A 144,179-nucleotide genomic window follows, 5' to 3' on the forward strand; every position below is an offset into this window, starting at 1 on the left:
TCAAAATTTTCACCAAAACGACATACCGCGGGTCTACGCGTTTTTCTGATTTGGGTCAAAAATTGAAAAGTGCTTTTTGTCGCATTTCTGAGCAAAATTTGGTCCAATATACCATGTCCATGCATTTCCCCACTCATTTGAGTAATTTTTCATGATAAAAACCAAGGTTTTATGATTGTTCAAAAATTTCACCAAAACGACATACCGCGGGTCTACGCGTTTTTCTGATTTGGGTCAAAAATTGAAAAGTGCTTTTTGTCGCATTTCTGAGCAAAATTTGGTCCAATATACCATGTCCATGCATTTCCCCGCTCATTTGAGTAATTTTTCATGAAAAAAACAAGGTTTCATGATTGGTCAAAATTTTCACCAAAACGACATACCGCGGGTCTACGCGTTTTTCTGATTTGGGTCAAAAATTGAAAAGTGTTTTTTGTCGCATTTCTGAGCAAAATTTGGTCCAATATACCATGTCCATGCATTTCCCCACTCATTTGAGTAATTTTTCATGAAAAAAACAAGGTTTCATGATTGGTCAAAATTTTCACCAAAACGACATACCGCGGGTCTACGCGTTTTTCTGATTTGGGTCAAAAATTGAAAAGTGCTTTTTGTCGCATTTCTGAGCAAAATTTTGTCCAATATACCATGTCCATGCATTTCCCCACTCATTTGAGTAATTTTTCATGAAAAAAACAAGGTTTCATGATTGGTCAAAATTTTCACCAAAACGACATACCGCGGGTCTACGCGTTTTTCTGATTTGGGTCAAAAATTGAAAAGTGCTTTTTGTCGCATTTCTGAGCAAAATCTGGTCCAATATACCATGTCCATGCATTTCCCCACTCATTTGAGTAATTTTTCATGAAAAAAACAAGGTTTCATGATTGGTCAAAATTTTCACCAAAACGACATACCGCGGGTCTACGCGTTTTTCTGATTTGGGTCAAAAATTGAAAAGTGCTTTTTGTCGCATTTCTGAGCAAAATTTGGTCCAATATACCATGTCCATGCATTTCCCCACTCATTTGAGTAATTTTTCATGAAAAAAACAAGGTTTCATGATTGGTCAAAATTTTCACCAAAACGACATACCGCGGGTCTACGCGTTTTTCTGATTTGGGTCAAAAATTGAAAAGTGCTTTTTGTCGCATTTCTGAGCAAAATTTGGTCCAATATACCATGTCCATGCATTTCCCCACTCATTTGAGTAATTTTTCATGAAAAAAACAAGGTTTCATGATTGGTCAAAATTTTCACCAAAACGACATACCGCGGGTCTACGCGTTTTTCTGATTTGGGTCAAAAATTGAAAAGTGTTTTTTGTCGCATTTCTGAGCAAAATTTGGTCCAATATACCATGTCCATGCATTTCCCCACTCATTTGAGTAATTTTTCATGAAAAAAACAAGGTTTCATGATTGGTCAAAATTTTCACCAAAACGACATACCGCGGGTCTACGCGTTTTTCTGATTTGGGTCAAAAATTGAAAAGTGCTTTTTGTCGCATTTCTGAGCAAAATTTGGTCCAATATACCATGTCCATGCATTTCCCCACTCATTTGAGTAATTTTTCATGAGAAAAACCAAGGTTTTATGATTGGTCAAAATTTTCACCAAAACGACATACCGCGGGTCTATGCGTTTTTCTGATTTGGGTCAAAAATTGAAAAGTGCTTTTTGACGCTTTTTTGAGCAAAATTTGGTCCAATATACCATGTCCATGCATTTCCCCACTAATTTGAGTAATTTTTCATGAAAAAAACAAGGTTTAATGATTGGTCAAAATTTTCACCAAAACGACATACCGCGGGTCTACACGTTTTTCTGATTTGGGTCAAAAATTGAAAAGTGCTTTTTGACGCTTTTTTGAGCAAAATTTGGTCCAATATACCATGTCCATGCATTTCCCCACTCATTTGAGTAATTTTTCATAAAAAAAAACAAGGTTTCATGATTGGTCAAAATTTTCACCAAAACGACATACCGCGGGTCTATGCGTTTTTCTGATTTGAAACAAAAATTGAAAAGTGCTTTTTGTCGCATTTCTGAGCAAAATTTGGTCCAATATACTATGTCCATGCATTTCCCCACTCATTTGAGTAATTTTTCATGAAAAAAAACAAGGTTTCATGATTGGTCAAAATTTTCACCAAAACGACATACCGCGGGGTCTACACGTTTTTCTGATTTGGGTCAAAAATTTAAAAGTGCTTTTTGTCGCATTTCTGAGCAAAATTTGGTCCAATATACCATGTCCATGCATTTCCCCACTCATTTGAGTAATTTTTCATGAAAAAAACCAAGGTTTTATGATTGGTCAAAATTTTCACCAAAACGACATACCGCGGGTCTACGCATTTTTCTGATTTGGGTCAAAAATTGAAAAGTGCTTTTTGTCGCATTTCTGAGCAAAATTTGGTCCAATATACCATGTCCATGCATTTCCCCACTCATTTGAGTAATTTTTCATGAAAAAAACAAGGTTTTATGATTGGTCAAAATTTTCACCAAAACGACATACCGCGGGTCTACGCGTTTTTCTGATTTGGGTCAAAAATTGAAAAGTGCTTTTTGTCACATTTCTGAGCAAAATTTGGTCCAATATACCATGTCCATGCATTTCCCCACTCATTTGAGTAATTTTTCATGAAAAAAACAAGGTTTCATGATTGGTCAAAATTTTCACCAAAACGACATACCGCGGGTCTACGCGTTTTTCTGATTTGGGTCAAAAATTGAAAAGTGCTTTTTGTAGCATTTCTGAGCAAAATTTTGTCCAATATACCATGTCCATGCATTTCCCCACTCATTTGAGTAATTTTTCATGAAAAAAACAAGGTTTCATGATTGGTCAAAATTTTCACCAAAACGACATACCGCGGGTCTACGCGTTTTTCTGATTTGGGTCAAAAATTGAAAAGTGCTTTTTGTCGCATTTCTGAGCAAAATTTGGTCCAATATACCATGTCCATGCATTTCCCCACTCATTTGAGTAATTTTTCATGAAAAAAACCAAGGTTTTATGATTGGTCAAAATTTTCACCAAAACGACATACCGCGGGTCTACGCGTTTTTCTGATTTGGGTCAAAAATTGAAAAGTGCTTTTTGTCGCATTTCTGAGCAAAATTTGGTCCAATATACCATGTCCATGCATTTCCTGACTCATTTGAGTAATTTTTCATGAAAAAAAACAAGGTTTTATGATTGGTCAAAATTTTCACCAAAACGACATACCGCGGGTCTACGCGTTTTTCTGATTTGGGTCAAAAATTGAAAAGTGCTTTTTGTCGCATTTCTGAGCAAAATTTGGTCCAATATACCATGTCCATGCATTTCCCCACTCATTTGAGTAATTTTTCATGATAAAAACCAAGGTTTTATGATTGTTCAAAAATTTCACCAAAACGACATACCGCGGGTCTACGCGTTTTTCTGATTTGGGTCAAAAATTGAAAAGTGCTTTTTGTCGCATTTCTGCGCAAAATTTGGTCCAATATACCATGTCCATGCATTTCCCCGCTCATTTGAGTAATTTTTCATGAAAAAAACAAGGTTTCATGATTGGTCAAAATTTTCACCAAAACGACATACCGCGGGTCTACGCGTTTTTCTGATTTGGGTCAAAAATTGAAAAGTGTTTTTTGTCGCATTTCTGAGCAAAATTTGGTCCAATATACCATGTCCATGCATTTCCCCACTCATTTGAGTAATTTTTCATGAAAAAAACAAGGTTTCATGATTGGTCAAAATTTTCACCAAAACGACATACCGCGGGTCTACGCGTTTTTCTGATTTGGGTCAAAAATTGAAAAGTGCTTTTTGTCGCATTTCTGAGCAAAATTTTGTCCAATATACCATGTCCATGCATTTCCCCACTCATTTGAGTAATTTTTCATGAAAAAAACAAGGTTTCATGATTGGTCAAAATTTTCACCAAAACGACATACCGCGGGTCTACGCGTTTTTCTGATTTGGGTCAAAAATTGAAAAGTGCTTTTTGTCGCATTTCTGAGCAAAATTTGGTCCAATATACCATGTCCATGCATTTCCCCACTCATTTGAGTAATTTTTCATGAAAAAAACAAGGTTTCATGATTGGTCAAAATTTTCACCAAAACGACATACCGCGGGTCTACGCGTTTTTCTGATTTGGGTCAAAAATTGAAAAGTGCTTTTTGTCGCATTTCTGAGCAAAATTTTGTCCAATATACCATGTCCATGCATTTCCCCACTCATTTGAGTAATTTTTCATGAAAAAAACAAGGTTTCATGATTGGTCAAAATTTTCACCAAAACGACATACCGCGGGTCTACGCGTTTTTCTGATTTGGGTCAAAAATTGAAAAGTGCTTTTTGTCGCATTTCTGAGCAAAATTTGGTCCAATATACCATGTCCATGCATTTCCCCACTCATTTGAGTAATTTTTCATGAAAAAAACAAGGTTTCATGATTGGTCAAAATTTTCACCAAAACGACATACCGCGGGTCTACGCGTTTTTCTGATTTGGGTCAAAAATTGAAAAGTGCTTTTTGTCGCATTTCTGAGCAAAATTTGGTCCAATATACCATGTCCATGCATTTCCCCACTCATTTGAGTAATTTTTCATGAAAAAAACAAGGTTTCATGATTGGTCAAAATTTTCACCAAAACGACATAGCGCGGGTCTACGCGTTTTTCTGATATGGGTTAAAAATTGAAAAGTGCTTTTTGTCGCATTTCTGAGCAAAATTTGGTCCAATATACCATGTCCATGCATTTCCCCACTCATTTGAGTAATTTTTCATGAAAAAAACAAGGTTTTATGATTGGTCAAAATTTTCATCAAAACGACATACCGCGGGTCTACGCGTTTTTCTGATTTGGGTCAAAAATTGAAAAGTGCTTTTTGTCACATTTCTGAGCAAAATTTGGTCCAATATACCATGTCCATGCATTTCCCCACTCATTTGAGTAATTTTTCATGAAAAAAACAAGGTTTTATGATTGGTCAAAATTTTCACCAAAACGACATACCGCGGGTCTACGCGTTTTTCTGATTTGGGTCAAAAATTGAAAAGTGCTTTTTGTCGCATTTCTGAGCAAAATTTGGTCCAATATACCATGTCCATGCATTTCCCCACTCATTTGAGTAACTTTTCATGAAAAAAACAAGGTTTCATGATTGGTCAAAATTTTCACCAAAACGACATACCGCGGGTCTACGCGTTTTTCTGATTTGGGTCAAAAATTGAAAAGTGTTTTTTGTCGCATTTCTGAGCAAAATTTGGTCCAATATACCATGTCCATGCATTTCCCCACTCATTTGAGTAATTTTTCATGAAAAAAAACAAGCTTTCATGATTGGTCAAAATTTTCACCAAAACGACATACCGCGGGTCTACGCGTTTTTCTGATTTGGGTCAAAAATTGAAAAGTGCTTTTTGTCGCATTTCTGAGCAAAATTTGGTCCAATATACCATGTCCATGCATTTCCCCACTCATTTGAGTAATTTTTCATGAAAAAAACCAAGGTTTTATGATTGGTCAAAATTTTCACCAAAACGACATACCGCGGGTCTACGCGTTTTTCTGATTTGGGTCAAAAATTGAAAAGTGCTTTTTGTCGCATTTCTGAGCAAAATTTGGTCCAATATACCATGTCCATGCATTTCCCCACTCATTTGAGTAATTTTTCATGAAAAAAAACAAGGTTTCATGATTGGTCAAAATTTTCACCAAAACGACATACCGCGGGTCTACGCATTTTTCTGATTTGGGTCAAAAATTGAAAAGTGCTTTTTGTCGCATTTCTGAGCAAAATTTGGTCCAATATACCATGTCCATGCATTTCCCCACTCATTTGAGTAATTTTTCATGAAAAAAAACAAGGTTTTATGATTGGTCAAAATTTTCACCAAAACGACATACCGCGGGTCTACGCGTTTTTCTGATTTGGGTTAAAAATTGAAAAGTGCTTTTTGTCGCATTTCTGAGCAAAATTTGGTCCAATATACCATGTCCATGCATTTCCCCACTCATTTGAGTAATTTTTCATGAAAAAAACAAGGTTTTATGATTGGTCAAAATTTTCATCAAAACGACATACCGCGGGTCTACGCGTTTTTCTGATTTGGGTCAAAAATTGAAAAGTGCTTTTTGTCACATTTCTGAGCAAAATTTGGTCCAATATACCATGTCCATGCATTTCCCCACTCATTTGAGTAATTTTTCATGAAAAAAACAAGGTTTTATGATTGGTCAAAATTTTCACCAAAACGACATACCGCGGGTCTACGCGTTTTTCTGATTTGGGTCAAAAATTGAAAAGTGCTTTTTGTCGCATTTCTGAGCAAAATTTGGTCCAATATACCATGTCCATGCATTTCCCCACTCATTTGAGTAACTTTTCATGAAAAAAACAAGGTTTCATGATTGGTCAAAATTTTCACCAAAACGACATACCGCGGGTCTACGCGTTTTTCTGATTTGGGTCAAAAATTGAAAAGTGTTTTTTGTCGCATTTCTGAGCAAAATTTGGTCCAATATACCATGTCCATGCATTTCCCCACTCATTTGAGTAATTTTTCATGAAAAAAAACAAGGTTTCATGATTGGTCAAAATTTTCTCCAAAACGACATACCGCGGGTCTACGCGTTTTTCTGATTTGGGTCAAAAATTGAAAAGTGCTTTTTGTCGCATTTCTGAGCAAAATTTGGTCCAATATACCATGTCCATGCATTTCCCCACTCATTTGAGTAATTTTTCATGAAAAAAACCAAGGTTTTATGATTGGTCAAAATTTTCACCAAAACGACATACCGCGGGTCTACGCGTTTTTCTGATTTGGGTCAAAAATTGAAAAGTGCTTTTTGTCGCATTTCTGAGCAAAATTTGGTCCAATATACCATGTCCATGCATTTCCCCACTCATTTGAGTAATTTTTCATGAAAAAAAACAAGGTTTCATGATTGGTCAAAATTTTCACCAAAACGACATACCGCGGGTCTACGCATTTTTCTGATTTGGGTCAAAAATTGAAAAGTGCTTTTTGTCGCATTTCTGAGCAAAATTTGGTCCAATATACCATGTCCATGCATTTCCCCACTCATTTGAGTAATTTTTCATGAAAAAAACAAGGTTTTATGATTGGTCAAAATTTTCATCAAAACGACATACCGCGGGTCTACGCGTTTTTCTGATTTGGGTCAAAAATTGAAAAGTGCTTTTTGTCACATTTCTGAGCAAAATTTGGTCCAATATACCATGTCCATGCATTTCCCCACTCATTTGAGTAATTTTTCATGAAAAAAACAAGGTTTTATGATTGGTCAAAATTTTCACCAAAACGACATACCGCGGGTCTACGCGTTTTTCTGATTTGGGTCAAAAATTGAAAAGTGCTTTTTGTCGCATTTCTGAGCAAAATTTGGTCCAATATACCATGTCCATGCATTTCCCCACTCATTTGAGTAACTTTTCATGAAAAAAACAAGGTTTCATGATTGGTCAAAATTTTCACCAAAACGACATACCGCGGGTCTACGCGTTTTTCTGATTTGGGTCAAAAATTGAAAAGTGCTTTTTGTCACATTTCTGAGCAAAATTTGGTCCAATATACCATGTCCATGCATTTCCCCACTCATTTGAGTAATTTTTCATGAAAAAAACAAGGTTTTATGATTGGTCAAAATTTTCACCAAAACGACATACCGCGGGTCTACGCGTTTTTCTGATTTGGGTCAAAAATTGAAAAGTGCTTTTTGTCGCATTTCTGAGCAAAATTTGGTCCAATATACCATGTCCATGCATTTCCCCACTCATTTGAGTAATTTTTCATGAAAAAAAACAAGGTTTCATGATTGGTCAAAATTTTCACCAAAACGACATACCGCGGGTCTACGCATTTTTCTGATTTGGGTCAAAAATTGAAAAGTGCTTTTTGTCGCATTTCTGAGCAAAATTTGGTCCAATATACCATGTCCATGCATTTCCCCACTCATTTGAGTAATTTTTCATGAAAAAAAACAAGGTTTTATGATTGGTCAAAATTTTCACCAAAACGACATACCGCGGGTCTACGCGTTTTTCTGATTTGGGTTAAAAATTGAAAAGTGCTTTTTGTCGCATTTTTGAGCAAAATTTGGTCCAATATACCATGTCCATGCATTTCCCCACTCATTTGAGTAATTTTTCATGAAAAAAACAAGGTTTTATGATTGGTCAAAATTTTCATCAAAACGACATACCGCGGGTCTACGCGTTTTTCTGATTTGGGTCAAAAATTGAAAAGTGCTTTTTGTCACATTTCTGAGCAAAATTTGGTCCAATATACCATGTCCATGCATTTCCCCACTCATTTGAGTAATTTTTCATGAAAAAAACAAGGTTTTATGATTGGTCAAAATTTTCACCAAAACGACATACCGCGGGTCTACGCGTTTTTCTGATTTGGGTCAAAAATTGAAAAGTGCTTTTTGTCGCATTTCTGAGCAAAATTTGGTCCAATATACCATGTCCATGCATTTCCCCACTCATTTGAGTAACTTTTCATGAAAAAAACAAGGTTTCATGATTGGTCAAAATTTTCACCAAAACGACATACCGCGGGTCTACGCGTTTTTCTGATTTGGGTCAAAAATTGAAAAGTGTTTTTTGTCGCATTTCTGAGCAAAATTTGGTCCAATATACCATGTCCATGCATTTCCCCACTCATTTGAGTAATTTTTCATGAAAAAAAACAAGGTTTCATGATTGGTCAAAATTTTCTCCAAAACGACATACCGCGGGTCTACGCGTTTTTCTGATTTGGGTCAAAAATTGAAAAGTGCTTTTTGTCGCATTTCTGAGCAAAATTTGGTCCAATATACCATGTCCATGCATTTCCCCACTCATTTGAGTAATTTTTCATGAAAAAAACCAAGGTTTTATGATTGGTCAAAATTTTCACCAAAACGACATACCGCGGGTCTACGCGTTTTTCTGATTTGGGTCAAAAATTGAAAAGTGCTTTTTGTCGCATTTCTGAGCAAAATTTGGTCCAATATACCATGTCCATGCATTTCCCCACTCATTTGAGTAATTTTTCATGAAAAAAAACAAGGTTTCATGATTGGTCAAAATTTTCACCAAAACGACATACCGCGGGTCTACGCATTTTTCTGATTTGGGTCAAAAATTGAAAAGTGCTTTTTGTCGCATTTCTGAGCAAAATTTGGTCCAATATACCATGTCCATGCATTTCCCCACTCATTTGAGTAATTTTTCATGAAAAAAACAAGGTTTTATGATTGGTCAAAATTTTCATCAAAACGACATACCGCGGGTCTACGCGTTTTTCTGATTTGGGTCAAAAATTGAAAAGTGCTTTTTGTCACATTTCTGAGCAAAATTTGGTCCAATATACCATGTCCATGCATTTCCCCACTCATTTGAGTAATTTTTCATGAAAAAAACAAGGTTTTATGATTGGTCAAAATTTTCACCAAAACGACATACCGCGGGTCTACGCGTTTTTCTGATTTGGGTCAAAAATTGAAAAGTGCTTTTTGTCGCATTTCTGAGCAAAATTTGGTCCAATATACCATGTCCATGCATTTCCCCACTCATTTGAGTAACTTTTCATGAAAAAAACAAGGTTTCATGATTGGTCAAAATTTTCACCAAAACGACATACCGCGGGTCTACGCGTTTTTCTGATTTGGGTCAAAAATTGAAAAGTGCTTTTTGTCACATTTCTGAGCAAAATTTGGTCCAATATACCATGTCCATGCATTTCCCCACTCATTTGAGTAATTTTTCATGAAAAAAACAAGGTTTTATGATTGGTCAAAATTTTCACCAAAACGACATACCGCGGGTCTACGCGTTTTTCTGATTTGGGTCAAAAATTGAAAAGTGCTTTTTGTCGCATTTCTGAGCAAAATTTGGTCCAATATACCATGTCCATGCATTTCCCCACTCATTTGAGTAACTTTTCATGAAAAAAACAAGGTTTCATGATTGGTCAAAATTTTCACCAAAACGACATACCGCGGGTCTACGCGTTTTTCTGATTTGGGTCAAAAATTGAAAAGTGTTTTTTGTCGCATTTCTGAGCAAAATTTGGTCCAATATACCATGTCCATGCATTTCCCCACTCATTTGAGTAATTTTTCATGAAAAAAAACAAGGTTTCATGATTGGTCAAAATTTTCACCAAAACGACATACCGCGGGTCTACGCGTTTTTCTGATTTGGGTCAAAAATTGAAAAGTGCTTTTTGTCGCATTTCTGAGCAAAATTTGGTCCAATATACCATGTCCATGCATTTCCCCACTCATTTGAGTAATTTTTCATGAAAAAAACCAAGGTTTTATGATTGGTCAAAATTTTCACCAAAACGACATACCGCGGGTCTACGCGTTTTTCTGATTTGGGTCAAAAATTGAAAAGTGCTTTTTGTCGCATTTCTGAGCAAAATTTGGTCCAATATACCATGTCCATGCATTTCCCCACTCATTTGAGTAATTTTTCATGAAAAAAAACAAGGTTTCATGATTGGTCAAAATTTTCACCAAAACGACATACCGCGGGTCTACGCATTTTTCTGATTTGGGTCAAAAATTGAAAAGTGCTTTTTGTCGCATTTCTGAGCAAAATTTGGTCCAATATACCATGTCCATGCATTTCCCCACTCATTTGAGTAATTTTTCATGAAAAAAACCAAGGTTTTATGATTGGTCAAAATTTTCACCAAAACGACATACCGCGGGTCTACGCGTTTTTCTGATTTGGGTTAAAAATTGAAAAGTGCTTTTTGTCGCATTTCTGAGCAAAATTTGGTCCAATATACCATGTCCATGCATTTCCCCACTCATTTGAGTAATTTTTCATGAAAAAAACAAGGTTTTATGATTGGTCAAAATTTTCATCAAAACGACATACCGCGGGTCTACGCGTTTTTCTGATTTGGGTCAAAAATTGAAAAGTGCTTTTTGTCACATTTCTGAGCAAAATTTGGTCCAATATACCATGTCCATGCATTTCCCCACTCATTTGAGTAATTTTTCATGAAAAAAACAAGGTTTTATGATTGGTCAAAATTTTCACCAAAACGACATACCGCGGGTCTACGCGTTTTTCTGATTTGGGTCAAAAATTGAAAAGTGCTTTTTGTCGCATTTCTGAGCAAAATTTGGTCCAATATACCATGTCCATGCATTTCCCCACTCATTTGAGTAACTTTTCATGAAAAAAACAAGGTTTCATGATTGGTCAAAATTTTCACCAAAACGACATACCGCGGGTCTACGCATTTTTCTGATTTGGGTCAAAAATTGAAAAGTGCTTTTTGTCGCATTTCTGAGCAAAATTTGGTCCAATATACCATGTCCATGCATTTCCCCACTCATTTGAGTAATTTTTCATGAAAAAAAACAAGGTTTTATGATTGGTCAAAATTTTCACCAAAACGACATACCGCGGGTCTACGCGTTTTTCTGATTTGGGTCAAAAATTGAAAAGTGCTTTTTGTCGCATTTCTGAGCAAAATTTGGTCCAATATACCATGTCCATGCATTTCCCCACTCATTTGAGTAATTTTTCATGAAAAAAAACAAGGTTTTATGATTGGTCAAAATTTTCACCAAAACGACATACCGCGGGTCTACGCGTTTTTCTGATTTGGGTCAAAAATTGAAAATTGCTTTTTGTCACATTTCTGAGCAAAATTTGGTCCAATATACCATGTCCATGCATTTCCCCACTCATTTGAGTAATTTTTCATGAAAAAAAACAAGGTTTCATGATTGGTCAAAATTTTCACCAAAACGACATACCGCGGGTCTATGCGTTTTTCTGATTTGGGTCAAAAATTGAAAAGTGCTTTTTGACGCTTTTTTGAGCAAAATTTGGTCCAATATACCATGTCCATGCATTTCCCCACTCATTTGAGTAATTTTTCATGAAAAAAACAAGGTTTAATGATTGGTCAAAATTTTCACCAAAACGACATACCGCGGGTCTACACGTTTTTCTGATTTGGGTCAAAAATTGAAAAGTGCTTTTTGACGCTTTTTTGAGCAAAATTTGGTCCAATATACCATGTCCATGCATTTCCCCACTCATTTGAGTAATTTTTCATGAAAAAAACAAGAATTCATGATTGGTCAAAATTTTCACCAAAACGACATACCGCGGGTCTACGCGTTTTTCTGATTTGGGTCAAAAATTGAAAAGTGCTTTTTGTCGCATTTCTGAGCAAAATTTGGTCCAATATACCATGTCCATGCATTTCCCCACTCATTTGAGTAATTTTTCATGAAAAAAACCAAGGTTTTATGATTGGTCAAAATTTTCACCAAAACGACATACCGCGGGTCTACGCGTTTTTCTGATTTGGGTCAAAAATTGAAAAGTGCTTTTTGTCGCATTTCTGAGCAAAATTTGGTCCAATATACCATGTCCATGCATTTCCCCACTCATTTGAGTAATTTTTCATGAAAAAAACAAGGTTTCATGATTGGTCAAAATTTTCACCAAAACGACATACCGCGGGTCTACGCGTTTTTCTGATTTGGGTCAAAAATTGAAAAGTGCTTTTTGTCGCATTTCTGAGCAAAATTTGGTCCAATATACCATGTCCATGCATTTCCCCACTCATTTGAGTAATTTTTCATGAAAAAAACCAAGGTTTTATGATTGTTCAAAAATTTCACCAAAACGACATACCGCGGGTCTACGCGTTTTTCTGATTTGGGTCAAAAATTGAAAAGTGCTTTTTGTCGCATTTCTGCGCAAAATTTGGTCCAATATACCATGTCCATGCATTTCCCCGCTCATTTGAGTAATTTTTCATGAAAAAAACAAGGTTTCATGATTGGTCAAAATTTTCACCAAAACGACATACCGCGGGTCTACGCGTTTTTCTGATTTGGGTCAAAAATTGAAAAGTGTTTTTTGTCGCATTTCTGAGCAAAATTTGGTCCAATATACCATGTCCATGCATTTCCCCACTCATTTGAGTAATTTTTCATGAAAAAAACAAGGTTTCATGATTGGTCAAAATTTTCACCAAAACGACATACCGCGGGTCTACGCGTTTTTCTGATTTGGGTCAAAAATTGAAAAGTGCTTTTTGTCGCATTTCTGAGCAAAATTTTGTCCAATATACCATGTCCATGCATTTCCCCACTCATTTGAGTAATTTTTCATGAAAAAAACAAGGTTTCATGATTGGTCAAAATTTTCACCAAAACGACATACCGCGGGTCTACGCGTTTTTCTGATTTGGGTCAAAAATTGAAAAGTGCTTTTTGTCGCATTTCTGAGCAAAATTTGGTCCAATATACCATGTCCATGCATTTCCCCACTCATTTGAGTAATTTTTCATGAAAAAAACAAGGTTTCATGATTGGTCAAAATTTTCACCAAAACGACATACCGCGGGTCTACGCGTTTTTCTGATTTGGGTCAAAAATTGAAAAGTGCTTTTTGTCGCATTTCTGAGCAAAATTTGGTCCAATATACCATGTCCATGCATTTCCCCACTCATTTGAGTAATTTTTCATGAAAAAAACAAGGTTTCATGATTGGTCAAAATTTTCACCAAAACGACATACCGCGGGTCTACGCGTTTTTCTGATTTGGGTCAAAAATTGAAAAGTGCTTTTTGTCGCATTTCTGAGCAAAATTTGGTCCAATATACCATGTCCATGCATTTCCCCACTCATTTGAGTAATTTTTCATGAAAAAAACAAGGTTTCATGATTGGTCAAAATTTTCACCAAAACGACATACCGCGGGTCTACGCGTTTTTCTGATTTGGGTCAAAAATTGAAAAGTGCTTTTTGTCGCATTTCTGAGCAAAATTTGGTCCAATATACCATGTCCATGCATTTCCCCACTCATTTGAGTAATTTTTCATGAAAAAAACAAGGTTTCATGATTGGTCAAAATTTTCACCAAAACGACATAGCGCGGGTCTACGCGTTTTTCTGATATGGGTTAAAAATTGAAAAGTGCTTTTTGTCGCATTTCTGAGCAAAATTTGGTCCAATATACCATGTCCATGCATTTCCCCACTCATTTGAGTAATTTTTCATGAAAAAAACAAGGTTTTATGATTGGTCAAAATTTTCATCAAAACGACATACCGCGGGTCTACGCGTTTTTCTGATTTGGGTCAAAAATTGAAAAGTGCTTTTTGTCACATTTCTGAGCAAAATTTGGTCCAATATACCATGTCCATGCATTTCCCCACTCATTTGAGTAATTTTTCATGAAAAAAACAAGGTTTTATGATTGGTCAAAATTTTCACCAAAACGACATACCGCGGGTCTACGCGTTTTTCTGATTTGGGTCAAAAATTGAAAAGTGCTTTTTGTCGCATTTCTGAGCAAAATTTGGTCCAATATACCATGTCCATGCATTTCCCCACTCATTTGAGTAACTTTTCATGAAAAAAACAAGGTTTCATGATTGGTCAAAATTTTCACCAAAACGACATACCGCGGGTCTACGCGTTTTTCTGATTTGGGTCAAAAATTGAAAAGTGTTTTTTGTCGCATTTCTGAGCAAAATTTGGTCCAATATACCATGTCCATGCATTTCCCCACTCATTTGAGTAATTTTTCATGAAAAAAAACAAGGTTTCATGATTGGTCAAAATTTTCACCAAAACGACATACCGCGGGTCTACGCGTTTTTCTGATTTGGGTCAAAAATTGAAAAGTGCTTTTTGTCGCATTTCTGAGCAAAATTTGGTCCAATATACCATGTCCATGCATTTCCCCACTCATTTGAGTAATTTTTCATGAAAAAAACCAAGGTTTTATGATTGGTCAAAATTTTCACCAAAACGACATACCGCGGGTCTACGCGTTTTTCTGATTTGGGTCAAAAATTGAAAAGTGCTTTTTGTCGCATTTCTGAGCAAAATTTGGTCCAATATACCATGTCCATGCATTTCCCCACTCATTTGAGTAATTTTTCATGAAAAAAACAAGGTTTCATGATTGGTCAAAATTTTCACCAAAACGACATACCGCGGGTCTACGCGTTTTTCTGATTTGGGTCAAAAATTGAAAAGTGCTTTTTGTCGCATTTCTGAGCAAAATTTTGTCCAATATACCATGTCCATGCATTTCCCCACTCATTTGAGTAATTTTTCATGAAAAAAACAAGGTTTCATGATTGGTCAAAATTTTCACCAAAACGACATACCGCGGGTCTACGCGTTTTTCTGATTTGGGTCAAAAATTGAAAAGTGCTTTTTGTCGCATTTCTGAGCAAAATTTGGTCCAATATACCATGTCCATGCATTTCCCCACTCATTTGAGTAATTTTTCATGAAAAAAACAAGGTTTCATGATTGGTCAAAATTTTCACCAAAACGACATACCGCGGGTCTACGCGTTTTTCTGATTTGGGTCAAAAATTGAAAAGTGCTTTTTGTCGCATTTCTGAGCAAAATTTGGTCCAATATACCATGTCCATGCATTTCCCCACTCATTTGAGTAATTTTTCATGAAAAAAACAAGGTTTCATGATTGGTCAAAATTTTCACCAAAACGACATACCGCGGGTCTACGCGTTTTTCTGATTTGGGTCAAAAATTGAAAAGTGCTTTTTGTCGCATTTCTGAGCAAAATTTGGTCCAATATACCATGTCCATGCATTTCCCCACTCATTTGAGTAATTTTTCATGAAAAAAACAAGGTTTCATGATTGGTCAAAATTTTCACCAAAACGACATACCGCGGGTCTACGCGTTTTTCTGATTTGGGTCAAAAATTGAAAAGTGCTTTTTGTCGCATTTCTGAGCAAAATTTGGTCCAATATACCATGTCCATGCATTTCCCCACTCATTTGAGTAATTTTTCATGAAAAAAACAAGGTTTCATGATTGGTCAAAATTTTCACCAAAACGACATAGCGCGGGTCTACGCGTTTTTCTGATATGGGTTAAAAATTGAAAAGTGCTTTTTGTCGCATTTCTGAGCAAAATTTGGTCCAATATACCATGTCCATGCATTTCCCCACTCATTTGAGTAATTTTTCATGAAAAAAACAAGGTTTTATGATTGGTCAAAATTTTCATCAAAACGACATACCGCGGGTCTACGCGTTTTTCTGATTTGGGTCAAAAATTGAAAAGTGCTTTTTGTCACATTTCTGAGCAAAATTTGGTCCAATATACCATGTCCATGCATTTCCCCACTCATTTGAGTAATTTTTCATGAAAAAAACAAGGTTTTATGATTGGTCAAAATTTTCACCAAAACGACATACCGCGGGTCTACGCGTTTTTCTGATTTGGGTCAAAAATTGAAAAGTGCTTTTTGTCGCATTTCTGAGCAAAATTTGGTCCAATATACCATGTCCATGCATTTCCCCACTCATTTGAGTAACTTTTCATGAAAAAAACAAGGTTTCATGATTGGTCAAAATTTTCACCAAAACGACATACCGCGGGTCTACGCGTTTTTCTGATTTGGGTCAAAAATTGAAAAGTGTTTTTTGTCGCATTTCTGAGCAAAATTTGGTCCAATATACCATGTCCATGCATTTCCCCACTCATTTGAGTAATTTTTCATGAAAAAAAACAAGGTTTCATGATTGGTCAAAATTTTCACCAAAACGACATACCGCGGGTCTACGCGTTTTTCTGATTTGGGTCAAAAATTGAAAAGTGCTTTTTGTCGCATTTCTGAGCAAAATTTGGTCCAATATACCATGTCCATGCATTTCCCCACTCATTTGAGTAATTTTTCATGAAAAAAACCAAGGTTTTATGATTGGTCAAAATTTTCACCAAAACGACATACCGCGGGTCTACGCGTTTTTCTGATTTGGGTCAAAAATTGAAAAGTGCTTTTTGTCGCATTTCTGAGCAAAATTTGGTCCAATATACCATGTCCATGCATTTCCCCACTCATTTGAGTAATTTTTCATGAAAAAAAACAAGGTTTCATGATTGGTCAAAATTTTCACCAAAACGACATACCGCGGGTCTACGCATTTTTCTGATTTGGGTCAAAAATTGAAAAGTGCTTTTTGTCGCATTTCTGAGCAAAATTTGGTCCAATATACCATGTCCATGCATTTCCCCACTCATTTGAGTAATTTTTCATGAAAAAAACCAAGGTTTTATGATTGGTCAAAATTTTCACCAAAACGACATACCGCGGGTCTACGCGTTTTTCTGATTTGGGTTAAAAATTGAAAAGTGCTTTTTGTCGCATTTCTGAGCAAAATTTGGTCCAATATACCATGTCCATGCATTTCCCCACTCATTTGAGTAATTTTTCATGAAAAAAACAAGGTTTTATGATTGGTCAAAATTTTCATCAAAACGACATACCGCGGGTCTACGCGTTTTTCTGATTTGGGTCAAAAATTGAAAAGTGCTTTTTGTCACATTTCTGAGCAAAATTTGGTCCAATATACCATGTCCATGCATTTCCCCACTCATTTGAGTAATTTTTCATGAAAAAAACAAGGTTTTATGATTGGTCAAAATTTTCACCAAAACGACATACCGCGGGTCTACGCGTTTTTCTGATTTGGGTCAAAAATTGAAAAGTGCTTTTTGTCGCATTTCTGAGCAAAATTTGGTCCAATATACCATGTCCATGCATTTCCCCACTCATTTGAGTAACTTTTCATGAAAAAAACAAGGTTTCATGATTGGTCAAAATTTTCACCAAAACGACATACCGCGGGTCTACGCGTTTTTCTGATTTGGGTCAAAAATTGAAAAGTGTTTTTTGTCGCATTTCTGAGCAAAATTTGGTCCAATATACCATGTCCATGCATTTCCCCACTCATTTGAGTAATTTTTCATGAAAAAAAACAAGGTTTCATGATTGGTCAAAATTTTCACCAAAACGACATCTACGCGTTTTTCTGATTTGGGTCAAAAATTGAAAAGTGCTTTTTGTCGCATTTCTGAGCAAAATTTGGTCCAATATACCATGTCCATGCATTTCCCCACTCATTTGAGTAATTTTTCATGAAAAAAACAAAGGTTTTATGATTGGTCAAAATTTTCACCAAAACGACATACCGCGGGTTTACGCGTTTTTCTGATTTGGGTCAAAAATTGAAAAGTGCTTTTTGTCGCATTTCTGAGCAAAATTTGGTCCAATATACCATATCCATGCATTTCCCCACTCATTTGAGTAATTTTTCATGAAAAAAAACAAGGTTTCATGATTGGTCAAAATTTTCACCAAAACGACATACCGCGGGTCTACGCATTTTTCTGATTTGGGTCAAAAATTGAAAAGTGCTTTTTGTCGCATTTCTGAGCAAAATTTGGTCCAATATACCATGTCCATGCATTTCCCCACTCATTTGAGTAATTTTTCATGAAAAAAAACAAGGTTTCATGATTGGTCAAAATTTTCACCAAAACGACATACCGCGGGTCTACGCGTTTTTCTGATTTGGGTCAAAAATTGAAAAGTGCTTTTTGTCGCATTTCTGAGCAAAATTTGGTCCAATATACCATGTCCATGCATTTCCCCACTCATTTGAGTAACTTTTCATGAAAAAAACAAGGTTTCATGATTGGTCAAAATTTTCACCAAAACGACATACCGCGGGTCTACGCGTTTTTCTGATTTGGGTCAAAAATTGAAAAGTGTTTTTTGTCGCATTTCTGAGCAAAATTTGGTCCAATATACCATGTCCATGCATTTCCCCACTCATTTGAGTAATTTTTCATGAAAAAAAACAAGGTTTCATGATTGGTCAAAATTTTCACCAAAACGACATACCGCGGGTCTACGCGTTTTTCTGATTTGGGTCAAAAATTGAAAAGTGCTTTTTGTCGCATTTCTGAGCAAAATTTGGTCCAATATACCATGTCCATGCATTTCCCCACTCATTTGAGTAATTTTTCATGAAAAAAACCAAGGTTTTATGATTGGTCAAAATTTTCACCAAAACGACATACCGCGGGTCTACGCGTTTTTCTGATTTGGGTCAAAAATTGAAAAGTGCTTTTTGTCGCATTTCTGAGCAAAATTTGGTCCAATATACCATGTCCATGCATTTCCCCACTCATTTGAGTAATTTTTCATGAAAAAAAACAAGGTTTCATGATTGGTCAAAATTTTCACCAAAACGACATACCGCGGGTCTACGCATTTTTCTGATTTGGGTCAAAAATTGAAAAGTGCTTTTTGTCGCATTTCTGAGCAAAATTTGGTCCAATATACCATGTCCATGCATTTCCCCACTCATTTGAGTAATTTTTCATGAAAAAAACCAAGGTTTTATGATTGGTCAAAATTTTCACCAAAACGACATACCGCGGGTCTACGCGTTTTTCTGATTTGGGTTAAAAATTGAAAAGTGCTTTTTGTCGCATTTCTGAGCAAAATTTGGTCCAATATACCATGTCCATGCATTTCCCCACTCATTTGAGTAATTTTTCATGAAAAAAACAAGGTTTTATGATTGGTCAAAATTTTCATCAAAACGACATACCGCGGGTCTACGCGTTTTTCTGATTTGGGTCAAAAATTGAAAAGTGCTTTTTGTCACATTTCTGAGCAAAATTTGGTCCAATATACCATGTCCATGCATTTCCCCACTCATTTGAGTAATTTTTCATGAAAAAAACAAGGTTTTATGATTGGTCAAAATTTTCACCAAAACGACATACCGCGGGTCTACGCGTTTTTCTGATTTGGGTCAAAAATTGAAAAGTGCTTTTTGTCGCATTTCTGAGCAAAATTTGGTCCAATATACCATGTCCATGCATTTCCCCACTCATTTGAGTAACTTTTCATGAAAAAAACAAGGTTTCATGATTGGTCAAAATTTTCACCAAAACGACATACCGCGGGTCTACGCGTTTTTCTGATTTGGGTCAAAAATTGAAAAGTGTTTTTTGTCGCATTTCTGAGCAAAATTTGGTCCAATATACCATGTCCATGCATTTCCCCACTCATTTGAGTAATTTTTCATGAAAAAAAACAAGGTTTCATGATTGGTCAAAATTTTCACCAAAACGACATACCGCGGGTCTACGCGTTTTTCTGATTTGGGTCAAAAATTGAAAAGTGCTTTTTGTCGCATTTCTGAGCAAAATTTGGTCCAATATACCATGTCCATGCATTTCCCCACTCATTTGAGTAATTTTTCATGAAAAAAACCAAGGTTTTATGATTGGTCAAAATTTTCACCAAAACGACATACCGCGGGTCTACGCGTTTTTCTGATTTGGGTCAAAAATTGAAAAGTGCTTTTTGTCGCATTTCTGAGCAAAATTTGGTCCAATATACCATGTCCATGCATTTCCCCACTCATTTGAGTAATTTTTCATGAAAAAAAACAAGGTTTCATGATTGGTCAAAATTTTCACCAAAACGACATACCGCGGGTCTACGCATTTTTCTGATTTGGGTCAAAAATTGAAAAGTGCTTTTTGTCGCATTTCTGAGCAAAATTTGGTCCAATATACCATGTCCATGCATTTCCCCACTCATTTGAGTAATTTTTCATGAAAAAAAACAAGGTTTTATGATTGGTCAAAATTTTCACCAAAACGACATACCGCGGGTCTACGCGTTTTTCTGATTTGGGTCAAAAATTGAAAAGTGCTTTTTGTCGCATTTCTGAGCAAAATTTGGTCCAATATACCATGTCCATGCATTTCCCCACTCATTTGAGTAATTTTTCATGAAAAAAACCAAGGTTTTATGATTGGTCAAAATTTTCACCAAAACGACATACCGCGGGTCTACGCGTTTTTCTGATTTGGGTCAAAAATTGAAAAGTGCTTTTTGTCGCATTTCTGAGCAAAATTTGGTCCAATATACCATGTCCATGCATTTCCCCACTCATTTGAGTAATTTTTCATGAAAAAAACAAGGTTTCATGATTGGTCAAAATTTTCACCAAAACGACATACCGCGGGTCTACGCGTTTTTCTGATTTGGGTCAAAAATTGAAAAGTGTTTTTTGTCGCATTTCTGAGCAAAATTTGGTCCAATATACCATGTCCATGCATTTCCCCACTCATTTGAGTAATTTTTCATGAAAAAAAACAAGGTTTTATGATTGGTCAAAATTTTCACCAAAACGACATACCGCGGGTCTACGCGTTTTTCTGATTTGGGTCAAAAATTGAAAAGTGCTTTTTGTCACATTTCTGAGCAAAATTTGGTCCAATATACCATGTCCATGCATTTCCCCACTCATTTGAGTAATTTTTCATGAAAAAAAACAAGGTTTCATGATTGGTCAAAATTTTCACCAAAACGACATACCGCGGGTCTATGCGTTTTTCTGATTTGGGTCAAAAATTGAAAAGTGCTTTTTGACGCTTTTTTGAGCAAAATTTGGTCCAATATACCATGTCCATGCATTTCCCCACTCATTTGAGTAATTTTTCATGAAAAAAACAAGGTTTAATGATTGGTCAAAATTTTCACCAAAACGACATACCGCGGGTCTACACGTTTTTCTGATTTGGGTCAAAAATTGAAAAGTGCTTTTTGACGCTTTTTTGAGCAAAATTTGGTCCAATATACCATGTCCATGCATTTCCCCACTCATTTGAGTAATTTTTCATGAAAAAAACAAGAATTCATGATTGGTCAAAATTTTCACCAAAACGACATACCGCGGGTCTACGCGTTTTTCTGATTTGGGTCAAAAATTGAAAAGTGCTTTTTGTCGCATTTCTGAGCAAAATTTGGTCCAATATACCATGTCCATGCATTTCCCCACTCATTTGAGTAATTTTTCATGAAAAAAAACAAGGTTTTATGATTGGTCAAAATTTTCACCAAAACGACATACCGCGGGTCTACGCGTTTTTCTGATTTGGGTCAAAAATTGAAAAGTGCTTTTTGTCGCATTTCTGAGCAAAATTTGGTCCAATATACCATGTCCATGCATTTCCCCACTCATTTGAGTAATTTTTCATGAAAAAAACAAGGTTTCATGATTGGTCAAAATTTTCACCAAAACGACATACCGCGGGTCTACGCGTTTTTCTGATTTGGGTCAAAAATTGAAAAGTGCTTTTTGTCGCATTTCTGCGCAAAATTTGGTCCAATATACCATGTCCATGCATTTCCCCGCTCATTTGAGTAATTTTTCATGAAAAAAACAAGGTTTCATGATTGGTCAAAATTTTCACCAAAACGACATACCGCGGGTCTACGCGTTTTTCTGATTTGGGTCAAAAATTGAAAAGTGTTTTTTGTCGCATTTCTGAGCAAAATTTGGTCCAATATACCATGTCCATGCATTTCCCCACTCATTTGAGTAATTTTTCATGAAAAAAAACAAGGTTTCATGATTGGTCAAAATTTTCACCAAAACGACATACCGCGGGTCTATGCGTTTTTCTGATTTGGGTCAAAAATTGAAAAGTGCTTTTTGACGCTTTTTTGAGCAAAATTTGGTCCAATATACCATGTCCATGCATTTCCCCACTCATTTGAGTAATTTTTCATGAAAAAAACAAGGTTTAATGATTGGTCAAAATTTTCACCAAAACGACATACCGCGGGTCTACACGTTTTTCTGATTTGGGTCAAAAATTGAAAAGTGCTTTTTGACGCTTTTTTGAGCAAAATTTGGTCCAATATACCATGTCCATGCATTTCCCCACTCATTTGAGTAATTTTTCATGAAAAAAACAAGAATTCATGATTGGTCAAAATTTTCACCAAAACGACATACCGCGGGTCTACGCGTTTTTCTGATTTGGGTCAAAAATTGAAAAGTGCTTTTTGTCGCATTTCTGAGCAAAATTTGGTCCAATATACCATGTCCATGCATTTCCCCACTCATTTGAGTAATTTTTCATGAAAAAAACAAGGTTTCATGATTGGTCAAAATTTTCACCAAAACGACATACCGCGGGTCTACGCATTTTTCTGATTTGGGTCAAAAATTGAAAAGTGCTTTTTGTCGCATTTCTGAGCAAAATTTGGTCCAATATACCATGTCCATGCATTTCCCCACTCATTTGAGTAATTTTTCATAAAAAAAAACAAGGTTTCATGATTGGTCAAAATTTTCACCAAAACGACATACCGCGGGTCTATGCGTTTTTCTGATTTGGGTCAAAAATTGAAAAGTGCTTTTTGTCGCATTTCTGAGCAAAATTTGGTCCAATATACCATGTCCATGCATTTCCCCACTCATTTGAGTAATTTTTCATGAAAAAAAACAAGGTTTTATGATTGGTCAAAATTTTCACCAAAACGACATACCGCGGGTCTACGCGTTTTTCTGATTTGGGTCAAAAATTGAAAAGTGCTTTTTGTCGCATTTCTGAGCAAAATTTGGTCCAATATACCATGTCCATGCATTTCCCCACTCATTTGAGTAATTTTTCATGAAAAAAACAAGGTTTCATGATTGGTCAAAATTTTCACCAAAACGACATACCGCGGGTCTACGCGTTTTTCTGATTTGGGTCAAAAATTGAAAAGTGTTTTTTGTCGCATTTCTGAGCAAAATTTGGTCCAATATACCATGTCCATGCATTTCCCCACTCATTTGAGTAATTTTTCATGAAAAAAAACAAGGTTTTATGATTGGTCAAAATTTTCACCAAAACGACATACCGCGGGTCTACGCGTTTTTCTGATTTGGGTCAAAAATTGAAAAGTGCTTTTTGTCACATTTCTGAGCAAAATTTGGTCCAATATACCATGTCCATGCATTTCCCCACTCATTTGAGTAATTTTTCATGAAAAAAAACAAGGTTTCATGATTGGTCAAAATTTTCACCAAAACGACATACCGCGGGTCTATGCGTTTTTCTGATTTGGGTCAAAAATTGAAAAGTGCTTTTTGACGCTTTTTTGAGCAAAATTTGGTCCAATATACCATGTCCATGCATTTCCCCACTCATTTGAGTAATTTTTCATGAAAAAAACAAGGTTTAATGATTGGTCAAAATTTTCACCAAAACGACATACCGCGGGTCTACACGTTTTTCTGATTTGGGTCAAAAATTGAAAAGTGCTTTTTGACGCTTTTTTGAGCAAAATTTGGTCCAATATACCATGTCCATGCATTTCCCCACTCATTTGAGTAATTTTTCATGAAAAAAACAAGAATTCATGATTGGTCAAAATTTTCACCAAAACGACATACCGCGGGTCTACGCGTTTTTCTGATTTGGGTCAAAAATTGAAAAGTGCTTTTTGTCGCATTTCTGAGCAAAATTTGGTCCAATATACCATGTCCATGCATTTCCCCACTCATTTGAGTAATTTTTCATGAAAAAAACCAAGGTTTTATGATTGGTCAAAATTTTCACCAAAACGACATACCGCGGGTCTACGCGTTTTTCTGATTTGGGTCAAAAATTGAAAAGTGCTTTTTGTCGCATTTCTGAGCAAAATTTGGTCCAATATACCATGTCCATGCATTTCCCCACTCATTTGAGTAATTTTTCATGAAAAAAACAAGGTTTCATGATTGGTCAAAATTTTCACCAAAACGACATACCGCGGGTCTACGCGTTTTTCTGATTTGGGTCAAAAATTGAAAAGTGCTTTTTGTCGCATTTCTGCGCAAAATTTGGTCCAATATACCATGTCCATGCATTTCCCCGCTCATTTGAGTAATTTTTCATGAAAAAAACAAGGTTTCATGATTGGTCAAAATTTTCACCAAAACGACATACCGCGGGTCTACGCGTTTTTCTGATTTGGGTCAAAAATTGAAAAGTGTTTTTTGTCGCATTTCTGAGCAAAATTTGGTCCAATATACCATGTCCATGCATTTCCCCACTCATTTGAGTAATTTTTCATGAAAAAAACCAAGGTTTTATGATTGGTCAAAATTTTCACCAAAACGACATACCGCGGGTCTACGCGTTTTTCTGATTTGGGTCAAAAATTGAAAAGTGCTTTTTGTCACATTTCTGAGCAAAATTTGGTCCAATATACCATGTCCATGCATTTCCCCACTCATTTGAGTAATTTTTCATGAAAAAAAACAAGGTTTCATGATTGGTCAAAATTTTCACCAAAACGACATACCGCGGGTCTATGCGTTTTTCTGATTTGGGTCAAAAATTGAAAAGTGCTTTTTGACGCTTTTTTGAGCAAAATTTGGTCCAATATACCATGTCCATGCATTTCCCCACTCATTTGAGTAATTTTTCATGAAAAAAACAAGGTTTAATGATTGGTCAAAATTTTCACCAAAACGACATACCGCGGGTCTACACGTTTTTCTGATTTGGGTCAAAAATTGAAAAGTGCTTTTTGACGCTTTTTTGAGCAAAATTTGGTCCAATATACCATGTCCATGCATTTCCCCACTCATTTGAGTAATTTTTCATGAAAAAAACAAGAATTCATGATTGGTCAAAATTTTCACCAAAACGACATACCGCGGGTCTACGCGTTTTTCTGATTTGGGTCAAAAATTGAAAAGTGCTTTTTGTCGCATTTCTGAGCAAAATTTGGTCCAATATACCATGTCCATGCATTTCCCCACTCATTTGAGTAATTTTTCATGAAAAAAACAAGGTTTCATGATTGGTCAAAATTTTCACCAAAACGACATACCGCGGGTCTACGCATTTTTCTGATTTGGGTCAAAAATTGAAAAGTGCTTTTTGTCGCATTTCTGAGCAAAATTTGGTCCAATATACCATGTCCATGCATTTCCCCACTCATTTGAGTAATTTTTCATAAAAAAAAACAAGGTTTCATGATTGGTCAAAATTTTCACCAAAACGACATACCGCGGGTCTATGCGTTTTTCTGATTTGGGTCAAAAATTGAAAAGTGCTTTTTGTCGCATTTCTGAGCAAAATTTGGTCCAATATACCATGTCCATGCATTTCCCCACTCATTTGAGTAATTTTTCATGAAAAAAACCAAGGTTTTATGATTGGTCAAAATTTTCACCAAAACGACATACCGCGGGTCTACGCGTTTTTCTGATTTAGGTCAAAAATTGAAAAGTGCTTTTTGTCGCATTTCTGAGCAAAATTTGGTCCAATATACCATGTCCATGCATTTCCCCACTCATTTGAGTAATTTTTCATGAAAAAAAACAAGGTTTCATGATTGGTCAAAATTTTCACCAAAACGACATACCGCGGGTCTACGCATTTTTCTGATTTGGGTCAAAAATTGAAAAGTGCTTTTTGTCGCATTTCTGAGCAAAATTTGGTCCAATATACCATGTCCATGCATTTCCCCACTCATTTGAGTAATTTTTCATGAAAAAAAACAAGGTTTTATGATTGGTCAAAATTTTCACCAAAACGACATACCGCGGGTCTACGCGTTTTTCTGATTTGGGTCAAAAATTGAAAAGTGCTTTTTGTCACATTTCTGAGCAAAATTTGGTCCAATATACCATGTCCATGCATTTCCCCACTCATTTGAGTAATTTTTCATGAAAAAAAACAAGGTTTCATGATTGGTCAAAATTTTCACCAAAACGACATACCGCGGGTCTATGCGTTTTTCTGATTTGGGTCAAAAATTGAAAAGTGCTTTTTGACGCTTTTTTGAGCAAAATTTGGTCCAATATACCATGTCCATGCATTTCCCCACTCATTTGAGTAATTTTTCATGAAAAAAACAAGGTTTAATGATTGGTCAAAATTTTCACCAAAACGACATACCGCGGGTCTACACGTTTTTCTGATTTGGGTCAAAAATTGAAAAGTGCTTTTTGACGCTTTTTTGAGCAAAATTTGGTCCAATATACCATGTCCATGCATTTCCCCACTCATTTGAGTAATTTTTCATGAAAAAAACAAGAATTCATGATTGGTCAAAATTTTCACCAAAACGACATACCGCGGGTCTACGCGTTTTTCTGATTTGGGTCAAAAATTGAAAAGTGCTTTTTGTCGCATTTCTGAGCAAAATTTGGTCCAATATACCATGTCCATGCATTTCCCCACTCATTTGAGTAATTTTTCATGAAAAAAACCAAGGTTTTATGATTGGTCAAAATTTTCACCAAAACGACATACCGCGGGTCTACGCGTTTTTCTGATTTGGGTCAAAAATTGAAAAGTGCTTTTTGTCGCATTTCTGAGCAAAATTTGGTCCAATATACCATGTCCATGCATTTCCCCACTCATTTGAGTAATTTTTCATGAAAAAAACAAGGTTTCATGATTGGTCAAAATTTTCACCAAAACGACATACCGCGGGTCTACGCGTTTTTCTGATTTGGGTCAAAAATTGAAAAGTGCTTTTTGTCGCATTTCTGCGCAAAATTTGGTCCAATATACCATGTCCATGCATTTCCCCGCTCATTTGAGTAATTTTTCATGAAAAAAACAAGGTTTCATGATTGGTCAAAATTTTCACCAAAACGACATACCGCGGGTCTACGCGTTTTTCTGATTTGGGTCAAAAATTGAAAAGTGTTTTTTGTCGCATTTCTGAGCAAAATTTGGTCCAATATACCATGTCCATGCATTTCCCCACTCATTTGAGTAATTTTTCATGAAAAAAACCAAGGTTTTATGATTGGTCAAAATTTTCACCAAAACGACATACCGCGGGTCTACGCGTTTTTCTGATTTGGGTCAAAAATTGAAAAGTGCTTTTTGTCACATTTCTGAGCAAAATTTGGTCCAATATACCATGTCCATGCATTTCCCCACTCATTTGAGTAATTTTTCATGAAAAAAAACAAGGTTTCATGATTGGTCAAAATTTTCACCAAAACGACATACCGCGGGTCTATGCGTTTTTCTGATTTGGGTCAAAAATTGAAAAGTGCTTTTTGACGCTTTTTTGAGCAAAATTTGGTCCAATATACCATGTCCATGCATTTCCCCACTCATTTGAGTAATTTTTCATGAAAAAAACAAGGTTTAATGATTGGTCAAAATTTTCACCAAAACGACATACCGCGGGTCTACACGTTTTTCTGATTTGGGTCAAAAATTGAAAAGTGCTTTTTGACGCTTTTTTGAGCAAAATTTGGTCCAATATACCATGTCCATGCATTTCCCCACTCATTTGAGTAATTTTTCATGAAAAAAACAAGAATTCATGATTGGTCAAAATTTTCACCAAAACGACATACCGCGGGTCTACGCGTTTTTCTGATTTGGGTCAAAAATTGAAAAGTGCTTTTTGTCGCATTTCTGAGCAAAATTTGGTCCAATATACCATGTCCATGCATTTCCCCACTCATTTGAGTAATTTTTCATAAAAAAAACAAGGTTTCATGATTGGTCAAAATTTTCACCAAAACGACATACCGCGGGTCTATGCGTTTTTCTGATTTGGGTCAAAAATTGAAAAGTGCTTTTTGTCGCATTTCTGAGCAAATTTTGGTCCAATATACCATGTCCATGCATTTCCCCACTCATTTGAGTAATTTTTCATGAAAAAAAACAAGGTTTCATGATTGGTCAAAATTTTCACCAAAACGACATACCGCGGGTCTACACGTTTTTCTGATTTGGGTCAAAAATTGAAAAGTGCTTTTTGACGCTTTTTTGAGCAAAATTTGGTCCAATATACCATGTCCATGCATTTCCCCACTCATTTGAGTAATTTTTCATGAAAAAAACAAGAATTCATGATTGGTCAAAATTTTCACCAAAACGACATACCGCGGGTCTACGCGTTTTTCTGATTTGGGTCAAAAATTGAAAAGTGCTTTTTGTCGCATTTCTGAGCAAAATTTGGTCCAATATACCATGTCCATGCATTTCCCCACTCATTTGAGTAATTTTTCATGAAAAAAACCAAGGTTTTATGATTGGTCAAAATTTTCACCAAAACGACATACCGCGGGTCTACGCGTTTTTCTGATTTAGGTCAAAAATTGAAAAGTGCTTTTTGTCGCATTTCTGAGCAAAATTTGGTCCAATATACCATGTCCATGCATTTCCCCACTCATTTGAGTAATTTTTCATGAAAAAAAACAAGGTTTCATGATTGGTCAAAATTTTCACCAAAACGACATACCGCGGGTCTACGCATTTTTCTGATTTGGGTCAAAAATTGAAAAGTGCTTTTTGTCGCATTTCTGAGCAAAATTTGGTCCAATATACCATGTCCATGCATTTCCCCACTCATTTGAGTAATTTTTCATGAAAAAAAACAAGGTTTTATGATTGGTCAAAATTTTCACCAAAACGACATACCGCGGGTCTACGCGTTTTTCTGATTTGGGTCAAAAATTGAAAAGTGCTTTTTGTCGCATTTCTGAGCAAAATTTGGTCCAATATACCATGTCCATGCATTTCCCCACTCATTTGAGTAATTTTTCATGAAAAAAACCAAGGTTTTATGATTGGTCAAAATTTTCACCAAAACGACATACCGCGGGTCTACGCGTTTTTCTGATTTGGGTCAAAAATTGAAAAGTGCTTTTTGTCGCATTTCTGAGCAAAATTTGGTCCAATATACCATGTCCATGCATTTCCCCACTCATTTGAGTAATTTTTCATGAAAAAAACAAGGTTTCATGATTGGTCAAAATTTTCACCAAAACGACATACCGCGGGTCTACGCGTTTTTCTGATTTGGGTCAAAAATTGAAAAGTGTTTTTTGTCGCATTTCTGAGCAAAATTTGGTCCAATATACCATGTCCATGCATTTCCCCACTCATTTGAGTAATTTTTCATGAAAAAAAACAAGGTTTTATGATTGGTCAAAATTTTCACCAAAACGACATACCGCGGGTCTACGCGTTTTTCTGATTTGGGTCAAAAATTGAAAAGTGCTTTTTGTCACATTTCTGAGCAAAATTTGGTCCAATATACCATGTCCATGCATTTCCCCACTCATTTGAGTAATTTTTCATGAAAAAAAACAAGGTTTCATGATTGGTCAAAATTTTCACCAAAACGACATACCGCGGGTCTATGCGTTTTTCTGATTTGGGTCAAAAATTGAAAAGTGCTTTTTGACGCTTTTTTGAGCAAAATTTGGTCCAATATACCATGTCCATGCATTTCCCCACTCATTTGAGTAATTTTTCATGAAAAAAACAAGGTTTAATGATTGGTCAAAATTTTCACCAAAACGACATACCGCGGGTCTACACGTTTTTCTGATTTGGGTCAAAAATTGAAAAGTGCTTTTTGACGCTTTTTTGAGCAAAATTTGGTCCAATATACCATGTCCATGCATTTCCCCACTCATTTGAGTAATTTTTCATGAAAAAAACAAGAATTCATGATTGGTCAAAATTTTCACCAAAACGACATACCGCGGGTCTACGCGTTTTTCTGATTTGGGTCAAAAATTGAAAAGTGCTTTTTGTCGCATTTCTGAGCAAAATTTGGTCCAATATACCATGTCCATGCATTTCCCCACTCATTTGAGTAATTTTTCATGAAAAAAACCAAGGTTTTATGATTGGTCAAAATTTTCACCAAAACGACATACCGCGGGTCTACGCGTTTTTCTGATTTGGGTCAAAAATTGAAAAGTGCTTTTTGTCGCATTTCTGAGCAAAATTTGGTCCAATATACCATGTCCATGCATTTCCCCACTCATTTGAGTAATTTTTCATGAAAAAAACAAGGTATCATGATTGGTCAAAATTTTCACCAAAACGACATACCGCGGGTCTACGCGTTTTTCTGATTTGGGTCAAAAATTGAAAAGTGCTTTTTGTCGCATTTCTGCGCAAAATTTGGTCCAATATACCATGTCCATGCATTTCCCCGCTCATTTGAGTAATTTTTCATGAAAAAAACAAGGTTTCATGATTGGTCAAAATTTTCACCAAAACGACATACCGCGGGTCTACGCGTTTTTCTGATTTGGGTCAAAAATTGAAAAGTGTTTTTTGTCGCATTTCTGAGCAAAATTTGGTCCAATATACCATGTCCATGCATTTCCCCACTCATTTGAGTAATTTTTCATGAAAAAAACCAAGGTTTTATGATTGGTCAAAATTTTCACCAAAACGACATACCGCGGGTCTACGCGTTTTTCTGATTTGGGTCAAAAATTGAAAAGTGCTTTTTGTCACATTTCTGAGCAAAATTTGGTCCAATATACCATGTCCATGCATTTCCCCACTCATTTGAGTAATTTTTCATGAAAAAAAACAAGGTTTCATGATTGGTCAAAATTTTCACCAAAACGACATACCGCGGGTCTATGCGTTTTTCTGATTTGGGTCAAAAATTGAAAAGTGCTTTTTGACGCTTTTTTGAGCAAAATTTGGTCCAATATACCATGTCCATGCATTTCCCCACTCATTTGAGTAATTTTTCATGAAAAAAACAAGGTTTAATGATTGGTCAAAATTTTCACCAAAACGACATACCGCGGGTCTACACGTTTTTCTGATTTGGGTCAAAAATTGAAAAGTGCTTTTTGACGCTTTTTTGAGCAAAATTTGGTCCAATATACCATGTCCATGCATTTCCCCACTCATTTGAGTAATTTTTCATGAAAAAAACAAGAATTCATGATTGGTCAAAATTTTCACCAAAACGACATACCGCGGGTCTACGCGTTTTTCTGATTTGGGTCAAAAATTGAAAAGTGCTTTTTGTCGCATTTCTGAGCAAAATTTGGTCCAATATACCATGTCCATGCATTTCCCCACTCATTTGAGTAATTTTTCATAAAAAAAACAAGGTTTCATGATTGGTCAAAATTTTCACCAAAACGACATACCGCGGGTCTATGCGTTTTTCTGATTTGGGTCAAAAATTGAAAAGTGCTTTTTGTCGCATTTCTGAGCAAAATTTGGTCCAATATACCATGTCCATGCATTTCCCCACTCATTTGAGTAATTTTTCATGAAAAAAAACAAGGTTTCATGATTGGTCAAAATTTTCACCAAAACGACATACCGCGGGGTCTACACGTTTTTCTGATTTGGGTCAAAAATTTAAAAGTGCTTTTTGTCGCATTTCTGAGCAAAATTTGGTCCAATATACCATGTCCATGCATTTCCCCACTCATTTGAGTAATTTTTCATGAAAAAAACAAGGTTTCATGATTGGTCAAAATTTTCACCAAAACGACATAGCGCGGGTCTACGCGTTTTTCTGATTTGGGTCAAAAATTGAAAAGTGCTTTTTGTAGCATTTCTGAGCAAAATTTTGTCCAATATACCATGTCCATGCATTTCCCCACTCATTTGAGTAATTTTTCATGAAAAAAACAAGGTTTCATGATTGGTCAAAATTTTCACCAAAACGACATACCGCGGGTCTACGCGTTTTTCTGATTTGGGTCAAAAATTGAAAAGTGCTTTTTGTCGCATTTCTGAGCAAAATTTGGTCCAATATACCATGTCCATGCATTTCCCCACTCATTTGAGTAATTTTTCATGAAAAAAACCAAGGTTTTATGATTGGTCAAAATTTTCACCAAAACGACATATCGCGGGTCTACGCGTTTTTCTGATTTGGGTCAAAAATTGAAAAGTGCTTTTTGTCGCATTTCTGAGAAAAATTTGGTCCAATATACCATGTCCATGCATTTCCCCACTCATTTGAGTAATTTTTCATGAAAAAAAACAAGGTTTTATGATTGTTCAAAATTTTCACCAAAACGACATACCGCGGGTCTACGTGTTTTTCTGATTTGGGTCAAAAATTGAAAAGTGCTTTTTGTCGCATTTCTGCGCAAAATTTGGTCCAATATACCATGTCCATGCATTTCCCCGCTCATTTGAGTAATTTTTCATGAAAAAAACAAGGTTTCATGATTGGTCAAAATTTTCACCAAAACGACATACCGCGGGTCTACGCGTTTTTCTGATTTGGGTCAAAAATTGAAAAGTGCTTTTTGTCGCATTTCTGAGCAAAATTTGGTCCAATATACCATGTCCATGCATTTCCCCACTCATTTGAGTAATTTTTCATGAAAAAAACAAGGTTTCATGATTGGTCAAAATTTTCACCAAAACGACATACCGCGGGTCTACGCGTTTTTCTGATTTGGGTCAAAAATTGAAAAGTGCTTTTTGTCGCATTTCTGAGCAAAATTTGGTCCAATATACCATGTCCATGCATTTCCCCACTCATTTGAGTAATTTTTCATGAAAAAAACCAAGGTTTTATGATTGGTCAAAATTTTCACCAAAACGACATACTGCGGGTCTACGCGTTTTTCTGATTTGGGTCAAAAATTGAAAAGTGCTTTTTGACGCTTTTTTGAGCAAAATTTGGTCCAATATACCATGTCCATGCATTTCCCCACTCATTTGAGTAATTTTTCATGAAAAAAAACAAGGTTTCATGATTGGTCAAAATTTTCACCAAAACGACATAGCGCGGGTCTACGCGTTTTTCTGATTTGGGTCAAAAATTGAAAAGTGCTTTTTGTCGCATTTCTGAGCAAAATTTGGTCCAATATACCATGTCCATGCATTTCCCCACTCATTTGAGTAATTTTTCATGAAAAAAACAAGGTTTCATGATTGGTCAAAATTTTCACCAAAACGACATACCGCGGGTCTACGCGTTTTTCTGATTTGGGTCAAAAATTGAAAAGTGCTTTTTGACGCTTTTTTGAGCAAAATTTGGTCCAATATACCATGTCCATGCATTTCCCCACTCATTTGAGTAATTTTTCATGAAAAAAACAAGGTTTCATGATTGGTCAAAATTTTCACCAAAACGACATAGCGCGGGTCTACGCGTTTTTCTGATTTGGGTCAAAAATTGAAAAGTGCTTTTTGTCTCATTTCTGAGCAAAATTTGGTCCAATATACCATGTCCATGCATTTCCCCACTCATTTGAGTAATTTTTCATGAAAAAAACAAGGTTTCATGATTGGTCAAAATTTTCACCAAAACGACATACCGCGGGTCTACGCGTTTTTCTGATTTGGGTCAAAAATTGAAAAGTGCTTTTTGTCGCATTTCTGAGCAAAATTTGGTCCAATATACCATGTCCATGCATTTCCCCACTCATTTGAGTAATTTTTCATGAAAAAAACAAGGTTTCATGATTGGTCAAAATTTTCACCAAAACGACATAGCGCGGGTCTACGCGTTTTTCTGATTTGGGTCAAAAATTGAAAAGTGCTTTTTGTCGCATTTCTGAGCAAAATTTGGTCCAATATACCATGTCCATGCATTTCCCCACTCATTTGAGTAATTTTTCATGAAAAAAACAAGGTTTCATGATTGGTCAAAATTTTCACCAAAACGACATAGCGCTTGTCTACGCGTTTTTCTGATATGGGTAAAAAATTGAAAAGTGCTTTTTGTCGCATTTCTGAGCAAAATTTGGTCCAATATACCATGTCCATGCATTTCCCCACTCATTTGAGTAATTTTTCATGAAAAAAACAAGAATTCATGATTGGTCAAAATTTTCACCAAAACGACATACCGCGGGTCTACGCGTTTTTCTGATTTGGGTCAAAAATTGAAAAGTGCTTTTTGTCGCATTTCTGAGCAAAATTTGGTCCAATATACCATGTCCATGCATTTCCCCACTCATTTGAGTAATTTTTCATGAAAAAAACAAGGTTTTATGATTGGTCAAAATTTTCACCAAAACGACATAGCGCGGGTCTACGCGTCTTTCTGATATGGGTAAAAAATTGAAAAGTGCTTTTTGTCACATTTCTGAGCAAAATTTGGTCCAATATACCATGTCCATGCATTTCCCCACTCATTTGAGTAATTTTTCATGAAAAAAACAAGGTTTCATGATTGGTCAAAATTTTCACCAAAACGACATAGCGCGGGTCTACGCGTTTTTCTGATTTGGGTCAAAAATTGAAAAGTGCTTTTTGTCGCATTTCTGAGCAAAATTTGGTCCAATATACCATGTCCATGCATTTCCCCACTCATTTGAGTAATTTTTCATGAAAAAAAACAAGGTTTCATGATTGGTCAAAATTTTCACCAAAACGACATACCGCGGGTCTACGCGTTTTTCTGATTTGGGTCAAAAATTGAAAAGTGCTTTTTGTCGCATTTCTGAGCAAAATTTGGTCCAATATACCATGTCCATGCATTTCCCCACTCATTTGAGTAATTTTTCATGAAAAAAACAAGGTTTCATGATTGGTCAAAATTTTCACCAAAACGACATAGCGCTTGTCTACGCGTTTTTCTGATTTGGATCAAAAATTGAAAAGTGCTTTTTGTCGCATTTCTGAGCAAAATTTGGTCCAATATACCATGTCCATGCATTTCCCCACTCATTTGAGTAATTTTTCATGAAAAAAACAAGGTTTCATGATTGGTCAAAATTTTCACCAAAACGACATACCGCGGGTCTATGCGTTTTTCTGATTTGGGTCAAAAATTGAAAAGTGCTTTTTGTCGCATTTCTGAGCAAAATTTGGTCCAATATACCATGTCCATGCATTTCCCCACTCATTTGAGTAATTTTTCATGAAAAAAACAAGGTTTCATGATTGGTCAAAATTTTCACCAAAACGACATACCGCGGGTCTACACGTTTTTCTGATTTGGGTCAAAAATTTAAAAGTGCTTTTTGTCGCATTTCTGAGCAAAATTTGGTCCAATATACCATGTCCATGCATTTCCCCACTCATTTGAGTAATTTTTCATGAAAAAAAACAAGGTTTTATGATTGGTCAAAATTTTCACCAAAACGACATACCGCGGGTCTACGCGTTTTTCTGATTTGGGTCAAAAATTGAAAAGTGCTTTTTGTCGCATTTCTGAGCAAAATTTGGTCCAATATACCATGTCCATGCATTTCCCCACTCATTTGAGTAATTTTTCATGAAAAAAACAAGGTTTCATAATTGGTCAAAATTTTCACCAAAACGACATAGCGCGGGTCTACGCGTTTTTCTGATTTGGGTCAAAAATTGAACAATGCTTTTTGTCGCATTTCTGAGCAAAATTTGGTCCAATATACCATGTCCATGCATTTCCCCACTCATTTGAGTAATTTTTCATGAAAAAAACAAGGTTTCATGATTGGTCAAAATTTTCACCAAAACGACATACCGCGGGTCTACGCGTTTTTCTGATTTGGGTCAAAAATTGAAAAGTGCTTTTTGTCGCATTTCTGAGCAAAATTTGGTCCAATATACCATGTCCATGCATTTCCCCACTCATTTGAGTAATTTTTCATGAAAAAAACAAGGTTTCATGATTGGTCAAAATTTTCACCAAAACGACATACCGCGGGTCTACGCGTTTTTCTGATTTGGGTCAAAAATTGAAAAGTGTTTTTTGTCGCATTTCTGAGCAAAATTTGGTCCAATATACCATGTCCATGCATTTCCCCACTCATTTGAGTAATTTTTCATGAAAAAAACAAGGTTTCATGATTGGTCAAAATTTTCACCAAAACGACATACCGCGGGTCTACGCGTTTTTCTGATTTGGGTCAAAAATTGAAAAGTGCTTTTTGTCGCATTTCTGAGCAAAATTTGGTCCAATATACCATGTCCATGCATTTCCCCACTCATTTGAGTAATTTTTCATGAGAAAAACCAAGGTTTTATGATTGGTCAAAATTTTCACCAAAACGACATACCGCGGGTCTACGCGTTTTTCTGATTTGGGTCAAAAATTGAACAATGCTTTTTGTCGCATTTCTGAGCAAAATTTGGTCCAATATACCATGTCCATGCATTTCCCCACTCATTTGAGTAATTTTTCATGAAAAAAACAAGGTTTCATGATTGGTCAAAATTTTCACCAAAACGACATACCGCGGGTCTACGCGTTTTTCTGATTTGGGTCAAAAATTGAAAAGTGCTTTTTGTCGCATTTCTGAGCAAAATTTGGTCCAATATACCATGTCCATGCATTTCCCCACTCATTTGAGTAATTTTTCATGAAAAAAACAAGGTTTCATGATTGGTCAAAATTTTCACCAAAACGACATACCGCGGGTCTACGCGTTTTTCTGATTTGGGTCAAAAATTGAAAAGTGTTTTTTGTCGCATTTCTGAGCAAAATTTGGTCCAATATACCATGTCCATGCATTTCCCCACTCATTTGAGTAATTTTTCATGAAAAAAACAAGGTTTCATGATTGGTCAAAATTTTCACCAAAACGACATACCGCGGGTCTACGCGTTTTTCTGATTTGGGTCAAAAATTGAAAAGTGCTTTTTGTCGCATTTCTGAGCAAAATTTGGTCCAATATACCATGTCCATGCATTTCCCCACTCATTTGAGTAATTTTTCATGAGAAAAACCAAGGTTTTATGATTGGTCAAAATTTTCACCAAAACGACATACCGCGGGTCTATGCGTTTTTCTGATTTGGGTCAAAAATTGAAAAGTGCTTTTTGACGCTTTTTTGAGCAAAATTTGGTCCAATATACCATGTCCATGCATTTCCCCACTAATTTGAGTAATTTTTCATGAAAAAAACAAGGTTTAATGATTGGTCAAAATTTTCACCAAAACGACATACCGCGGGTCTACACGTTTTTCTGATTTGGGTCAAAAATTGAAAAGTGCTTTTTGACGCTTTTTTGAGCAAAATTTGGTCCAATATACCATGTCCATGCATTTCCCCACTCATTTGAGTAATTTTTCATAAAAAAAAACAAGGTTTCATGATTGGTCAAAATTTTCACCAAAACGACATACCGCGGGTCTATGCGTTTTTCTGAGTTGAAACAAAAATTGAAAAGTGCTTTTTGTCGCATTTCTGAGCAAAATTTGGTCCAATATACTATGTCCATGCATTTCCCCACTCATTTGAGTAATTTTTCATGAAAAAAAACAAGGTTTCATGATTGGTCAAAATTTTCACCAAAACGACATACCGCGGGGTCTACACGTTTTTCTGATTTGGGTCAAAAATTTAAAAGTGCTTTTTGTCGCATTTCTGAGCAAAATTTGGTCCAATATACCATGTCCATGCATTTCCCCACTCATTTGAGTAATTTTTCATGAAAAAAACCAAGGTTTTATGATTGGTCAAAATTTTCACCAAAACGACATACCGCGGGTCTACGCATTTTTCTGATTTGGGTCAAAAATTGAAAAGTGCTTTTTGTCGCATTTCTGAGCAAAATTTGGTCCAATATACCATGTCCATGCATTTCCCCACTCATTTGAGTAATTTTTCATGAAAAAAACAAGGTTTTATGATTGGTCAAAATTTTCACCAAAACGACATACCGCGGGTCTACGCGTTTTTCTGATTTGGGTCAAAAATTGAAAAGTGCTTTTTGTCACATTTCTGAGCAAAATTTGGTCCAATATACCATGTCCATGCATTTCCCCACTCATTTGAGTAATTTTTCATGAAAAAAACAAGGTTTCATGATTGGTCAAAATTTTCACCAAAACGACATACCGCGGGTCTACGCGTTTTTCTGATTTGGGTCAAAAATTGAAAAGTGCTTTTTGTAGCATTTCTGAGCAAAATTTTGTCCAATATACCATGTCCATGCATTTCCCCACTCATTTGAGTAATTTTTCATGAAAAAAACAAGGTTTCATGATTGGTCAAAATTTTCACCAAAACGACATACCGCGGGTCTACGCGTTTTTCTGATTTGGGTCAAAAATTGAAAAGTGCTTTTTGTCGCATTTCTGAGCAAAATTTGGTCCAATATACCATGTCCATGCATTTCCCCACTCATTTGAGTAATTTTTCATGAAAAAAACCAAGGTTTTATGATTGGTCAAAATTTTCACCAAAACGACATACCGCGGGTCTACGCGTTTTTCTGATTTGGGTCAAAAATTGAAAAGTGCTTTTTGTCGCATTTCTGAGCAAAATTTGGTCCAATATACCATGTCCATGCATTTCCCCACTCATTTGAGTAATTTTTCATGAAAAAAACAAGGTTTCATGATTGGTCAAAATTTTCACCAAAACGACATACCGCGGGTCTACGCGTTTTTCTGATTTGGGTCAAAAATTGAAAAGTGCTTTTTGTCGCATTTCTGAGCAAAATTTGGTCCAATATACCATGTCCATGCATTTCCCCACTCATTTGAGTAATTTTTCATGAGAAAAACCAAGGTTTTATGATTGGTCAAAATTTTCACCAAAACGACATACCGCGGGTCTATGCGTTTTTCTGATTTGGGTCAAAAATTGAAAAGTGCTTTTTGACGCTTTTTTGAGCAAAATTTGGTCCAATATACCATGTCCATGCATTTCCCCACTAATTTGAGTAATTTTTCATGAAAAAAACAAGGTTTAATGATTGGTCAAAATTTTCACCAAAACGACATACCGCGGGTCTACACGTTTTTCTGATTTGGGTCAAAAATTGAAAAGTGCTTTTTGACGCTTTTTTGAGCAAAATTTGGTCCAATATACCATGTCCATGCATTTCCCCACTCATTTGAGTAATTTTTCATAAAAAAAAACAAGGTTTCATGATTGGTCAAAATTTTCACCAAAACGACATACCGCGGGTCTATGCGTTTTTCTGAGTTGAAACAAAAATTGAAAAGTGCTTTTTGTCGCATTTCTGAGCAAAATTTGGTCCAATATACTATGTCCATGCATTTCCCCACTCATTTGAGTAATTTTTCATGAAAAAAAACAAGGTTTCATGATTGGTCAAAATTTTCACCAAAACGACATACCGCGGGGTCTACACGTTTTTCTGATTTGGGTCAAAAATTTAAAAGTGCTTTTTGTCGCATTTCTGAGCAAAATTTGGTCCAATATACCATGTCCATGCATTTCCCCACTCATTTGAGTAATTTTTCATGAAAAAAACCAAGGTTTTATGATTGGTCAAAATTTTCACCAAAACGACATACCGCGGGTCTACGCATTTTTCTGATTTGGGTCAAAAATTGAAAAGTGCTTTTTGTCGCATTTCTGAGCAAAATTTGGTCCAATATACCATGTCCATGCATTTCCCCACTCATTTGAGTAATTTTTCATGAAAAAAACAAGGTTTTATGATTGGTCAAAATTTTCACCAAAACGACATACCGCGGGTCTACGCGTTTTTCTGATTTGGGTCAAAAATTGAAAAGTGCTTTTTGTCACATTTCTGAGCAAAATTTGGTCCAATATACCATGTCCATGCATTTCCCCACTCATTTGAGTAATTTTTCATGAAAAAAACAAGGTTTCATGATTGGTCAAAATTTTCACCAAAACGACATACCGCGGGTCTACGCGTTTTTCTGATTTGGGTCAAAAATTGAAAAGTGCTTTTTGTAGCATATCTGAGCAAAATTTTGTCCAATATACCATGTCCATGCATTTCCCCACTCATTTGAGTAATTTTTCATGAAAAAAACAAGGTTTCATGATTGGTCAAAATTTTCACCAAAACGACATACCGCGGGTCTACGCGTTTTTCTGATTTGGGTCAAAAATTGAAAAGTGCTTTTTGTCGCATTTCTGAGCAAAATTTGGTCCAATATACCATGTCCATGCATTTCCCCACTCATTTGAGTAATTTTTCATGAAAAAAACCAAGGTTTTATGATTGGTCAAAATTTTCACCAAAACGACATACCGCGGGTCTACGCGTTTTTCTGATTTGGGTCAAAAATTGAAAAGTGCTTTTTGTCGCATTTCTGAGCAAAATTTGGTCCAATATACCATGTCCATGCATTTCCCCACTCATTTGAGTAATTTTTCATGAAAAAAACAAGGTTTCATGATTGGTCAAAATTTTCACCAAAACGACATACCGCGGGTCTACGCGTTTTTCTGATTTGGGTCAAAAATTGAAAAGTGCTTTTTGTCGCATTTCTGAGCAAAATTTGGTCCAATATACCATGTCCATGCATTTCCCCACTCATTTGAGTAATTTTTCATGATAAAAACCAAGGTTTTATGATTGTTCAAAAATTTCACCAAAACGACATACCGCGGGTCTACGCGTTTTTCTGATTTGGGTCAAAAATTGAAAAGTGCTTTTTGTCGCATTTCTGCGCAAAATTTGGTCCAATATACCATGTCCATGCATTTCCCCGCTCATTTGAGTAATTTTTCATGAAAAAAACAAGGTTTCATGATTGGTCAAAATTTTCACCAAAACGACATACCGCGGGTCTACGCGTTTTTCTGATTTGGGTCAAAAATTGAAAAGTGTTTTTTGTCGCATTTCTGAGCAAAATTTGGTCCAATATACCATGTCCATGCATTTCCCCACTCATTTGAGTAATTTTTCATGAAAAAAACAAGGTTTCATGATTGGTCAAAATTTTCACCAAAACGACATACCGCGGGTCTACGCGTTTTTCTGATTTGGGTCAAAAATTGAAAAGTGCTTTTTGTCGCATTTCTGAGCAAAATTTGGTCCAATATACCATGTCCATGCATTTCCCCACTCATTTGAGTAATTTTTCATGAAAAAAACAAGGTTTCATGATTGGTCAAAATTTTCACCAAAACGACATACCGCGGGTCTACGCGTTTTTCTGATTTGGGTCAAAAATTGAAAAGTGCTTTTTGTCGCATTTCTGAGCAAAATTTGGTCCAATATACCATGTCCATGCATTTCCCCACTCATTTGAGTAATTTTTCATGAAAAAAACAAGGTTTCATGATTGGTCAAAATTTTCACCAAAACGACATACCGCGGGTCTACGCGTTTTTCTGATTTGGGTCAAAAATTGAAAAGTGCTTTTTGTCGCATTTCTGAGCAAAATTTTGTCCAATATACCATGTCCATGCATTTCCCCACTCATTTGAGTAATTTTTCATGAAAAAAACAAGGTTTCATGATTGGTCAAAATTTTCACCAAAACGACATACCGCGGGTCTACGCGTTTTTCTGATTTGGGTCAAAAATTGAAAAGTGCTTTTTGTCGCATTTCTGAGCAAAATTTGGTCCAATATACCATGTCCATGCATTTCCCCACTCATTTGAGTAATTTTTCATGAAAAAAACAAGGTTTCATGATTGGTCAAAATTTTCACCAAAACGACATACCGCGGGTCTACGCGTTTTTCTGATTTGGGTCAAAAATTGAAAAGTGCTTTTTGTCGCATTTCTGAGCAAAATTTGGTCCAATATACCATGTCCATGCATTTCCCCACTCATTTGAGTAATTTTTCATGAAAAAAACAAGGTTTCATGATTGGTCAAAATTTTCACCAAAACGACATAGCGCGGGTCTACGCGTTTTTCTGATATGGGTTAAAAATTGAAAAGTGCTTTTTGTCGCATTTCTGAGCAAAATTTGGTCCAATATACCATGTCCATGCATTTCCCCACTCATTTGAGTAATTTTTCATGAAAAAAACAAGGTTTTATGATTGGTCAAAATTTTCATCAAAACGACATACCGCGGGTCTACGCGTTTTTCTGATTTGGGTCAAAAATTGAAAAGTGCTTTTTGTCACATTTCTGAGCAAAATTTGGTCCAATATACCATGTCCATGCATTTCCCCACTCATTTGAGTAATTTTTCATGAAAAAAACAAGGTTTTATGATTGGTCAAAATTTTCACCAAAACGACATACCGCGGGTCTACGCGTTTTTCTGATTTGGGTCAAAAATTGAAAAGTGCTTTTTGTCGCATTTCTGAGCAAAATTTGGTCCAATATACCATGTCCATGCATTTCCCCACTCATTTGAGTAACTTTTCATGAAAAAAACAAGGTTTCATGATTGGTCAAAATTTTCACCAAAACGACATACCGCGGGTCTACGCGTTTTTCTGATTTGGGTCAAAAATTGAAAAGTGTTTTTTGTCGCATTTCTGAGCAAAATTTGGTCCAATATACCATGTCCATGCATTTCCCCACTCATTTGAGTAATTTTTCATGAAAAAAAACAAGCTTTCATGATTGGTCAAAATTTTCACCAAAACGACATACCGCGGGTCTACGCGTTTTTCTGATTTGGGTCAAAAATTGAAAAGTGCTTTTTGTCGCATTTCTGAGCAAAATTTGGTCCAATATACCATGTCCATGCATTTCCCCACTCATTTGAGTAATTTTTCATGAAAAAAACCAAGGTTTTATGATTGGTCAAAATTTTCACCAAAACGACATACCGCGGGTCTACGCGTTTTTCTGATTTGGGTCAAAAATTGAAAAGTGCTTTTTGTCGCATTTCTGAGCAAAATTTGGTCCAATATACCATGTCCATGCATTTCCCCACTCATTTGAGTAATTTTTCATGAAAAAAAACAAGGTTTCATGATTGGTCAAAATTTTCACCAAAACGACATACCGCGGGTCTACGCATTTTTCTGATTTGGGTCAAAAATTGAAAAGTGCTTTTTGTCGCATTTCTGAGCAAAATTTGGTCCAATATACCATGTCCATGCATTTCCCCACTCATTTGAGTAATTTTTCATGAAAAAAAACAAGGTTTTATGATTGGTCAAAATTTTCACCAAAACGACATACCGCGGGTCTACGCGTTTTTCTGATTTGGGTTAAAAATTGAAAAGTGCTTTTTGTCGCATTTCTGAGCAAAATTTGGTCCAATATACCATGTCCATGCATTTCCCCACTCATTTGAGTAATTTTTCATGAAAAAAACAAGGTTTTATGATTGGTCAAAATTTTCATCAAAACGACATACCGCGGGTCTACGCGTTTTTCTGATTTGGGTCAAAAATTGAAAAGTGCTTTTTGTCACATTTCTGAGCAAAATTTGGTCCAATATACCATGTCCATGCATTTCCCCACTCATTTGAGTAATTTTTCATGAAAAAAACAAGGTTTTATGATTGGTCAAAATTTTCACCAAAACGACATACCGCGGGTCTACGCGTTTTTCTGATTTGGGTCAAAAATTGAAAAGTGCTTTTTGTCGCATTTCTGAGCAAAATTTGGTCCAATATACCATGTCCATGCATTTCCCCACTCATTTGAGTAACTTTTCATGAAAAAAACAAGGTTTCATGATTGGTCAAAATTTTCACCAAAACGACATACCGCGGGTCTACGCGTTTTTCTGATTTGGGTCAAAAATTGAAAAGTGTTTTTTGTCGCATTTCTGAGCAAAATTTGGTCCAATATACCATGTCCATGCATTTCCCCACTCATTTGAGTAATTTTTCATGAAAAAAAACAAGGTTTCATGATTGGTCAAAATTTTCTCCAAAACGACATACCGCGGGTCTACGCGTTTTTCTGATTTGGGTCAAAAATTGAAAAGTGCTTTTTGTCGCATTTCTGAGCAAAATTTGGTCCAATATACCATGTCCATGCATTTCCCCACTCATTTGAGTAATTTTTCATGAAAAAAACCAAGGTTTTATGATTGGTCAAAATTTTCACCAAAACGACATACCGCGGGTCTACGCGTTTTTCTGATTTGGGTCAAAAATTGAAAAGTGCTTTTTGTCGCATTTCTGAGCAAAATTTGGTCCAATATACCATGTCCATGCATTTCCCCACTCATTTGAGTAATTTTTCATGAAAAAAAACAAGGTTTCATGATTGGTCAAAATTTTCACCAAAACGACATACCGCGGGTCTACGCATTTTTCTGATTTGGGTCAAAAATTGAAAAGTGCTTTTTGTCGCATTTCTGAGCAAAATTTGGTCCAATATACCATGTCCATGCATTTCCCCACTCATTTGAGTAATTTTTCATGAAAAAAACAAGGTTTTATGATTGGTCAAAATTTTCATCAAAACGACATACCGCGGGTCTACGCGTTTTTCTGATTTGGGTCAAAAATTGAAAAGTGCTTTTTGTCACATTTCTGAGCAAAATTTGGTCCAATATACCATGTCCATGCATTTCCCCACTCATTTGAGTAATTTTTCATGAAAAAAACAAGGTTTTATGATTGGTCAAAATTTTCACCAAAACGACATACCGCGGGTCTACGCGTTTTTCTGATTTGGGTCAAAAATTGAAAAGTGCTTTTTGTCGCATTTCTGAGCAAAATTTGGTCCAATATACCATGTCCATGCATTTCCCCACTCATTTGAGTAACTTTTCATGAAAAAAACAAGGTTTCATGATTGGTCAAAATTTTCACCAAAACGACATACCGCGGGTCTACGCGTTTTTCTGATTTGGGTCAAAAATTGAAAAGTGCTTTTTGTCACATTTCTGAGCAAAATTTGGTCCAATATACCATGTCCATGCATTTCCCCACTCATTTGAGTAATTTTTCATGAAAAAAACAAGGTTTTATGATTGGTCAAAATTTTCACCAAAACGACATACCGCGGGTCTACGCGTTTTTCTGATTTGGGTCAAAAATTGAAAAGTGCTTTTTGTCGCATTTCTGAGCAAAATTTGGTCCAATATACCATGTCCATGCATTTCCCCACTCATTTGAGTAACTTTTCATGAAAAAAACAAGGTTTCATGATTGGTCAAAATTTTCACCAAAACGACATACCGCGGGTCTACGCGTTTTTCTGATTTGGGTCAAAAATTGAAAAGTGTTTTTTGTCGCATTTCTGAGCAAAATTTGGTCCAATATACCATGTCCATGCATTTCCCCACTCATTTGAGTAATTTTTCATGAAAAAAAACAAGGTTTCATGATTGGTCAAAATTTTCACCAAAACGACATACCGCGGGTCTACGCGTTTTTCTGATTTGGGTCAAAAATTGAAAAGTGCTTTTTGTCGCATTTCTGAGCAAAATTTGGTCCAATATACCATGTCCATGCATTTCCCCACTCATTTGAGTAATTTTTCATGAAAAAAACCAAGGTTTTATGATTGGTCAAAATTTTCACCAAAACGACATACCGCGGGTCTACGCGTTTTTCTGATTTGGGTCAAAAATTGAAAAGTGCTTTTTGTCGCATTTCTGAGCAAAATTTGGTCCAATATACCATGTCCATGCATTTCCCCACTCATTTGAGTAATTTTTCATGAAAAAAAACAAGGTTTCATGATTGGTCAAAATTTTCACCAAAACGACATACCGCGGGTCTACGCATTTTTCTGATTTGGGTCAAAAATTGAAAAGTGCTTTTTGTCGCATTTCTGAGCAAAATTTGGTCCAATATACCATGTCCATGCATTTCCCCACTCATTTGAGTAATTTTTCATGAAAAAAACCAAGGTTTTATGATTGGTCAAAATTTTCACCAAAACGACATACCGCGGGTCTACGCGTTTTTCTGATTTGGGTTAAAAATTGAAAAGTGCTTTTTGTCGCATTTCTGAGCAAAATTTGGTCCAATATACCATGTCCATGCATTTCCCCACTCATTTGAGTAATTTTTCATGAAAAAAACAAGGTTTTATGATTGGTCAAAATTTTCATCAAAACGACATACCGCGGGTCTACGCGTTTTTCTGATTTGGGTCAAAAATTGAAAAGTGCTTTTTGTCACATTTCTGAGCAAAATTTGGTCCAATATACCATGTCCATGCATTTCCCCACTCATTTGAGTAATTTTTCATGAAAAAAACAAGGTTTTATGATTGGTCAAAATTTTCACCAAAACGACATACCGCGGGTCTACGCGTTTTTCTGATTTGGGTCAAAAATTGAAAAGTGCTTTTTGTCGCATTTCTGAGCAAAATTTGGTCCAATATACCATGTCCATGCATTTCCCCACTCATTTGAGTAACTTTTCATGAAAAAAACAAGGTTTCATGATTGGTCAAAATTTTCACCAAAACGACATACCGCGGGTCTACGCATTTTTCTGATTTGGGTCAAAAATTGAAAAGTGCTTTTTGTCGCATTTCTGAGCAAAATTTGGTCCAATATACCATGTCCATGCATTTCCCCACTCATTTGAGTAATTTTTCATGAAAAAAAACAAGGTTTTATGATTGGTCAAAATTTTCACCAAAACGACATACCGCGGGTCTACGCGTTTTTCTGATTTGGGTCAAAAATTGAAAAGTGCTTTTTGTCGCATTTCTGAGCAAAATTTGGTCCAATATACCATGTCCATGCATTTCCCCACTCATTTGAGTAATTTTTCATGAAAAAAAACAAGGTTTTATGATTGGTCAAAATTTTCACCAAAACGACATACCGCGGGTCTACGCGTTTTTCTGATTTGGGTCAAAAATTGAAAAGTGCTTTTTGTCACATTTCTGAGCAAAATTTGGTCCAATATACCATGTCCATGCATTTCCCCACTCATTTGAGTAATTTTTCATGAAAAAAAACAAGGTTTCATGATTGGTCAAAATTTTCACCAAAACGACATACCGCGGGTCTATGCGTTTTTCTGATTTGGGTCAAAAATTGAAAAGTGCTTTTTGACGCTTTTTTGAGCAAAATTTGGTCCAATATACCATGTCCATGCATTTCCCCACTCATTTGAGTAATTTTTCATGAAAAAAACAAGGTTTAATGATTGGTCAAAATTTTCACCAAAACGACATACCGCGGGTCTACACGTTTTTCTGATTTGGGTCAAAAATTGAAAAGTGCTTTTTGACGCTTTTTTGAGCAAAATTTGGTCCAATATACCATGTCCATGCATTTCCCCACTCATTTGAGTAATTTTTCATGAAAAAAACAAGAATTCATGATTGGTCAAAATTTTCACCAAAACGACATACCGCGGGTCTACGCGTTTTTCTGATTTGGGTCAAAAATTGAAAAGTGCTTTTTGTCGCATTTCTGAGCAAAATTTGGTCCAATATACCATGTCCATGCATTTCCCCACTCATTTGAGTAATTTTTCATGAAAAAAACCAAGGTTTTATGATTGGTCAAAATTTTCACCAAAACGACATACCGCGGGTCTACGCGTTTTTCTGATTTGGGTCAAAAATTGAAAAGTGCTTTTTGTCGCATTTCTGAGCAAAATTTGGTCCAATATACCATGTCCATGCATTTCCCCACTCATTTGAGTAATTTTTCATGAAAAAAACAAGGTTTCATGATTGGTCAAAATTTTCACCAAAACGACATACCGCGGGTCTACGCGTTTTTCTGATTTGGGTCAAAAATTGAAAAGTGCTTTTTGTCGCATTTCTGAGCAAAATTTGGTCCAATATACCATGTCCATGCATTTCCCCACTCATTTGAGTAATTTTTCATGAAAAAAACCAAGGTTTTATGATTGTTCAAAAATTTCACCAAAACGACATACCGCGGGTCTACGCGTTTTTCTGATTTGGGTCAAAAATTGAAAAGTGCTTTTTGTCGCATTTCTGCGCAAAATTTGGTCCAATATACCATGTCCATGCATTTCCCCGCTCATTTGAGTAATTTTTCATGAAAAAAACAAGGTTTCATGATTGGTCAAAATTTTCACCAAAACGACATACCGCGGGTCTACGCGTTTTTCTGATTTGGGTCAAAAATTGAAAAGTGTTTTTTGTCGCATTTCTGAGCAAAATTTGGTCCAATATACCATGTCCATGCATTTCCCCACTCATTTGAGTAATTTTTCATGAAAAAAACAAGGTTTCATGATTGGTCAAAATTTTCACCAAAACGACATACCGCGGGTCTACGCGTTTTTCTGATTTGGGTCAAAAATTGAAAAGTGCTTTTTGTCGCATTTCTGAGCAAAATTTTGTCCAATATACCATGTCCATGCATTTCCCCACTCATTTGAGTAATTTTTCATGAAAAAAACAAGGTTTCATGATTGGTCAAAATTTTCACCAAAACGACATACCGCGGGTCTACGCGTTTTTCTGATTTGGGTCAAAAATTGAAAAGTGCTTTTTGTCGCATTTCTGAGCAAAATTTGGTCCAATATACCATGTCCATGCATTTCCCCACTCATTTGAGTAATTTTTCATGAAAAAAACAAGGTTTCATGATTGGTCAAAATTTTCACCAAAACGACATACCGCGGGTCTACGCGTTTTTCTGATTTGGGTCAAAAATTGAAAAGTGCTTTTTGTCGCATTTCTGAGCAAAATTTGGTCCAATATACCATGTCCATGCATTTCCCCACTCATTTGAGTAATTTTTCATGAAAAAAACAAGGTTTCATGATTGGTCAAAATTTTCACCAAAACGACATACCGCGGGTCTACGCGTTTTTCTGATTTGGGTCAAAAATTGAAAAGTGCTTTTTGTCGCATTTCTGAGCAAAATTTGGTCCAATATACCATGTCCATGCATTTCCCCACTCATTTGAGTAATTTTTCATGAAAAAAACAAGGTTTCATGATTGGTCAAAATTTTCACCAAAACGACATACCGCGGGTCTACGCGTTTTTCTGATTTGGGTCAAAAATTGAAAAGTGCTTTTTGTCGCATTTCTGAGCAAAATTTGGTCCAATATACCATGTCCATGCATTTCCCCACTCATTTGAGTAATTTTTCATGAAAAAAACAAGGTTTCATGATTGGTCAAAATTTTCACCAAAACGACATAGCGCGGGTCTACGCGTTTTTCTGATATGGGTTAAAAATTGAAAAGTGCTTTTTGTCGCATTTCTGAGCAAAATTTGGTCCAATATACCATGTCCATGCATTTCCCCACTCATTTGAGTAATTTTTCATGAAAAAAACAAGGTTTTATGATTGGTCAAAATTTTCATCAAAACGACATACCGCGGGTCTACGCGTTTTTCTGATTTGGGTCAAAAATTGAAAAGTGCTTTTTGTCACATTTCTGAGCAAAATTTGGTCCAATATACCATGTCCATGCATTTCCCCACTCATTTGAGTAATTTTTCATGAAAAAAACAAGGTTTTATGATTGGTCAAAATTTTCACCAAAACGACATACCGCGGGTCTACGCGTTTTTCTGATTTGGGTCAAAAATTGAAAAGTGCTTTTTGTCGCATTTCTGAGCAAAATTTGGTCCAATATACCATGTCCATGCATTTCCCCACTCATTTGAGTAACTTTTCATGAAAAAAACAAGGTTTCATGATTGGTCAAAATTTTCACCAAAACGACATACCGCGGGTCTACGCGTTTTTCTGATTTGGGTCAAAAATTGAAAAGTGTTTTTTGTCGCATTTCTGAGCAAAATTTGGTCCAATATACCATGTCCATGCATTTCCCCACTCATTTGAGTAATTTTTCATGAAAAAAAACAAGGTTTCATGATTGGTCAAAATTTTCACCAAAACGACATACCGCGGGTCTACGCGTTTTTCTGATTTGGGTCAAAAATTGAAAAGTGCTTTTTGTCGCATTTCTGAGCAAAATTTGGTCCAATATACCATGTCCATGCATTTCCCCACTCATTTGAGTAATTTTTCATGAAAAAAACCAAGGTTTTATGATTGGTCAAAATTTTCACCAAAACGACATACCGCGGGTCTACGCGTTTTTCTGATTTGGGTCAAAAATTGAAAAGTGCTTTTTGTCGCATTTCTGAGCAAAATTTGGTCCAATATACCATGTCCATGCATTTCCCCACTCATTTGAGTAATTTTTCATGAAAAAAACAAGGTTTCATGATTGGTCAAAATTTTCACCAAAACGACATACCGCGGGTCTACGCGTTTTTCTGATTTGGGTCAAAAATTGAAAAGTGCTTTTTGTCGCATTTCTGAGCAAAATTTTGTCCAATATACCATGTCCATGCATTTCCCCACTCATTTGAGTAATTTTTCATGAAAAAAACAAGGTTTCATGATTGGTCAAAATTTTCACCAAAACGACATACCGCGGGTCTACGCGTTTTTCTGATTTGGGTCAAAAATTGAAAAGTGCTTTTTGTCGCATTTCTGAGCAAAATTTGGTCCAATATACCATGTCCATGCATTTCCCCACTCATTTGAGTAATTTTTCATGAAAAAAACAAGGTTTCATGATTGGTCAAAATTTTCACCAAAACGACATACCGCGGGTCTACGCGTTTTTCTGATTTGGGTCAAAAATTGAAAAGTGCTTTTTGTCGCATTTCTGAGCAAAATTTGGTCCAATATACCATGTCCATGCATTTCCCCACTCATTTGAGTAATTTTTCATGAAAAAAACAAGGTTTCATGATTGGTCAAAATTTTCACCAAAACGACATAGCGCGGGTCTACGCGTTTTTCTGATATGGGTTAAAAATTGAAAAGTGCTTTTTGTCGCATTTCTGAGCAAAATTTGGTCCAATATACCATGTCCATGCATTTCCCCACTCATTTGAGTAATTTTTCATGAAAAAAACAAGGTTTTATGATTGGTCAAAATTTTCATCAAAACGACATACCGCGGGTCTACGCGTTTTTCTGATTTGGGTCAAAAATTGAAAAGTGCTTTTTGTCACATTTCTGAGCAAAATTTGGTCCAATATACCATGTCCATGCATTTCCCCACTCATTTGAGTAATTTTTCATGAAAAAAACAAGGTTTTATGATTGGTCAAAATTTTCACCAAAACGACATACCGCGGGTCTACGCGTTTTTCTGATTTGGGTCAAAAATTGAAAAGTGCTTTTTGTCGCATTTCTGAGCAAAATTTGGTCCAATATACCATGTCCATGCATTTCCCCACTCATTTGAGTAACTTTTCATGAAAAAAACAAGGTTTCATGATTGGTCAAAATTTTCACCAAAACGACATACCGCGGGTCTACGCGTTTTTCTGATTTGGGTCAAAAATTGAAAAGTGTTTTTTGTCGCATTTCTGAGCAAAATTTGGTCCAATATACCATGTCCATGCATTTCCCCACTCATTTGAGTAATTTTTCATGAAAAAAAACAAGGTTTCATGATTGGTCAAAATTTTCACCAAAACGACATACCGCGGGTCTACGCGTTTTTCTGATTTGGGTCAAAAATTGAAAAGTGCTTTTTGTCGCATTTCTGAGCAAAATTTGGTCCAATATACCATGTCCATGCATTTCCCCACTCATTTGAGTAATTTTTCATGAAAAAAACCAAGGTTTTATGATTGGTCAAAATTTTCACCAAAACGACATACCGCGGGTCTACGCGTTTTTCTGATTTGGGTCAAAAATTGAAAAGTGCTTTTTGTCGCATTTCTGAGCAAAATTTGGTCCAATATACCATGTCCATGCATTTCCCCACTCATTTGAGTAATTTTTCATGAAAAAAAACAAGGTTTCATGATTGGTCAAAATTTTCACCAAAACGACATACCGCGGGTCTACGCATTTTTCTGATTTGGGTCAAAAATTGAAAAGTGCTTTTTGTCGCATTTCTGAGCAAAATTTGGTCCAATATACCATGTCCATGCATTTCCCCACTCATTTGAGTAATTTTTCATGAAAAAAACCAAGGTTTTATGATTGGTCAAAATTTTCACCAAAACGACATACCGCGGGTCTACGCGTTTTTCTGATTTGGGTTAAAAATTGAAAAGTGCTTTTTGTCGCATTTCTGAGCAAAATTTGGTCCAATATACCATGTCCATGCATTTCCCCACTCATTTGAGTAATTTTTCATGAAAAAAACAAGGTTTTATGATTGGTCAAAATTTTCATCAAAACGACATACCGCGGGTCTACGCGTTTTTCTGATTTGGGTCAAAAATTGAAAAGTGCTTTTTGTCACATTTCTGAGCAAAATTTGGTCCAATATACCATGTCCATGCATTTCCCCACTCATTTGAGTAATTTTTCATGAAAAAAACAAGGTTTTATGATTGGTCAAAATTTTCACCAAAACGACATACCGCGGGTCTACGCGTTTTTCTGATTTGGGTCAAAAATTGAAAAGTGCTTTTTGTCGCATTTCTGAGCAAAATTTGGTCCAATATACCATGTCCATGCATTTCCCCACTCATTTGAGTAACTTTTCATGAAAAAAACAAGGTTTCATGATTGGTCAAAATTTTCACCAAAACGACATACCGCGGGTCTACGCGTTTTTCTGATTTGGGTCAAAAATTGAAAAGTGTTTTTTGTCGCATTTCTGAGCAAAATTTGGTCCAATATACCATGTCCATGCATTTCCCCACTCATTTGAGTAATTTTTCATGAAAAAAAACAAGGTTTCATGATTGGTCAAAATTTTCACCAAAACGACATCTACGCGTTTTTCTGATTTGGGTCAAAAATTGAAAAGTGCTTTTTGTCGCATTTCTGAGCAAAATTTGGTCCAATATACCATGTCCATGCATTTCCCCACTCATTTGAGTAATTTTTCATGAAAAAAACAAAGGTTTTATGATTGGTCAAAATTTTCACCAAAACGACATACCGCGGGTTTACGCGTTTTTCTGATTTGGGTCAAAAATTGAAAAGTGCTTTTTGTCGCATTTCTGAGCAAAATTTGGTCCAATATACCATATCCATGCATTTCCCCACTCATTTGAGTAATTTTTCATGAAAAAAAACAAGGTTTCATGATTGGTCAAAATTTTCACCAAAACGACATACCGCGGGTCTACGCGTTTTTCTGATTTGGGTCAAAAATTGAAAAGTGCTTTTTGTCGCATTTCTGAGCAAAATTTGGTCCAATATACCATGTCCATGCATTTCCCCACTCATTTGAGTAACTTTTCATGAAAAAAACAAGGTTTCATGATTGGTCAAAATTTTCACCAAAACGACATACCGCGGGTCTACGCGTTTTTCTGATTTGGGTCAAAAATTGAAAAGTGCTTTTTGTCGCATTTCTGAGCAAAATTTGGTCCAATATACCATGTCCATGCATTTCCCCACTCATTTGAGTAATTTTTCATGAAAAAAACCAAGGTTTTATGATTGGTCAAAATTTTCACCAAAACGACATACCGCGGGTCTACGCGTTTTTCTGATTTGGGTCAAAAATTGAAAAGTGCTTTTTGTCGCATTTCTGAGCAAAATTTGGTCCAATATACCATGTCCATGCATTTCCCCACTCATTTGAGTAATTTTTCATGAAAAAAAACAAGGTTTCATGATTGGTCAAAATTTTCACCAAAACGACATACCGCGGGTCTACGCATTTTTCTGATTTGGGTCAAAAATTGAAAAGTGCTTTTTGTCGCATTTCTGAGCAAAATTTGGTCCAATATACCATGTCCATGCATTTCCCCACTCATTTGAGTAATTTTTCATGAAAAAAACCAAGGTTTTATGATTGGTCAAAATTTTCACCAAAACGACATACCGCGGGTCTACGCGTTTTTCTGATTTGGGTTAAAAATTGAAAAGTGCTTTTTGTCGCATTTCTGAGCAAAATTTGGTCCAATATACCATGTCCATGCATTTCCCCACTCATTTGAGTAATTTTTCATGAAAAAAACCAAGGTTTTATGATTGGTCAAAATTTTCACCAAAACGACATACCGCGGGTCTACGCGTTTTTCTGATTTGGGTCAAAAATTGAAAAGTGCTTTTTGTCGCATTTCTGAGCAAAATTTGGTCCAATATACCATGTCCATGCATTTCCCCACTCATTTGAGTAATTTTTCATGAAAAAAAACAAGGTTTCATGATTGGTCAAAATTTTCACCAAAACGACATACCGCGGGTCTACGCATTTTTCTGATTTGGGTCAAAAATTGAAAAGTGCTTTTTGTCGCATTTCTGAGCAAAATTTGGTCCAATATACCATGTCCATGCATTTCCCCACTCATTTGAGTAATTTTTCATGAAAAAAAACAAGGTTTTATGATTGGTCAAAATTTTCACCAAAACGACATACCGCGGGTCTACGCGTTTTTCTGATTTGGGTCAAAAATTGAAAAGTGCTTTTTGTCGCATTTCTGAGCAAAATTTGGTCCAATATACCATGTCCATGCATTTCCCCACTCATTTGAGTAATTTTTCATGAAAAAAACCAAGGTTTTATGATTGGTCAAAATTTTCACCAAAACGACATACCGCGGGTCTACGCGTTTTTCTGATTTGGGTCAAAAATTGAAAAGTGCTTTTTGTCGCATTTCTGAGCAAAATTTGGTCCAATATACCATGTCCATGCATTTCCCCACTCATTTGAGTAATTTTTCATGAAAAAAACAAGGTTTCATGATTGGTCAAAATTTTCACCAAAACGACATACCGCGGGTCTACGCGTTTTTCTGATTTGGGTCAAAAATTGAAAAGTGCTTTTTGTCGCATTTCTGAGCAAAATTTGGTCCAATATACCATGTCCATGCATTTCCCCACTCATTTGAGTAACTTTTCATGAAAAAAACAAGGTTTCATGATTGGTCAAAATTTTCACCAAAACGACATACCGCGGGTCTACGCGTTTTTCTGATTTGGGTCAAAAATTGAAAAGTGCTTTTTGTCGCATTTCTGAGCAAAATTTGGTCCAATATACCATGTCCATGCATTTCCCCACTCATTTGAGTAATTTTTCATGAAAAAAACCAAGGTTTTATGATTGGTCAAAATTTTCACCAAAACGACATACCGCGGGTCTACGCGTTTTTCTGATTTGGGTCAAAAATTGAAAAGTGCTTTTTGTCGCATTTCTGAGCAAAATTTGGTCCAATATACCATGTCCATGCATTTCCCCACTCATTTGAGTAATTTTTCATGAAAAAAAACAAGGTTTCATGATTGGTCAAAATTTTCACCAAAACGACATACCGCGGGTCTACGCATTTTTCTGATTTGGGTCAAAAATTGAAAAGTGCTTTTTGTCGCATTTCTGAGCAAAATTTGGTCCAATATACCATGTCCATGCATTTCCCCACTCATTTGAGTAATTTTTCATGAAAAAAACCAAGGTTTTATGATTGGTCAAAATTTTCACCAAAACGACATACCGCGGGTCTACGCGTTTTTCTGATTTGGGTTAAAAATTGAAAAGTGCTTTTTGTCGCATTTCTGAGCAAAATTTGGTCCAATATACCATGTCCATGCATTTCCCCACTCATTTGAGTAATTTTTCATGAAAAAAACAAGGTTTTATGATTGGTCAAAATTTTCATCAAAACGACATACCGCGGGTCTACGCGTTTTTCTGATTTGGGTCAAAAATTGAAAAGTGCTTTTTGTCACATTTCTGAGCAAAATTTGGTCCAATATACCATGTCCATGCATTTCCCCACTCATTTGAGTAATTTTTCATGAAAAAAACAAGGTTTTATGATTGGTCAAAATTTTCACCAAAACGACATACCGCGGGTCTACGCGTTTTTCTGATTTGGGTCAAAAATTGAAAAGTGCTTTTTGTCGCATTTCTGAGCAAAATTTGGTCCAATATACCATGTCCATGCATTTCCCCACTCATTTGAGTAACTTTTCATGAAAAAAACAAGGTTTCATGATTGGTCAAAATTTTCACCAAAACGACATACCGCGGGTCTACGCGTTTTTCTGATTTGGGTCAAAAATTGAAAAGTGTTTTTTGTCGCATTTCTGAGCAAAATTTGGTCCAATATACCATGTCCATGCATTTCCCCACTCATTTGAGTAATTTTTCATGAAAAAAAACAAGGTTTCATGATTGGTCAAAATTTTCACCAAAACGACATCTACGCGTTTTTCTGATTTGGGTCAAAAATTGAAAAGTGCTTTTTGTCGCATTTCTGAGCAAAATTTGGTCCAATATACCATGTCCATGCATTTCCCCACTCATTTGAGTAATTTTTCATGAAAAAAACAAAGGTTTTATGATTGGTCAAAATTTTCACCAAAACGACATACCGCGGGTTTACGCGTTTTTCTGATTTGGGTCAAAAATTGAAAAGTGCTTTTTGTCGCATTTCTGAGCAAAATTTGGTCCAATATACCATATCCATGCATTTCCCCACTCATTTGAGTAATTTTTCATGAAAAAAAACAAGGTTTCATGATTGGTCAAAATTTTCACCAAAACGACATACCGCGGGTCTACGCATTTTTCTGATTTGGGTCAAAAATTGAAAAGTGCTTTTTGTCGCATTTCTGAGCAAAATTTGGTCCAATATACCATGTCCATGCATTTCCCCACTCATTTGAGTAATTTTTCATGAAAAAAAACAAGGTTTCATGATTGGTCAAAATTTTCACCAAAACGACATACCGCGGGTCTACGCGTTTTTCTGATTTGGGTCAAAAATTGAAAAGTGCTTTTTGTCGCATTTCTGAGCAAAATTTGGTCCAATATACCATGTCCATGCATTTCCCCACTCATTTGAGTAACTTTTCATGAAAAAAACAAGGTTTCATGATTGGTCAAAATTTTCACCAAAACGACATACCGCGGGTCTACGCGTTTTTCTGATTTGGGTCAAAAATTGAAAAGTGTTTTTTGTCGCATTTCTGAGCAAAATTTGGTCCAATATACCATGTCCATGCATTTCCCCACTCATTTGAGTAATTTTTCATGAAAAAAAACAAGGTTTCATGATTGGTCAAAATTTTCACCAAAACGACATACCGCGGGTCTACGCGTTTTTCTGATTTGGGTCAAAAATTGAAAAGTGCTTTTTGTCGCATTTCTGAGCAAAATTTGGTCCAATATACCATGTCCATGCATTTCCCCACTCATTTGAGTAATTTTTCATGAAAAAAACCAAGGTTTTATGATTGGTCAAAATTTTCACCAAAACGACATACCGCGGGTCTACGCGTTTTTCTGATTTGGGTCAAAAATTGAAAAGTGCTTTTTGTCGCATTTCTGAGCAAAATTTGGTCCAATATACCATGTCCATGCATTTCCCCACTCATTTGAGTAATTTTTCATGAAAAAAAACAAGGTTTCATGATTGGTCAAAATTTTCACCAAAACGACATACCGCGGGTCTACGCATTTTTCTGATTTGGGTCAAAAATTGAAAAGTGCTTTTTGTCGCATTTCTGAGCAAAATTTGGTCCAATATACCATGTCCATGCATTTCCCCACTCATTTGAGTAATTTTTCATGAAAAAAACCAAGGTTTTATGATTGGTCAAAATTTTCACCAAAACGACATACCGCGGGTCTACGCGTTTTTCTGATTTGGGTTAAAAATTGAAAAGTGCTTTTTGTCGCATTTCTGAGCAAAATTTGGTCCAATATACCATGTCCATGCATTTCCCCACTCATTTGAGTAATTTTTCATGAAAAAAACCAAGGTTTTATGATTGGTCAAAATTTTCACCAAAACGACATACCGCGGGTCTACGCGTTTTTCTGATTTGGGTCAAAAATTGAAAAGTGCTTTTTGTCGCATTTCTGAGCAAAATTTGGTCCAATATACCATGTCCATGCATTTCCCCACTCATTTGAGTAATTTTTCATGAAAAAAAACAAGGTTTCATGATTGGTCAAAATTTTCACCAAAACGACATACCGCGGGTCTACGCATTTTTCTGATTTGGGTCAAAAATTGAAAAGTGCTTTTTGTCGCATTTCTGAGCAAAATTTGGTCCAATATACCATGTCCATGCATTTCCCCACTCATTTGAGTAATTTTTCATGAAAAAAAACAAGGTTTTATGATTGGTCAAAATTTTCACCAAAACGACATACCGCGGGTCTACGCGTTTTTCTGATTTGGGTCAAAAATTGAAAAGTGCTTTTTGTCGCATTTCTGAGCAAAATTTGGTCCAATATACCATGTCCATGCATTTCCCCACTCATTTGAGTAATTTTTCATGAAAAAAACCAAGGTTTTATGATTGGTCAAAATTTTCACCAAAACGACATACCGCGGGTCTACGCGTTTTTCTGATTTGGGTCAAAAATTGAAAAGTGCTTTTTGTCGCATTTCTGAGCAAAATTTGGTCCAATATACCATGTCCATGCATTTCCCCACTCATTTGAGTAATTTTTCATGAAAAAAACAAGGTTTCATGATTGGTCAAAATTTTCACCAAAACGACATACCGCGGGTCTACGCGTTTTTCTGATTTGGGTCAAAAATTGAAAAGTGTTTTTTGTCGCATTTCTGAGCAAAATTTGGTCCAATATACCATGTCCATGCATTTCCCCACTCATTTGAGTAATTTTTCATGAAAAAAAACAAGGTTTTATGATTGGTCAAAATTTTCACCAAAACGACATACCGCGGGTCTACGCGTTTTTCTGATTTGGGTCAAAAATTGAAAAGTGCTTTTTGTCACATTTCTGAGCAAAATTTGGTCCAATATACCATGTCCATGCATTTCCCCACTCATTTGAGTAATTTTTCATGAAAAAAAACAAGGTTTCATGATTGGTCAAAATTTTCACCAAAACGACATACCGCGGGTCTATGCGTTTTTCTGATTTGGGTCAAAAATTGAAAAGTGCTTTTTGACGCTTTTTTGAGCAAAATTTGGTCCAATATACCATGTCCATGCATTTCCCCACTCATTTGAGTAATTTTTCATGAAAAAAACAAGGTTTAATGATTGGTCAAAATTTTCACCAAAACGACATACCGCGGGTCTACACGTTTTTCTGATTTGGGTCAAAAATTGAAAAGTGCTTTTTGACGCTTTTTTGAGCAAAATTTGGTCCAATATACCATGTCCATGCATTTCCCCACTCATTTGAGTAATTTTTCATGAAAAAAACAAGAATTCATGATTGGTCAAAATTTTCACCAAAACGACATACCGCGGGTCTACGCGTTTTTCTGATTTGGGTCAAAAATTGAAAAGTGCTTTTTGTCGCATTTCTGAGCAAAATTTGGTCCAATATACCATGTCCATGCATTTCCCCACTCATTTGAGTAATTTTTCATGAAAAAAAACAAGGTTTTATGATTGGTCAAAATTTTCACCAAAACGACATACCGCGGGTCTACGCGTTTTTCTGATTTGGGTCAAAAATTGAAAAGTGCTTTTTGTCGCATTTCTGAGCAAAATTTGGTCCAATATACCATGTCCATGCATTTCCCCACTCATTTGAGTAATTTTTCATGAAAAAAACAAGGTTTCATGATTGGTCAAAATTTTCACCAAAACGACATACCGCGGGTCTACGCGTTTTTCTGATTTGGGTCAAAAATTGAAAAGTGCTTTTTGTCGCATTTCTGCGCAAAATTTGGTCCAATATACCATGTCCATGCATTTCCCCGCTCATTTGAGTAATTTTTCATGAAAAAAACAAGGTTTCATGATTGGTCAAAATTTTCACCAAAACGACATACCGCGGGTCTACGCGTTTTTCTGATTTGGGTCAAAAATTGAAAAGTGTTTTTTGTCGCATTTCTGAGCAAAATTTGGTCCAATATACCATGTCCATGCATTTCCCCACTCATTTGAGTAATTTTTCATGAAAAAAAACAAGGTTTCATGATTGGTCAAAATTTTCACCAAAACGACATACCGCGGGTCTATGCGTTTTTCTGATTTGGGTCAAAAATTGAAAAGTGCTTTTTGACGCTTTTTTGAGCAAAATTTGGTCCAATATACCATGTCCATGCATTTCCCCACTCATTTGAGTAATTTTTCATGAAAAAAACAAGGTTTAATGATTGGTCAAAATTTTCACCAAAACGACATACCGCGGGTCTACACGTTTTTCTGATTTGGGTCAAAAATTGAAAAGTGCTTTTTGACGCTTTTTTGAGCAAAATTTGGTCCAATATACCATGTCCATGCATTTCCCCACTCATTTGAGTAATTTTTCATGAAAAAAACAAGAATTCATGATTGGTCAAAATTTTCACCAAAACGACATACCGCGGGTCTACGCGTTTTTCTGATTTGGGTCAAAAATTGAAAAGTGCTTTTTGTCGCATTTCTGAGCAAAATTTGGTCCAATATACCATGTCCATGCATTTCCCCACTCATTTGAGTAATTTTTCATGAAAAAAACAAGGTTTCATGATTGGTCAAAATTTTCACCAAAACGACATACCGCGGGTCTACGCATTTTTCTGATTTGGGTCAAAAATTGAAAAGTGCTTTTTGTCGCATTTCTGAGCAAAATTTGGTCCAATATACCATGTCCATGCATTTCCCCACTCATTTGAGTAATTTTTCATAAAAAAAAACAAGGTTTCATGATTGGTCAAAATTTTCACCAAAACGACATACCGCGGGTCTATGCGTTTTTCTGATTTGGGTCAAAAATTGAAAAGTGCTTTTTGTCGCATTTCTGAGCAAAATTTGGTCCAATATACCATGTCCATGCATTTCCCCACTCATTTGAGTAATTTTTCATGAAAAAAAACAAGGTTTTATGATTGGTCAAAATTTTCACCAAAACGACATACCGCGGGTCTACGCGTTTTTCTGATTTGGGTCAAAAATTGAAAAGTGCTTTTTGTCGCATTTCTGAGCAAAATTTGGTCCAATATACCATGTCCATGCATTTCCCCACTCATTTGAGTAATTTTTCATGAAAAAAAACAAGGTTTTATGATTGGTCAAAATTTTCACCAAAACGACATACCGCGGGTCTACGCGTTTTTCTGATTTGGGTCAAAAATTGAAAAGTGCTTTTTGTCGCATTTCTGAGCAAAATTTGGTCCAATATACCATGTCCATGCATTTCCCCACTCATTTGAGTAATTTTTCATGAAAAAAACAAGGTTTCATGATTGGTCAAAATTTTCACCAAAACGACATACCGCGGGTCTACGCGTTTTTCTGATTTGGGTCAAAAATTGAAAAGTGTTTTTTGTCGCATTTCTGAGCAAAATTTGGTCCAATATACCATGTCCATGCATTTCCCCACTCATTTGAGTAATTTTTCATGAAAAAAAACAAGGTTTTATGATTGGTCAAAATTTTCACCAAAACGACATACCGCGGGTCTACGCGTTTTTCTGATTTGGGTCAAAAATTGAAAAGTGCTTTTTGTCACATTTCTGAGCAAAATTTGGTCCAATATACCATGTCCATGCATTTCCCCACTCATTTGAGTAATTTTTCATGAAAAAAAACAAGGTTTCATGATTGGTCAAAATTTTCACCAAAACGACATACCGCGGGTCTATGCGTTTTTCTGATTTGGGTCAAAAATTGAAAAGTGCTTTTTGACGCTTTTTTGAGCAAAATTTGGTCCAATATACCATGTCCATGCATTTCCCCACTCATTTGAGTAATTTTTCATGAAAAAAACAAGAATTCATGATTGGTCAAAATTTTCACCAAAACGACATACCGCGGGTCTACGCGTTTTTCTGATTTGGGTCAAAAATTGAAAAGTGCTTTTTGTCGCATTTCTGAGCAAAATTTGGTCCAATATACCATGTCCATGCATTTCCCCACTCATTTGAGTAATTTTTCATGAAAAAAACAAGGTTTAATGATTGGTCAAAATTTTCACCAAAACGACATACCGCGGGTCTACACGTTTTTCTGATTTGGGTCAAAAATTGAAAAGTGCTTTTTGACGCTTTTTTGAGCAAAATTTGGTCCAATATACCATGTCCATGCATTTCCCCACTCATTTGAGTAATTTTTCATGAAAAAAACAAGAATTCATGATTGGTCAAAATTTTCACCAAAACGACATACCGCGGGTCTACGCGTTTTTCTGATTTGGGTCAAAAATTGAAAAGTGCTTTTTGTCGCATTTCTGAGCAAAATTTGGTCCAATATACCATGTCCATGCATTTCCCCACTCATTTGAGTAATTTTTCATGAAAAAAACCAAGGTTTTATGATTGGTCAAAATTTTCACCAAAACGACATACCGCGGGTCTACGCGTTTTTCTGATTTGGGTCAAAAATTGAAAAGTGCTTTTTGTCGCATTTCTGAGCAAAATTTGGTCCAATATACCATGTCCATGCATTTCCCCACTCATTTGAGTAATTTTTCATGAAAAAAACAAGGTTTCATGATTGGTCAAAATTTTCACCAAAACGACATACCGCGGGTCTACGCGTTTTTCTGATTTGGGTCAAAAATTGAAAAGTGCTTTTTGTCGCATTTCTGCGCAAAATTTGGTCCAATATACCATGTCCATGCATTTCCCCGCTCATTTGAGTAATTTTTCATGAAAAAAACAAGGTTTCATGATTGGTCAAAATTTTCACCAAAACGACATACCGCGGGTCTACGCGTTTTTCTGATTTGGGTCAAAAATTGAAAAGTGTTTTTTGTCGCATTTCTGAGCAAAATTTGGTCCAATATACCATGTCCATGCATTTCCCCACTCATTTGAGTAATTTTTCATGAAAAAAACCAAGGTTTTATGATTGGTCAAAATTTTCACCAAAACGACATACCGCGGGTCTACGCGTTTTTCTGATTTGGGTCAAAAATTGAAAAGTGCTTTTTGTCACATTTCTGAGCAAAATTTGGTCCAATATACCATGTCCATGCATTTCCCCACTCATTTGAGTAATTTTTCATGAAAAAAAACAAGGTTTCATGATTGGTCAAAATTTTCACCAAAACGACATACCGCGGGTCTATGCGTTTTTCTGATTTGGGTCAAAAATTGAAAAGTGCTTTTTGACGCTTTTTTGAGCAAAATTTGGTCCAATATACCATGTCCATGCATTTCCCCACTCATTTGAGTAATTTTTCATGAAAAAAACAAGGTTTAATGATTGGTCAAAATTTTCACCAAAACGACATACCGCGGGTCTACACGTTTTTCTGATTTGGGTCAAAAATTGAAAAGTGCTTTTTGACGCTTTTTTGAGCAAAATTTGGTCCAATATACCATGTCCATGCATTTCCCCACTCATTTGAGTAATTTTTCATGAAAAAAACAAGAATTCATGATTGGTCAAAATTTTCACCAAAACGACATACCGCGGGTCTACGCGTTTTTCTGATTTGGGTCAAAAATTGAAAAGTGCTTTTTGTCGCATTTCTGAGCAAAATTTGGTCCAATATACCATGTCCATGCATTTCCCCACTCATTTGAGTAATTTTTCATGAAAAAAACAAGGTTTCATGATTGGTCAAAATTTTCACCAAAACGACATACCGCGGGTCTACGCATTTTTCTGATTTGGGTCAAAAATTGAAAAGTGCTTTTTGTCGCATTTCTGAGCAAAATTTGGTCCAATATACCATGTCCATGCATTTCCCCACTCATTTGAGTAATTTTTCATAAAAAAAAACAAGGTTTCATGATTGGTCAAAATTTTCACCAAAACGACATACCGCGGGTCTATGCGTTTTTCTGATTTGGGTCAAAAATTGAAAAGTGCTTTTTGTCGCATTTCTGAGCAAAATTTGGTCCAATATACCATGTCCATGCATTTCCCCACTCATTTGAGTAATTTTTCATGAAAAAAACCAAGGTTTTATGATTGGTCAAAATTTTCACCAAAACGACATACCGCGGGTCTACGCGTTTTTCTGATTTAGGTCAAAAATTGAAAAGTGCTTTTTGTCGCATTTCTGAGCAAAATTTGGTCCAATATACCATGTCCATGCATTTCCCCACTCATTTGAGTAATTTTTCATGAAAAAAAACAAGGTTTCATGATTGGTCAAAATTTTCACCAAAACGACATACCGCGGGTCTACGCATTTTTCTGATTTGGGTCAAAAATTGAAAAGTGCTTTTTGTCGCATTTCTGAGCAAAATTTGGTCCAATATACCATGTCCATGCATTTCCCCACTCATTTGAGTAATTTTTCATGAAAAAAAACAAGGTTTTATGATTGGTCAAAATTTTCACCAAAACGACATACCGCGGGTCTACGCGTTTTTCTGATTTGGGTCAAAAATTGAAAAGTGCTTTTTGTCGCATTTCTGAGCAAAATTTGGTCCAATATACCATGTCCATGCATTTCCCCACTCATTTGAGTAATTTTTCATGAAAAAAACCAAGGTTTTATGATTGGTCAAAATTTTCACCAAAACGACATACCGCGGGTCTACGCGTTTTTCTGATTTGGGTCAAAAATTGAAAAGTGCTTTTTGTCGCATTTCTGAGCAAAATTTGGTCCAATATACCATGTCCATGCATTTCCCCACTCATTTGAGTAATTTTTCATGAAAAAAACAAGGTTTCATGATTGGTCAAAATTTTCACCAAAACGACATACCGCGGGTCTACGCGTTTTTCTGATTTGGGTCAAAAATTGAAAAGTGTTTTTTGTCGCATTTCTGAGCAAAATTTGGTCCAATATACCATGTCCATGCATTTCCCCACTCATTTGAGTAATTTTTCATGAAAAAAAACAAGGTTTTATGATTGGTCAAAATTTTCACCAAAACGACATACCGCGGGTCTACGCGTTTTTCTGATTTGGGTCAAAAATTGAAAAGTGCTTTTTGTCACATTTCTGAGCAAAATTTGGTCCAATATACCATGTCCATGCATTTCCCCACTCATTTGAGTAATTTTTCATGAAAAAAAACAAGGTTTCATGATTGGTCAAAATTTTCACCAAAACGACATACCGCGGGTCTATGCGTTTTTCTGATTTGGGTCAAAAATTGAAAAGTGCTTTTTGACGCTTTTTTGAGCAAAATTTGGTCCAATATACCATGTCCATGCATTTCCCCACTCATTTGAGTAATTTTTCATGAAAAAAACAAGGTTTAATGATTGGTCAAAATTTTCACCAAAACGACATACCGCGGGTCTACACGTTTTTCTGATTTGGGTCAAAAATTGAAAAGTGCTTTTTGACGCTTTTTTGAGCAAAATTTGGTCCAATATACCATGTCCATGCATTTCCCCACTCATTTGAGTAATTTTTCATGAAAAAAACAAGAATTCATGATTGGTCAAAATTTTCACCAAAACGACATACCGCGGGTCTACGCGTTTTTCTGATTTGGGTCAAAAATTGAAAAGTGCTTTTTGTCGCATTTCTGAGCAAAATTTGGTCCAATATACCATGTCCATGCATTTCCCCACTCATTTGAGTAATTTTTCATGAAAAAAACCAAGGTTTTATGATTGGTCAAAATTTTCACCAAAACGACATACCGCGGGTCTACGCGTTTTTCTGATTTGGGTCAAAAATTGAAAAGTGCTTTTTGTCGCATTTCTGAGCAAAATTTGGTCCAATATACCATGTCCATGCATTTCCCCACTCATTTGAGTAATTTTTCATGAAAAAAACAAGGTTTCATGATTGGTCAAAATTTTCACCAAAACGACATACCGCGGGTCTACGCGTTTTTCTGATTTGGGTCAAAAATTGAAAAGTGCTTTTTGTCGCATTTCTGAGCAAAATTTGGTCCAATATACCATGTCCATGCATTTCCCCGCTCATTTGAGTAATTTTTCATGAAAAAAACAAGGTTTCATGATTGGTCAAAATTTTCACCAAAACGACATACCGCGGGTCTACGCGTTTTTCTGATTTGGGTCAAAAATTGAAAAGTGTTTTTTGTCGCATTTCTGAGCAAAATTTGGTCCAATATACCATGTCCATGCATTTCCCCACTCATTTGAGTAATTTTTCATGAAAAAAACCAAGGTTTTATGATTGGTCAAAATTTTCACCAAAACGACATACCGCGGGTCTACGCGTTTTTCTGATTTGGGTCAAAAATTGAAAAGTGCTTTTTGTCACATTTCTGAGCAAAATTTGGTCCAATATACCATGTCCATGCATTTCCCCACTCATTTGAGTAATTTTTCATGAAAAAAAACAAGGTTTCATGATTGGTCAAAATTTTCACCAAAACGACATACCGCGGGTCTATGCGTTTTTCTGATTTGGGTCAAAAATTGAAAAGTGCTTTTTGACGCTTTTTTGAGCAAAATTTGGTCCAATATACCATGTCCATGCATTTCCCCACTCATTTGAGTAATTTTTCATGAAAAAAACAAGGTTTAATGATTGGTCAAAATTTTCACCAAAACGACATACCGCGGGTCTACACGTTTTTCTGATTTGGGTCAAAAATTGAAAAGTGCTTTTTGACGCTTTTTTGAGCAAAATTTGGTCCAATATACCATGTCCATGCATTTCCCCACTCATTTGAGTAATTTTTCATGAAAAAAACAAGAATTCATGATTGGTCAAAATTTTCACCAAAACGACATACCGCGGGTCTACGCGTTTTTCTGATTTGGGTCAAAAATTGAAAAGTGCTTTTTGTCGCATTTCTGAGCAAAATTTGGTCCAATATACCATGTCCATGCATTTCCCCACTCATTTGAGTAATTTTTCATAAAAAAAACAAGGTTTCATGATTGGTCAAAATTTTCACCAAAACGACATACCGCGGGTCTATGCGTTTTTCTGATTTGGGTCAAAAATTGAAAAGTGCTTTTTGTCGCATTTCTGAGCAAATTTTGGTCCAATATACCATGTCCATGCATTTCCCCACTCATTTGAGTAATTTTTCATGAAAAAAAACAAGGTTTCATGATTGGTCAAAATTTTCACCAAAACGACATACCGCGGGTCTACACGTTTTTCTGATTTGGGTCAAAAATTGAAAAGTGCTTTTTGACGCTTTTTTGAGCAAAATTTGGTCCAATATACCATGTCCATGCATTTCCCCACTCATTTGAGTAATTTTTCATGAAAAAAACAAGAATTCATGATTGGTCAAAATTTTCACCAAAACGACATACCGCGGGTCTACGCGTTTTTCTGATTTGGGTCAAAAATTGAAAAGTGCTTTTTGTCGCATTTCTGAGCAAAATTTGGTCCAATATACCATGTCCATGCATTTCCCCACTCATTTGAGTAATTTTTCATGAAAAAAACAAGGTTTCATGATTGGTCAAAATTTTCACCAAAACGACATACCGCGGGTCTACGCATTTTTCTGATTTGGGTCAAAAATTGAAAAGTGCTTTTTGTCGCATTTCTGAGCAAAATTTGGTCCAATATACCATGTCCATGCATTTCCCCACTCATTTGAGTAATTTTTCATAAAAAAAAACAAGGTTTCATGATTGGTCAAAATTTTCACCAAAACGACATACCGCGGGTCTATGCGTTTTTCTGATTTGGGTCAAAAATTGAAAAGTGCTTTTTGTCGCATTTCTGAGCAAAATTTGGTCCAATATACCATGTCCATGCATTTCCCCACTCATTTGAGTAATTTTTCATGAAAAAAAACAAGGTTTTATGATTGGTCAAAATTTTCACCAAAACGACATACCGCGGGTCTACGCGTTTTTCTGATTTAGGTCAAAAATTGAAAAGTGCTTTTTGTCGCATTTCTGAGCAAAATTTGGTCCAATATACCATGTCCATGCATTTCCCCACTCATTTGAGTAATTTTTCATGAAAAAAAACAAGGTTTCATGATTGGTCAAAATTTTCACCAAAACGACATACCGCGGGTCTACGCATTTTTCTGATTTGGGTCAAAAATTGAAAAGTGCTTTTTGTCGCATTTCTGAGCAAAATTTGGTCCAATATACCATGTCCATGCATTTCCCCACTCATTTGAGTAATTTTTCATGAAAAAAAACAAGGTTTTATGATTGGTCAAAATTTTCACCAAAACGACATACCGCGGGTCTACGCGTTTTTCTGATTTGGGTCAAAAATTGAAAAGTGCTTTTTGTCGCATTTCTGAGCAAAATTTGGTCCAATATACCATGTCCATGCATTTCCCCACTCATTTGAGTAATTTTTCATGAAAAAAACCAAGGTTTTATGATTGGTCAAAATTTTCACCAAAACGACATACCGCGGGTCTACGCGTTTTTCTGATTTGGGTCAAAAATTGAAAAGTGCTTTTTGTCGCATTTCTGAGCAAAATTTGGTCCAATATACCATGTCCATGCATTTCCCCACTCATTTGAGTAATTTTTCATGAAAAAAACAAGGTTTCATGATTGGTCAAAATTTTCACCAAAACGACATACCGCGGGTCTACGCGTTTTTCTGATTTGGGTCAAAAATTGAAAAGTGCTTTTTGTCACATTTCTGAGCAAAATTTGGTCCAATATACCATGTCCATGCATTTCCCCACTCATTTGAGTAATTTTTCATGAAAAAAAACAAGGTTTTATGATTGGTCAAAATTTTCACCAAAACGACATACCGCGGGTCTATGCGTTTTTCTGATTTGGGTCAAAAATTGAAAAGTGCTTTTTGACGCTTTTTTGAGCAAAATTTGGTCCAATATACCATGTCCATGCATTTCCCCACTCATTTGAGTAATTTTTCATGAAAAAAACAAGGTTTAATGATTGGTCAAAATTTTCACCAAAACGACATACCGCGGGTCTACACGTTTTTCTGATTTGGGTCAAAAATTGAAAAGTGCTTTTTGACGCTTTTTTGAGCAAAATTTGGTCCAATATACCATGTCCATGCATTTCCCCACTCATTTGAGTAATTTTTCATGAAAAAAACAAGAATTCATGATTGGTCAAAATTTTCACCAAAACGACATACCGCGGGTCTACGCGTTTTTCTGATTTGGGTCAAAAATTGAAAAGTGCTTTTTGTCGCATTTCTGAGCAAAATTTGGTCCAATATACCATGTCCATGCATTTCCCCACTCATTTGAGTAATTTTTCATGAAAAAAACCAAGGTTTTATGATTGGTCAAAATTTTCACCAAAACGACATACCGCGGGTCTACGCGTTTTTCTGATTTGGGTCAAAAATTGAAAAGTGCTTTTTGTCGCATTTCTGAGCAAAATTTGGTCCAATATACCATGTCCATGCATTTCCCCACTCATTTGAGTAATTTTTCATGAAAAAAACAAGGTATCATGATTGGTCAAAATTTTCACCAAAACGACATACCGCGGGTCTACGCGTTTTTCTGATTTGGGTCAAAAATTGAAAAGTGCTTTTTGTCGCATTTCTGCGCAAAATTTGGTCCAATATACCATGTCCATGCATTTCCCCGCTCATTTGAGTAATTTTTCATGAAAAAAACAAGGTTTCATGATTGGTCAAAATTTTCACCAAAACGACATACCGCGGGTCTACGCGTTTTTCTGATTTGGGTCAAAAATTGAAAAGTGTTTTTTGTCGCATTTCTGAGCAAAATTTGGTCCAATATACCATGTCCATGCATTTCCCCACTCATTTGAGTAATTTTTCATGAAAAAAACCAAGGTTTTATGATTGGTCAAAATTTTCACCAAAACGACATACCGCGGGTCTACGCGTTTTTCTGATTTGGGTCAAAAATTGAAAAGTGCTTTTTGTCACATTTCTGAGCAAAATTTGGTCCAATATACCATGTCCATGCATTTCCCCACTCATTTGAGTAATTTTTCATGAAAAAAAACAAGGTTTCATGATTGGTCAAAATTTTCACCAAAACGACATACCGCGGGTCTATGCGTTTTTCTGATTTGGGTCAAAAATTGAAAAGTGCTTTTTGACGCTTTTTTGAGCAAAATTTGGTCCAATATACCATGTCCATGCATTTCCCCACTCATTTGAGTAATTTTTCATGAAAAAAACAAGGTTTAATGATTGGTCAAAATTTTCACCAAAACGACATACCGCGGGTCTACACGTTTTTCTGATTTGGGTCAAAAATTGAAAAGTGCTTTTTGACGCTTTTTTGAGCAAAATTTGGTCCAATATACCATGTCCATGCATTTCCCCACTCATTTGAGTAATTTTTCATGAAAAAAACAAGAATTCATGATTGGTCAAAATTTTCACCAAAACGACATACCGCGGGTCTACGCGTTTTTCTGATTTGGGTCAAAAATTGAAAAGTGCTTTTTGTCGCATTTCTGAGCAAAATTTGGTCCAATATACCATGTCCATGCATTTCCCCACTCATTTGAGTAATTTTTCATAAAAAAAACAAGGTTTCATGATTGGTCAAAATTTTCACCAAAACGACATACCGCGGGTCTATGCGTTTTTCTGATTTGGGTCAAAAATTGAAAAGTGCTTTTTGTCGCATTTCTGAGCAAAATTTGGTCCAATATACCATGTCCATGCATTTCCCCACTCATTTGAGTAATTTTTCATGAAAAAAAACAAGGTTTCATGATTGGTCAAAATTTTCACCAAAACGACATACCGCGGGGTCTACACGTTTTTCTGATTTGGGTCAAAAATTTAAAAGTGCTTTTTGTCGCATTTCTGAGCAAAATTTGGTCCAATATACCATGTCCATGCATTTCCCCACTCATTTGAGTAATTTTTCATGAAAAAAACCAAGGTTTTATGATTGGTCAAAATTTTCACCAAAACGACATACCGCGGGTCTACGCGTTTTTCTGATTTGGGTCAAAAATTGAAAAGTGCTTTTTGTCGCATTTCTGAGCAAAATTTGGTCCAATATACCATGTCCATGCATTTCCCCACTCATTTGAGTAATTTTTCATGAAAAAAACAAGGTTTCATGATTGGTCAAAATTTTCACCAAAACGACATAGCGCGGGTCTACGCGTTTTTCTGATTTGGGTCAAAAATTGAAAAGTGCTTTTTGTAGCATTTCTGAGCAAAATTTTGTCCAATATACCATGTCCATGCATTTCCCCACTCATTTGAGTAATTTTTCATGAAAAAAACAAGGTTTCATGATTGGTCAAAATTTTCACCAAAACGACATACCGCGGGTCTACGCGTTTTTCTGATTTGGGTCAAAAATTGAAAAGTGCTTTTTGTCGCATTTCTGAGCAAAATTTGGTCCAATATACCATGTCCATGCATTTCCCCACTCATTTGAGTAATTTTTCATGAAAAAAACCAAGGTTTTATGATTGGTCAAAATTTTCACCAAAACGACATATCGCGGGTCTACGCGTTTTTCTGATTTGGGTCAAAAATTGAAAAGTGCTTTTTGTCGCATTTCTGAGAAAAATTTGGTCCAATATACCATGTCCATGCATTTCCCCACTCATTTGAGTAATTTTTCATGAAAAAAAACAAGGTTTTATGATTGTTCAAAATTTTCACCAAAACGACATACCGCGGGTCTACGCGTTTTTCTGATTTGGGTCAAAAATTGAAAAGTGCTTTTTGTCGCATTTCTGCGCAAAATTTGGTCCAATATACCATGTCCATGCATTTCCCCGCTCATTTGAGTAATTTTTCATGAAAAAAACAAGGTTTCATGATTGGTCAAAATTTTCACCAAAACGACATACCGCGGGTCTACGCGTTTTTCTGATTTGGGTCAAAAATTGAAAAGTGCTTTTTGTCGCATTTCTGAGCAAAATTTGGTCCAATATACCATGTCCATGCATTTCCCCACTCATTTGAGTAATTTTTCATGAAAAAAACAAGGTTTCATGATTGGTCAAAATTTTCACCAAAACGACATACCGCGGGTCTACGCGTTTTTCTGATTTGGGTCAAAAATTGAAAAGTGCTTTTTGTCGCATTTCTGAGCAAAATTTGGTCCAATATACCATGTCCATGCATTTCCCCACTCATTTGAGTAATTTTTCATGAAAAAAACCAAGGTTTTATGATTGGTCAAAATTTTCACCAAAACGACATACTGCGGGTCTACGCGTTTTTCTGATTTGGGTCAAAAATTGAAAAGTGCTTTTTGACGCTTTTTTGAGCAAAATTTGGTCCAATATACCATGTCCATGCATTTCCCCACTCATTTGAGTAATTTTTCATGAAAAAAAACAAGGTTTCATGATTGGTCAAAATTTTCACCAAAACGACATAGCGCGGGTCTACGCGTTTTTCTGATTTGGGTCAAAAATTGAAAAGTGCTTTTTGTCGCATTTCTGAGCAAAATTTGGTCCAATATACCATGTCCATGCATTTCCCCACTCATTTGAGTAATTTTTCATGAAAAAAACAAGGTTTCATGATTGGTCAAAATTTTCACCAAAACGACATACCGCGGGTCTACGCGTTTTTCTGATTTGGGTCAAAAATTGAAAAGTGCTTTTTGACGCTTTTTTGAGCAAAATTTGGTCCAATATACCATGTCCATGCATTTCCCCACTCATTTGAGTAATTTTTCATGAAAAAAACAAGGTTTCATGATTGGTCAAAATTTTCACCAAAACGACATAGCGCGGGTCTACGCGTTTTTCTGATTTGGGTCAAAAATTGAAAAGTGCTTTTTGTCTCATTTCTGAGCAAAATTTGGTCCAATATACCATGTCCATGCATTTCCCCACTCATTTGAGTAATTTTTCATGAAAAAAACAAGGTTTCATGATTGGTCAAAATTTTCACCAAAACGACATACCGCGGGTCTACGCGTTTTTCTGATTTGGGTCAAAAATTGAAAAGTGCTTTTTGTCGCATTTCTGAGCAAAATTTGGTCCAATATACCATGTCCATGCATTTCCCCACTCATTTGAGTAATTTTTCATGAAAAAAACAAGGTTTCATGATTGGTCAAAATTTTCACCAAAACGACATAGCGCGGGTCTACGCGTTTTTCTGATTTGGGTCAAAAATTGAAAAGTGCTTTTTGTCGCATTTCTGAGCAAAATTTGGTCCAATATACCATGTCCATGCATTTCCCCACTCATTTGAGTAATTTTTCATGAAAAAAACAAGGTTTCATGATTGGTCAAAATTTTCACCAAAACGACATAGCGCTTGTCTACGCGTTTTTCTGATATGGGTAAAAAATTGAAAAGTGCTTTTTGTCGCATTTCTGAGCAAAATTTGGTCCAATATACCATGTCCATGCATTTCCCCACTCATTTGAGTAATTTTTCATGAAAAAAACAAGAATTCATGATTGGTCAAAATTTTCACCAAAACGACATACCGCGGGTCTACGCGTTTTTCTGATTTGGGTCAAAAATTGAAAAGTGCTTTTTGTCGCATTTCTGAGCAAAATTTGGTCCAATATACCATGTCCATGCATTTCCCCACTCATTTGAGTAATTTTTCATGAAAAAAACAAGGTTTTATGATTGGTCAAAATTTTCACCAAAACGACATAGCGCGGGTCTACGCGTCTTTCTGATATGGGTAAAAAATTGAAAAGTGCTTTTTGTCACATTTCTGAGCAAAATTTGGTCCAATATACCATGTCCATGCATTTCCCCACTCATTTGAGTAATTTTTCATGAAAAAAACAAGGTTTCATGATTGGTCAAAATTTTCACCAAAACGACATAGCGCGGGTCTACGCGTTTTTCTGATTTGGGTCAAAAATTGAAAAGTGCTTTTTGTCGCATTTCTGAGCAAAATTTGGTCCAATATACCATGTCCATGCATTTCCCCACTCATTTGAGTAATTTTTCATGAAAAAAAACAAGGTTTCATGATTGGTCAAAATTTTCACCAAAACGACATACCGCGGGTCTACGCGTTTTTCTGATTTGGGTCAAAAATTGAAAAGTGCTTTTTGTCGCATTTCTGAGCAAAATTTGGTCCAATATACCATGTCCATGCATTTCCCCACTCATTTGAGTAATTTTTCATGAAAAAAACAAGGTTTCATGATTGGTCAAAATTTTCACCAAAACGACATAGCGCTTGTCTACGCGTTTTTCTGATTTGGATCAAAAATTGAAAAGTGCTTTTTGTCGCATTTCTGAGCAAAATTTGGTCCAATATACCATGTCCATGCATTTCCCCACTCATTTGAGTAATTTTTCATGAAAAAAACAAGGTTTCATGATTGGTCAAAATTTTCACCAAAACGACATACCGCGGGTCTATGCGTTTTTCTGATTTGGGTCAAAAATTGAAAAGTGCTTTTTGTCGCATTTCTGAGCAAAATTTGGTCCAATATACCATGTCCATGCATTTCCCCACTCATTTGAGTAATTTTTCATGAAAAAAACAAGGTTTCATGATTGGTCAAAATTTTCACCAAAACGACATACCGCGGGTCTACACGTTTTTCTGATTTGGGTCAAAAATTTAAAAGTGCTTTTTGTCGCATTTCTGAGCAAAATTTGGTCCAATATACCATGTCCATGCATTTCCCCACTCATTTGAGTAATTTTTCATGAAAAAAAACAAGGTTTTATGATTGGTCAAAATTTTCACCAAAACGACATACCGCGGGTCTACGCGTTTTTCTGATTTGGGTCAAAAATTGAAAAGTGCTTTTTGTCGCATTTCTGAGCAAAATTTGGTCCAATATACCATGTCCATGCATTTCCCCACTCATTTGAGTAATTTTTCATGAAAAAAACAAGGTTTCATAATTGGTCAAAATTTTCACCAAAACGACATAGCGCGGGTCTACGCGTTTTTCTGATTTGGGTCAAAAATTGAACAATGCTTTTTGTCGCATTTCTGAGCAAAATTTGGTCCAATATACCATGTCCATGCATTTCCCCACTCATTTGAGTAATTTTTCATGAAAAAAACAAGGTTTCATGATTGGTCAAAATTTTCACCAAAACGACATACCGCGGGTCTACGCGTTTTTCTGATTTGGGTCAAAAATTGAAAAGTGCTTTTTGTCGCATTTCTGAGCAAAATTTGGTCCAATATACCATGTCCATGCATTTCCCCACTCATTTGAGTAATTTTTCATGAAAAAAACAAGGTTTTATGATTGGTCAAAATTTTCACCAAAACGACATACCGCGGGTCTACGCGTTTTTCTGATTTGGGTCAAAAATTGAAAAGTGCTTTTTGTCGCATTTCTGAGCAAAATTTGGTCCAATATACCATGTCCATGCATTTCCCCACTCATTTGAGTAATTTTTCATGAAAAAAACAAGGTTTCATGATTGGTCAAAATTTTCACCAAAACGACATACCGCGGGTCTACGCGTTTTTCTGATTTGGGTCAAAAATTGAAAAGTGCTTTTTGTCACATTTCTGAGCAAAATTTGGTCCAATATACCATGTCCATGCATTTCCCCACTCATTTGAGTAATTTTTCATGAAAAAAACAAGGTTTTATGATTGGTCAAAATTTTCACCAAAACGACATACCGCGGGTCTACGCGTTTTTCTGATTTGGGTCAAAAATTGAAAAGTGCTTTTGTCGCATTTCTGAGCAAAATTTGGTCCAATATACCATGTCCATGCATTTCCCCACTCATTTGAGTAATTTTTCATGAAAAAAACAAGGTTTCATGATTGGTCAAAATTTTCACCAAAACGACATACCGCGGGTCTACGCGTTTTTCTGATTTGGGTCAAAAATTGAAAAGTGCTTTTTGTCGCATTTCTGAGCAAAATTTGGTCCAATATACCATGTCCATGCATTTCCCCACTCATTTGAGTAATTTTTCATGAAAAAAACAAGGTTTCATGATTGGTCAAAATTTTCACCAAAACGACATACCGCGGGTCTACGCGTTTTTCTGATTTGGGTCAAAAATTGAAAAGTGCTTTTTGTCGCATTTCTGAGCAAAATTTGGTCCAATATACCATGTCCATGCATTTCCCCACTCATTTGAGTAATTTTTCATGAAAAAAACAAGGTTTCATGATTGGTCAAAATTTTCACCAAAACGACATACCGCGGGTCTACGCGTTTTTCTGATTTGGGTCAAAAATTGAAAAGTGCTTTTTGTCGCATTTCTGAGCAAAATTTGGTCCAATATACCATGTCCATGCATTTCCCCACTCATTTGAGTAATTTTTCATGAAAAAAACAAGGTGTCATGATTGGTCAAAATTTTCACCAAAACGACATACCGCGGGTCTACGCGTTTTTCTGATTTGGGTCAAAAATTGAAAAGTGTTTTTTGATGCTTTTTTGAGCAAAATTTGGTCCAATATACCATGTCCATGCATTTTCCCACTCATTTGAGTAATTTTTCATGAAAAAAACAAGGTTTTATGATTGGTCAAAATTTTCACCAAAACGACATACCGCGGGTCTACGCGTTTTTCTGATTTGGGTCAAAAATTGAAAAGTGCTTTTTGTCGCATTTCTGAGCAAAATTTGGTCCAATATACCATGTCCATGCATTTCCCCACTCATTTGAGTAATTTTTCATGAAAAAAACAAGGTTTCATGATTGGTCAAAATTTTCACCAAAACGACATACCGCGGGTCTACGCGTTTTTCTGATTTGGGTCAAAAATTGAAAAGTGCTTTTTGTCGCATTTCTGAGCAAAATTTGGTCCAATATACCATGTCCATGCATTTCCCCACTCATTTGAGTAATTTTTCATGAAAAAAACAAGGTTTCATGATTGGTCAAAATTTTCACCAAAACGACATACCGCGGGTCTACGCGTTTTTCTGATTTGGGTCAAAAATTGAAAAGTGCTTTTTGTCGCATTTCTGAGCAAAATTTGGTCCAATATACCATGTCCATGCATTTCCCCACTCATTTGAGTAATTTTTCATGAAAAAAACCAAGGTTTTATGATTGGTCAAAATTTTCACCAAAACGACATACCGCGGGTCTACGCGTTTTTCTGATTTGGGTCAAAAATTGAAAAGTGCTTTTTGATGCTTTTTTGAGCAAAATTTGGTCCAATATACCATGTCCATGCATTTCCCCACTCATTTGAGTAATTTTTCATGAAAAAAACAAGGTTTCATAATTGGTCAAAATTTTCACCAAAACGACATAGCGCGGGTCTACGCGTTTTTCTGATTTGGGTCAAAAATTGAACAATGCTTTTTGTCGCATTTCTGAGCAAAATTTGGTCCAATATACCATGTCCATGCATTTCCCCACTCATTTGAGTAATTTTTCATGAAAAAAACAAGGTTTCATGATTGGTCAAAATTTTCACCAAAACGACATAGCGCGGGTCTACGCGTTTTTCTGATATGGGTAAAAAATTGAAAAGTGCTTTTTGTCGCATTTCTGAGCAAAATTTGGTCCAATATACCATGTCCATGCATTTCTCCACTCATTTGAGTAATTTTTCATGAAAAAAACAAGGTTTCATGATTCGTCAAAATTTTCACCAAAACGACATACCGCGGGTCTACGCGTTTTTCTGATTTGGGTCAAAAATTGAAAAGTGCTTTTTGTCGCATTTCTGAGCAAAATTTGGTCCAATATACCATGTCCATGCATTTCTCCACTCATTTGAGTAATTTTTCATGAAAAAAACAAGGTTTCATGATTCGTCAAAATTTTCACCAAAACGACATACCGCGGGTCTACGCGTTTTTCTGATTTGGGTCAAAAATTGAAAAGTGCTTTTTGTCGCATTTCTGAGCAAAATTTGGTCCAATATACCATGTCCATGCATTTCCCCACTCATTTGAGTAATTTTTCATGAAAAAAACAAGGTTTCATGATTGGTCAAAATTTTCACCAAAACGACATACCGCGGGTCTACGCGTTTTTCTGATTTGGGTCAAAAATTGAAAAGTGCTTTTTGTCACATTTCTGAGCAAAATTTGGTCCAATATACCATGTCCATGCATTTCCCCACTCATTTGAGTAATTTTTCATGAAAAAAACAAGGTTTTATGATTGGTCAAAATTTTCACCAAAACGACATACCGCGGGTCTACGCGTTTTTCTGATTTGGGTCAAAAATTGAAAAGTGCTTTTTGTCGCATTTCTGAGCAAAATTTGGTCCAATATACCATGTCCATGCATTTCCCCACTCATTTGAGTAATTTTTCATGAAAAAAACAAGGTTTCATGATTGGTCAAAATTTTCACCAAAACGACATACCGCGGGTCTACGCGTTTTTCTGATTTGGGTCAAAAATTGAAAAGTGCTTTTTGTCGCATTTCTGAGCAAAATTTGGTCCAATATACCATGTCCATGCATTTCCCCACTCATTTGAGTAATTTTTCATGAAAAAAACCAAGGTTTTATGATTGGTCAAAATTTTCACCAAAACGACATACCGCGGGTCTACGCGTTTTTCTGATTTGGGTCAAAAATTGAAAAGTGCTTTTTGATGCTTTTTTGAGCAAAATTTGGTCCAATATACCATGTCCATGCATTTCCCCACTCATTTGAGTAATTTTTCATGAAAAAAACAAGGTTTCATAATTGGTCAAAATTTTCACCAAAACGACATAGCGCGGGTCTACGCGTTTTTCTGATTTGGGTCAAAAATTGAACAGTGCTTTTTGTCGCATTTCTGAGCAAAATTTGGTCCAATATACCATGTCCATGCATTTCCCCACTCATTTGAGTAATTTTTCATGAAAAAAACAAGGTTTCATGATTGGTCAAAATTTTCACCAAAACGACATAGCGCGGGTCTACGCGTTTTTCTGATATGGGTAAAAAATTGAAAAGTGCTTTTTGTCGCATTTCTGAGCAAAATTTGGTCCAATATACCATGTCCATGCATTTCTCCACTCATTTGAGTAATTTTTCATGAAAAAAACAAGGTTTCATGATTGGTCAAAATTTTCACCAAAACGACATACCGCGGGTCTACGCGTTTTTCTGATTTGGGTCAAAAATTGAAAAGTGCTTTTTGTCGCATTTCTGAGCAAAATTTGGTCCAATATACCATGTCCATGCATTTCCCCACTCATTTGAGTAATTTTTCATGAAAAAAACAAGGTTTCATGATTGGTCAAAATTTTCACCAAAACGACATAGCGCGGGTCTACGCGTTTTTCTGATTTGGGTCAAAAATTGAAAAGTGCTTTTTGTCGCATTTCTGAGCAAAATTTGGTCCAATATACCATGTCCATGCATTTCCCCACTCATTTGAGTAATTTTTCATGAAAAAAACAAGGTTTCATGATTGGTCAAAATTTTCTCCAAAACGACATACCGCGGGTCTACGCGTTTTTCTGATTTGGGTCAAAAATTGAAAAGTGCTTTTTGTCGCATTTCTGAGCAAAATTTGGTCCAATATACCATGTCCATGCATTTCCCCACTCATTTGAGTAATTTTTCATGAAAAAAACAAGGTTTCATGATTGGTCAAAATTTTCACCAAAACGACATACCGCGGGTCTACGCGTTTTTCTGATTTGGGTCAAAAATTGAAAAGTGCTTTTTGTCACATTTCTGAGCAAAATTTGGTCCAATATACCATGTCCATGCATTTCCCCACTCATTTGAGTAATTTTTCATGAAAAAAACAAGGTTTCATGATTGGTCAAAATTTTCACCAAAACGACATACCGTGGGTCTACGCGTTTTTCTGATTTGGGTCAAAAATTGAAAAGTGCTTTTTGTCGCATTTCTGAGCAAAATTTGGTCCAATATACCATGTTCATGCATTTCCCCACTCATTTGAGTAATTTTTCATGAAAAAAAACAAGGTTTCATGATTGGTCAAAATTTTCACCAAAACGACATACCGCGGGTCTACGCGTTTTTCTGATTTGGGTCAAAAATTGAAAAGTGCTTTTTGTCGCATTTCTGAGCAAAATTTGGTCCAATATACCATGTCCATGCATTTCCCCACTCATTTGAGTAATTTTTCATGAAAAAAACCAAGGTTTTATGATTGGTCAAAATTTTCACCAAAACGACATACCGCGGGTCTACGCGTTTTTCTGATTTGGGTCAAAAATTGAAAAGTGCTTTTTGTCGCATTTCTGAGCAAAATTTGGTCCAATATACCATGTCCATGCATTTCCCCACTCATTTGAGTAATTTTTCATGAAAAAAAACAAGGTTTTATGATTGGTCAAAATTTTCACCAAAACGACATACCGCGGGTCTACGCGTTTTTCTGATTTGGGTCAAAAATTGAAAAGTGCTTTTTGACGCTTTTTTGAGCAAAATTTGGTCCAATATACCATGTCCATGCATTTCCCCACTCATTTGAGTAATTTTTCATGAAAAAAACAAGGTTTCATGATTGGTCAAAATTTTCACCAAAACGACATACCGCGGGTCTACGCGTTTTTCTGATTTGGGTCAAAAATTGAAAAGTGCTTTTTGACGCTTTTTTGAGCAAAATTTGGTCCAATATACCATGTCCATGCATTTCCCCACTCATTTGAGTAATTTTTCATGAAAAAAACAAGGTTTCATGATTGGTCAAAATTTTCACCAAAACGACATAGCGCGGGTCTACGCATTTTTCTGATTTGGGTCAAAAATTGAAAAGTGCTTTTTGTCGCATTTCTGAGCAAAATTTGGTCCAACAGACCATGTCCATGCATTTCCCCACTCATTTGAGTAATTTTTCATGAAAAAAACAAGGTTTCATGATTGGTCAAAATTTTCACCAAAACGACATAGCGCGGGTCTACGCGTTTTTCTGATATGGGTAAAAAATTGAAAAGTGCTTTTTGTCGCATTTCTGAGCAAAATTTGGTCCAATATACCATGTCCATGCATTTCCCCACTCATTTGAGTAATTTTTCATGAAAAAAACAAGAATTCATGATTGGTCAAAATTTTCACCAAAACGACATACCGCGGGTCTACGCGTTTTTCTGATTTAGGTCAAAAATTGAAAAGTGCTTTTTGTCGCATTTCTGAGCAAAATTTGGTCCAATATACCATGTCCATGCATTTCCCCACTCATTTGAGTAATTTTTCATGAAAAAAACAAGGTTTCATGATTGGTCAAAATTTTCACCAAAACGACATACCGCGGGTCTACGCGTTTTTCTGATTTGGGTCAAAAATTGAAAAGTGCTTTTTGTCACATTTCTGAGCAAAATTTGGTCCAATATACCATGTCCATGCATTTCCCCACTCATTTGAGTAATTTTTCATGAAAAAAACAAGGTTTTATGATTGGTCAAAATTTTCACCAAAACGACATACCGCGGGTCTACGCGTTTTTCTGATTTGGGTCAAAAATTGAAAAGTGCTTTTTGTCGCATTTCTGAGCAAAATTTGGTCCAATATACCATGTCCATGCATTTCCCCACTCATTTGAGTAATTTTTCATGAAAAAAACAAGGTTTCATGATTGGTCAAAATTTTCACCAAAACGACATACCGCGGGTCTACGCGTTTTTCTGATTTGGGTCAAAAATTGAAAAGTGCTTTTTGTCGCATTTCTGAGCAAAATTTGGTCCAATATACCATGTCCATGCATTTCCCCACTCATTTGAGTAATTTTTCATGAAAAAAACAAGGTTTCATGATTGGTCAAAATTTTCACCAAAACGACATAGCGCGGGTCTACGCGTTTTTCTGATTTGGGTCAAAAATTGAAAAGTGCTTTTTGTCGCATTTCTGAGCAAAATTTGGTCCAATATACCATGTCCATGCATTTCCCCACTCATTTGAGTAATTTTTCATGAAAAAAACAAGGTTTCATGATTGGTCAAAATTTTCACCAAAACGACATAGCGCGGGTCTACGCGTTTTTCTGATATGGGTAAAAAATTGAAAAGTGCTTTTTGTCGCCTTTCTGAGCAAAATTTGGTCCAATATACCATGTCCATGCATTTCCCCACTCATTTGAGTAATTTTTCATGAAAAAAACAAGGTTTCATGATTGGTCAAAATTTTCACCAAAACGACATACCTCGGGTCTACGCGTTTTTCTGATTTGGGTCAAAAATTGAAAAGTGCTTTTTGTTGCATTTCTGAGCAAAATTTGGTCCAATATACCATGTCCATGCATTTCCTCACTCATTTGAGTAATTTTTCATGAAAAAAAACAAGGTTTTATGATTGGTCAAAATTTTCACCAAAACGACATACCGCGGGTCTACGCGTTTTTCTGATTTGGGTCAAAAATTGAAAAGTGCTTTTTGTCGCATTTCTGCGCAAAATTTGGTCCAATATACCATGTCCATGCATTTCCCCACTCATTTGAGTAATTTTTCATGAAAAAAACAAGGTTTCATGATTGGTCAAAATTTTCACCAAAACGACATACCGCGGGTCTACGCGTTTTTCTGATTTGGGTCAAAAATTGAAAAGTGCTTTTTGTCGCATTTCTGAGCAAAATTTGGTCCAATATACCATGTCCATGCATTTCCCCACTCATTTGAGTAATTTTTCATGAAAAAAACAAGGTTTCATGATTGGTCAAAATTTTCACCAAAACGTCATACCGCGGGTCTACGCGTTTTTCTGATTTGGGTCAAAAATTGAAAAGTGCTTTTTGTCGCATTTCTGAGCAAAATTTGGTCCAATATACCATGTCCATGCATTTCCCCACTCATTTGAGTAATTTTTCATGAAAAAAAACAAGGTTTTATGATTGGTCAAAATTTTCACCAAAACGACATACCGCGGGTCTACGCGTTTTTCTGATTTGGGTCAACAATTGAAAAGTGCTTTTTGTCACATTTCTGAGCAAAATTTGGTCCAATATACCATGTCCATGCATTTCCCCACTCATTGGAGTAATTTTTCATGAAAAAAACAAGGTTTCATGATTGGTCAAAATTTTCACCAAAACGACATACCGCGGATCTACGCGTTTTTCTGATTTGGGTCAAAAATTGAAAAGTGCTTTTTGTCGCATTTCTGAGCAAAATTTGGTCCAATATACCATGTCCATGCATTTCCCCGCTCATTTGAGTAATTTTTCATGAAAAAAAACAAGGTTGTATGATTGGTCAAAATTTTCACCAAAACGACATACCGCGGGTCTACGTGATTTTCTGATTTGGGTCAAAAATTGAAAAGTGCTTTTTGTCGCATTTCTGAGCAAAATTTGGTCCAATATACCATGTCCATGCATTTCCCCACTCATTTGAGTAATTTTTCATGAAAAGACAAGGTTTCATGAATGGTCAAAATTTTCACCAAAACGACATACCGCGGGTCTACGCGTTTTTCTGATGTGGGACAAAAATTGAAAAGTGCATTTGGTCGCATTTCTGAGCAAAATTTGGTCCAATATACCATGTCCATGCATTTCCCCACTCATTTGAGTGATTTTTCATGAAAAAAACAAGGTTTCATGATTGGTCAAAATTTTCACCAAAACGACATACCGCGGGTCTACGCGTTTTTCTGATTTGGGTCAAAAATTGAAAAGTGCTTTTTGTCGCATTTCTGAGCAAAATTTGGTCCAATATACCATGTCCATGCATTTCCCCGCTCATTTGAGTAATTTTTCATGAAAAAAACCAAGGTTTTATGATTGGTCAAAATTTTCACCAAAACGACATACCGCGGGTCTACGCGTTTTTCTGATTTGGGTCAAAAATTGAAAAGTGCTTTTTGTCGCATTTCTGAGCAAAATTTGGTCCAATATACCATGTCCATGCATTTCCCCACTCATTTGAGTAATTTTTCATGAAAAAAACAAGGTTTCATGATTGGTCAAAATTTTCACCAAAACGACATACCGCGGGTCTACGCGTTTTTCTGATTTGGGTCAAAAATTGAAAAGTGCTTTTTGTCGCATTTCTGAGCAAAATTTGGTCCAATATACCATGTCCATGCATTTCCCCACTCATTTGAGTAATTTTTCATGAAAAAAACAAGGTTTCATGAATGGTCAAAATTTTCACCAAAACGACATACCGCGGGTCTACGCGTTTTTCTGATGTGGGACAAAAATTGAAAAGTGCATTTGGTCGCATTTCTGAGCAAAATTTGGTCCAATATACCATGTCCATGCATTTCCCCACTCATTTGAGTGATTTTTCATGAAAAAAACAAGGTTTCATGATTGGTCAAAATTTTCACCAAAACGACATACCGCGGGTCTACGCGTTTTTCTGATTTGGGTCAAAAATTGAAAAGTGCTTTTTGTCGCATTTCTGAGCAAAATTTGGTCCAATATACCATGTCCATGCATTTCCCCACTCATTTGAGTAATTTTTCATGAAAAAAACAAGGTTTCATGATTGGTCAAAATTTTCACCAAAACGACATACCGCGGGTCTACGCGTTTTTCTGATTTGGGTCAAAAATTGAAAAGTGCTTTTTGTCGCATTTCTGAGCAAAATTTGGTCCAATATACCATGTCCATGCATTTCCCCACTCATTTGAGTAATTTTTCATGAAAAAAACAAGGTTTCATGATTGGTCAAAATTTTCACCAAAACGACATACCGCGGGTCTACGCGTTTTTCTGATTTGGGTCAAAAATTGAAAAGTGCTTTTTGTCACATTTCTGAGCAAAATTTGGTCCAATATACCATGTCCATGCATTTCCCCACTCATTTGAGTAATTTTTCATGAAAAAAACCAAGGTTTTATGATTGGTCAAAATTTTCACCAAAACGACATACCGCGGGTCTACGCGTTTTTCTGATTTGGGTCAAAAATTGAAAAGTGCTTTTTGTCGCATTTCTGCGCAAAATTTGGTCCAATATACCATGTCCATGCATTTCCCCACTCATTTGAGTAATTTTTCATGAAAAAAACAAGGTTTCATGATTAGTCAAAATTTTCACCAAAACGACATACCGCGGGTCTACGCGCTTTTCTGATTTGGGTCAAAAATTGAAAAGTGCTTTTTGTCGCATTTCTGAGCAAAATTTGGTCCAATATACCATGTCCATGCATTTCCCCACTCATTTGAGTAATTTTTCATGAAAAAAACAAGGTTTCATGATTGGTCAAAATTTTCACCAAAACGACATACCGCGGGTCTACGCGTTTTTCTGATTTGGGTCAAAAATTGAAAAGTGCTTTTTGTCGCATTTCTGAGCAAAATTTGGTCCAATATACCATGTCCATGCATTTCCCCACTCATTTGAGTAATTTTTCATGAAAAAAACCAAGGTTTTATGATTGGTCAAAATTTTCACCAAAACGACATACCGCGGGTCTACGCGTTTTTCTGATTTGGGTCAAAAATTGAAAAGTGCTTTTTGTCGCCTTTCTGAGCAAAATTTGGTCCAATATACCATGTCCATGCATTTCCCCACTCATTTGAGTAATTTTTCATGAAAAAAACAAGGTTTCATGATTGGTCAAAATTTTCACCAAAACGACATACCGCGGGTCTACGCGTTTTTCTGATTTGGGTAAAAAATTGAAAAGTGCTTTTTGTCGCATTTCTGAGCAAAATTTGGTCCAATATACCATGTCCATGCATTTCCCCACTCATTTGAGTAATTTTTCATGAAAAAAAACAAGGTTTTATGATTGGTCAAAATTTTCACCAAAACGACATACCGCGGGTCTACGCGTTTTTCTGATTTGGGTCAAAAATTGAAAAGTGCTTTTTGTAGCATTTTTGAGCAAAATTTGGTCCAATATACCATGTCCATGCATTTCCCCACTCATTTGAGTAATTTTTCATGAAAAAAACAAGGTTTTATGATTGGTCAAAATTTTCACCAAAACGACATACCGCGGGTCTACACGTTTTTCTGATTTGGGTCAAAAATTGAAAAGTGCTTTTTGTCGCATTTCTGAGCAAAATTTGGTCCAATATACCATGTCCATGCATTTCCCCACTCATTTGAGTAATTTTTCATGAAAAACACAAGGTTTCATGATTGGTCAAAATTTTCACCAAAACGACATACCGCGGGTCTACGCGTAATTCTGATTTGGGTCAAAAATTGAAAAGTGCTTTTTGTCGCATTTCTGAGCAAAATTTGGTCCAATAAACCATGTCCATGCATTTCCCCGCTCATTTGAGTAATTTTTCATGAAAAAAACCAAGGTTTTATGATTGGTCAAAATTTTCACCAAAACGACATACCGCGGGTCTACGCGATTTTCTGATTTGGGTCAAAAATTGAAAAGTGCTTTTTGTCGCATTTCTGAGCAAAATTTGGTCCAATATACCATGTCCATGCATTTCCCCACTCATTTGAGTAATTTTTCATGAAAAAAACAAGGTTTCATGAATGGTCAAAATTTTCACCAAAACGACATACCGCGGGTCTACGCGTTTTTCTGATTTGGGACAAAAATTGAAAAGTGCGTTTTGTCGCATTTCTGAGCAAAATTTGGTCCAATATACCATGTCCATGCATTTCCCCACTCATTTGAGTAATTTTTCAAGAAAAAAAACAAGGTTTTATGATTGGTCAAAATTTTCACCAAAACGACATACCGCGGGTCTACGCGTTTTTCTGATTTGGGTCAAAAATTGAAAAGTGCTTTTTGTCGCATTTCTGAGCAAAATTTGGTCAAATATACCATGTCCATGCATTTCCCCACTCATTTGAGTGATTTTTCATGAAAAAAATAAGGTTTCATGATTTGTCAAAATTTTCACCAAAGCGACATACCGCGGGTCTACGCGTTTTTCTGATTTGGGTCAAAAATTGAAAAGTGCTTTTTGTTGCATTTCTGAGCAAAATTTGGTCCAATATACCATGTCCATGCATTTCCTCACTCATTTGAGTAATTTTTCATGAAAAAAAACAAGGTTTTATGATTGGTCAAAATTTTCACCAAAACGACATACCGCGGGTCTACGCGTTTTTCTGATTTGGGTCAAAAATTGAAAAGTGCTTTTTGTCGCATTTCTGCGCAAAATTTGGTCCAATATACCATGTCCATGCATTTCCCCACTCATTTGAGTAATTTTTCATGAAAAAAACAAGGTTTCATGATTGGTCAAAATTTTCACCAAAACGACATACCGCGGGTCTACGCGTTTTTCTGATTTGGGTCAAAAATTGAAAAGTGCTTTTTGTCGCATTTCTGAGCAAAATTTGGTCCAATATACCATGTCCATGCATTTCCCCACTCATTTGAGTAATTTTTCATGAAAAAAACAAGGTTTCATGATTGGTCAAAATTTTTCACCAAAACGACATACCGCGGGTCTACGCGTTTTTCTGATTTGGGTCAAAAATTGAAAAGTGCTTTTTGTCGCCTTTCTGAGCAAAATTTGGTCCAATATACCATGTCCATGCATTTCCCCACTCATTTGAGTAATTTTTCATGAAAAAAAACAAGGTTTTATGATTGGTCAAAATTTTCACCAAAACGACATACCGCGGGTCTACGCGTTTTTCTGATTTGGGTCAAAAATTGAAAAGTGCTTTTTGTCGCATTTCTGAGCAAAATTTGGTCCAATATACCATGTCCATGCATTTCCCCACTCATTTGAGTAATTTTTCATGAAAAAAAACAAGGTTTCATGATTGGTCAAAATTTTCACCAAAACGACATACCGCGGGTCTACGCGTTTTTCTGATTTGGGTCAAAAATTGAAAAGTGCTTTTTGTCGCATTTCTGAGCAAAATTTGGTCCAATATACCATGTCCATGCATTTCCCCACTCATTTGAGTAATTTTTCATGAAAAAAACAAGGTTTCATGATTGGTCAAAATTTTCACCAAAACGACATACCGTGGGTCTACGCGTTTTTCTGATTTGGGTCAAAAATTGAAAAGTGCTTTTTGTCGCATTTCTGAGCAAAATTTGGTCCAATATACCATGTCCATGCATTTCCCCACTGATTTGAGTAATTTTTCATGAAAAAAAACCAAGGTTTTATGATTGGTCAAAATTTTCACCAAAACGACATACCGCGGGTCTACGCGTTTTTCTGATGTGGGACAAAAATTGAAAAGTGCATTTGGTCGCATTTCTGAGCAAAATTTGGTCCAATATACCATGTCCATGCATTTCCCCACTCATTTGAGTGATTTTTCATGAAAAAAATAAGGTTTCATGATTGGTCAAAATTTTCACCAAAGCGACATACCGCGGGTCTACGCGTTTTTCTGATTTGGGTCAAAAATTGAAAAGTGCTTTTTGTTGCATTTCTGAGCAAAATTTGGTCCAATATACCATGTCCATGCATTTCCTCACTCATTTGAGTAATTTTTCATGAAAAAAAACAAGGTTTTATGATTGGTCAAAATTTTCACCAAAACGACATACCGCGGGTCTACGCGTTTTTCTGATTTGGGTCAAAAATTGAAAAGTGCTTTTTGTCGCATTTCTGCGCAAAATTTGGTCCAATATACCATGTCCATGCATTTCCCCACTCATTTGAGTAATTTTTCATGAAAAAAACAAGGTTTCATGATTGGTCAAAATTTTCACCAAAACGACATACCGTCTACGCGTTTTTCTGATTTGGGTCAAAAATTGAAAAGTGCTTTTTGTCGCATTTCTGAGCAAAATTTGGTCCAATATACCATGTCCATGCATTTCCCCACACATTTGAGTAATTTTTCATGAAAAAAACAAGGTTTCATGATTGGTCAAAATTTTCATCAAAACGACATACCGCGGGTCTACGCGTTTTTCTGATTTGGGTCAAAAATTGAAAAGTGCTTTTTGTCGCATTTCTGAGCAAAATTTGGTCCAATATACCATGTCCATGCATTTCCCCACTCATTTGAGTAATTTTTCATGAAAAAAACAAGGTTTTATGATTGGTCAAAATTTTCACCAAAACGACATAGCGCGGGTCTACGCGTCTTTCTGATATGGGTAAAAAATTGAAAAGTGCTTTTTGTCACATTTCTGAGCAAAATTTGGTCCAATATACCATGTCCATGCATTTCCCCACTCATTTGAGTAATTTTTCATGAAAAAAACAAGGTTTCATGATTGGTCAAAATTTTCACCAAAACGACATAGCGCGGGTCTACGCGTTTTTCTGATTTGGGTCAAAAATTGAAAAGTGCTTTTTGTCGCATTTCTGAGCAAAATTTGGTCCAATATACCATGTCCATGCATTTCCCCACTCATTTGAGTAATTTTTCATGAAAAAAAACAAGGTTTCATGATTGGTCAAAATTTTCACCAAAACGACATACCGCGGGTCTACGCGTTTTTCTGATTTGGGTCAAAAATTGAAAAGTGCTTTTTGTCGCATTTCTGAGCAAAATTTGGTCCAATATACCATGTCCATGCATTTCCCCACTCATTTGAGTAATTTTTCATGAAAAAAACAAGGTTTCATGATTGGTCAAAATTTTCACCAAAACGACATAGCGCTTGTCTACGCGTTTTTCTGATTTGGGTCAAAAATTGAAAAGTGCTTTTTGTCGCATTTCTGAGCAAAATTTGGTCCAATATACCATGTCCATGCATTTCCCCACTCATTTGAGTAATTTTTCATGAAAAAAACAAGGTTTCATGATTGGTCAAAATTTTCACCAAAACGACATACCGCGGGTCTATGCGTTTTTCTGATTTGGGTCAAAAATTGAAAAGTGCTTTTTGTCGCATTTCTGAGCAAAATTTGGTCCAATATACCATGTCCATGCATTTCCCCACTCATTTGAGTAATTTTTCATGAAAAAAACAAGGTTTCATGATTGGTCAAAATTTTCACCAAAACGACATACCGCGGGTCTACACGTTTTTCTGATTTGGGTCAAAAATTTAAAAGTGCTTTTTGTCGCATTTCTGAGCAAAATTTGGTCCAATATACCATGTCCATGCATTTCCCCACTCATTTGAGTAATTTTTCATGAAAAAAAACAAGGTTTTATGATTGGTCAAAATTTTCACCAAAACGACATACCGCGGGTCTACGCGTTTTTCTGATTTGGGTCAAAAATTGAAAAGTGCTTTTTGTCGCATTTCTGAGCAAAATTTGGTCCAATATACCATGTCCATGCATTTCCCCACTCATTTGAGTAATTTTTCATGAAAAAAACAAGGTTTCATAATTGGTCAAAATTTTCACCAAAACGACATAGCGCGGGTCTACGCGTTTTTCTGATTTGGGTCAAAAATTGAACAATGCTTTTTGTCGCATTTCTGAGCAAAATTTGGTCCAATATACCATGTCCATGCATTTCCCCACTCATTTGAGTAATTTTTCATGAAAAAAACAAGGTTTCATGATTGGTCAAAATTTTCACCAAAACGACATACCGCGGGTCTACGCGTTTTTCTGATTTGGGTCAAAAATTGAAAAGTGCTTTTTGTCGCATTTCTGAGCAAAATTTGGTCCAATATACCATGTCCATGCATTTCCCCACTCATTTGAGTAATTTTTCATGAAAAAAACAAGGTTTTATGATTGGTCAAAATTTTCACCAAAACGACATACCGCGGGTCTACGCGTTTTTCTGATTTGGGTCAAAAATTGAAAAGTGCTTTTTGTCGCATTTCTGAGCAAAATTTGGTCCAATATACCATGTCCATGCATTTCCCCACTCATTTGAGTAATTTTTCATGAAAAAAACAAGGTTTCATGATTGGTCAAAATTTTCACCAAAACGACATACCGCGGGTCTACGCGTTTTTCTGATTTGGGTCAAAAATTGAAAAGTGCTTTTTGTCACATTTCTGAGCAAAATTTGGTCCAATATACCATGTCCATGCATTTCCCCACTCATTTGAGTAATTTTTCATGAAAAAAACAAGGTTTTATGATTGGTCAAAATTTTCACCAAAACGACATACCGCGGGTCTACGCGTTTTTCTGATTTGGGTCAAAAATTGAAAAGTGCTTTTGTCGCATTTCTGAGCAAAATTTGGTCCAATATACCATGTCCATGCATTTCCCCACTCATTTGAGTAATTTTTCATGAAAAAAACAAGGTTTCATGATTGGTCAAAATTTTCACCAAAACGACATACCGCGGGTCTACGCGTTTTTCTGATTTGGGTCAAAAATTGAAAAGTGCTTTTTGTCGCATTTCTGAGCAAAATTTGGTCCAATATACCATGTCCATGCATTTCCCCACTCATTTGAGTAATTTTTCATGAAAAAAACAAGGTTTCATGATTGGTCAAAATTTTCACCAAAACGACATACCGCGGGTCTACGCGTTTTTCTGATTTGGGTCAAAAATTGAAAAGTGCTTTTTGTCGCATTTCTGAGCAAAATTTGGTCCAATATACCATGTCCATGCATTTCCCCACTCATTTGAGTAATTTTTCATGAAAAAAACAAGGTTTCATGATTGGTCAAAATTTTCACCAAAACGACATACCGCGGGTCTACGCGTTTTTCTGATTTGGGTCAAAAATTGAAAAGTGCTTTTTGTCGCATTTCTGAGCAAAATTTGGTCCAATATACCATGTCCATGCATTTCCCCACTCATTTGAGTAATTTTTCATGAAAAAAACAAGGTGTCATGATTGGTCAAAATTTTCACCAAAACGACATACCGCGGGTCTACGCGTTTTTCTGATTTGGGTCAAAAATTGAAAAGTGTTTTTTGATGCTTTTTTGAGCAAAATTTGGTCCAATATACCATGTCCATGCATTTTCCCACTCATTTGAGTAATTTTTCATGAAAAAAACAAGGTTTTATGATTGGTCAAAATTTTCACCAAAACGACATACCGCGGGTCTACGCGTTTTTCTGATTTGGGTCAAAAATTGAAAAGTGCTTTTTGTCGCATTTCTGAGCAAAATTTGGTCCAATATACCATGTCCATGCATTTCCCCACTCATTTGAGTAATTTTTCATGAAAAAAACAAGGTTTCATGATTGGTCAAAATTTTCACCAAAACGACATACCGCGGGTCTACGCGTTTTTCTGATTTGGGTCAAAAATTGAAAAGTGCTTTTTGTCGCATTTCTGAGCAAAATTTGGTCCAATATACCATGTCCATGCATTTCCCCACTCATTTGAGTAATTTTTCATGAAAAAAACAAGGTTTCATGATTGGTCAAAATTTTCACCAAAACGACATACCGCGGGTCTACGCGTTTTTCTGATTTGGGTCAAAAATTGAAAAGTGCTTTTTGTCGCATTTCTGAGCAAAATTTGGTCCAATATACCATGTCCATGCATTTCCCCACTCATTTGAGTAATTTTTCATGAAAAAAACCAAGGTTTTATGATTGGTCAAAATTTTCACCAAAACGACATACCGCGGGTCTACGCGTTTTTCTGATTTGGGTCAAAAATTGAAAAGTGCTTTTTGATGCTTTTTTGAGCAAAATTTGGTCCAATATACCATGTCCATGCATTTCCCCACTCATTTGAGTAATTTTTCATGAAAAAAACAAGGTTTCATAATTGGTCAAAATTTTCACCAAAACGACATAGCGCGGGTCTACGCGTTTTTCTGATTTGGGTCAAAAATTGAACAATGCTTTTTGTCGCATTTCTGAGCAAAATTTGGTCCAATATACCATGTCCATGCATTTCCCCACTCATTTGAGTAATTTTTCATGAAAAAAACAAGGTTTCATGATTGGTCAAAATTTTCACCAAAACGACATAGCGCGGGTCTACGCGTTTTTCTGATATGGGTAAAAAATTGAAAAGTGCTTTTTGTCGCATTTCTGAGCAAAATTTGGTCCAATATACCATGTCCATGCATTTCTCCACTCATTTGAGTAATTTTTCATGAAAAAAACAAGGTTTCATGATTCGTCAAAATTTTCACCAAAACGACATACCGCGGGTCTACGCGTTTTTCTGATTTGGGTCAAAAATTGAAAAGTGCTTTTTGTCGCATTTCTGAGCAAAATTTGGTCCAATATACCATGTCCATGCATTTCTCCACTCATTTGAGTAATTTTTCATGAAAAAAACAAGGTTTCATGATTCGTCAAAATTTTCACCAAAACGACATACCGCGGGTCTACGCGTTTTTCTGATTTGGGTCAAAAATTGAAAAGTGCTTTTTGTCGCATTTCTGAGCAAAATTTGGTCCAATATACCATGTCCATGCATTTCCCCACTCATTTGAGTAATTTTTCATGAAAAAAACAAGGTTTCATGATTGGTCAAAATTTTCACCAAAACGACATACCGCGGGTCTACGCGTTTTTCTGATTTGGGTCAAAAATTGAAAAGTGCTTTTTGTCGCATTTCTGAGCAAAATTTGGTCCAATATACCATGTCCATGCATTTCCCCACTCATTTGAGTAATTTTTCATGAAAAAAACCAAGGTTTTATGATTGGTCAAAATTTTCACCAAAACGACATACCGCGGGTCTACGCGTTTTTCTGATTTGGGTCAAAAATTGAAAAGTGCTTTTTGATGCTTTTTTGAGCAAAATTTGGTCCAATATACCATGTCCATGCATTTCCCCACTCATTTGAGTAATTTTTCATGAAAAAAACAAGGTTTCATAATTGGTCAAAATTTTCACCAAAACGATATAGCGCGGGTCTACGCGTTTTTCTGATTTGGGTCAAAAATTGAACAGTGCTTTTTGTCGCATTTCTGAGCAAAATTTGGTCCAATATACCATGTCCATGCATTTCCCCACTCATTTGAGTAATTTTTCATGAAAAAAACAAGGTTTCATGATTGGTCAAAATTTTCACCAAAACGACATAGCGCGGGTCTACGCGTTTTTCTGATATGGGTAAAAAATTGAAAAGTGCTTTTTGTCGCATTTCTGAGCAAAATTTGGTCCAATATACCATGTCCATGCATTTCTCCACTCATTTGAGTAATTTTTCATGAAAAAAACAAGGTTTCATGATTGGTCAAAATTTTCACCAAAACGACATACCGCGGGTCTACGCGTTTTTCTGATTTGGGTCAAAAATTGAAAAGTGCTTTTTGTCGCATTTCTGAGCAAAATTTGGTCCAATATACCATGTCCATGCATTTCCCCACTCATTTGAGTAATTTTTCATGAAAAAAACAAGGTTTCATGATTGGTCAAAATTTTCACCAAAACGACATAGCGCGGGTCTACGCGTTTTTCTGATTTGGGTCAAAAATTGAAAAGTGCTTTTTGTCGCATTTCTGAGCAAAATTTGGTCCAATATACCATGTCCATGCATTTCCCCACTCATTTGAGTAATTTTTCATGAAAAAAACAAGGTTTCATGATTGGTCAAAATTTTCTCCAAAACGACATACCGCGGGTCTACGCGTTTTTCTGATTTGGGTCAAAAATTGAAAAGTGCTTTTTGTCGCATTTCTGAGCAAAATTTGGTCCAATATACCATGTCCATGCATTTCCCCACTCATTTGAGTAATTTTTCATGAAAAAAACAAGGTTTCATGATTGGTCAAAATTTTCACCAAAACGACATACCGCGGGTCTACGCGTTTTTCTGATTTGGGTCAAAAATTGAAAAGTGCTTTTTGTCACATTTCTGAGCAAAATTTGGTCCAATATACCATGTCCATGCATTTCCCCACTCATTTGAGTAATTTTTCATGAAAAAAACAAGGTTTCATGATTGGTCAAAATTTTCTCCAAAACGACATACCGTGGGTCTACGCGTTTTTCTGATTTGGGTCAAAAATTGAAAAGTGCTTTTTGTCGCATTTCTGAGCAAAATTTGGTCCAATATACCATGTTCATGCATTTCCCCACTCATTTGAGTAATTTTTCATGAAAAAAAACAAGGTTTCATGATTGGTCAAAATTTTCACCAAAACGACATACCGCGGGTCTACGCGTTTTTCTGATTTGGGTCAAAAATTGAAAAGTGCTTTTTGACGCTTTTTTGAGCAAAATTTGGTCCAATATACCATGTCCATGCATTTCCCCACTCATTTGAGTAATTTTTCATGAAAAAAACAAGGTTTCATGATTGGTCAAAATTTTCACCAAAACGACATACCGCGGGTCTACGCGTTTTTCTGATTTGGGTCAAAAATTGAAAAGTGCTTTTTGACGCTTTTTTGAGCAAAATTTGGTCCAATATACCATGTCCATGCATTTCCCCACTCATTTGAGTAATTTTTCATGAAAAAAACAAGGTTTCATGATTGGTCAAAATTTTCACCAAAACGACATAGCGCGGGTCTACGCGTTTTTCTGATTTGGGTCAAAAATTGAAAAGTGCTTTTTGTCGCATTTCTGAGCAAAATTTGGTCCAATAGACCATGTCCATGCATTTCCCCACTCATTTGAGTAATTTTTCATGAAAAAAACAAGGTTTCATGATTGGTCAAAATTTTCACCAAAACGACATAGCGCGGGTCTACGCGTTTTTCTGATATGGGTAAAAAATTGAAAAGTGCTTTTTGTCGCATTTCTGAGCAAAATTTGGTCCAATATACCATGTCCATGCATTTCCCCACTCATTTGAGTAATTTTTCATGAAAAAAACAAGGTTTCATGATTGGTCAAAATTTTCACCAAAACGACATACCGCGGGTCCACGCGTTTTTCTGATTTGGGTCAAAAATTGAAAAGTGCTTTTTGTCGCATTTCCGAGCAAAATTTGGTCCAATATACCATGTCCATGCATTTCCCCACTCATTTGAGTAATTTTTCATGAAAAAAACAAGGTTTCATGATTGGTCAAAATTTTCACCAAAACGACATACCGCGGGTCTACGCGTTTTTCTGATTTGGGTCAAAAATTGAAAAGTGCTTTTTGTCGCATTTCTGAGCAAAATTTGGTCCAATATACCATGTCCATGCATTTCCCCACTCATTTGAGTAATTTTTCATGAAAAAAACCAAGGTTTTATGATTGGTCAAAATTTTCACCAAAACGACATCGCGGGTCTACGCGATTTTCTGATTTGGGTCAAAAATTGAAAAGTGCTTTTTGTCGCATTTCTGAGCAAAATTTGGTCCAATATACCATGTCCATGCATTTCCCCACTCATTTGAGTAATTTTTCATGAAAAAAAACAAGGTTTTATGATTGGTCAAAATTTTCACCAAAACGACATACCGCGGGTCTACGCGTTTTTCTGATTTGGGTCAAAAATTGAAAAGTGCTTTTTGACGCTTTTTTGAGCAAAATTTGGTCCAATATACCATGTCCATGCATTTCCCCACTCATTTGAGTAATTTTTCATGAAAAAAACAAGGTTTCATGATTGGTCAAAATTTTCACCAAAACGACATACCGCGGGTCTACGCGTTTTTCTGATTTGGGTCAAAAATTGAAAAGTGCTTTTTGACGCTTTTTTGAGCAAAATTTGGTCCAATATACCATGTCCATGCATTTCCCCACTCATTTGAGTAATTTTTCATGAAAAAAACAAGGTTTCATGATTGGTCAAAATTTTCACCAAAACGACATAGCGCGGGTCTACGCGTTTTTCTGATTTGGGTCAAAAATTGAAAAGTGCTTTTTGTCGCATTTCTGAGCAAAATTTGGTCCAATAGACCATGTCCATGCATTTCCCCACTCATTTGAGTAATTTTTCATGAAAAAAACAAGGTTTCATGATTGGTCAAAATTTTCACCAAAACGACATAGCGCGGGTCTACGCGTTTTTCTGATATGGGTAAAAAATTGAAAAGTGCTTTTTGTCGCATTTCTGAGCAAAATTTGGTCCAATATACCATGTCCATGCATTTCCCCACTCATTTGAGTAATTTTTCATGAAAAAAACAAGGTTTCATGATTGGTCAAAATTTTCACCAAAACGACATACCGCGGGTCCACGCGTTTTTCTGATTTGGGTCAAAAATTGAAAAGTGCTTTTTGTCGCATTTCCGAGCAAAATTTGGTCCAATATACCATGTCCATGCATTTCCCCACTCATTTGAGTAATTTTTCATGAAAAAAACAAGGTTTCATGATTGGTCAAAATTTTCACCAAAACGACATACCGCGGGTCTACGCGTTTTTCTGATTTGGGTCAAAAATTGAAAAGTGCTTTTTGTCGCATTTCTGAGCAAAATTTGGTCCAATATACCATGTCCATGCATTTCCCCACTCATTTGAGTAATTTTTCATGAAAAAAACCAAGGTTTTATGATTGGTCAAAATTTTCACCAAAACGACATCGCGGGTCTACGCGATTTTCTGATTTGGGTCAAAAATTGAAAAGTGCTTTTTGTCGCATTTCTGAGCAAAATTTGGTCCAATATACCATGTCCATGCATTTCCCCACTCATTTGAGTAATTTTTCATGAAAAAAACAAGGTTTCATGAATGGTCAAAATTTTCACCAAAACGACATACCGCGGGTCTACGCGTTTTTCTGATGTGGGACAAAAATTGAAAAGTGCATTTGGTCGCATTTCTGAGCAAAATTTGGTCCAATATACCATGTCCATGCATTTCCCCACTCATTTGAGTGATTTTTCATGAAAAAAACAAGGTTTCATGATTGGTCAAAATTTTCACCAAAACGACATACCGCGGGTCTACGCGTTTTTCTGATTTGGGTCAAAAATTGAAAAGTGCTTTTTGTCGCATTTCTGAGCAAAATTTGGTCCAATATACCATGTCCATGCATTTCCCCACTCATTTGAGTAATTTTTCATGAAAAAAACAAGGTTTCATGATTGGTCAAAATTTTCACCAAAACGACATACCGCGGGTCTACGCGTTTTTCTGATTTGGGTCAAAAATTGAAAAGTGCTTTTTGTCGCATTTCTGAGCAAAATTTGGTCCAATATACCATGTCCATGCATTTCCCAACTCATTTGAGTAATTTTTCATGAAAAAAACAAGGTTTCATGATTGGTCAAAATTGTCACCAAAACGACATACCGCGGGTCTACGCGTTTTTCTGATTTGGGTCAAAAATTGAAAAGTGCTTTTTGTCGCATTTCTGAGCAAAATTTGGTCCAATATACCATGTCCATGCATTTCCCCACTCATTTGAGTAATTTTTCATGAAAAAAACAAGGTTTCATGATTGGTCAAAATTTTCACCAAAACGACATACCGTGGGTCTACGCGTTTTTCTGATTTGGGTCAAAAATTGAAAAGTGCTTTTTGTCGCATTTCTGAGCAAAATTTGGTCCAATATACCATGTCCATGCATTTCCCCACTGATTTGAGTAATTTTTCATGAAAAAAAACCAAGGTTTTATGATTGGTCAAAATTTTCACCAAAACGACATACCGCGGGTCTACGCGTTTTTCTGATGTGGGACAAAAATTGAAAAGTGCATTTGGTCGCATTTCTGAGCAAAATTTGGTCCAATATACCATGTCCATGCATTTCCCCACTCATTTGAGTGATTTTTCATGAAAAAAACAAGGTTTTATGATTGGTCAAAATTTTCACCAAAGCGACATACCGCGGGTCTACGCGTTTTTCTGATTTGGGTCAAAAATTGAAAAGTGCTTTTTGTTGCATTTCTGAGCAAAATTTGGTCCAATATACCATGTCCATGCATTTCCTCACTCATTTGAGTAATTTTTCATGAAAAAAACAAGGTTTCATGATTGGTCAAAATTTTCACCAAAACGACATACCGCGGGTCTACGCGTTTTTCTGATTTGGGTCAAAAATTGAAAAGTGCTTTTTGTCGCATTTCTGAGCAAAATTTGGTCCAATATACCATGTCCATGCATTTCCCCACTCATTTGAGTAATTTTTCATGAAAAAAACAAGGTTTCATGATTGGTCAAAATTTTCACCAAAACGACATACCGCGGGTCTACGCGTTTTTCTGATTTGGGTCAAAAATTGAAAAGTGCTTTTTGTCGCATTTCTGAGCAAAATTTGGTCCAATATACCATGTCCATGCATTTCCCCACTCATTTGAGTAATTTTTCATGAAAAAAACCAAGGTTTTATGATTGGTCAAAATTTTCACCAAAACGACATACCGCGGGTCTACGCGTTTTTCTGATTTGGGTCAAAAATTGAAAAGTGCTTTTTGTCGCATTTCTGAGCAAAATTTGGTCCAATATACCATGTCCATGCATTTCCCCACTCATTTGAGTAATTTTTCATGAAAAAAACAAGGTTTCATGATTGGTCAAAATTTTCACCAAAACGACATACCGCGGGTCTACGCGTTTTTCTGATTTGGGTCAAAAATTGAAAAGTGCTTTTTGTCGCCTTTCTGAGCAAAATTTGGTCCAATATACCATGTCCATGCATTTCCCCACTCATTTGAGTAATTTTTCATGAAAAAAACCAAGGTTTAATGATTGGTCAAAATTTTCACCAAAACGACATACCGCGGGTCTACGCGTTTTTCTGATTTGGGTCAAAAATTGAAAAGTGCTTTTTGTCGCATTTCTGAGCAAAATTTGGTCCAATATACCATGTCCATGCATTTCCCCACTCATTTGAGTAATTTTTCATGAAAAAAACAAGGTTTTATGATTGGTCAAAATTTTCACCAAAACGACATACCGCGGGTCTACGCTTTTTTCTGATTTGGGTCAACAATTGAAAAGTGCTTTTTGTCACATTTCTGAGCAAAATTTGGTCCAATATACCATGTCCATGCATTTCCTGACTCATTTGAGTAATTTTTCATGAAAAAAAAACAAGGTTTTATGATTGGTCAAAATTTTCACCAAAACGACATACCGCGGGTCTACGCGTTTTTCTGATTTGGGTCAAAAATTGAAAAGTGCTTTTTGTCGCATTTCTGAGCAAAATTTGGTCCAATATACCATGTCCATGCATTTCCCCACTCATTTGAGTAATTTTTCATGAAAAAAACAAGGTTTCATGATTGACCAAAATTTTCACCACAACGACATACCACGGGTCTATGCGTTTTTCTGATTTGGTTCAAAAATTGAAAAGTGCTTTTTGTCGCATTTTTGAGCAAAATTTGGTCCAATATACCATGTCCATGCATTTCCCCACTCATTTGAGTAATTTTTCATGAAAAAAACCAAGGTTTTATGATTGGTCAAAATTTTCACCAAAACGACATACCGCGGGTCTACGCGTTTTTCTGATTTGGGTCAAAAATTGAAAAGTGCTTTTTGTCGCATTTCTGAGCAAAATTTGGTCCAGTATACCATGTCCATGCATTTCCCCACTCATTTGAGTAATTTTTCATGAAAAAAACCAAGGTTTTATGATTGGTCAAAATTTTCACCAAAACGATATACCGCGGGTCTACGCGTTTTTCTGATTTGGGTCAAAAATTGAAAAGTGCTTTTTGTCGCATTTCTGAGCAAAATTTGGTCCAATATACCATGTCCATGCATTTCCCCACTCATTTGAGTAATTTTTCATGAAAAAAACCAAGGTTTTATGATTGGTCAAAATTTTCACCAAAACGACATACCGCGGGTCTACGCGTTTTTCTGATTTGGGTCAAAAATTGAAAAGTGCTTTTTGTCGCCTTTCTGAGCAAAATTTGGTCCAATATACCATGTCCATGCATTTCCCCACTCATTTGAGTAATTTTTCATGAAAAAAACAAGGTTTTATGATTGGTCAAAATTTTCACCAAAACGACATACCGCGGGTCTACGCGTTTTTCTGATTTGGGTCAAAAATTGAAAAGTGCTTTTTGTCGCATTTCTGAGCAAAATTCGGTCCAATATACCATGTCCATGCATTTCCCCACTCATTTGAGTAATTTTTCATGAAAAAAACAAGGTTTCATGATTGGTCAAAATTTTCACCAAAACGACATACCGCGGGTCTACGCGTTTTTCTGATTTGGGTCAACAATTGAAAAGTGCTTTTTGTCGCATTTCTGAGCAAAATTTGGTCCAATATACCATGTCCATGTATTTCTCCACTCATTTGAGTAATTTTTCATGAAAAAAAACAAGGTTTTATGATTGGTCAAAATTTTCACCAAAACGACATACCGCGGGTCAACGCGTTTTTCTGATTTGGGTCAAAAATTGAAAAGTGCTTTTTGTAGTATTTTTGAGCAAAATTTGGTCCAATATACCATGTCCATGCATTTCCCCACTCATTTGAGTAATTTTTCATGAAAAAAAAACAAGGTTTCATGATTGGTCAAAATTTTCACCAAAACGATATACCGCGGGTCGACGCGTTTTTCTGATTTGGGTCAAAAATTGAAAAGTGCTTTTTGTCGCATTTCTGAGCAAAATTTGGTCCAATATACCATGTCCATGCATTTCCTGACTCATTTGAGTAATTTTTCATGAAAAAAAACAAGGTTTTATGATTGGTCAAAATTTTCACCAAAACGACATACCGCGGGTCTACGAGTTTTTCTGATTTGGGTCAAAAATTGAAAAGTGCTTTTTGTCGCATTTCTGAGCAAAATTTGGTCCAATATACCATGTCCATGCATTTCCTGACTCATTTGAGTAATTTTTCATGAAAAAAAACAAGGTTTTATGATTGGTCAAAATTTTCACCAAAACGACATACCGCGGGTCTACGAGTTTTTCTGATTTGGGTCAAAAATTGAAAAGTGCTTTGTGTCGCATTTCTGAGCAAAATTTGGTCCAATATACCATGTCCATGCATTTCCCCACTCATTTGAGTAATTTTTCATGAAAAACACAAGGTTTCATGATTGGTCAAAATTTTCACCAAAACGACATACCGCGGGTCTACGCGTTTTTCTGATTTGGGTCAAAAATTGAAAAGTGCTTTTTGTCGCATTTCTGATCAAAATTTGGTCCAATATACCATGTCCATGCATTTCCCCACTCATTTGAGTAATTTTTCATGAAAAAAACAAGGTTTCATGATTGGTCAAAATTTTCACCAAAACGACATACCGCGGGTCTACGCGTTTTTCTGATTTGGGTCAAAAATTGAAAAGTGCTATTTGTCGCATTTCTGAGCAAAATTTGGTCCAATATACCATGTCCATGCATTTCCCCACTCATTAGAGTAATTTTTCATGAAAAAAAACCAAGGTTTCATGATTGGTCAAAATTTTCACCAAAACGACATACCGCGGGTCTACGCGTTTTTCTGATTTGGGTCAAAAATTGAAAAGTGCTTTTTGTCGCATTTCTGAGCAAAATTTGGTCCAGTATACCATGTCCATGCATTTCCCCACTCATTTGAGTAATTTTTCATGAAAAAAACAAGGTTTCATGATTGGTCAAAATTTTCACCAAAACGACATACCGCGGGTCTACGCGTTTTTCTGATTTGGGTCAAAAATTGAAAAGTGCTTTTTGTCGCCTTTCTGAGCAAAATTTGGTCCAATATACCATGTCCATGCATTTCCCCACTCATTTGAGTAATTTTTCATGAAAAAAACCAAGGTTTTATGATTGGTCAAAATTTTCACCAAAACGACATACCGCGGGTCTACGCGATTTTCTGATTTGGGTCAAAAATTGAAAAGTGCTTTTTGTCGCATTTCTGAGCAAAATTTGGTCCAATATACCATGTCCATGCATTTCCCCACTCATTTGAGTAATTTTTCATGAAAAAAACAAGGTTTCATGAATGGTCAAAATTTTCACCAAAACGACATACCGCGGGTCTACGCGTTTTTCTGATGTGGGACAAAAATTGAAAAGTGCGTTTTGTCGCATTTCTGAGCAAAATTTGGTCCAATATACCATGTCCATGCATTTCCCCACTCATTTGAGTGATTTTTCATGAAAAAAACAAGGTTTCATGATTGGTCAAAATTTTCACCAAAACGACATACCGCGGGTCTACGCGTTTTTCTGATTTGGGTCAAAAATTGAAAAGTGCTTTTTGTTGCATTTCTGAGCAAAATTTGGTCCAATATACCATGTCCATGCATTTCCTCACTCATTTGAGTAATTTTTCATGAACAAAAACCAAGGTTTTATGATTGGTCAAAATTTTCACCAAAACGACATACCGCGGGTCTACGCGTTTTTCTGATTTGGGTCAAAAATTGAAAAGTGCTTTTTGTCGCATTTCTGCGCAAAATTTGGTCCAATATACCATGTCCATGCATTTCCCCACTCATTTGAGTAATTTTTCATGAAAAAAACAAGGTTTCATGATTGGTCAAAATTTTCACCAAAACGACATACCGCGGGTCTACGCGTTTTTCTGATTTGGGTCAAAAATTGAAAAGTGCTTTTTGTCGCATTTCTGAGCAAAATTTGGTCCAATATACCATGTCCATGCATTTCCCCACTCATTTGAGTAATTTTTCATGAAAAAAACAAGGTTTCATGATTGGTCAAAATTTTCACCAAAACGACATACCGCGGGTCTACGCGTTTTTCTGATTTGGGTCAAAAATTGAAAAGTGCTTTTTGTCGCATTTCTGAGCAAAATTTGGTCCAATATACCATGTCCATGCATTTCCCCACTCATTTGAGTAATTTTTCATGAAAAAAACAAGGTTTCATGATTGGTCAAAATTTTCACCAAAACGACATACCGCGGGTCTACGCGTTTTTCTGATTTGGGTCAAAAATTGAAAAGTGCGTTTTGTCGCATTTCTGAGCAAAATTTGGTCCAATATACCATGTCCATGCATTTCCCCACTCATTTGAGTAATTTTTCATGAAAAAAACAAGGTTTCATGATTGGTCAAAATTTTTCACCAAAACGACATACCGCGGGTCTACGCGTTTTTCTGATTTGGGTCAAAAATTGAAAAGTGCTTTTTGTCGCATTTCTGAGCAAAATTTGGTCCAATATACCATGTCCATGCATTTCCCCACTCATTTGAGTAATTTTTCATGAAAAAAACCAAGGTTTTATGATTGGTCAAAATTTTCACCAAAACGACATACCGCGGGTCTACGCGTTTTTCTGATTTGGGTCAAAAATTGAAAAGTGCTTTTTGTCGCATTTCTGCGCAAAATTTGGTCCAATATACCATGTCCATGCATTTCCCCACTCATTTGAGTAATTTTTCCTGAAAAAAACAAGGTTTCATGATTGGTCAAAATTTTCACCAAAACGACATACCGCGGGTCTACGCGTTTTTCTGATTTGGGTCAAAAATTGAAAAGTGCTTTTTGTCGCATTTCTGAGCAAAATTTGGTCCAATATACCATGTCCATGCATTTCCCCACTCATTTGAGTAATTTTTCATGAAAAAAACAAGGTTTCATGATTGGTCAAAATTTTCACCAAAACTACATACCGCGGGTCTACGCGTTTTTCTGATTTGGGTCAAAAATTGAAAAGTGCTTTTTGTCGCATTTCTGCGCAAAATTTGGTCCAATATACCATGTCCATGCATTTCCCCACTCATTTGAGTAATTTTTCCTGAAAAAAACAAGGTTTCATGATTGGTCAAAATTTTCACCAAAACGACATACCGCGGGTCTACGCGTTTTTCTGATTTGGGTCAAAAATTGAAAAGTGCTTTTTGTCGCATTTCTGAGCAAAATTTGGTCCAATATACCATGTCCATGCATTTCCCCACTCATTTGAGTAATTTTTCATGAAAAAAACAAGGTTTCATGATTGGTCAAAATTTTCACCAAAACGACATACCACGGGTCTACGCGTTTTTCTGATTTGGGTCAAAAATTGAAAAGTGCTTTTTGTCGCATTTCTGAGCAAAATTTGGTCCAGTGTACCATGTCCATGCATTTCCCCACTCATTTGAGTAATTTTTCATGAAAAAAACAAAGTTTCATGATTGGTCAAAATTTTCACCAAAACGACATACCGCGGGTCTACGCGTTTTTCTGATTTGGGTCAACAATTGAAAAGTGCTTTTTGTCGCATTTCTGAGCAAAATTTGGTCCAATATACCATGTCCATGCATTTCCCCACTCATTTGAGTAATTTTTCATGAAAAAAAACAAGGTTTTATGATTGGTCAAAATTTTCACCAAAACGACATACCGCGGGTCTACGCGTTTTTCTGATTTGGGTCAAAAATTGAAAAGTGCTTTTTGTAGCATTTTTGAGCAAAATTTGGTCCAATATACCATGTCCATGCATTTCCCCACTCATTTGAGTAATTTTTCATGAAAAAAAAACAAGGTTTCATGATTGGTCAAAATTTTCACCAAAACGACATACCGCGGGTCGACGCGTTTTTCTGATTTGGGTCAAAAATTGAAAAGTGCTTTTTGTCGCATTTCTGAGCAAAATTTGGTCCAATATACCATGTCCATGCATTTCCTGACTCATTTGAGTAATTTTTCATGAAAAAAAACAAGGTTTTATGATTGGTCAAAATTTTCACCAAAACGACATACCGCGGGTCTACGCGTTTTTCTGATTTGGGTCAAAAATTGAAAAGTGCTTTTTGTCGCATTTCTGAGCAAAATTTGGTCCAATATACCATGTCCATGCATTTCCCCACTCATTTGAGTAATTTTTCATGAAAAAAACAAGGTTTCATGATTGAGCAAAATTTTCACCACAACGACATACCACGGGTCTATGCGTTTTTCTGATTTGGTTCAAAAATTGAAAAGTGCTTTTTGTCGCATTTTTGAGCAAAATTTGGTCCAATATACCATGTCCATGCATTTCCCCACTCATTTGAGTAATTTTTCATGAAAAAAAACCAAGGTTTTATGATTGGTCAAAATTTTCACCAAAACGACATACCGCGGGTCTACGCGTTTTTCTGATTTGGGTCAAAAATTGAAAAGTGCTTTTTGTCGCCTTTCTGAGCAAAATTTGGTCCAGTATACCATGTCCATGCATTTCCCCACTCATTTGAGTAATTTTTCATGAAAAAAACCAAGGTTTTATGATTGGTCAAAATTTTCACCAAAACGACATACCGCAGGTCTACGCTTTTTTCTGATTTGGGTCAACAATTGAAAAGTGCTTTTTGTCACATTTCTGAGCAAAATTTGGTCCAATATACCATGTCCATGCATTTCCCCACTCATTTGAGTAATTTTTCATGAAAAAAACAAGGTTTCATGATTGGTCAAAATTTTCACCAAAACGACATACCGCGGGTCTACGCGTTTTTCTGATTTGGGTCAAAAATTGAAAAGTGCTTTTTGTCGCATTTCTGAGCAAAATTTGGTCCAATATACCATGTCCATGCATTTCCCCACTCATTTGAGTAATTTTTCATGAAAAACACAAGGTTTCATGATTGGTCAAAATTTTCACCAAAACGACATACTGCGGGTCTACGCGTTTTTCTGATTTGGGTCAAAAATTGAAAAGTGCTTTTTGTCGCATTTCTGAGCAAAATTTGGTCCAATATACCATGTTCATGCATTTCCCCGCTCATTTGAGTAATTTTTCATGAAAAAAACCAAGGTTTTATGATTGGTCAAAATTTTCACCAAAACGACATACCGCGGGTCTACGCGTTTTTCTGATTTGGGTCAAAAATTGAAAAGTGCTTTTTGTCGCATTTCTGAGCAAAATTTGGTCCAATATACCATGTCCATGCATTTCCCCACTCATTTGAGTAATTTTTCATGAAAAAAAAACAAGGTTTTATGATTGGTCAAAATTTTCACCAAAACGACATACCGCGGGTCTACGCGTTTTTCTGATTTGGGTCAAAAATTGAAAAGTGCTTTTTGTCGCATTTCTGAGCAAAATTTGGTCCAATATACCATGTCCATGCATTTCCCCACTCATTTGAGTAATTTTTCATGAAAAAAACAAGGTTTCATGATTGGTCAAAATTTTCACCAAAACGACATACCGCGGGTCTACGCGTTTTTCTGATTTGGGTCAAAAATTGAAAAGTGCTTTTTGTCGCATTTCTGAGCAAAATTTGGTCCAATATACCATGTCCATGCATTTCCCCACTCATTTGAGTAATTTTTCATGAAAAAAACAAGGTTTCATGATTGGTCAAAATTTTCACCAAAACGACATACCGCGGGTCTACGCGTTTTTCTGATTTGGGTCAAAAATTGAAAAGTGCTTTTTGTCGCATTTCTGCGCAAAATTTGGTCCAATATACCATGTCCATGCATTTCCCCACTCATTTGAGTAATTTTTCATGAAAAAAACAAGGTTTCATGATTGGTCAAAATTTTCACCAAAACGACATACCGCGGGTCTACGCGTTTTTCTGATTTGGGTCAACAATTGAAAAGTGCTTTTTGTCACATTTCTGAGCAAAATTTGGTCCAATGTACCATGTCCATGCATTTCCCCACTCATTTGAGTAATTTTTCATGAAAAAAACCAAGGTTTTATGATTGGTCAAAATTTTCACCAAAACGACATACCGCGGGTCTACGCGTTTTTCTGATTTGGGTCAAAAATTGAAATGTGCTTTTTGTCGCATTTCTGCGCAAAATTTGGTCCAATATACCATGTCCATGCATTTCCCCACTCATTTGAGTAATTTTTCATGAAAAAAACAAGGTTTCATGATTGGTCAAAATTTTCACCAAAACGACATACCGCGGGTCTACGCGCTTTTCTGATTTGGGTCAAAAATTGAAAAGTGCTTTTTGTCGCATTTCTGAGCAAAATTTGGTCCAATACACCATGTCCATGCATTTCCCCACTCATTTGAGTAATTTTTCATGAAAAAAACAAGGTTTCATGATTGGTCAAAATTTTCACCAAAACGACATACCGCGGGTCTACGCGTTTTTCTGATTTGGGTCAAAAATTGAAAAGTGCTTTTTGTCGCATTTCTGAGCAAAATTTGGTCCAATATACCATGTCCATGCATTTCCCCACTCATTTGAGTAATTTTTCATGAAAAAAACCAAGGTTTTATGATTGGTCAAAATTTTCACCAAAACGACATACCGCGGGTCTACGCGTTTTTCTGATTTGGGTCAAAAATTGAAAAGTGCTTTTTGTCGCCTTTCTGAGCAAAATTTGGTCCAATATACCATGTCCATGCATTTCCCCACTCATTTGAGTAATATTTCATGAAAAAAACAAGGTTTCATGATTGGTCAAAATTTTCACCAAAACGACATACCGCGGGTCTACGCGTTTTTCTGATTTGGGTAAAAAATTTAAAAGTGCTTTTTGTCGCATTTCTGAGCAAAATTTGGTCCAATATACCATGTCCATGAATTTCCCCACTCATTTGAGTAATTTTTCATGAAAAAAACAAGGTTTTATGATTGGTCAAAATTTTCACCAAAACGACATACCGCGGGTCTACGCGTTTTTCTGATTTGGGTCAAAAATTGAAAAGTGCTTTTTGTCGCATTTCTGAGCAAAATTTGGTCCAATAAACCATGTCCATGCATTTCCCCGCTCATTTGAGTAATTTTTCATGAAAAAAACCAAGGTTTTATGATTGGTCAAAATTTTCACCAAAACGACATACCGCGGGTCTACGCGATTTTCTGATTTGGGTCAAAAATTGAAAAGTGCTTTTTGTCGCATTTCTGAGCAAAATTTGGTCCAATATACCATGTCCATGCATTTCCCCACTCATTTGAGTAATTTTTCATGAAAAAAACAAGGTTTCATGAATGGTCAAAATTTTCACCAAAACGACATACCGCGGGTCTACGCGTTTTTCTGATTTGGGACAAAAATTGAAAAGTGCGTTTTGTCTCATTTCTGAGCAAAATTTGGTCCAATATACCATGTCCATGCATTTCCCCACTCATTTGAGTGATTTTTCATGAAAAAAACAAGGTTTCATGATTGGTCAAAATTTTCACCAAAACGACATACCGCGGGTCTACGAGTTTTTCTGATTTGGGTCAAAAATTGAAAAGTGCTTTTTGTCGCATTTCTGAGCAAAATTTGGTCCAATATACCATGTCCATGCATTTCCCAACTCATTTGAGTAATTTTTCATGAAAAAAACAAGGTTTCATGATTGGTCAAAATTTTCACCAAAACGACATACCGCGGGTCTACGCGTTTTTCTGATTTGGGTCAAAAATTGAAAAGTGCTTTTTGTCGCATTTCTGAGCAAAATTTGGTCCAATATACCATGTCCATGCATTTCCCCACTCATTTGAGTAATTTTTCATGAAAAAAACAAGGTTTCATGATTGGTCAAAATTTTCACCAAAACGACATACCGTGGGTCTACGCGTTTTTCTGATTTGGGTCAAAAATTGAAAAGTGCTTTTTGTCGCATTTCTGAGCAAAATTTGGTCCAATATACCATGTCCATGCATTTCCCCACTGATTTGAGTAATTTTTCATGAAAAAAACCCAAGGTTTTATGATTGGTCAAAATTTTCACCAAAACGACATACCGCGGGTCTACGCGTTTTTCTGATGTGGGACAAAAATTGAAAAGTGCATTTGGTCGCATTTCTGAGCAAAATTTGGTCCAATATACCATGTCCATGCATTTCCCCACTCATTTGAGTGATTTTTCATGAAAAAAATAAGGTTTCATGATTGGTCAAAATTTTCACCAAAGCGACATACCGCGGGTCTACGCGTTTTTCTGATTTGGGTCAAAAATTGAAAAGTGCTTTTTGTTGCATTTCTGAGCAAAATTTGGTCCAATATACCATGTCCATGCATTTCCTCACTCATTTGAGTAATTTTTCATGAAAAAAAACAAGGTTTTATGATTGGTCAAAATTTTCACCAAAACGACATACCGCGGGTCTACGCGTTTTTCTGATTTGGGTCAAAAATTGAAAAGTGCTTTTTGTCGCATTTCTGCGCAAAATTTGGTCCAATATACCATGTCCATGCATTTCCCCACTCATTTGAGTAATTTTTCATGAAAAAAACAAGGTTTCATGATTGGTCAAAATTTTCACCAAAACGACATACCGCGGGTCTACGCGTTTTTCTGATTTGGGTCAAAAATTGAAAAGTGCTTTTTGTCGCATTTCTGAGCAAAATTTGGTCCAATATACCATGTCCATGCATTTCCCCACTCATTTGAGTAATTTTTCATGAAAAAAACAAGGTTTCATGATTGGTCAAAAGTCTACGCGTTTTTCTGATTTGGGTCAAAAATTGAAAAGTGCTTTTTGTCGCATTTCTGAGCAAAATTTGGTCCAATATGCCATGTCCATGCATTTCCCCACTCATTTGAGTAATTTTTCATGAAAAAAACAAGGTTTCATGATTGGTCAAAATTTTTCACCAAAACGACATACCGCGGGTCTACGCGTTTTTCTGATTTGGGTCAAAAATTGAAAAGTGCTTTTTGTCGCCTTTCTGAGCAAAATTTGGTCCAATGTACCATGTCCATGCATTTCCCCACTCATTTGAGTAATTTTTCATGAAAAAAAACAAGGTTTTATGATTGGTAAAAATTTTTACCAAAACGACATACCGCGGGTCTACGCGTTTTTCTGATTTGGGTCAAAAATTGAAAAGTGCTTTTTGTCGCATTTCTGAGCAAAATTTGGTCCAATATACCATGTCCATGCATTTCCCCACTCATTTGAGTAATTTTTCATGAAAAAAACAAGGTTTCATGATTGGTCAAAATTTTCACCAAAACGACATACCGCGGGTCTACGCGTTTTTCTGATTTGGGTCAACAATTGAAAAGTGCTTTTTGTCACATTTCTGAGCAAAATTTGGTCCAATATACCATGTCCATGCATTTCCCCACTCATTTGAGTAATTTTTCATGAAAAAAACAAGGTTTCATGATTGGTCAAAATTTTCACCAAAACGACATACCGCGGGTCTACGCGTTTTTCTGATTTGGGTCAAAAATTGAAAAGTGCTTTTTGTCGCATTTCTGAGCAAAATTTGGTCCAATATACCATGTCCATGCATTTCCCCACTCATTTGAGTAATTTTTCATGAAAAACACAAGGTTTCATGATTGGTCAAAATTTTCACCAAAACGACATACCGCGGGTCTATGCGTTTTTCTGATTTGGGTCAAAAATTGAAAAGTGCTTTTTGTCGCATTTCTGAGCAAAATTTGGTCCAATATGCCATGTCCATGCATTTCCCCACTCATTTGAGTAATTTTTCATGAAAAAAACAAGGTTTCATGATTGGTCAAAATTTTTCACCAAAACGACATACCGCGGGTCTACGCGTTTTTCTGATTTGGGTCAAAAATTGAAAAGTGCTTTTTGTCGCCTTTCTGAGCAAAATTTGGTCCAATATACCATGTCCATGCATTTCCCCACTCATTTGAGTAATTTTTCATGAAAAAAAACAAGGTTTTATGATTGGTCAAAATTTTCACCAAAACGACATACCGCGGGTCTACGCGTTTTTCTGATTTGGGTCAAAAAATGAAAAGTGCTTTTTGTCGCATTTCTGAGCAAAATTTGGTCCAATATACCATGTCCATGCATTTCCCCACTCATTTGAGTAATTTTTCATGAAAAAAACAAGGTTTCATGATTGGTCAAAATTTTCACCAAAACGACATACCGCGGGTCTACGCGTTTTTCTGATTTGGGTCAAAAATTGAAAAGTGCTTTTTGTCGCATTTCTGAGCAAAATTTGGTCCAATATACCATGTCCATGCATTTCCCGACTCATTTGAGTAATTTTTCATGAAAAAAAACAAGGTTTTATGATTGGTCAAAATTTTCACCAAAACGACATACCGCGGGTCTACGCGTTTTTCTGATTTGGGTCAAAAATTGAAAAGTGCTTTTTGTCGCATTTTTGAGCAAAATTTGGTCCAATATACCATGTCCATGCATTTCCCCACTCATTTGAGTAATTTTTCATGAAAAAAACAAGGTTTTATGATTGGTCAAAATTTTCACCAAAAGGACATACCGCAGGTCTACGCGTTTTTCTGATTTGGGTCAACAATTGAAAAGTGCTTTTTGTCACATTTCTGAGCAAAATTTGGTCCAATATACCATGTCCATGCATTTCCCCACTCATTTGAGTAATTTTTCATGAAAAAAACAAGGTTTCATGATTGGTCAAAATTTTCACCAAAACGACATACCGCAGGTCTACGCGTTTTTCTGATTTGGGTCAAAAATTGAAAAGTGCTTTTTGTCGCATTTCTGAGCAAAATTTGGTCCAATATACCATGTCCATGCATTTCCCCGCTCATTTGAGTAATTTTTCATGAAAAAAAACAAGTTTTTATGATTGGTCAAAATTTTCACCAAAACGACATAGCGCGGGTCTATGCGTTTTTCTGATTTGGGTCAAAAATTGAAAAGTGCTTTTTGTCGCATTTCTGAGCAAAATTTGGTCCAATATACCATGTCCATGCATTTCCCCACTCATTTGAGTAATTTTTCATGAAAAAAACAAGGTTTCATGATTGGTCAAAATTTTCACCAAAACGACATACGGGTCTACGCGTTTTTCTGATTTGGGACAAAAATTGAAAAGTGCGTTTTGTCGCATTTCTGAGCAAAATTTGGTCCAATATACCATGTCCATGCATTTCCCCACTCATTTGAGTGATTTTTCATGAAAAAAACAAGGTTTCATGATTGGTCAAAATTTTCACCAAAACGACATAATGCGGGTCTACGCGTTTTTCTGATTTGGGTCAAAAATTGAAAAGTGCTTTTTGTCGCATTTCTGAGCAAAATTTGGTCCAATATACCATGTCCATGCATTTCCCCACTCATTTGAGTAATTTTTCATGAAAAAAACCAAGGTTTTATGATTGGTCAAAATTTTCACCAAAACGACATACCGCGGGTCTACGCGTTTTTCTGATTTGGGTCAAAAATTGAAAAGTGCTTTTTGTCGCATTTCTGCGCAAAATTTGGTCCAATATACCATGTCCATGCATTTCCCCACTCATTTGAGTAATTTTTCATGAAAAAAACAAGGTTTCATGATTGGTCAAAATTTTCACCAAAACGACATACCGCGGGTCTACGCGTTTTTCTGATTTGGGTCAAAAATTGAAAAGTGCTTTTTGTCGCATTTCTGAGCAAAATTTGGTCCAATATACCATGTCCATGCATTTCCCCACTCATTTGAGTAATTTTTCATGAAAAAAACAAGGTTTCATGATTGGTCAAAAGTCTACGCGTTTTTCTGATTTGGGTCAAAAATTGAAAAGTGCTTTTTGTCGCATTTCTGAGCAAAATTTGGTCCAATATGCCATGTCCATGCATTTCCCCACTCATTTGAGTAATTTTTCATGAAAAAAACAAGGTTTCATGATTGGTCAAAATTTTTCACCAAAACGACATACCGCGGGTCTACGCGTTTTTCTGATTTGGGTCAAAAATTGAAAAGTGCTTTTTGTCGCCTTTCTGAGCAAAATTTGGTCCAATATACCATGTCCATGCATTTCCCCACTCATTTGAGTAATTTTTCATGAAAAAAAACAAGGTTTTATGATTGGTAAAAATTTTTACCAAAACGACATACCGCGGGTCTACGCGTTTTTCTGATTTGGGTCAAAAATTGAAAAGTGCTTTTTGTCGCATTTCTGAGCAAAATTTGGTCCAATATACCATGTCCATGCATTTCCCCACTCATTTGAGTAATTTTTCATGAAAAAAACAAGGTTTCATGATTGGTCAAAATTTTCACCAAAACGACATACCGCGGGTCTACGCGTTTTTCTGATTTGGGTCAACAATTGAAAAGTGCTTTTTGTCACATTTCTGAGCAAAATTTGGTCCAATATACCATGTCCATGCATTTCCCCACTCATTTGAGTAATTTTTCATGAAAAAAACAAGGTTTCATGATTGGTCAAAATTTTCACCAAAACGACATAATGCGGGTCTACGCGTTTTTCTGATTTGGGTCAAAAATTGAAAAGTGCTTTTTGTCGCATTTCTGAGCAAAATTTGGTCCAATATACCATGTCCATGCATTTCCCCGCTCATTTGAGTAATTTTTCATGAAAAAAAACAAGTTTTTATGATTGGTCAAAATTTTCACCAAAACGACATAGCGCGGGTCTATGCGTTTTTCTGATTTGGGTCAAAAATTGAAAAGTGCTTTTTGTCGCATTTCTGAGCAAAATTTGGTCCAATATACCATGTCCATGCATTTCCCCACTCATTTGAGTAATTTTTCATGAAAAAAACAAGGTTTCATGATTGGTCAAAATTTTCACCAAAACGACATACGGGTCTACGCGTTTTTCTGATTTGGGACAAAAATTGAAAAGTGCGTTTTGTCGCATTTCTGAGCAAAATTTGGTCCAATATACCATGTCCATGCATTTCCCCACTCATTTGAGTGATTTTTCATGAAAAAAACAAGGTTTCATGATTGGTCAAAATTTTCACCAAAACGACATAATGCGGGTCTACGCGTTTTTCTGATTTGGGTCAAAAATTGAAAAGTGCTTTTTGTCGCATTTCTGAGCAAAATTTGGTCCAATATACCATGTCCATGCATTTCCCCACTCATTTGAGTAATTTTTCATGAAAAAAACCAAGGTTTTATGATTGGTCAAAATTTTCACCAAAACGACATACCGCGGGTCTACGCGTTTTTCTGATTTGGGTCAAAAATTGAAAAGTGCTTTTTGTCGCATTTCTGCGCAAAATTTGGTCCAATATACCATGTCCATGCATTTCCCCACTCATTTGAGTAATTTTTCATGAAAAAAACAAGGTTTCATGATTGGTCAAAATTTTCACCAAAACGACATACCGCGGGTCTACGCGTTTTTCTGATTTGGGTCAAAAATTGAAAAGTGCTTTTTGTCGCATTTCTGAGCAAAATTTGGTCCAATATACCATGTCCATGCATTTCCCCACTCATTTGAGTAATTTTTCATGAAAAAAACAAGGTTTCATGATTGGTCAAAAGTCTACGCGTTTTTCTGATTTGGGTCAAAAATTGAAAAGTGCTTTTTGTCGCATTTCTGAGCAAAATTTGGTCCAATATGCCATGTCCATGCATTTCCCCACTCATTTGAGTAATTTTTCATGAAAAAAACAAGGTTTCATGATTGGTCAAAATTTTTCACCAAAACGACATACCGCGGGTCTACGCGTTTTTCTGATTTGGGTCAAAAATTGAAAAGTGCTTTTTGTCGCCTTTCTGAGCAAAATTTGGTCCAATATACCATGTCCATGCATTTCCCCACTCATTTGAGTAATTTTTCATGAAAAAAACAAGGTTTTATGATTGGTCAAAATTTTTACCAAAACGACATACCGCGGGTCTACGCGTTTTTCTGATTTGGGTCAAAAATTGAAAAGTGCTTTTTGTCGCATTTCTGAGCAAAATTTGGTCCAATATACCATGTCCATGCATTTCCCCACTCATTTGAGTAATTTTTCATGAAAAAAACAAGGTTTCATGATTGGTCAAAATTTTCACCAAAACGACATACCGCGGGTCTACGCGTTTTTCTGATTTGGGTCAACAATTGAAAAGTGCTTTTTGTCACATTTCTGAGCAAAATTTGGTCCAATATACCATGTCCATGCATTTCCCCACTCATTTGAGTAATTTTTCATGAAAAAAACAAGGTTTCATGATTGGTCAAAATTTTCACCAAAACGACATAATGCGGGTCTACGCGTTTTTCTGATTTGGGTCAAAAATTGAAAAGTGCTTTTTGTCGCATTTCTGAGCAAAATTTGGTCCAATATACCATGTCCATGCATTTCCCCACTCATTTGAGTAATTTTTCATGAAAAAAACCAAGGTTTTATGATTGGTCAAAATTTTCACCAAAACGACATACCGCGGGTCTACGCGTTTTTCTGATTTGGGTCAAAAATTGAAAAGTGCTTTTTGTCGCATTTCTGCGCAAAATTTGGTCCAATATACCATGTCCATGCATTTCCCCACTCATTTGAGTAATTTTTCATGAAAAAAACAAGGTTTCATGATTGGTCAAAATTTTCACCAAAACGACATACCGCGGGTCTACGCGTTTTTCTGATTTGGGTCAAAAATTGAAAAGTGCTTTTTGTCGCATTTCTGAGCAAAATTTGGTCCAATATACCATGTCCATGCATTTCCCCACTCATTTGAGTAATTTTTCATGAAAAAAACAAGGTTTCATGATTGGTCAAAAGTCTACGCGTTTTTCTGATTTGGGTCAAAAATTGAAAAGTGCTTTTTGTCGCATTTCTGAGCAAAATTTGGTCCAATATGCCATGTCCATGCATTTCCCCACTCATTTGAGTAATTTTTCATGAAAAAAACAAGGTTTCATGATTGGTCAAAATTTTTCACCAAAACGACATACCGCGGGTCTACGCGTTTTTCTGATTTGGGTCAAAAATTGAAAAGTGCTTTTTGTCGCCTTTCTGAGCAAAATTTGGTCCAATATACCATGTCCATGCATTTCCCCACTCATTTGAGTAATTTTTCATGAAAAAAAACAAGGTTTTATGATTGGTAAAAATTTTTACCAAAACGACATACCGCGGGTCTACGCGTTTTTCTGATTTGGGTCAAAAATTGAAAAGTGCTTTTTGTCGCATTTCTGAGCAAAATTTGGTCCAATATACCATGTCCATGCATTTCCCCACTCATTTGAGTAATTTTTCATGAAAAAAACAAGGTTTCATGATTGGTCAAAATTTTCACCAAAACGACATACCGCGGGTCTACGCGTTTTTCTGATTTGGGTCAACAATTGAAAAGTGCTTTTTGTCACATTTCTGAGCAAAATTTGGTCCAATATACCATGTCCATGCATTTCCCCACTCATTTGAGTAATTTTTCATGAAAAAAACAAGGTTTCATGATTGGTCAAAATTTTCACCAAAACGACATACCGCGGGTCTACGCGTTTTTCTGATTTGGGTCAAAAATTGAAAAGTGCTTTTTGTCGCATTTCTGAGCAAAATTTGGTCCAATATACCATGTCCATGCATTTCCCCACTCATTTGAGTAATTTTTCATGAAAAACACAAGGTTTCATGATTGGTCAAAATTTTCACCAAAACGACATACCGCGGGTCTATGCGTTTTTCTGATTTGGGTCAAAAATTGAAAAGTGCTTTTTGTCGCATTTCTGAGCAAAATTTGGTCCAATATGCCATGTCCATGCATTTCCCCACTCATTTGAGTAATTTTTCATGAAAAAAACAAGGTTTCATGATTGGTCAAAATTTTTCACCAAAACGACATACCGCGGGTCTACGCGTTTTTCTGATTTGGGTCAAAAATTGAAAAGTGCTTTTTGTCGCCTTTCTGAGCAAAATTTGGTCCAATATACCATGTCCATGCATTTCCCCACTCATTTGAGTAATTTTTCATGAAAAAAAACAAGGTTTTATGATTGGTCAAAATTTTCACCAAAACGACATACCGCGGGTCTACGCGTTTTTCTGATTTGGGTCAAAAAATGAAAAGTGCTTTTTGTCGCATTTCTGAGCAAAATTTGGTCCAATATACCATGTCCATGCATTTCCCCACTCATTTGAGTAATTTTTCATGAAAAAAACAAGGTTTCATGATTGGTCAAAATTTTCACCAAAACGACATACCGCGGGTCTACGCGTTTTTCTGATTTGGGTCAAAAATTGAAAAGTGCTTTTTGTCGCATTTCTGAGCAAAATTTGGTCCAATATACCATGTCCATGCATTTCCCGACTCATTTGAGTAATTTTTCATGAAAAAAAACAAGGTTTTATGATTGGTCAAAATTTTCACCAAAACGACATACCGCGGGTCTACGCGTTTTTCTGATTTGGGTCAAAAATTGAAAAGTGCTTTTTGTCGCATTTTTGAGCAAAATTTGGTCCAATATACCATGTCCATGCATTTCCCCACTCATTTGAGTAATTTTTCATGAAAAAAACAAGGTTTTATGATTGGTCAAAATTTTCACCAAAACGACATACCGCAGGTCTACGCGTTTTTCTGATTTGGGTCAACAATTGAAAAGTGCTTTTTGTCACATTTCTGAGCAAAATTTGGTCCAATATACCATGTCCATGCATTTCCCCACTCATTTGAGTAATTTTTCATGAAAAAAACAAGGTTTCATGATTGGTCAAAATTTTCACCAAAACGACATACCGCGGGTCTACGCGTTTTTCTGATTTGGGTCAAAAATTGAAAAGTGCTTTTTGTCGCATTTCTGAGCAAAATTTGGTCCAATATACCATGTCCATGCATTTCCCCGCTCATTTGAGTAATTTTTCATGAAAAAAAACAAGTTTTTATGATTGGTCAAAATTTTCACCAAAACGACATAGCGCGGGTCTACGCGTTTTTCTGATTTGGGTCAAAAATTGAAAAGTGCTTTTTGTCGCATTTCTGAGCAAAATTTGGTCCAATATACCATGTCCATGCATTTCCCCACTCATTTGAGTAATTTTTCATGAAAAAAACAAGGTTTCATGATTGGTCAAAATTTTCACCAAAACGACATACGGGTCTACGCGTTTTTCTGATTTGGGACAAAAATTGAAAAGTGCGTTTTGTCGCATTTCTGAGCAAAATTTGGTCCAATATACCATGTCCATGCATTTCCCCACTCATTTGAGTGATTTTTCATGAAAAAAACAAGGTTTCATGATTGGTCAAAATTTTCACCAAAACGACATACCGCGGGTCTACGCGTTTTTCTGATTTGGGTCAAAAATTGAAAAGTGCTTTTTGTCGCATTTCTGAGCAAAATTTGGTCCAATATACCATGTCCATGCATTTCCCGACTCATTTGAGTAATTTTTCATGAAAAAAAACAAGGTTTTATGATTGGTCAAAATTTTCACCAAAACGACATACCGCGGGTCTACGCGTTTTTCTGATTTGGGTCAAAAATTGAAAAGTGCTTTTTGTCGCATTTTTGAGCAAAATTTGGTCCAATATACCATGTCCATGCATTTCCCCACTCATTTGAGTAATTTTTCATGAAAAAAACAAGGTTTTATGATTGGTCAAAATTTTCACCAAAACGACATACCGCAGGTCTACGCGTTTTTCTGATTTGGGTCAACAATTGAAAAGTGCTTTTTGTCACATTTCTGAGCAAAATTTGGTCCAATATACCATGTCCATGCATTTCCCCACTCATTTGAGTAATTTTTCATGAAAAAAACAAGGTTTCATGATTGGTCAAAATTTTCACCAAAACGACATACCGCGGGTCTACGCGTTTTTCTGATTTGGGTCAAAAATTGAAAAGTGCCTTTTGTCGCATTTCTGAGCAAAATTTGGTCCAATATACCATGTCCATGCATTTCCCCGCTCATTTGAGTAATTTTTCATGAAAAAAAACAAGTTTTTATGATTGGTCAAAATTTTCACCAAAACGACATAGCGCGGGTCTACGCGTTTTTCTGATTTGGGTCAAAAATTGAAAAGTGCTTTTTGTCGCATTTCTGAGCAATATTTGGTCCAATATACCATGTCCATGCATTTCCCCACTCATTTGAGTAATTTTTCATGAAAAAAACAAGGTTTCATGATTGGTCAAAATTTTCACCAAAACGACATACGGGTCTACGCGTTTTTCTGATTTGGGACAAAAATTGAAAAGTGCGTTTTGTCGCATTTCTGAGCAAAATTTGGTCCAATATACCATGTCCATGCATTTCCCCACTCATTTGAGTGATTTTTCATGAAAAAAACAAGGTTTCATGATTGGTCAAAATTTTCACCAAAACGACATAATGCGGGTCTACGCGTTTTTCTGATTTGGGTCAAAAATTGAAAAGTGCTTTTTGTCGCATTTCTGAGCAAAATTTGGTCCAATATACCATGTCCATGCATTTCCCCACTCATTTGAGTAATTTTTCATGAAAAAAACCAAGGTTTTATGATTGGTCAAAATTTTCACCAAAACGACATACCGCGGGTCTACGCGTTTTTCTGATTTGGGTCAAAAATTGAAAAGTGCTTTTTGTCGCATTTCTGCGCAAAATTTGGTCCAATATACCATGTCCATGCATTTCCCCACTCATTTGAGTAATTTTTCATGAAAAAAACAAGGTTTCATGATTGGTCAAAATTTTCACCAAAACGACATACCGCGGGTCTACGCGTTTTTCTGATTTGGGTCAAAAATTGAAAAGTGCTTTTTGTCGCATTTCTGAGCAAAATTTGGTCCAATATACCATGTCCATGCATTTCCCCACTCATTTGAGTAATTTTTCATGAAAAAAACAAGGTTTCATGATTGGTCAAAATTTTCACCAAAACGACATACCGCGGGTCTACGCGTTTTTCTGATTTGGGTCAAAAATTGAAAAGTGCTTTTTGTCGCATTTCTGAGCAAAATTTGGTCCAATATACCATGTCCATGCATTTCCCCACTCATTTGAGTAATTTTTCATGAAAAAAACAAGGTTTCATGATTGGTCAAAATTTTCACCAAAACGACATACCGCGGGTCTACGCGTTTTTCTGATTTGGGTCAAAAATTGAAAAGTGCTTTTTGTCGCATTTCTGAGCAAAATTTGGTCCAATATACCATGTCCATGCATTTCCCCGCTCATTTGAGTAATTTTTCATGAAAAAAAACAAGTTTTTATGATTGGTCAAAATTTTCACCAAAACGACATAGCGCGGGTCTACGCGTTTTTCTGATTTGGGTCAAAAATTGAAAAGTGCTTTTTGTCGCATTTCTGAGCAAAATTTGGTCCAATATACCATGTCCATGCATTTCCCCACTCATTTGAGTAATTTTTCATGAAAAAAACAAGGTTTCATGATTGGTCAAAATTTTCACCAAAACGACATACGGGTCTACGCGTTTTTCTGATTTGGGACAAAAATTGAAAAGTGCGTTTTGTCGCATTTCTGAGCAAAATTTGGTCCAATATACCATGTCCATGCATTTCCCCACTCATTTGAGTGATTTTTCATGAAAAAAACAAGGTTTCATGATTGGTCAAAATTTTCACCAAAACGACATACCGCGGGTCTACGCGTTTTTCTGATTTGGGTCAAAAATTGAAAAGTGCTTTTTGTCGCATTTCTGAGCAAAATTTGGTCCAATATACCATGTCCATGCATTTCCCGACTCATTTGAGTAATTTTTCATGAAAAAAAACAAGGTTTTATGATTGGTCAAAATTTTCACCAAAACGACATACCGCGGGTCTACGCGTTTTTCTGATTTGGGTCAAAAATTGAAAAGTGCTTTTTGTCGCATTTTTGAGCAAAATTTGGTCCAATATACCATGTCCATGCATTTCCCCACTCATTTGAGTAATTTTTCATGAAAAAAACAAGGTTTTATGATTGGTCAAAATTTTCACCAAAACGACATACCGCAGGTCTACGCGTTTTTCTGATTTGGGTCAACAATTGAAAAGTGCTTTTTGTCACATTTCTGAGCAAAATTTGGTCCAATATACCATGTCCATGCATTTCCCCACTCATTTGAGTAATTTTTCATGAAAAAAACAAGGTTTCATGATTGGTCAAAATTTTCACCAAAACGACATACCGCGGGTCTACGCGTTTTTCTGATTTGGGTCAAAAATTGAAAAGTGCTTTTTGTCGCATTTCTGAGCAAAATTTGGTCCAATATACCATGTCCATGCATTTCCCCGCTCATTTGAGTAATTTTTCATGAAAAAAAACAAGTTTTTATGATTGGTCAAAATTTTCACCAAAACGACATACCGCGGGTCTAGGCGTTTTTCTGATTTGGGTCAACAATTGAAAAGTGCTTTTTGTCACATTTCTGAGCAAAATTTGGTCCAATATACCATGTCCATGCATTTCCCCGCTCATTTGAGTAATTTTTCATGAAAAAAACAAGGTTTCATGATTGGTCAAAATTTTCACCAAAACGACATACCGCGGGTCTACGCGTTTTTCTGATTTGGGTCAAAAATTGAAAAGTGCTTTTTGTCGCATTTCTGAGCAATATTTGGTCCAATATACCATGTCCATGCATTTCCCCACTCATTTGAGTAATTTTTCATGAAAAAAACAAGGTTTCATGATTGGTCAAAATTTTCACCAAAACGACATACGGGTCTACGCGTTTTTCTGATTTGGGACAAAAATTGAAAAGTGCGTTTTGTCGCATTTCTGAGCAAAATTTGGTCCAATATACCATGTCCATGCATTTCCCCACTCATTTGAGTGATTTTTCATGACAAAAACAAGGTTTCATGATTGGTCAAAATTTTCACCAAAACGACATAATGCGGGTCTACGTGTTTTTCTGATTTGGGTCAAAAATTGAAAAGTGCTTTTTGTCGCATTTCTGAGCAAAATTTGGTCCAATATACCATGTCCATGCATTTCCCCACTCATTTGAGTAATTTTTCATGAAAAAAACCAAGGTTTTATGATTGGTCAAAATTTTCACCAAAACGACATACCGCGGGTCTACGCGTTTTTCTGATTTGGGTCAAAAATTGAAAAGTGCTTTTTGTCGCATTTCTGCGCAAAATTTGGTCCAATATACCATGTCCATGCATTTCCCCACTCATTTGAGTAATTTTTCATGAAAAAAACAAGGTTTCATGATTGGTCAAAATTTTCACCAAAACGACATACCGCGGGTCTACGCGTTTTTCTGATTTGGGTCAAAAATTGAAAAGTGCTTTTTGTCGCATTTCTGAGCAAAATTTGGTCCAATATACCATGTCCATGCATTTCCCCACTCATTTGAGTAATTTTTCATGAAAAAAACAAGGTTTCATGATTGGTCAAAATTTTCACCAAAACGACATACCGCGGGTCTACGCGTTTTTCTGATTTGGGTCAAAAATTGAAAAGTGCTTTTTGTCGCATTTCTGAGCAAAATTTGGTCCAATATACCATGTCCATGCATTTCCCCACTCATTTGAGTAATTTTTCATGAAAAAAACAAGGTTTCATGATTGGTCAAAATTTTCACCAAAACGACATACCGCAGGTCTACGCGTTTTTCTGATTTGGGTCAAAAATTGAAAAGTGCTTTTTGTCGCATTTCTGAGCAAAATTTGGTCCAATATACCATGTCCATGCATTTCCCCACTCATTTGAGTAATTTTTCATGAAAAAAACCAAGGTTTTATGATTGGTCAAAATTTTCACCAAAACGACATACCGCGGGTCTACGCGTTTTTCTGATTTGGGTCAAAAATTGAAAAGTGCTTTTTGTCGCATTTCTGAGCAAAATTTGGTCCAATATACCATGTCCATGCATTTCCCCACTCATTTGAGTAATTTTTCATGAAAAAAACAAGGTTTCATGATTGGTCAAAATTTTCACCAAAACGACATACCGCGGGTCTACGCGTTTTTCTGATTTGGGTCAAAAATTGAAAAGTGCTTTTTGTCGCCTTTCTGAGCAAAATTTGGTCCAATATACCATGTCCATGCATTTCCCCACTCATTTGAGTAATTTTTCATGAAAAAAACCAAGGTTTAATGATTGGTCAAAATTTTCACCAAAACGACATACCGCGGGTCTACGCGTTTTTCTGATTTGGGTCAAAAATTGAAAAGTGCTTTTTGTCGCATTTCTGAGCAAAATTTGGTCCAATATACCATGTCCATGCATTTCCCCACTCATTTGAGTAATTTTTCATGAAAAAAACAAGGTTTTATGATTGGTCAAAATTTTCACCAAAACGACATACCGCAGGTCTACGCTTTTTTCTGATTTGGGTCAACAATTGAAAAGTGCTTTTTGTCACATTTCTGAGCAAAATTTGGTCCAATATACCATGTCCATGCATTTCCCCACTCATTTGAGTAATTTTTCATGAAAAAAACAAGGTTTCATGATTGGTCAAAATTTTCACCAAAACGACATACCGCGGGTCTACGCGTTTTTCTGATTTGGGTCAAAAATTGAAAAGTGCTTTTTGTCGCATTTCTGAGCAAAATTTGGTCCAATATACCATGTCCATGCATTTCCCCACTCATTTGAGTAATTTTTCATGAAAAACACAAGGTTTCATGATTGGTCAAAATTTTCACCAAAACGACATACCGCGGGTCTACGCGTTTTTCTGATTTGGGTCAAAAATTGAAAAGTGCTTTTTGTCGCATTTCTGAGCAAAATTTGGTCCAATATACCATGTTCATGCATTTCCCCACTCATTTGAGTAATTTTTCATGAAAAAAACCAAGGTTTTATGATTGGTCAAAATTTTCACCAAAACGACATACCGCGGGTCTACGCGTTTTTCTGATTTGGGTCAAAAATTGAAAAGTGCTTTTTGTCGCATTTCTGAGCAAAATTTGGTCCAATATACCATGTCCATGCATTTCCCCACTCATTTGAGTAATTTTTCATGAAAAAAACAAGGTTTCATGATTGGTCAAAATTTTCACCAAAACGACATACCGCGGGTCTACGCGTTTTTCTGATTTGGGTCAAAAATTGAAAAGTGCTTTTTGTCGCATTTCTGAGCAAAATTTGGTCCAATATACCATGTCCATGCATTTCCCCACTCATTTGAGTAATTTTTCATGAAAAAAACAAGGTTTCATGATTGGTCAAAATTTTCACCAAAACGACATACCGCGGGTCTACGCGTTTTTCTGATTTGGGTCAAAAATTGAAAAGTGCTTTTTGTCGCATTTCTGAGCAAAATTTGGTCCAATATACCATGTCCATGCATTTCCCCACTCATTTGAGTAATTTTTCATGAAAAAAACCAAGGTTTTATGATTGGTCAAAATTTTCACCAAAACGACATACCTCGGGTCTACGCGTTTTTCTGATTTGGGTCAAAAATTGAAAAGTGCTTTTTGTCGCCTTTCTGAGCAAAATTTGGTCCAATATACCATGTCCATGCATTTCCCCACTCATTTGAGTAATTTTTCATGAAAAAAAACAAGGTTTTATGATTGGTCAAAATTTTCACCAAAACGACATACCGCGGGTCTACGCGTTTTTCTGATTTGGGTCAAAAATTGAAAAGTGCTTTTTGTCGCATTTCTGAGCAAAATTTGGTCCAATATACCATGTCCATGCATTTCCCCACTCATTTGAGTAATTTTTCATGAAAAAAACCAAGGTTTTATGATTGGTCAAAATTTTCACCAAAACGACATACCGCGGGTCTACGCGATTTTCTGATTTGGGTCAAAAATTGAAAAGTGCTTTTTGTCGCATTTCTGAGCAAAATTTGGTCCAATATACCATGTCCATGCATTTCCCCACTCATTTGAGTAATTTTTCATGAAAAAAACAAGGTTTCATGATTGGTCAAAATTTTCACCAAAACGACATACCGCGGGTCTACGCGTTTTTCTGATTTGGGTCAAAAATTGAAAAGTGCTTTTTGTCGCATTTCTGAGCAAAATTTGGTCCAATATACCATGTCCATGCATTTCCCCACTCATTTGAGTAATTTTTCATGAAAAAAACAAGGTTTCATGATTGGTCAAAATTTTCACCAAAACGACATACCGCGGGTCTACGCGTTTTTCTGATTTGGGTCAAAAATTGAAAAGTGCTTTTTGTCGCATTTCTGAGCAAAATTTGGTCCAATATACCATGTCCATGCATTTCCCCACTCATTTGAGTAATTTTTCATGAAAAAAACAAGGTTTCATGATTGGTCAAAATTTTCACCAAAACGACATACCGCGGGTCTACGCGTTTTTCTGATTTGGGTCAAAAATTGAAAAGTGCTTTTTGTCGCATTTCTGAGCAAAATTTGGTCCAATATACCATGTCCATGCATTTCCCCACTCATTTGAGTAATTTTTCATGAAAAAAACAAGGTTTCATGATTGGTCAAAATTTTCACCAAAACGACATACCGCGGGTCTACGCGTTTTTCTGATTTGGGTCAAAAATTGAAAAGTGCTTTTTGTCGCCTTTCTGAGCAAAATTTGGTCCAATATACCATGTCCATGCATTTCCCCACTCATTTGAGTAATTTTTCATGAAAAAAACCAAGGTTTAATGATTGGTCAAAATTTTCACCAAAACGACATACCGCGGGTCTACGCGTTTTTCTGATTTGGGTCAAAAATTGAAAAGTGCTTTTTGTCGCATTTCTGAGCAAAATTTGGTCCAATATACCATGTCCATGCATTTCCCCACTCATTTGAGTAATTTTTCATGAAAAAAACAAGGTTTTATGATTGGTCAAAATTTTCACCAAAACGACATACCGCAGGTCTACGCTTTTTTCTGATTTGGGTCAACAATTGAAAAGTGCTTTTTGTCACATTTCTGAGCAAAATTTGGTCCAATATACCATGTCCATGCATTTCCCCACTCATTTGAGTAATTTTTCATGAAAAAAACAAGGTTTCATGATTGGTCAAAATTTTCACCAAAACGACATACCGCGGGTCTACGCGTTTTTCTGATTTGGGTCAAAAATTGAAAAGTGCTTTTTGTCGCATTTCTGAGCAAAATTTGGTCCAATATACCATGTCCATGCATTTCCCCACTCATTTGAGTAATTTTTCATGAAAAAAACAAGGTTTCATGATTGGTCAAAATTTTCACCAAAACGACATACCGCGGGTCTACGCGTTTTTCTGATTTGGGTCAAAAATTGAAAAGTGCTTTTTGTCGCATTTCTGAGCAAAATTTGGTCCAATATACCATGTCCATGCATTTCCCCACTCATTTGAGTAATTTTTCATGAAAAAAACAAGGTTTCATGATTGGTCAAAATTTTCACCAAAACGACATACCGCGGGTCTACGCGTTTTTCTGATTTGGGTCAAAAATTGAAAAGTGCTTTTTGTCGCATTTCTGAGCAAAATTTGGTCCAATATACCATGTCCATGCATTTCCCCACTCATTTGAGTAATTTTTCATGAAAAAAACCAAGGTTTTATGATTGGTCAAAATTTTCACCAAAACGACATACCTCGGGTCTACGCGTTTTTCTGATTTGGGTCAAAAATTGAAAAGTGCTTTTTGTCGCCTTTCTGAGCAAAATTTGGTCCAATATACCATGTCCATGCATTTCCCCACTCATTTGAGTAATTTTTCATGAAAAAAACCAAGGTTTTATGATTGGTCAAAATTTTCACCAAAACGACATACCGCGGGTCTACGCGTTTTTCTGATTTGGGTCAAAAATTGAAAAGTGCTTTTTGTCGCATTTCTGAGCAAAATTTGGTCCAATATACCATGTCCATGCATTTCCCCACTCATTTGAGTAATTTTTCATGAAAAAAACCAAGGTTTTATGATTGGTCAAAATTTTCACCAAAACGACATACCGCGGGTCTACGCGATTTTCTGATTTGGGTCAAAAATTGAAAAGTGCTTTTTGTCGCATTTCTGAGCAAAATTTGGTCCAATATACCATGTCCATGCATTTCCCCACTCATTTGAGTAATTTTTCATGAAAAAAACAAGGTTTCATGATTGGTCAAAATTTTCACCAAAACGACATACCGCGGGTCTACGCGTTTTTCTGATTTGGGTCAAAAATTGAAAAGTGCTTTTTGTCGCATTTCTGAGCAAAATTTGGTCCAATATACCATGTCCATGCATTTCCCCACTCATTTGAGTAATTTTTCATGAAAAAAACAAGGTTTCATGATTGGTCAAAATTTTCACCAAAACGACATACCGCGGGTCTACGCGTTTTTCTGATTTGGGTCAAAAATTGAAAAGTGCTTTTTGTCGCATTTCTGAGCAAAATTTGGTCCAATATACCATGTCCATGCATTTCCCCACTCATTTGAGTAATTTTTCATGAAAAAAACAAGGTTTCATGATTGGTCAAAATTTTCACCAAAACGACATACCGCGGGTCTACGCGTTTTTCTGATTTGGGTCAAAAATTGAAAAGTGCTTTTTGTCGCATTTCTGAGCAAAATTTGGTCCAATATACCATGTCCATGCATTTCCCCACTCATTTGAGTAATTTTTCATGAAAAAAACCAAGGTTTTATGATTGGTCAAAATTTTCACCAAAACGACATACCTCGGGTCTACGCGTTTTTCTGATTTGGGTCAAAAATTGAAAAGTGCTTTTTGTCGCCTTTCTGAGCAAAATTTGGTCCAATATACCATGTCCATGCATTTCCCCACTCATTTGAGTAATTTTTCATGAAAAAAACCAAGGTTTTATGATTGGTCAAAATTTTCACCAAAACGACATACCGCGGGTCTACGCGTTTTTCTGATTTGGGTCAAAAATTGAAAAGTGCTTTTTGTCGCATTTCTGAGCAAAATTTGTTCCAATATACCATGTCCATGCATTTCCCCACTCATTTGAGTAATTTTTCATGAAAAAAACAAGGTTTCATGATTGGTCAAAATTTTCACCAAAACGACATACCGCGGGTCTACGCGTTTTTCTGATTTGGGTCAACAATTGAAAAGTGTTTTTTGTCGCATTTCTGAGCAAAATTTGGTCCAATATACCATGTCCATGCATTTCCCCACTCATTTGAGTAATTTTTCATGAAAAAAAACAAGGTTTTATGATTGGTCAAAATTTTCACCAAAACGACATACCGCGGGTCTACGCGTTTTTCTGATTTGGGTCAAAAATTGAAAAGTGCTTTTTGTAGCATTTTTGAGCAAAATTTGGTCCAATATACCATGTCCATGCATTTCCCCACTCATTTGAGTAATTTTTCATGAAAAAAAAACAAGGTTTCATGATTGGTCAAAATTTTCACCAAAACGACATACCGCGGGTCGACGCGTTTTTCTGATTTGGGTCAAAAATTGAAAAGTGCTTTTTGTCGCATTTCTGAGCAAAATTTGGTCCAATATACCATGTCCATGCATTTCCTGACTCATTTGAGTAATTTTTCATGAAAAAAAACAAGGTTTTATGATTGGTCAATATTTTCACCAAAACGACATACCGCGGGTCTACGCGTTTTTCTGATTTGGGTCAAAAATTGAAAAGTGCTTTTTGTCGCATTTCTGAGCAAAATTTGGTCCAATATACCATGTCCATGCATTTCCCCACTCATTTGAGTAATTTTTCATGAAAAACACAAGGTTTCATGATTGGTCAAAATTTTCACCAAAACGACATACCGCGGGTCTACGCGTTTTTCTGATTTGGGTCAAAAATTGAAAAGTGCTTTTTGTCGCATTTCTGAGCAAAATTTGGTCCAATATACCATGTCCATGCATTTCCCCACTCATTTGAGTAATTTTTCATGAAAAAAACAAGGTTTCATGATTGGTCAAAATTTTCACCAAAACGACATACCGCGGGTCTACGCGTTTTTCTGATTTGGGTCAAAAATTGAAAAGTGCTTTTTGTCGCATTTCTGAGCAAAATTTGGTCCAATATACCATGTCCATGCATTTCCCCACTCATTTGAGTAATTTTTCATGAAAAAAACAAGGTTTCATGATTGGTCAAAATTTTCACCAAAACGACATACCGTGGGTCTACGCGTTTTTCTGATTTGGGTCAAAAATTGAAAAGTGCTTTTTGTCGCATTTCTGAGCAAAATTTGGTCCAATATACCATGTCCATGCATTTCCCCACTCATTTGAGTAATTTTTCATAAAAAAAAACCAAGGTTTTATGATTGGTCAAAATTTTCACCAAAACGACATACCGCGGGTCTACGCGTTTTTCTGATTTGGGTCAAAAATTGAAAAGTGCTTTTTGTCGCATTTCTGAGCAAAATTTGGTCCAATATACCATGTCCATGCATTTCCCCACTCATTTGAGTAATTTTTCATGAAAAAAACAAGGTTTCATGATTGGTCAAAATTTTCACCAAAACGACATACCGCGGGTCTACGCGTTTTTCTGATTTGGGTCAAAAATTGAAAAGTGCTTTTTGTCGCATTTCTGAGCAAAATTTGGTCCAATATACCATGTCCATGCATTTCCCCACTCATTTGAGTAATTTTTCATGAAAAAAACAAGGTTTCATGATTGGTCAAAATTTTCACCAAAACGACATACCGTGGGTCTACGCGTTTTTCTGATTTGGGTCAAAAATTGAAAAGTGCTTTTTGTCGCATTTCTGAGCAAAATTTGGTCCAATATACCATGTCCATGCATTTCCCCACTCATTTGAGTAATTTTTCATTAAAAAAAACCAAGGTTTTATGATTGGTCAAAATTTTCACCAAAACGACATACCGCGGGTCTACGCGTTTTTCTGATTTGGGTCAAAAATTGAAAAGTGCTTTTTGTCGCATTTCTGAGCAAAATTTGGTCCAGTATACCATGTCCATGCATTTCCCCACTCATTTGAGTAATTTTTCATGAAAAAAAACAAGGTTTTATGATTGGTCAAAATTTTCACCAAAACGACATACCGCGGGTCTACGCGTTTTTCTGATTTGGGTCAAAAATTGAAAAGTGCTTTTTGTCGCATTTCTGAGCAAAATTTGATCCAATATACCATGTCCATGCATTTCCCCACTCATTTGAGTAATTTTTCATGAAAAAAAACAAGGTTTTATGATTGGTCAAAATTTTCACCAAAACGACATACCGCGGGTCTACGCGTTTTTCTGATTTGGGTCAAAAATTAAAAAGTGCTTTTTGTCGCATTTCTGAGCAAAATTCGGTCCAATATACCATGTCCATGCATTTCCCCACTCATTTGAGTAATTTTTCATGAAAAAAACAAGGTTTCATGATTGGTCAAAATTTTCACCAAAACGACATACCGCGGGTCTACGCGTTTTTCTGATTTGGGTCAAAAATTGAAAAGTGCTTTTTGTCGCATTTCTGAGCAAAATTTGGTCCAATATACCATGTCCATGCATTTCCCCACTCATTTGAGTAATTTTTCATGAAAAAAACAAGGTTTCATGATTGGTCAAAATTTTCACCAAAACGACATACCGCGGGTCTACGCGTTTTTCTGATTTGGGTCAAAAATTGAAAAGTGCTTTTTGTCGCATTTCTGAGCAAAATTTGGTCCAATATACCATGTCCATGCATTTCCCCACTCATTTGAGTAATTTTTCATGAAAAAAACAAGGTTTCATGATTGGTCAAAATTTTCACCAAAACGACATACCGTGGGTCTACGCGTTTTTCTGATTTGGGTCAAAAATTGAAAAGTGCTTTTTGTCGCATTTCTGAGCAAAATTTGGTCCAATATACCATGTCCATGCATTTCCCCACTCATTTGAGTAATTTTTCATAAAAAAAAACCAAGGTTTTATGATTGGTCAAAATTTTCACCAAAACGACATACCGCGGGTCTACGCGTTTTTCTGATTTGGGTCAAAAATTGAAAAGTGCTTTTTGTCGCATTTCTGAGCAAAATTTGGTCCAATATACCATGTCCATGCATTTCCCCACTCATTTGAGTAATTTTTCATGAAAAAAACAAGGTTTCATGATTGGTCAAAATTTTCACCAAAACGACATACCGCGGGTCTACGCGTTTTTCTGATTTGGGTCAAAAATTGAAAAGTGCTTTTTGTCGCATTTCTGAGCAAAATTTGGTCCAATATACCATGTCCATGCATTTCCCCACTCATTTGAGTAATTTTTCATGAAAAAAACAAGGTTTCATGATTGGTCAAAATTTTCACCAAAACGACATACCGTGGGTCTACGCGTTTTTCTGATTTGGGTCAAAAATTGAAAAGTGCTTTTTGTCGCATTTCTGAGCAAAATTTGGTCCAATATACCATGTCCATGCATTTCCCCACTCATTTGAGTAATTTTTCATTAAAAAAAACCAAGGTTTTATGATTGGTCAAAATTTTCACCAAAACGACATACCGCGGGTCTACGCGTTTTTCTGATTTGGGTCAAAAATTGAAAAGTGCTTTTTGTCGCATTTCTGAGCAAAATTTGGTCCAGTATACCATGTCCATGCATTTCCCCACTCATTTGAGTAATTTTTCATGAAAAAAAACAAGGTTTTATGATTGGTCAAAATTTTCACCAAAACGACATACCGCGGGTCTACGCGTTTTTCTGATTTGGGTCAAAAATTGAAAAGTGCTTTTTGTCGCATTTCTGAGCAAAATTTGATCCAATATACCATGTCCATGCATTTCCCCACTCATTTGAGTAATTTTTCATGAAAAAAAACAAGGTTTTATGATTGGTCAAAATTTTCACCAAAACGATATATCGCGGGTCTATGCGTTTTTCTGATTTGGGTCAAAAATTGAAAAGTGCTTTTTGTCGCATTTCTGAGCAAAATTTGGTCCAATATACCATGTCCATGCATTTCCCCACTCATTTGAGTAATTTTTCATGAAAAAAACCAAGGTTTTATGATTGGTCAAAATTTTCACCAAAACGACATACCGCGGGTCTACGCGTTTTTCTGATTTGGGTCAAAAATTGAAAAGTGCTTTTTGTCGCCTTTCTGAGCAAAATTTGGTCCAATATACCATGTCCATGCATTTCCCCACTCATTTGAGTAATTTTTCATGAAAAAAACCAAGGTTTCATGATTGGTCAAAATTTTCACCAAAACGACATACCGCGGGTCTACGCGTTTTTCTGATTTGGGTCAACAATTGAAAAGTGCTTTTTGTCGCATTTCTGAGCAAAATTTGGTCCAATATACCATGTCCATGCATTTCCCCACTCATTTGAGTAATTTTTCATGAAAAAAAACAAGGTTTTATGATTGGTCAAAATTTTCACCAAAACGTCATAGCGCGGGTCTACGCGTTTTTCTGATTTGGGTCAAAAATTGAAAAGTGCTTTTTGTAGCATTTTTGAGCAAAATTTGGTCCAATATACCATGTCCATGCATTTCCCCACTCATTTGAGTAATTTTTCATGAAAAAAAAACAAGGTTTCATGATTGGTCAAAATTTTCACCAAAACGACATACCGCGGGTCGACGCGTTTTTCTGATTTGGGTCAAAAATTGAAAAGTGCTTTTTGTCGCATTTCTGAGCAAAATTTGGTCCAATATACCATGTCCATGCATTTCCTGACTCATTTGAGTAATTTTTCATGAAAAAAAACAAGGTTTTATGATTGGTCAAAATTTTCACCAAAACGACATACCGCGGGTCTACGAGTTTTTCTGATTTGGGTCAAAAATTGAAAAGTGCTTTTTGTCGCATTTCTGAGCAAAATTTGGTCCAATATACCATGTCCATGCATTTCCTGACTCATTTGAGTAATTTTTCATGAAAAAAAACAAGGTTTTATGATTGGTCAAAATTTTCACCAAAACGACATACCGCGGGTCTACGAGTTTTTCTGATTTGGGTCAAAAATTGAAAAGTGCTTTTTGTCGCATTTCTGAGCAAAATTTGGTCCAATATACCATGTCCATGCATTTCCCCACTCATTTGAGTAATTTTTCATGAAAAACACAAGGTTTCATGATTGGTCAAAATTTTCACCAAAACGACATACCGCGGGTCTACGCGTTTTTCTGATTTGGGTCAAAAATTGAAAAGTGCTTTTTGTCGCATTTCTGAGCAAAATTTGGTCCAATATACCATGTCCATGCATTTCCCCACTCATTTGAGTAATTTTTCATGAAAAAAACAAGGTTTCATGATTGGTCAAAATTTTCACCAAAACGACATACCGCGGGTCTACGCGTTTTTCTGATTTGGGTCAAAAATTGAAAAGTGCTATTTGTCGCATTTCTGAGCAAAATTTGGTCCAATATACCATGTCCATGCATTTCCCCACTCATTAGAGTAATTTTTCATGAAAAAAACAAGGTTTCATGATTGGTCAAAATTTTCACCAAAACGACATACCGTGGGTCTACGCGTTTTTCTGATTTGGGTCAAAAATTGAAAAGTGCTTTTTGTCGCATTTCTGAGCAAAATTTGGTCCAATATACCATGTCGATGCATTTCCCCACTCATTTGAGTAATTTTTCATGAAAAAAAAACAAGGTTTCATGATTGGTCAAAATTTTCACCAAAACGACATACCGCGGGTCTACGTGTTTTTCTGATTTGGGTCAAAAATTGAAAAGTGCTTTTTGTTGCATTTCTGAGCAAAATTTGGTCCAGTATACCATGTCCATGCATTTCCCCACTCATTTGAGTAATTTTTCATGAAAAAAACAAGGTTTCATGATTGGTCAAAATTTTCACCAAAACGACATACCGCGGGTCTACGCGTTTTTCTGATTTGGGTCAAAAATTGAAAAGTGCTTTTTGTCGCCTTTCTGAGCAAAATTTGGTCCAATATACCATGTCCATGCATTTCCCCACTCATTTGAGTAATTTTTCATGAAAAAAACCAAGGTTTTATGATTGGTCAAAATTTTCACCAAAACGACATACCGCGGGTCTACGCATTTTTCTGATGTGGGACAAAAATTGAAAAGTGCGTTTTGTCGCATTTCTCAGCAAAATTTGGTCCAATATACCATGTCCATGCATTTCCCCACTCATTTGAGTGATTTTTCATGAAAAAAACAAGGTTTCATGATTGGTCAAAATTTTCACCAAAACGACATACCGCGGGTCTACGCGTTTTTCTGATTTCGGTCAAAAATTGAAAAGTGCTTTTTGTTGCATTTCTGAGCAAAATTTGGTCCAATATACCATGTCCATGCATTTCCTCACTCATTTGAGTAATTTTTCATGAAAAAAACCAAGGTTTTATGATTGGTCAAAATTTTCACCAAAACGACATACCGCGGGTCTACGAGTTTTTCTGATTTGGGTCAAAAATTGAAAAGTGCTTTTTGTCGCATTTCTGAGCAAAATTTGGTCCAATATACCATGTCCATGCATTTCCTGACTCATTTGAGTAATTTTTCATGAAAAAAAACAAGGTTTTATGATTGGTCAAAATTTTCACCAAAACGACATACCGCGGGTCTACGAGTTTTTCTGATTTGGGTCAAAAATTGAAAAGTGCTTTTTGTCGCATTTCTGAGCAAAATTTGGTCCAATATACCATGTCCATGCATTTCCCCACTCATTTGAGTAATTTTTCATGAAAAACACAAGGTTTCATGATTGGTCAAAATTTTCACCAAAACGACATACCGCGGGTCTACGCGTTTTTCTGATTTGGGTCAAAAATTGAAAAGTGCTTTTTGTCGCATTTCTGAGCAAAATTTGGTCCAATATACCATGTCCATGCATTTCCCCACTCATTTGAGTAATTTTTCATGAAAAAAACAAGGTTTCATGATTGGTCAAAATTTTCACCAAAACGACATACCGCGGGTCTACGCGTTTTTCTGATTTGGGTCAAAAATTGAAAAGTGCTATTTGTCGCATTTCTGAGCAAAATTTGGTCCAATATACCATGTCCATGCATTTCCCCACTCATTAGAGTAATTTTTCATGAAAAAAACAAGGTTTCATGATTGGTCAAAATTTTCACCAAAACGACATACCGTGGGTCTACGCGTTTTTCTGATTTGGGTCAAAAATTGAAAAGTGCTTTTTGTCGCATTTCTGAGCAAAATTTGGTCCAATATACCATGTCGATGCATTTCCCCACTCATTTGAGTAATTTTTCATGAAAAAAAAACAAGGTTTCATGATTGGTCAAAATTTTCACCAAAACGACATACCGCGGGTCTACGTGTTTTTCTGATTTGGGTCAAAAATTGAAAAGTGCTTTTTGTTGCATTTCTGAGCAAAATTTGGTCCAGTATACCATGTCCATGCATTTCCCCACTCATTTGAGTAATTTTTCATGAAAAAAACAAGGTTTCATGATTGGTCAAAATTTTCACCAAAACGACATACCGCGGGTCTACGCGTTTTTCTGATTTGGGTCAAAAATTGAAAAGTGCTTTTTGTCGCCTTTCTGAGCAAAATTTGGTCCAATATACCATGTCCATGCATTTCCCCACTCATTTGAGTAATTTTTCATGAAAAAAACCAAGGTTTTATGATTGGTCAAAATTTTCACCAAAACGACATACCGCGGGTCTACGCATTTTTCTGATGTGGGACAAAAATTGAAAAGTGCGTTTTGTCGCATTTCTCAGCAAAATTTGGTCCAATATACCATGTCCATGCATTTCCCCACTCATTTGAGTGATTTTTCATGAAAAAAACAAGGTTTCATGATTGGTCAAAATTTTCACCAAAACGACATACCGCGGGTCTACGCGTTTTTCTGATTTCGGTCAAAAATTGAAAAGTGCTTTTTGTTGCATTTCTGAGCAAAATTTGGTCCAATATACCATGTCCATGCATTTCCTCACTCATTTGAGTAATTTTTCATGAACAAAAACCAAGGTTTTATGATTGGTCAAAATTTTCACCAAAACGACATACCGCGGGTCTACGCGTTTTTCTGATTTTGGTCAAAAATTGAAAAGTGCTTTTTGTCGCATTTCTGAGCAAAATTTGGTCCAGTATACCATGTCCATGCATTTCCCCACTCATTTGAGTAATTTTTCATGAAAAAAACAAGGTTTCATGATTGGTCAAAATTTTCACCAAAACGACATACCGCGGGTCTACGCGTTTTTCTGATTTGGGTCAAAAATTGAAAAGTGCTTTTTGTCGCCTTTCTGAGCAAAATTTGGTCCAAAATACCATGTCCATGCATTTCCCCACTCATTTGAGTAATTTTTCATGAAAAAAACCAAGGTTTTATGATTGGTCAAAATTTTCACCAAAACGACATACCGCGGGTCTACGCGATTTTCTGATTTGGGTCAAAAATTGAAAAGTGCTTTTTGTCGCATTTCTGAGCAAAATTTGGTCCAATATACCATGTCCATGCATTTCCCCACTCATTTGAGTAATTTTTCATGAAAAAAACAAGGTTTCATGAATGGTCAAAATTTTCACCAAAACGACATACCGCGGGTCTACGCGTTTTTCTGATGTGGGACAAAAATTGAAAAGTGCGTTTTGTCGCATTTCTGAGCAAAATTTGGTCCAATATACCATGTCCATGCATTTCCCCACTCATTTGAGTGATTTTTCATGAAAAAAACAAGGTTTCATGATTGGTCAAAATTTTCACCAAAACGACATACCGCGGGTCTACGCGTTTTTCTGATTTGGGTCAAAAATTTAAAAGTGCTTTTTGTTGCATTTCTGAGCAAAATTTGGTCCAATATACCATGTCCATGCATTTCCTCACTCATTTGAGTAATTTTTCATGAACAAAAACCAAGGTTTTATGATTGGTCAAAATTTTCACCAAAACGACATACCGCGGGTCTACGCGTTTTTCTGATTTGGGTCAAAAATTGAAAAGTGCTTTTTGTCGCATTTCTGCGCAAAATTTGGTCCAATATACCATGTCCATGCATTTCCCCACTCATTTGAGTAATTTTTCATGAAAAAAACAAGGTTTCATGATTGGTCAAAATTTTCACCAAAACGACATACCGCGGGTCTACGCGTTTTTCTGATTTGGGTCAAAAATTGAAAAGTGCTTTTTGTCGCATTTCTGAGCAAAATTCGGTCCAATATACCATGTCCATGCATTTCCCCACTCATTTGAGTAATTTTTCATGAAAAAAACAAGGTTTCATGATTGGTCAAAATTTTCACCAAAACGACATACCGCGGGTCTACGCGTTTTTCTGATTTGGGTCAAAAATTGAAAAGTGCTTTTTGTCGCATTTCTGAGCAAAGTTTGGTCCAATATACCATGTCCATGCATTCCCCACTCATTTGAGTAATTTTTCATGAAAAAAACAAGGTTTCATGATTGGTCAAAATTTTCACCAAAACGACATACCGCGGGTCTACGCGTTTTTCTGATTTGGGTCAAAAATTGAAAAGTGCTTTTTGTCGCATTTCTGAGCAAAATTTGGTCCAATATACCATGTCCATGCATTTCCCCACTCATTTGAGTAATTTTTCATGAAAAAAACAAGGTTTCATGATTGGTCAAAATTTTCACCAAAACGACATACCGCGGGTCTATGCGTTTTTCTGATTTGGGTCAAAAATTGAAAAGTGCTTTTTGTCGCATTTCTGAGCAAAATTTGGTCCAATATACCATGTCCATGCATTTCCTCACTCATTTGAGTAATTTTTCATGAACAAAAACCAAGGTTTTATGATTGGTCAAAATTTTCACCAAAACGACATACCGCGGGTCTACGCGTTTTTCTGATTTGGGTCAAAAATTGAAAAGTGCTTTTTGTCGCATTTCTGCGCAAAATTTGGTCCAATATACCATGTCCATGCATTTCCCCACTCATTTGAGTAATTTTTCATGAAAAAAACAAGGTTTCATGATTGGTCAAAATTTTCACCAAAACGACATACCGCGGGTCTACGCGTTTTTCTGATTTGGGTCAAAAATTGAAAAGTGCTTTTTGTCGCATTTCTGAGCAAAATTTGGTCCAATATACCATGTCCATGCATTTCCCCACTCATTTGAGTAATTTTTCATGAAAAAAACAAGGTTTCATGATTGGTCAAAATTTTCACCAAAACGACATACCGCGGGTCTACGCGTTTTTCTGATTTGGGTCAAAAATTGAAAAGTGCTTTTTGTCGCATTTCTGAGCAAAATTTGGTCCAATATACCATGTCCATGCATTTCCCCACTCATTTGAGTAATTTTTCATGAAAAAAACAAGGTTTCATGATTGGTCAAAATTTTCACCAAAACGACATACCGCGGGTCTACGCGTTTTTCTGATTTGGGTCAAAAATTGAAAAGTGCTTTTTGTCGCATTTCTGAGCAAAATTTGGTCCAATATACCATGTCCATGCATTTCCCGGCTCATTTGAGTAATTTTTCATGAAAAAAAACAAGGTTTTATGATTGGTCAAAATTTTCACCAAAACGACATACCGCGGGTCTACGCGTTTTTCTGATTTGGGTCAAAAATTGAAAAGTGCTTTTTGTCGCATTTTTGAGCAAAATTTGGTCCAATATACCATGTCCATGCATTTCCCCACTCATTTGAGTAATTTTTCATGAAAAAAACAAGGTTTTATGATTGGTCAAAATTTTCACCGAAACGACATACCGCACGTCTACGCGTTTTTCTGATTTGGGTCAACAATTGAAAAGTGCTTTTTGTCACATTTCTGAGCAAAATTTGGTCCAATATACCATGTCCATGCATTTCCCCACTCATTTGAGTAATTTTTCATGAAAAAAACAAGGTTTCATGATTGGTCAAAATTTTCACCAAAACGACATACCGCGGGTCTATGCGTTTTTCTGATTTGGGTCAAAAATTGAAAAGTGCTTTTTGTCGCATTTCTGAGCAAAATTTGGTCCAATATACCATGTCCATGCATTTCCCCGCTCATTTGAGTAATTTTTCATGAAAAAAAACAAGGTTTTATGATTGGTCAAAATTTTCACCAAAACGACATACCGCGTTTTTCTGATTTGGGTCAAAAATTGAAAAGTGCTTTTTGTCGCATTTCTGAGCAAAATTTGGTCCAATATACCATGTCCATGCATTTCCCCACTCATTTGAGTAATTTTTCATGAAAAAAACAAGGTTTCATGATTGGTCAAAATTTTCACCAAAACGACATACGGGTCTACGCGTTTTTCTGATTTGGGACAAAAATTGAAAAGTGCGTTTTGTCGCATTTCTGAGCAAAATTTGGTCCAATATACCATGTCCATGCATTTCCCCACTCATTTGAGTGACTTTTCATGAAAAAAACAAGGTTTCATGATTGGTCAAAATTTTCACCAAAACGACATACCGCGGGTCTACGCGTTTTTCTGATTTTGGGTCAAAAATTGAAAAGTGCTTTTTGTCGCATTTCTGAGCAAAATTTGGTCCAATATACCATGTCCATGCATTTCCCCACTCATTTGAGTAATTTTTCATGAAAAAAACCAAGGTTTTATGATTGGTCAAAATTTTCACCAAAACGACATACCGCGGGTCTACGCGTTTTTCTGATTTGGGTCAAAAATTGAAAAGTGCTTTTTGTCGCATTTCTGCGCAAAATTTGGTCCAATATACCATGTCCATGCATTTCCCCACTCATTTGAGTAATTTTTCCTGAAAAAAACAAGGTTTCATGATTGGTCAAAATTTTCACCAAAACGACATACCGCGGGTCTACGCGTTTTTCTGATTTGGGTCAAAAATTGAAAAGTGCTTTTTGTCGCATTTCTGAGCAAAATTTGGTCCAATATACCATGTCCATGCATTTCCCCACTCATTTGAGTAATTTTTCATGAAAAAAACAAGGTTTCATGATTGGTCAAAATTTTCACCAAAACGACATACCGCGGGTCTACGCGTTTTTCTGATTTGGGTCAAAAATTGAAAAGTGCTTTTTGTCGCATTTCTGAGCAAAATTTGGTCCAATATACCATGTCCATGCATTTCCCCACTCATTTGAGTAATTTTTCATGAAAAAAACAAGGTTTCATGATTGGTCAAAATTTTCACCAAAACGACATACCGCGGGTCTACGCGTTTTTCTGATTTGGGTCAAAAATTGAAAAGTGCTTTTTGTCGCATTTCTGAGCAAAATTTGGTCCAATATACCATGTTCATGCATTTCCCCGCTCATTTGAGTAATTTTTCATGAAAAAAACCAAGGTTTTATGATTGGTCAAAATTTTCACCAAAACGACATACCGCGGGTCTACGCGTTTTTCTGATTTGGGTCAAAAATTGAAAAGTGCGTTTTGTCGCATTTCTGAGCAAAATTTGGTCCAATATACCATGTCCATGCATTTCCCCACTCATTTGAGTAATTTTTCATGAAAAAAAACAAGGTTTTATGATTGGTCAAAATTTTCACCAAAACGACATACCGCGGGTCTACGCGTTTTTCTGATTTGGGTCAAAAATTGAAAAGTGCTTTTTGTCGCATTTCTGAGCAAAATTTGGTCCAATATACCATGTCCATGCATTTCCCCACTCATTTGAGTAATTTTTCATGAAAAAAACAAGGTTTCATGATTGGTCAAAATTTTCACCAAAACGACATACCGCGGGTCTACGCGTTTTTCTGATTTGGGTCAAAAATTGAAAAGTGCTTTTTGTCGCATTTCTGAGCAAAATTTGGTCCAATATACCATGTTCATGCATTTCCCCGCTCATTTGAGTAATTTTTCATGAAAAAAACCAAGGTTTTATGATTGGTCAAAATTTTCACCAAAACGACATACCGCGGGTCTACGCGTTTTTCTGATTTGGGTCAAAAATTGAAAAGTGCGTTTTGTCGCATTTCTGAGCAAAATTTGGTCCAATATACCATGTCCATGCATTTCCCCACTCATTTGAGTAATTTTTCATGAAAAAAAACAAGGTTTTATGATTGGTCAAAATTTTCACCAAAACGACATACCGCGGGTCTACGCGTTTTTCTGATTTGGGTCAAAAATTGAAAAGTGCTTTTTGTCGCATTTCTGAGCAAAATTTGGTCCAATATACCATGTCCATGCATTTCCCCACTCATTTGAGTAATTTTTCATGAAAAAAACAAGGTTTCATGATTAGTCAAAATTTTCACCAAAACGACATACCGCGGGTCTACGCGTTTTTCTGATTTGGGTCAAAAATTGAAAAGTGCTTTTTGTCGCATTTCTGAGCAAAATTTGGTCCAATATACCATGTCCATGCATTTCCCCACTCATTTGAGTAATTTTTCATGAAAAAAACAAGGTTTCATGATTGGTCAAAATTTTCACCAAAACGACATACCGCGGGTCTACGCGTTTTTCTGATTTGGGTCAAAAATTGAAAAGTGCTTTTTGTCGCATTTCTGAGCAAAATTTGGTCCAATATACCATGTCCATGCATTTCCCCACTCATTTGAGTAATTTTTCATGAAAAAAAACAAGGTTTTATGATTGGTCAAAATTTTCACCAAAACGACATACCGCGGGTCTACGCGATTTTCTGATTTGGGTCAAAAATTGAAAAGTGCTTTTTGTCGCATTTCTGAGCAAAATTTGGTCCAATATACCATGTCCATGCATTTCCCCACTCATTTGAGTAATTTTTCATGAAAAAAACAAGGTTTCATGAATGGTCAAAATTTTCACCAAAACGACATACCGCGGGTCTACGCGTTTTTCTGATGTGGGACAAAAATTGAAAAGTGCATTTGGTCGCATTTCTGAGCAAAATTTGGTCCAATATACCATGTCCATGCATTTCCCCACTCATTTGAGTGATTTTTCATGAAAAAAACAAGGTTTCATGATTGGTCAAAATTTTCACCAAAACGACATACCGCGGGTCTACGCGTTTTTCTGATTTGGGTCAAAAATTGAAAAGTGCTTTTTGTCGCATTTCTGCGCAAAATTTGGTCCAATATACCATGTCCATGCATTTCCCCACTCATTTGAGTAATTTTTCATGAAAAAAACAAGGTTTCATGATTGGTCAAAATTTTCACCAAAACGACATACCGCGGGTCTACGCGATTTTCTGATTTGGGTCAAAAATTGAAAAGTGCTTTTTGTCGCATTTCTGAGCAAAATTTGGTCCAATATACCATGTCCATGCATTTCCCCACTCATTTGAGTAATTTTTCATGAAAAAAACAAGGTTTCATGAATGGTCAAAATTTTCACCAAAACGACATACCGCGGGTCTACGCGTTTTTCTGATGTGGGACAAAAATTGAAAAGTGCATTTGGTCGCATTTCTGAGCAAAATTTGGTCCAATATACCATGTCCATGCATTTCCCCACTCATTTGAGTGATTTTTCATGAAAAAAACAAGGTTTCATGATTGGTCAAAATTTTCACCAAAACGACATACCGCGGGTCTACGCGTTTTTCTGATTTGGGTCAAAAATTGAAAAGTGCTTTTTGTCGCATTTCTGCGCAAAATTTGGTCCAATATACCATGTCCATGCATTTCCCCACTCATTTGAGTAATTTTTCATGAAAAAAACAAGGTTTCATGATTGGTCAAAATTTTCACCAAAACGACATACCGCGGGTCTACGCGTTTTTCTGATTTGGGTCAAAAATTGAAAAGTGCTTTTTGTCGCATTTCTGAGCAAAATTTGGTCCAATATACCATGTCCATGCATTTCCCCACTCATTTGAGTAATTTTTCATGAAAAAAACAAGGTTTCATGATTGGTCAAAATTTTCACCAAAACGACATACTGCGGGTCTACGCGTTTTTCTGATTTGGGTCAAAAATTGAAAAGTGCTTTTTGTCGCATTTCTGAGCAAAATTTGGTCCAATATACCATGTCCATGCATTTCCCCACTCATTTGAGTAATTTTTCATGAAAAAAACAAGGTTTTATGATTGGTCAAAATTTTCACCAAAACGACATACCGCAGGTCTACGCGTTTTTCTGATTTGGGTCAACAATTGAAAAGTGCTTTTTGTCACATTTCTGAGCAAAATTTGGTCCAATATACCATGTCCATGCATTTCCCCACTCATTTGAGTAATTTTTCATGAAAAAAACCAAGGTTTTATGATTGGTCAAAATTTTCACCAAAACGACATACCGCGGGTCTACGCGTTTTTCTGATTTGGGTCAAAAATTGAAAAGTGCTTTTTGTCGCATTTCTGCGCAAAATTTGGTCCAATATACCATGTCCATGCATTTCCCCACTCATTTGAGTAATTTTTCATGAAAAACACAAGGTTTCATGATTGGTCAAAATTTTCACCAAAACGACATACCGCGGGTCTACGCGTTTTTCTGATTTGGGTCAAAAATTGAAAAGTGCTTTTTGTCGCATTTCTGAGCAAAATTTGGTCCAATATACCATGTTCATGCATTTCCCCGCTCATTTGAGTAATTTTTCATGAAAAAAACCAAGGTTTTATGATTGGTCAAAATTTTCACCAAAACGACATACCGCGGGTCTACACGTTTTTCTGATTTGGGTCAAAAATTGAAAAGTGCTTTTTGTCGCATTTCTGAGCAAAATTTGGTCCAATATACCATGTCCATGCATTTCCCCACTCATTTGAGTAATTTTTCATGAAAAAAACAAGGTTTCATGATTGGTCAAAATTTTTCACCAAAACGACATACCGCGGGTCTACGCGTTTTTCTGATTTGGGTCAAAAATTGAAAAGTGCTTTTTGTCGCATTTCTGCGCAAAATTTGGTCCAATATACCATGTCCATGCATTTCCCCACTCATTTGAGTAATTTTTCATGAAAAAAACAAGGTTTCATGATTGGTCAAAATTTTCACCAAAACGACATACCGCGGGTCTACGCGTTTTTCTGATTTGGGTCAAAAATTGAAAAGTGCTTTTTGTCGCATTTCTGAGCAAAATTTGGTCCAATATACCATGTCCATGCATTTCCCCACTCATTTGAGTAATTTTTCATGAAAAAAACAAGGTTTCATGATTGGTCAAAATTTTTCACCAAAACGACATACCGCGGGTCTACACGTTTTTCTGATTTGGGTCAAAAATTTAAAAGTGCTTTTTGTCGCATTTCTGCGCAAAATTTGGTCCAATATACCATGTCCATGCATTTCCCCACTCATTTGAGTAATTTTTCATGAAAAAAACAAGGTTTCATGATTGGTCAAAATTTTTCACCAAAACGACATACCGCGGGTCTACGCGTTTTTCTGATTTGGGTCAAAAATTTAAAAGTGCTTTTTGTCGCATTTCTGCGCAAAATTTGGTCCAATATACCATGTCCATGCATTTCCCCACTCATTTGAGTAATTTTTCATGAAAAAAACAAGGTTTCATGATTGGTCAAAATTTTCACCAAAACGACATACCGCGGGTCTACGCGTTTTTCTGATTTGGGTCAAAAATTGAAAAGTGCTTTTTGTCGCATTTCTGAGCAAAATTTGGTCCAATATACCATGTCCATGCATTTCCCCACTCATTTGAGTAATTTTTATGAAAAAAACAAGGTTTCATGATTGGTCGAAATTTTCACCAAAACGACATACCGCGGGTCTACGCGTTTTTCTGATTTGGGTCAAAAATTGAAAAGTGCTTTTTGTCGCATTTCTGAGCAAAATTTGGTCCAATATAACATGTCCATGCATTTCCCGACTCATTTGAGTAATTTTTCATGAAAAAAAACAAGGTTTTATGATTGGTCAAAATTTTCACCAAAACGACATACCGCGGGTCTACGCGTTTTTCTGATTTGGGTCAAAAATTGAAAAGTGCTTTTTGTCGCATTTTTGAGCAAAATTTGGTCCAATATACCATGTCCATGCATTTCCCCACTCATTTGAGTAATTTTTCATGAAAAAAACAAGGTTTTATGATTGGTCAAAATTTTCACCAAAACGACATACGTCTACGCGTTTTTCTGATTTGGGTCAACAATTGAAAAGTGCTTTTTGTCACATTTCTGAGCAAAATTTGGTCCAATATACCATGTCCATGCATTTCCCCACTCATTTGAGTAATTTTTCATGAAAAAAAACAAGGTTTTATGATTGGTCAAAAT

The sequence above is a fragment of the Astyanax mexicanus genome, chromosome 3, assembly GCF_023375975.1.
Source record: "Astyanax mexicanus isolate ESR-SI-001 chromosome 3, AstMex3_surface, whole genome shotgun sequence".
Classification (NCBI taxonomy): Eukaryota; Metazoa; Chordata; class Actinopteri; order Characiformes; family Acestrorhamphidae; genus Astyanax; species Astyanax mexicanus.